The following is a 139680-nucleotide window of genomic DNA, read 5'->3' as shown; positions in this document are numbered from 1 at the left end:
TGCTTTTATTGCAAAATATTATGGGGCTTCTTGGGAAAAAAATTCCCTTATTGCGGACAGAGATGTCCCTTGGGACTCCATACAGCACAGGGCCGATAGCCCAGAGCTGCTGGATTTCCAAGAGCTAAGCAGATCAAAGCAAGCATATCTATCACACTGAGATTTAAACTTCAAGACTTCTTATAAGAAATGGAAAGGGAGGTGGATTTTTTTTTGCTGTTTTTAGAATTAAATAGGCAGCTAGTATTGTTTTTTAAATTATTATGAAGAACAAGTTTAAGCTTTCTTGTAACGTCTGTTGTTTGCCTGGACTGCTCAAGACCTGAATTCTTGTGTACGAGGAACTCTCTTAGTTGGCTTCTTAAATACCTTCATGCTGTGCCACATCTGATACTCCTTGTTGAAACACTGGAGCCTTGTGTTATAACAGGCTTATTCAAAGTAATACAAGCTACAAAAGTCAGACCTTGGAAGAATGTTACCGTTTTAATAATGTAATAAAAATACTATAATGATAAATAATAAATCATGTATCATAAGCATGTCATAAAAACAAAGTTTATATTTCCAAGATCGATGCTTTTATAATTTATGCTCCGGTAAAGGCTAAAAATCCCTGGAAATATTCATTTTTAGCAGCGGGTTCGCAAGACTTGACATTTTAGTGAAAGGGGTTCACAGGTTGTTAATGTTTGGTAGTGTCTGTCATGCCTTCCATGCATTTGGGAAGTTGGTCTGCCTTAATACTGCACAGGTAAGGTTTTGCATTCTGCATTTTCACTTGGAAAGGCTGCGTGGTGCAATCGCTACAACTGATATTTGTCCTGTTAAAGACCTGAGTTCTGTGCATACAGTTAGCTTCCGTATGCAATTTTTTTTTTTAATGGCGGGGGAAGCATTCAACAGCTCTTCCCCAGCTGCTTTCTAGGTTGGGTGTCATGGCTGTAGACAATAATAAGAGTAATGAATTTTATAGCAATGTAAACAGTACTTAGAGGAGGTAAGAGTCAAACTCCTAACCCCTCCCCCATATTCCTATCTCAGGGAATCTACCTATAGATGAGAGAGGAATTTCTCTCTCCATACACATACAAAACGTGAAGAAAAATTAACATCTGGACAGCATACTCTGAGTATAAGGGATATTTGATCAGCACGTAAGAAGCAACAATGTTTTCAAAGGCCATATCCCAGAGTTCTTTAGAGTTCATGCAAAAGGGAAAATGAAAAACATTGTCCAAAAGGGGTGATTTTTAAAAATTCTTATTATTCTCTGAATCAATTCATTTTTTCATCAAAGCACCATGAATTTAGTATTGCGTTTGTAGTCTGTGGTTTGTCTTTTGCCCTTTCAATTATTTTTTTACAAACAAAGATTTAAAACCCCTGTTAAACTGAACTTTGTAATACAGCCTTAACTACAGTGCAGCCACTGCTACCCCCTTTGGCTTTAATGGTAAGAATTCAGGCTGGTCGCTAAGGGATTGGCTGAGATATTTAAATCTAGGGCTGGAGAAAACCCTGGAGAAATGAGAGTATGCCTTCTGTGGGCCCCAGGGTGTTGGGGGATGGCTTAAAGAACTAAGGGGGCTTTTCCATTTCTCACCTTTAAAGGCTAAATTCTGCCAAGATTTACACCTTATTGCAGTCCGTAGGATTTCACAAGCCTTAAAATTTTATGAAGACACCAAGATTGGCTCCAGTGTGGTCCACAAGGTGGGAATGGGATAGCGGTAGGCAGAATATTCTCCTGCTGTCAAACAGCTGAGACTAAGATTCCCCTGTTCTGAGTGTGCTGGAAAAGCAAACACACACAAACTGGCACTGAGCTCTAACAATCCTCATGACACGTTCCCTGCAACAGCTTTCATAACCTCCCATGATGGGTGAAGAACAGATGTGAAAAGTCACTGTAGCCTCAGCCTTTGTTACATGGAAGCACTTGGTTTATTCTGTCTCTACTTTTTAACTTAGGCAGAATCAGAGACTCTCATGAGTCTGAGCTCAACAGACTTATTAATCCAGCTAGTCCATTTGCTCCGAGGCAGGCTTATTTCCCAGCTTCTGTTTTTAAATGTCCCAAGTGATGGGGCTTCCAAGCCTTCCTTTGGGGGCACAATCCCATAGCCTCTTATGTCTCAGTGTCAGTTTTTTATTTGCTTGTTTTTCCTTTAATCACACATCCTATACACATATGCTCTACAATTCATTGTGTCATACTTTTGGGAGTCCTGCACCTTAACTCTATCAATCTCTAGAGTGGTCAGAAACCTTTGCAATATACCTTTTTAAAATTCATCATATTTCTCCCAGGTCCATCTCATTAAGTACGTGCAGTGCGCTACCTGAGATTTTGGCAAGACCGGGGGGGGACCCTCTTCTCTTCTGGAATTTTATGCAGACTGTAAATTATTTCAGGTATGCTTAAGTAGGCCTCAATCCAATCCATCTCCATCTGCAGGGCACAATTTGTCCTAGTTATGTGGCTTTTGGTTGGGAAGTTATCTGAGGTCTCCTTTTTTTGTTCCCAAATTGTGCTCTCATGAAGACCATTGCTCTAGTTCAGTGGTTCCCAAACTTTACAGCCTGTGAATACCTTTCACTAAAATGTCACGTCTCGCAAACCCCCTCCTAAAAATGAATATTTCCAGGGATTTTTCTCCTTTACCTGAGCATAAATTATTTTAAAAAAAAAATCAATCTTGGAAATATAAAATTTGTTTTTATGACATGCTATTTATTATTAATTATTATTTAGCATTACACTATTTTTATTATGTTATGAAAATGGCAACACTCTTCCAAGATCTCAGTTTCATAGCTTGTATCTCCTTGAATAAGCCTGTTATAACACAAGGCTCCTATGTTTCATCCAGGAGTATCAGATGTGACACCGCATGAAGGTATTTAAGAAGCCAACTCAAAGAGTTCCTCCTACACAAGCATTCAGGTCTCAAGCAGTCCAGGCAAACAACACACAAGCTTAAACTTGTTCTTCATAATAATTTTAAAAACAATACTAGCTGCCTCTTTAATTTTAAAAACAGCAAAAAATATCCACCTCCCTTTCCATTTCATATAAGAAGTCTTGAAGTTTAAATCTCCTCAGTGTGGTAGATATGCTGGCTTTGATCTGCTTAGCTCTTGCAAGTCCAGGGGCTCCGGGCTGCTGGCCCCATGCTGCCTAGGGTCCCTAGGGACAGCTCTGTCTGCCATTAGGGAATTTTTTTCCCCGAGACCCCACTGTAACATTTCACGAACTCCCAGTGGTTCATGAAGCCCAGTTTGGGAACCACTGCTCTCGTTTGAGCCAAACAAAGGGTTTCCAGCTGCAGTTATTCTCTCTCCAGCTGTAACCACTCTAGGTTCAGTTGTAGGGTTGAATGTCTGTTTCATCCCAGCTCTGCAGCCTCTGAGTCCTCAAGCACATGCCAGGAACTTGGCTGCCCTGCCTAGTGCCTGTCATACTCCATGAGAATGGTTTTAAACTCTCCATCTTTTTTCCTGCAGCAAACAGGCAGTGATCTGCACATAGCTCTTCTAACTGTGTTCAGGTGTGCTTAGCATGTGTTTCTTTCTTCATCCTGCCTTTCCTGCTGTTCTATTTATCTTATATTTTCCTTTGTTCTGTTTCCTTTACGCAACATAAACAAACAGCCCATAAAAACTGTAAACTTTCTTTATCTGTTCCCAACTTTCTCCCTTGTGAATCTCGCAGAATCTAATTTACGAGAGTTTGAAGTGTGATTATTAGCCAGCCAGCAACGTTTGTATAGCTCCTGCAACTGTGCCAGGATCCAGGGCTCTGAGTCAACATGTTCCCTCCCCCCACTACCTCAGGAAGAGAGAGACTTGCTGGTGCTAAATTGTGTGTCAGATCCCTAACACTCCCAGTCTGCCAGCCACTCCACCCACATTTTGATTTACAGATTAACAACTGGTGTACCTGAACTCCTCAGAAGCATCCCCTTGCAGAGTCTGTCACTGGTAAAACATCATAATTCCCAGGGTCAGTACTCTCAAGGGAACAGTACACACACCCACTTGCATGCTCCAATGTAACAACACAGCACCATAATCTATTTACAATTAAAACAAATATACATATATTTACAAAAGTTGCCTTGTAAGAGAGAGTCAGTAAGGATAAGAAGAGTGGATTACCCAAAGAAATGAAACGTAAAATGCAATCCTAGGGGTACATTTATTAATCATTACTTTCCTATGTGTAAGCAGGGTCTGAATGAACTCTCCCCTCATAGCTAGCTGGGAAGGGGAGAGACTTCAGGTGCAAACTGTATTTACATGAACACACCTATTCTGCTTAGATATCCAGCAGATACAGTGATGTCACTCAAAGTGATCAACTTTGGCTGGTGTTGGGTTACAAATCACTTTAGTACTGAATGCAGGGGTAGTGAAATGTTGTTACCAATGTTATCACTGTGTGAATAAAGGGGCGCAGAACTGTGCTTAACTGGTCCCAAATGAGGGTCACCCTCAGCTGAAAGGGCCTCGTTAAGCCCTGTGAAAGTGGGAGAGAGAGGTGTCCTAGGTGTGGATGCCTGAAATGGTCCCTGGTGTGATTTAAGTTGTTTCTTTCCACTATTCAATGGTAGAACTAAATGGGCTCTATTACAAGCCTTTTTGTTATGCTAAGTCAGGGGTCAGCAACCTATAGCATGCATGCCAAAGATGGCACATGAGCCGATTTTTAATGGCACACTGCGGCCTGCCAGGACTTCAGTATGCAATTAAAAATCCTGCCAGCGCAGCAAGCTGCAGGGTCTGCGCTCCCAGGCTGGAGCATCCAGCCGAGCGCAGCAAGCTGCCGGCCCCTTCCCTGCCTTCCCCCCCTTCCCCTGGAGCTCTGCCGCCACGCGTGCAGCACTCTGGGGGCCAGGGCTGCGCACTCCCGTGGGGCAGTGTTTGGCTCCGTGGGCAGGGAAAGACACTTCCCGCTCATCCAGAGCCCTGCCGCCACGTGTGCAGTGCTCTGAGGGGTGGGGCTGCCCGCTCCCGCGGGGCAGTGTATCTGGCTCTGCTTGGATCCTCATGGTAAGGGGCCGGAGGGGTTGGATAAGGGGTGGGGGCAGTCAGGGGACAGGGAGAAGGGTGGGTTGGATGGGGTGGGATCCCGAGGAGGGTGGGGGCTAGCGGCGGGGGTCTCTGCAGGGGCAGTCAGGGTGCAGGGGGTGGATGGGGCATGGGAGTCTTGGGGTCTGTTAGGTGGGGGTGGATAGGGGCAGGGCAGTCAGGGGACAGGGAGAAAGGAGGGTCCTGGGGGGGCAGTTAGGGTGGGGGGGTCTCTGGAGGGGGTGGTCAGAGGACAAGGAGCTGGGGGGGTTGGATGAGTCGGGAGTTCGGGGAGAGCTGTCAGGAGGCAGGGGTGTGGAGCAGGGTTGAGGCAGGCAGGGAGCGGGGGGCGTTGTATGGGTCTGGAATTATGGGGGTCCTGTCAGGGGTGGGAGCGGTTGGATAGCAGTTGGGAGTCCCAAAGGTCTGTCTGGGGGTGGGGGTGTGGATAAGGGTCGGGACAGGTAGGGGGTAGTGTCCTATGGGGGCAGTCAGGGGACAAGGAGCAGGGAGACTTCGAAAGGGGATAGGGTCCTGGGGGCAGTTAGGGGCAGAGAGAGGAAGAGAATGGGCCAGAACCAGGGAGAAGGTAGGTACCCACTGTATGTGGGCAGGGCCAGGACTCCAGACCGGCAGTGGGGTGAGCGGGTCTGGCAGCCAGGATCCCGGCTGGCAGGAGCCGGCGGATGGAACCCCTGAGCGGCAGTGGACTGAGCCACTCAGCCCACTGCTGGTCTGGGGTCCCGGCTGCTGGCCCCGCACAGCCTGCTGCCGGTCTGGGGTTCTGGCTGCTGGACCTTTGTCAGCCGAGGTCCCAGCCGCAGGCCCCGCTCAGCCCGCTGCCAGCCTAGGTGAACAGAACCCCAGACCAGCAGTGGGCTGACCAGGCCAGCGGCGTGAGATCAACATTTTAATTTAATTTTAAATGAAGCTTCTTAAACATTTTGAAAATCTTGTTTATTTTACAACATAACAATAGTTTAGTTATATAATACATAGACTTGTAGAGAGAGACCTTCTAAAAAACATTAAAATGTATTACCGGCGCGCAAAACCTTAAATTAGAGTGAATAAATGAAGACTCGGCACAGCACTTCTGAAAGGTTGCTGACCCCTGTGTTAAGTGTTTAAAAGGGCTGAAAATCACTTGCTCTTTTAGGGTCTTTTGCTAAAGGATCCTCCCTCAGCCTTTGGGGAGGATCCACAAGGTCCAGGAACTCAAAAAATTATGGGGAACAACCAAAAATGTAACAGAAGCAGGTGTGAAGGTCAAAGGGACAATTGCTTGTGGTGAGACAGCATCTCTGCCCAGCCTCAGAGCTGAAAAGCACTAAGAACTGGGTGGAACCTTAATGGACTGACAGGTGGGAGGTGAACTCACACAGATGTACCGCTGAATCCTGGGTCTTCACTGACCAAGGACAACCACTGTCAGTGGGGGTGTGGTGAGAGAGCAGAGAGGGGAACAGAAAAGGAAATGGTTGTAGACCACAAGAACATGAAGCAGAAGGTACTGCCCCACGCACTCTGCAGAGGGGGTGTCCTACTCACAGTTTTATGATTATGAATCCTGCTTGTGGCATTTTCCCTAATGTCAGGCAATTCCCACCTTTCATTAAAAGTTTCTTTTCTACATGCTGTTCTTGCGAGTGGGGAAGTATTGCCTCTCAGAGGTGCCCGAGGTAGTGTGTAATTTTCCCAGGTCACTGAGTGAGGGTGTGAGCCAGTTCTGTGTTGTACTGTTGAAGAGGAACCCCCAGATATAGTACCCGGCCCTGGTTGCTGCTGACTCCACCTGGCAGAAGGGTTATATTTTCAATAGAGTAGATTCTCTCCCAAGGATTCAGTCTTTGGAAAAGGTGCTGATTTTTAATCAGAACCAGTATCCAAGTTTTCATGAATACCCCATGCCCTTCAAGGAGTTACCTGCCTAAATGGATGACAAAATGTCTTTTTGTTGCTCCTCATTTTTCCTAAACTCATTGATCCTCAAAGACAGGATCCTTGTGACTTCCTTCCTTCGGTGCTGGCTCCACAGTGTCTTCTCATTCTCCTGTTTCTTTCACATCCCCAATGACCTGTTTTTCCTCTTGACTTTCATATGAAAATAGGGCTTCCATTGTACTGGCTGTACAATTCTTAATTTACATATGAACCGAGGCGGAAAAAAAACATCCTACATCTGACAGAGAAATGGTTTGTCAGCTCTACCTCGAAAACATATTTTATGAACAGCTCTTTCAGCACACATACAAACATCCTTAAACATCACCTGAACATAGATCACACAGTAATGATGACACGAGCTTCCATTAGACACCTCAGACACGACCCTTGTTTGGATAAATACTATGAAAGCAGCATTTTAGGTGTAGTGAGTGTATCAGGCCTGATACAGAACAGTGAACCGTCTACCAGTTGGTATTGAGGCGTTTGTAAGGTCACAACTCTGTTTGTACTACAGCTTCCCCCAGTGAAGCACCACCTCTTGAGAATATTGGGTAAGGAAACCTTGAGTATAGTTATAGCTCTGGGTGTCTAAAGCAGTCCCCTGCCCTCTTGTGGTTAGTAGCCTTCAGATTTTAAGGCCCGAAGAGCTCATTACAATCCTCTAGTTTGATTTCTTGCAAAACACAGGCCATAAGAATTCATCTGGTGATCCCTAGTGGAAGGAATTATTCTTCCCTATGAAAAGTTCTTTGGCAACAGGATCATGCCTATAAAGGGCTCAGTCCACTGCTGGGACTATTATCAGTAATAAGATAATAAATCATGTCCCATTGTAGGTGCTCTTTGGCTAAGTTATAACTCAAGTAAGAGCACAGGACTGGGACTCAGGACCCCTGGACTCTTTTCCTAGTTCTGAAGGGGGAGTCTAATCTAAAAGAACAAAGGAGGGTTTTGAATATGAGTCAACAATGTGATGCCGTTGCAAAAAAAGCTAATATAATTTTGGGCTGAATTAACAGGCGTATCATATGTAAGACACAGGAGGTAATTGTCCTGCTCTATTTGGCACTGGTGAGGCCTCAGCTGGAGTACTGTGTCCAATTCTAGGTGCCGCACTTTAGGAAAGATGTGGACAAATTACAAAGCATCCAGAGAACAGTAACAGAAATATAAAAGGTTTAGAAAACCTGGCCTATCAGGACCAGCTTTAGGCCTATTCCACCAACTTCAGTTTCAGGGCTTGGCTACACTGGAGAGTTGCAGCGCTGGTGGTGGCTTTACAGCGCTGCAACTCACTCATCGTCCACACTTGCAAGGCACATACAGCGCTGTATCTCCCTGGCTACAGCGCTGGTTGTACTCCACCTCGACCTGGGGAATAACGACTATAGCGCTGGTGATGCAGCGCTGCTCCGCCAATGTGGCCACCAAAAGCTCTGTTATTGGCCTCCAGAGGTATTCGGAGGTATCCCGGAATGCCTGTTCAGCCACTCTGCTCATCAGTTTGAACTCTACTGCCCTGGCCTCAGGTGACCAAGCATCAGACCTGCCCTTTAAATGCCCCGGGAATTTTAAAAATCCCCTTCCTGTTTGCTCAGCCAGGTGTAGAGTGCAATCAGTGAATCTTTCCAGGTGACCATGCCTCCACGCGCCAAATGAGCCCCAGCATGGAGCAATGGCGAGTTGCTGGACCTCATCAGTGTTTGGAGGGAGGAAGCTGTGTAGTCCCAGCTGCGCTCCAGCCTTAGGAATTACGATACCTATATGCAGGTATCAAAGGCCATGCTGGAAAGGGGCCATGACCGGGACACGCTGCAGTGCAGGGTTAAAGTGAAGGAGCTGCGGAGTGCCTACTGCAAAGCCCGCGAGGGAAACCGCCGCTCCGGTGCTGCCCCCACGACCTGCCGTTTCTACAAAGAGCTGGACGCGATACTTGGGGGTGACCACACCTCCACTCCGAGGACCACAATGGACACTTCAAAGCAGGGGGAGGAGGAGGAGGAGGAGGAAAGTGAGACTGAGGGTACTGGGGTGGGGGGAGACACCCCGGAGTCCCAGGAGGCATGCAGCCAGGAGCTCTTCTCAAGCCAGGAGGAAGGTAGCCAATCGCAGCAGCCGGTACTTGGTGGAGGACAAACAGAGGAGTGGGTTCCCAGTAAGCGGCTTTTATTTTCAGGACTGACATTTTTTGGGAGAGGAGGGAGAGTTAGGGCTGCATGCAGGCATGCCTAGATGCAGAACAGCGCATTGATGTGGTCTATCATGTCGCGGTAATCAGCCTCTGTAATCTCTTCAAAAGTTTCAGCCAGAGCGTGGGCCATGCACTTGCACAGGTTTCTTGGGAGAGCCACTGTGGTCCTTGTCCCAGTCAGGCTAACGCATCTGCGCCACTGTGCCGCGAGGGGTGGGGGGACCATTGCAAGACACAGGCAAGCTGCATAGGGGCCAGGGCGGAATCCGCATTGCAGTAGAAGACCCTCCTGTGCTTTCCAGGTGACCCGCAGCAGTGAGATATCTTCCAGGATAAACTCTTGTGGAAAATGTTGGGATCGTGTTCAGTGTAGGTGCCCCCTGCAGCTGTTTGCTTTCCCCAACGCACAGAAACCCCAAGGACAGTACAGCCCTGAAATAATCAGTCCCCCTTACTCACCATTTCAGGGCTCCCGTGGGTTATGTGTGCTCTCTTTGGGATGGGAAAATTATGCTATTGTGAAGACTGTTACCCTCCTTAACTGTGGGGGAATAACTGTCTGGTATAAACAATGCTGCCTCTGTTAAGTGTTGCATTTTTGCCTTTACAGATGCAACCTTGAGATCTCGGCTGCCCGTGTTATCAACAGCTGAGAGACTACAAAACCTCCGGAAGAAGCCGTGAAAAAGCAAAGAAGACATGCTGCAAGCAGTTATGCAGCACTTTGTCACAGAGAATCAAAAAGTGCAGGACTGGAGGGAAAGGGAAAGCAGGATCCGCCAGAGAAATGCAGCAGACAGGAAGAAAAGCACAAAGCAGCTGATAAGCATCCTGGAGCGCCAAGCAAACTCTATCCAGGCGCTTGTAGCAATGCAGGCGGAGCACTACTGTGCCCCCCCCCCGCCACGCTTGTCCCAAAGCTCTTTCCCTTGTGTCCCCATGTCAGCTCAAAACCCCCTTCCCCAGCATCCAGGTTCTTACCACCATCACCAGCTGCCTCCAACACCTGTATGTTCACCAACCAGCCCTGAGAACTACGACCCTTACCCTCTGCACTCAACCCCCCTCACCAGGCAGTATAGCCATCCTGAAGTGCAACAGTCATTGCACTCCAGACAGGACATATTCAAACCTGTGACTGTACAGTTCCCCACCCCACTCCCCTGCCCTTTTAGGTTCCCAAAAACGTGTGTGTCTGTCAATAAAGTTATTTTCTTTTCAATAAATGAATTCTTGGCTTTGAAAAGAGTCTTTATTATTGCAGAAAGTCAAAGATACCTTAGCCCAGGAAAGAAACAGGCACTGCAAATCAGCTTAGCAAACACAGATTCCTACTAACATTGTAACCACTGCACTTCACTCCCGTGCAAGGCACCAAACATTACTGTTGGTTTTCAGCCTCAAATTCCTCACTCAAGGCATCCCTAATCCTTGCAGCCCTGTGCTGGGCCTCTCTAGTAGCCCTGCTCTCTGGCTGTGCAAATTCAGCCTCCAGGCGTTGAACCTCGGCGGTCCATGCCTGACTGAATCTTTCACCCTTCCCTTCACAAATATTATGGAGGGTACAGCACGTGATATAACTGCGGGGATGCTGTTTTCCCCCAAGCCAGCGCCCCTTTCAACGGCCAAAAGCACACTCCACAGTCATTCAGCACCGGCTCAGCCCGTAGTTGAACCGTTCCTTGCTGCTGTCAAGGCTCCCTGTATACGGTTTCATGAGCCATGGCATTAACGGGTAAGCAGGGTCTCCAAGTATCACAATTGACATTTCGACGTCCCCTACTGTGATCTTCTGGTCTGGGAAAAAAGTCCCGGCCTGCATCTTCCTGAACAGGCCACTGTTCCGAAAGATGCGTGCATCATGCACCTTTCCAGGCCCGCCTGTGTTAATGTCAATGAAATGCCCACGGTGATCCACAAGCGCCTGGAGAACCATGGAGAAATACCCCTTCCGATTAACGTACTCTGATGCTAGGTGGGGTGGTGCCAGAATAGGAATATGCGTCCCATGCGTCCACAGTGTCCATGTGGAGACAGCTGAGGTAGCTGTCCCAGTACACAGGACTGCTGACACACCACTGGTGGAGGAGGAGATGGCTCAGGGTGGACACTGGCAGCTGGTTACTTCTGGCAGCGGGCAGTGCTCCACCCCTGCTCTGAACCCTCCCACAGTGGTAATAGGTAACCGTTATGCTCTTCTTGATACAGGAGAGACGGAATCACCCCCTACAGTAAAAGAGGAGAAGCCTCGTACCCCTAAGGCTGGGAGGTCTGCTGCCACCACTGCAAATAGGAAATGTAGGGTAGTGGTGGTCGGAGACTCTCTGCTGAGGGGGATGGAGGCACCCATCTGTCGCCCTGACATTTCATCTCGGGAGGTATGCTGCCTGCCGAGGGCCCGTATCCGAAATGTTACAGAGGCATTGTCAAGGATTATCCAGCCCTCTGACTACTACCCCATGCTACTCATCCATGTGGGCACAAATGATACTGCGAGTTGTGACACTGAGCAGATCAAGAGTGACTACAGGGCTCTGGGAGTACAGGTGAAGGAGTCTGGAGCGCAGGTGGTATTCTCTTTGATTCTTCCTGTCAAAGGTAGGGGCCTGGGCAGAGACAGTTGCATCATGGAAGTGAATGCCTGGCTGCGAAGATGGTGTTGCCAGGAGGGCTTTGGCTTCCTCGACCACGGGATGCTATTCGAGGAAGGACTGCTAGGCAGAGATGGCGTTCACCTTTCGAGGAGAGGAAAGATCCTATTTGCACACAGACTGGCTAACCTAGTTAGGAGGGCTTTAAACTAGGTTCGACGGGGACAGGTGAGCAAAGCCCACAGGTAAGTGGGGAACATGGAGACCTGGGAGATGGGTCGGAAACAAGAGGGAGCATGAGCTATAATGGCAGAGAGAAAGGAGAGTCAGGGCAAAACTGGGAGGCAAGATCAAACCAGTATCTTAGATGCCTATATACAAATGCGAGAAGTATGGGTAATAAGCAGGAAGAACTGGAAGTGCTAATAAATAAATACAACTATGACATTGCTGGCATCACTGAAACTTGGTGGGATAATACACATGATTGGAATGTTGGTGTGGATGGGTACAGCTTGCTCAGGAAGGATAGACAGGGGAAAAAGGGAGGAGGTGTTGCCTTATATATTAAAAATGTACACACTTGGACTGGATGGACATAGGAGACGGAAGTGTTGAGTCTCTGGGTTAGGCTAAAAGGGGTAAAAAAACAAGGGTGATGTCAGGCTAGGAGTCTACTACAGGCCACCTAACCAGGTGGAAGAGGTGGATGAGACTTTTTTTAAACAACTAACAAAATCATCCAAAGCCCAAGATTTGGTGGTGATGGGGGACTTCAACTATCCAGATATATGTTGGGAAAATAACACTGCGGGGCACAGACTATCCAATAAATTTTGGATTGCATTGCAGACAACTTTTTATTTCAGAAGGTTGAAAAAGCTACTGGGGGGAAGCTGTTCTAGACTTGATTTTAACAAATAGGGAGGAACTCATTGAGAATTTGAAAGTAGAAGGCAGCTTGGGTGAAAGTGATCATGAAATCATAGAGTTCACAATTCTAAGGAAGGGTAGAAGGGAGTACAGCAAAATAGAGACAATGGATTTCAGGAAGGCGGATTTTGGTAAGCTCAGAGAGCTGATAGGTAAGGTCCCATGGGAATCAAGACTGAGGGGAAAAACAACTGAGGAGAGTTGGCAGTTTTTCAAAGGGACACTATTAAGGGCCCAAAAGCAAGCTATTCCACTGGGTAGGAAAGATAGAAAATGTGGCAGAAGACAACCTTGGCTTAGCCAAGAGATCTTGCATGATCTAAAAAATAAAAAGGAGTCATATAAAAAATGGAAACTAGGACAGATTACAAAGGATGAATATAGTCAAACAACACAGGAATGCAGGGGCAAGATTAGACAGGCAAAGGCACAAAATGAGCTCAAACTAGCTATGGGAATAAAGGGAAACAAGAAGACTTTTTATCAATACATTAGAAGCAAGAAGAAGACCAAGGACAGGGTAGGCCCACTGCTCAGTGAGGAGGGAGAAACAGTAACAGGAAACTTGGACATGGCAGAGATGCTTAATGACTTCTTTGTTTCGGTCTTCACTGAGAAGTCTGAAGGAATGCCTAACATAGTGAATGCTAATGGGAAGGGGGGAGGTTTAGAAGAGAATATAAAAAAAGAACAAGTTAAAAATCTCTTAGAAAAGTTAGATGCCTGCAAGTCACCAGGGCCTGATGAAATGCATCCTAGAATACTCAAGGAGCTAATAGAGGAGGTATCTGAGCCTCTAGCTATTATCTTTGGAAAATCATGGGAGACGGAAGAGATTCCAGAAGACTGGAAAAGGGCAAATATAGTGCCCATCTATAAAAAGGGAAATAAAAATAACCCAGGAAATTACAGACCAGTTAGTTTAACTTCTGTGCCAGGGAAGATAATGGAGCAAGTAATTAAGGAAATCATCTGCAAACACTTGGAAGGTGGTAAGGTGATAGGGAATAGCCAGCATGGATTTGTAAAGAACAAATCGTGTCACACCAATCTGATAGCTTTCTTTGATAGGATAACGAGCCTTGTGGATAAGGGAGAAGCGGCGGATGTGGTATACCTAGACTTTAGTAAGGCATTTGATACGGTCTCGCATGATATTTTTATCGATAAACTAGGCAAATACAATTTAGATGGGGCTACTATAAGGTGGGTGTATAACTGGCTGGATAACCGAACTCAGAGAGTAGTTATTAATGGTTCCCAATCCTGCTGGAAAGGTATAACGAGTGGGGTTCCGTGTGGGTCTGTTTTGGGACTGGCTCTGTTCAATATCTTCATCAGTGACTTAGATGTTGGCACAGAAAGTGCGCTTATTAAGTTTGCAGATGATACCAAACTGGGAGGGATTGCAACTGCTTTGGAGGACAGGGTCATAATTGAAAATGATCTGGACAAATTGGAGAAATGGTCTGAGGTAAACCGGATGAAGTTTAATAAAGACAAATGCAAAGTGCTCCACTTAGGAAGGAACAATCAGTTTCACAGATACAGAATGGGAAGAGATTGTCTAGGAAGGAGTACGGCAGAAGGGATCTAGGGATTATAGTGGACCACAAGCTAAATATGAGTCAACAGTTTGATGCTGTTGCAAAAAAAGCAAACGTGATTCTGGGATGCATTAACAGGTGTGTTGTGAGCAAGACACGAGATGTCATTCTTCCACTCTACTCTGCACTGGTTAGGCCTCAACTGGAGTATTGGGTCCAGTTCTGGGCACCGCATTTCAAGAAAGATGTGGAGAAATTGGAGAGGGTCCAGAGAAGAGCAACAAGAATGATTAAAGGTCTTGAGAACATGACCTACGAAGGAAGGCTGAAAGAATTGGGTTTGTTTAGTTTGGAAAAGAGAAGACTGAGAGGGGACATGATAACAGTTTTCAGGTATCTAAAAGGGTGTCATAAGGAGGAGGGAGAAAACTTGTTCACCTTAGCCTCTAAGGATAGAACAAGAAGCAATGGGCTTAAACTGCAGCAAGGGAGGTTTAGGTTGGACATTCGGAAAAAGTTCCTAACTGTCAGGGTGGTTAAACACTGGAATAAATTGCCTAGGGAGGTTGTGGAATCTCCATCTCTGGAGATATTTAAGAGTAGGTTAGATAAATGTCTATCGGGATTGTCTAGACAGTAGGGCAGGGGACTGGACTCGATGACCTCTCAAGGTCCCTTTCAGTCCTAGAGTCTATGAATTGTGGCAAAGTTCCTCCTCTCCTCTAGTAGGTACTGCGCTTATTGGCGGATTTCTTCCCCTTAGTGGTTTTCCCCTTGGATGAAACCCATAGTCTGGATCAACTACTCCTATGTCTGATTAGGAGTAGCGGGGCTAGGGGGGAACCCGGGCCCCACAGGGCCCGCCCTCTACTCCGGGTTCCAGCCCAGGGCCCTGTGAATTGCAGCAGTCTCTATAGTGCTACGTGTAACCGCTGCTTGACCGCTACAGCTCCCTGGGCTACTTCCCCATAGCCTCCTTCAAACACCTTCTTTATCCTCACCACCGGATCCTCCTGGTGTCTGATGCTGCTTGATTGTATGGTGTTTTCCTCAATCCTCCAGTAGTACCCCCTCTCAGTTCTTAGTTCCTTGTGTCTCTTGCTCCCAGCTCCTCATGCACACGTCTTCTCCTCTGGCTCCTCCTCCCTAGACTGGAGTGAGCTCCCCTTTTTATACCAGGTGCCTCGATTAGCCTGTCCTGATTGGCTGCAGGTGCTCCAATCAATGTAGCTCTCTACGGTGCCTTCTAGAAAGTTCTTAATTGGCCCCAGGTGCCTTGATTATCCTGGAGCAACTGCCATTTTGGTTCCCATGGTACTAGGGATTTGCTTAGCCTGGAGCTAACATACCTGCTCCTCAGTACTTTCCTGTAGCCATCCGGCCTTGCTCCATCACATATCCCCCCCCTCTGCTCAACACCATAGGGTTGGGCAACTTGGGACGCCAGGCAGCGTGCTCGTGAAAGACCATCAGCGTTGCCATGGTGGCATCCAGCCCTATGCCGTATGCGGAACTGGAATGGTTAGAGGGATAAGAACCACCTGGTGACCCTTGCATTCTTTTCCTTATTTCTCTGCATCCGCTGGAGGGGTGCGTGGTCCGTCACAAGAGTAAATCGCCGGCCCAAGAGGTAATAACGCAGCGTCTCTATGGCCCATTTGACAGCAAGGCATTCTCGACTACTGCATACTTCCATTCTCGTGGGAACAGCTTTCTGCTTAGATAGAGAATCGGGTGTTCTTCATCTTCAATCATTTGGGACAGAACTGCCCCCAACCCCACCTCAGAGGCATCTGTCTGTAAAATAAATTCCTTGGTAAAGTCCGGGGCTATGAATACAGGGTCATTACAGAGGGCTGTCCGAAGGTCTACAAACGCCCCTTCTGCAGCGTCGGTTCACTTTACCATGTCTGGACCTCGAGCCTTCACCAGATCCGTTAGAGGACTTACCCTACTGGCGAAGTGGGGAATAAACCGTCGGTAGTAGCCTGCCACGCCTAGGAATGCACGGACCTGCTTCTTTCGGGTCAGCCGGGGCCAGTTTTGAATCGCTTTTAGTTTATTAGTTTGGGGCTTCACTATACCTCTTCCTACAATATATCCCAGGTACCTAGCCTCTGCTAGTCCTATGGCACACTTAGCAGGATTAGCGGTGATGCCAGCCCGCCTTAAGGTGCGTAGCACTGCCTCAACCTTCTCCAAGTGGGTTCCCCAGTCTGGTGTATGGATGATGACATCATCTAGGTATGCAGCTGCATAACTAGTATGGGGGCGAAGCAGCTTATCCATGAGGCGCTGGAATGTGGCTGGGGCCCCATGTAACCCAAAAGGGAGAACAGTGTACTGGAATAACCCGTCTGGGGTGGAGAATGCTGTCTTTTCTTTAGCTTCTTTGGTCAGGGGAATCTGCCAATACCCTTTTGTCAGATCCAGTGTAGTCAAGAATCGGGCACTACCCAGTCGGTCAACCAGTTCGTCGATGCGTGGTATGGGGTATGCATCAAATTGGGATACTTCATTCAGTCGGCGAAAGTCATTACAGAATCTCGTGGTACCATCAGGTTTGGGCACTAGAACGATTGGACTGCACCACTGAGTGTAGGATTCTTCAATAACGCCTAATTCTAACATTTTCTTTACTTCGGCCTTGATTTCTTCTCTTTTGGCTGCTGGGATTCGGTAGGGTCTCAGTGTTACCTTGGCTCCAGGGATCGTGCGGATATGGTGATAGGTCTCAGTCGTCCACCCCGGTTTTGTAGAGAACACATCTCGATTGCGATTAATCATGTTGGCTGCCTCGATCTTTTCGATTGGCGTCAAGTCGGGTGATATCTTCACTTGCTCATGTAAGTTATCCTCCTGGGGAAGGGTCTCCCGGGTGACTAAGCATGCCTCTCAATCATGCCAAGGTTTTAGAAGATTGATGTGGTAAATTTGCTCCGGTTTCCTGCGGCCTGGCTGCCGCACCTTATAGTTTACCTCTCCCACGGCTTCAATCACTTCATAGGGTCCCTGCCACTGAGCCAACAGCTTGCTTCCTGCTGTGGGCACCAGGACCATTACTCGATCCCCTGGTTGAAACCGTCGAAGCTTTGCTTGGTGGTTATAATGGGTCTGTTGGGTCTCCTGTGCTTTCTCCAAATGTTCTCGTACAATGGGTGTAACTCGGGCTATCCGATCCCTCATCTGTATTATATGCTCGACTATGTTCCTTCCGGGATTTGGCTCCTCTTCCCAGGCTTCTCTGGCTATATCCAATATGCCTCGGGGGTGGCGCCCATATAGTAGTTCGAATGGAGAGAAGCCTGTGGAGGCTTGTGGAACTTCCCGGATGGCGAACATGAGGTAAGGCAATAGGGTATCCCAGTCTTTCCCATCCCGGCTCACCACTTTCCGGATCATGGCCTTGAGGGTCCTATTGAATCTTTCCACAAGGCCGTCTGTTTGGGGGTGGTATACAGAGGTCCGTAGGGCTTGTACATGGAGCAATGAACAGAGATCTTTCATCAACTTAGACACGAAAGGTGTCCCTTGATCAGTCAGTATCTCCTTGGGTAGCCCAACCCGGGAAAAGATCTGTACTAGCTCCTTAGCTATTGTCTTGGAAGCTGTGTTGCGTAGGGGGACGGCTTCCGGGTATCGGGTAGCATAGTCTAGTACAACCAGCACATGTTGGTGGCCCCGAGCTGTCTTCTCTAGGGGCCCAATCAGATCCATGGCTATGCGTTCAAATGGTACCTCTATTATTGGAAGAGGTATCAAAGGGGCCCGTAAGTGTGGGCGAGGGCTATGTAGCTGACACTCTGGACAAGAGGTGCAGTATCGCCTAACATCTTCATGTACTCCTGGCCAGAAGAACCTCCGCAGGATCCTGGCCTGGGTTTTCTCTACCCCTAAGTGTCCTCCAAACAGGTGACTGTGGGCGAGGCTCAATATGGCTTTTTGATGTTTTCGTGGCACCAGAAGTTGATGTATCTCCTGCTCCTGCATTTGCACCACATGGTACAGGAGATCTTTCTTCACTATAAAGTAGGGTCCTGGACCTCGGACCTTCCCCTCCACTGCTATCCCATCTATCTCAGCCACCTCTTTCCTAACGTTATCATATCTGGGGTCCTCTGCCTGGTCCCGTCCGAATGTCTCTCTCCCAGGACTACCCTGTCTGAGCTCCCAGGGGCCGGCTTCTGCTTCTTCCAATGGCCTGTCGCCATCATGGCTGGGGCCAGCTTCCGGCTCACCTTCCGTGTTGGTAGTTTCTCTGTTGGCTGCTCGTGCTCGTCTGCCTACTAGCGCAGTCTTCTGGCCCTGGGTCAGGATCTGGGTTCCCAAAGCCTTCGCAGCCTTCCTTTCTTTTTTTGTCTTCCGGGCCTTATGGAAGGCTGAGAATAGATCCTGAGAAAACTCAGAAAACATGGGGGGTTGACATTCCCCCAATGATGAGTCGCTGTCAACAGGGTCTCCACTTCCCTGCAGCCTCTCAGGGGGAAGTAAATTATCAAACCCTGGATAGTCTCTCCCAATAACTACAGGATATGGGAGTTTAGGTACAACGCCCACTGTCACCTCAATGGGGTTCCCCTGAACCTCTATCTCCACTGGGATGGTGGGGTATTGGCTCATGGCCCCATGCACACATGTCACTGCTACACGTTTGGCTTGCAGCAGCTGGCTACTTTTTACCAGCTTACCCGATATAAGGGTGATAGCACTTCCTGAGTCCACCAGTGCTGTAGTCTCTGTTCCATTTATCTTCACTGGCCTGGTATAGTTATGTGGGGCTAACGCAACGCCCGCAAGGTGGATAAGGGAGCATGGGACCTCCCAATCCCCCAAGTTGCATTGCATAGGCTCTTCGGTGCTGGGACACTGTGCTGCTATGTGTCCCCACTCCCCACATGCATAACATCTATAACTATTTCTAGTCAGTCTCCCATCCTGTGGGCTAGGGGGTTTAGTCCCAGGGTTCCCTCCACTCAGGCCAATCCCTTCCTTCTGGAGTCTCTGTTGGTTTTCAGCCCCCCTCTTCCTCCACCTAGGACTCCCCAGGGGTTTGGCTGTCCCTCCTTCCAGGGTTGGGGTTGGGTGTTTGCTACGGAAGGGGCTTTCCTTGCGTAGTTGGGTCAATTCCCTGGCTGTCATGCATCTTTCTACCAGCGTGATCATCTCATCATAGGTGCACGGATCGTTCTGGCCTACCCATTTGCGGAGACCTGGTGGCAGTGCCCTCGTGTACCAGTTGATGACCAGAACCTCTAGTATCTCTTCCGGACTCCGGGATTCTGTTTGCAACCACTTTCGTGCGAGATGGACGAGGTCATATAATTGGGATTGTGGGGTTTTGTCTTCCCGGTACCTCCACTCATGATACCGCTGGGCCCGTACAGCGGATGTTACCCCAGATCTGGCCAAGATCTCTGCCTTCAGCTGGGAGTAGTCTGCTGCAGCTTCTTCAGGCAGATCATGGCAGGCCTTCTGGGCCTCCCCACACAGGAATGGGGCAAGGATGCCAGACCACTGATCTCGAGGCCAGGCCTCCCGTAGGGCTGTCCTCTCAAAGGCCAGAAGGTATGCCTCTACATCATCCTCCCACGTCATTTTCTGCAGCCAATGGTTAGCCCATATGAGCCGTGTCCCATCATGCCCACGGTTCAGCTCTGTAAGGGTCTTTACCTGGCTTACCAGTTCTTGCAACATAGCTCGGTCTTGAACAGCTTGGTCCATCAACAGGCGATTAGTTTCTTGCTGCAGCCGCACTGCTTCTTGCTGGGCAGCTGCCTGGACACGGGTAGCCTCCTGCTAGGCCGCCATGGCTTGTATCAGTGCCCGTACTACATCATCCATTGTGGTAACAAATTGTAAACCCCCTTCCCTTTTTTGCGCACTTCTTCTCCTCTGGCTCCTCCTCCCTAGACTGGAGTGAGCTCCCCTTTTTATACCAGGTGCCTTGATTAGCCTGTCCTGATTGGCTGCAGGTGCTCCAGTCAATGTAGCTCTCTCCGGTGCTTTCTAGAAAGTTCTTAATTGGCCCCAGGTGCCTTGATTATCCTGGAGCAACTGCCATTTTGGTTCCCATGGTACTAGGGATTTGCTTAGCCTGGAGCTAACATACCTGCTCCTCAGTACTTTCCTGTAGCCATCCGGCCTTGCTCCATCACAGAATCTATGAATATATGAAAATTCCCCCAAATCGGGCCCCACACCCAGGGAGAATCCCTTCCCTGGCTAGAGGCGCCTTTTTAATTTTTACTCACCTGGCGGCGCTCTAGGTCTTCGGTGGCACTTCGGTGGTGGGTCCTTCGCTTGCTCTGGGTCTTCAGTGTCGGGTCCTTCAGTGCCGCTGAGGACCTGGAGCGAGTGAAGGATCCGTCGCCGAAGTGCCCCCGAAAACTCGGAGCACTGTCCAGTGAGTACAAGCCCCACATGATTTTTATGTGTGTTTTGTTTTGTTTTGTTTTGTTTTTTTAGTCATCCCTGCCAGGGGCCTGTGGAAACTGTTTGAATTGGGCCCCACACTTCCTAAAGCCGGCCCTGGCTGCAGGGAATACATCACATCTCTCTATGTGAGACGGATGCGTGTATATCGATCATTCTCTATAGAGATAGACAGACAGTCATGTACCTTTATTTGCTATTTTTCTCACTGTCTCTGATACTATGGTGTTGAGTCTGAACTTTTCATGAGTTTAAACTTAACCCAGACTTGATGTCTCTATCTGAAACTTTTAATCAAAGCTCTGACCTGCGAACTACTCATGACACCCCCCCTCCCAATAAGTAGCCATCTCCTCCTTTGTCTTTTCTAATTTACATTTTAACCTGTTTTATCCTGTAGAATCTTGATTGATTATGCATGACCATTATGATCTGTTAATCACTTTGTTTACTTCTGTGTATAAACATTGATGCTCACCCCTAATAAACTTGCCACACTTACTCCGAAGCTTTTTTAAGCTAAGGATGGTGTGAGCCCGTTGATCAACGAATTGTTGTCTGGTCTCTGACAGATTTGTGAGCCCCATACCAACTCCGCACAAACTCGGGTGCTGGAGAGGTGAGTAAGGACTTGCTTTTTACCTAACAATTTGGGGGCTCGTCCGGGATTTTCTTCTGGTGCGGTGCCTCTGTCCAGTGGCCAGACCACTCATATACGAATTGGCAGGCGCCACGGGAGATTTCTCCCAGCCAATTCAATATTGAGGGGTCGTGTACTGGACAGCAGGATAAACGCCAGTTGGAGGGCTCCTGTCAGACACCATGGGTCAAGGGACTAGCGTGCCTCTTGAGAGTCCGCTGGGGATTGTAAATAAGTTATGGAATGAAGGGAAACTCCCAGTACAGACAGGAATGTCTAGGAGGAAGTTGTACACACTGTGTGTAAGGAATTGGACTGGGTATTGGCCGACCCGGAGATGAGGTGGCCTTCGTATGGCTCTTTCGAACAAGCTGCCTTAAGAGGAGTAAGGAGCCAGATCGAAAAAGACCATCCGGGACAGTTATGTTACTGGTTTTGTTGGGACACAGCAGCAGAGCTGTGGAAATCTTTAAAAATTATGGCAGTCAGGTATTCTTCCGAGTGAACCTCCATGTTATTTCGATGAAGGGTGTAAACCACGGCGTGTTTTAACTCGTCAGTTGGTCCCCACTGCACCTGCCCCTATTCCTCCGCAAGGGGACTCTCTCCAGAGTGCAGAGGGGAATCTGCAGGACTCCAAATTGGAATCTCTGCAGAGTGATAAGGAGGAAATGGAGGGGCACACCTCGGGAGGAGTAATTACTAGGCAAAAGATCAAGCAGATGCAGCAGGATGCATACCCCTCCCCTGAGGATAGCTCAGAGGCTGCCTCTGCCAAACTTTTTGTGAGTAGAGAAATGCCTTTACAGGTGCACAACCAACCTTTTGTGAACAATAATGGCCAGTTACAACATACTAATATTGTGGAATATAAAGGATGGCTAGAATGGGACTTGAAAGAGTGGGGACGGTTGTCAGGGTCCTTTGGGGAAAATCCCCGAAAGATCACTGAACTTTTAGAAAGATTGTTTTCAAGTCATAATCCTACTTATACGGATGTAGATCAGTTGTTAAGTAGAGTTTTGACCGGAGAGGAACGTAGTAGATTGTGGATGGCAGAAAGGACATGGGGGGATAGCAATGCGGTTAATACCACTTGGATGGATAGGCGGGATCAAGCCGCTGGCTGGAATCCCCTAGACTGGAGTCAGCCAAGGCTGACTCAGCTGCGGATAGATCGAGAGCGATTGTTAGAGAGACTCAAAGAAATGGCTCGCCGCTCGCCTAATCAGGCTAAGTTCATGCAGATTCGGCAGGAATCTGATGAGCCACCCAGAAAGTTCTGGTCGAGGCTATTGGAGGGCCCGAATGTTCACTCAGATGGATCCTGAGAGAGAAGCAGACCACCCTACTCTTATTTCATTTTTGTGAATCAGTCAGTACCCCTGTAAGGGATTATTTCTTAAAGTTTCGCCCTGTTGGGAGGTGAGTCAGTCACTTCAGTGTTGGACGTAGCTGATTTTGCATGGGAGAAAGAAAGGGAAAGTAGTAAAAGAAAGAGAAAAAGGAAGAATATAAGTTGATGGCTTTAGCTTTTCGGTGGTATTCGAGGCAGAAGCCGTGGCCGTGGCAGGGATTTCAGGGTGCTCAGGAAGAGGGTCCTGGCAACCCCAGCCACCAGGAAATTGTTTTCAGTGCGGACAGCCCGGTCACTTTAAACGTGAATGCCCCTGGGGACGCCCAGAGGGTCCGGTCGCATCCGCAGATACTTACACCAGGGACGAATACACCCTGCACCACCAGCCCAGCCCGTTCCTCAGGCCTGGATCAACTACGGGCAACAGCAGCAACTGCAGCAAACTCAGCCTTCTCAATGACGGTACCCCGGGGGCGAAGGCAAACAATGTGATGGTCTTATTTCCTTAATGTCTTTAGCCGGCTCCTTCCTCACTTTCTCCCCTCCCAGCAAAGAGCCTCGTCTAACCCTTTCAGTCCAAGGACTGCCTGTCTCTTTCCTCATTGATACTGGAGCTACTTTCTCTCTTTTAAATCATGCCCCTCTCCTGGCTATCCTCTGAGGTTAAAACTGCAACTGGGGTGGAAGGCAACCCACAGTCTCTGGGACTCACTTTGCCTCTAAATGTTATTTATGCTGATAAATGTTTTTCTCACCGTTTTCTTTTTTCCCCAGCTTGTCCGATCCCTTTGATGGGCCGGGATTTACTCTGTAAGCTTGAGGCTACTTTAACCTGCACTCCTGAAGGGGTAGGATTATTGATGACAGTGTTAGGAGATTCGGCCCCAACTCAGGGTAATTGGGAACCCCCCTTCTCACCCCTGACCTCACTGACTTGCCTTCAACCCTCTGGGGAATTTCTGACACTGATGTTGGCCTGCTCCTTTCAGCAGAGCCAGTAAGGATTCAAGTGAAGACCTCCTTAGCCCCCCCATCAGTCCCCCAATACCCCCTGTCGCTCGAAGCCCGGGAGGGCATCCGCCCCATTGTCGAGGGATTCATTGCACAAAAGCTAGTCCGCCCTCAGCGCACTCCCTGTAATACCCCTATACTGCCTGTCAAAAAGCCTCCTAAAAAGGACGGAGACCCTATTCGTTGGTGCTTTGTACAGGATCTACGGGTTATTAATCAGTATGTGGTCCCTCTTCATGCAGTAGTTCCTGATCCAGCTACTATCATCAGCCAAATCCCCTGGGATGCTGAGTGGTTCACTGTTATTGACTTAAAATCAGCCTTTTTCAGCATTCCTGTGCACCCAGACTCTCAATATCTCTTTGGTTTCACCTGGGAGGGACAAAGTTATGTCTGGCAACGACTTCCTCAAGGCTACAGAGACAGCCCCATGATTTTCAGCCAATGCCTCCGCCACGACTTGGAAGGCTTCACCAGTCCGCAGGGATCCACGTTAGTCCTATACGTAGATGACATCCTACTAGGTAACCGCGAAGAAGCCGCCCTCCGCATCGATGGTAAGGCACTTTTATTATACCTACACACCAGAGGCCACAAGGTAGACCCTAACAAGATTCAGTGGGTCTCACAGAAGGTCCGATATCTAGGCTTCCTGTTAACCCCAGAGGGGAGACAAATGGACCCAGTCCGCATAAAGACTATCCAAAACTGCCCTCTGCCAAACACCAAGAAACAACTTCGAGGTTTCTTAGGATTAATTGGCTTCTGTCGCCCTTGGTTGCCGTCCTGCGGGGAGTTGAGCAAACCGCTCCACCGACTCACTGCTAACCTTGCTCCTGACCCTTTGCAGTGGTCCCCAGACACAATCCAAGCCTTTCAGTTACTCAAGGACAGTGTGGCCTCCTCCATGTCTCTCCACCCCCCCAATTACAGCAAACCCTTTCACCTTTTTGTCCACGAGAGGGGCGGAATTGCTAGTGGCGTCCTTACCCAGCTGAGTGGACCCCACCATTTCCCGCTTGCTTTTTACTCCCAGCAGATCGACCCTGTCGCTCAGGGAACCCCATCCTGCACCCGGACTCTGGCAGCAGCTGCCCTGCTGATCACAAAGGCAAAGAGCCTGACCCTGGGTCATCTTACCACGGTCTGGACCTCTCATGCCTTGTCAGCCCTTCTGCGTAGGGGCACGACCCAAGTCTTTTCGGCCCATCGTCAGCAGCAGCTAGAGGCCGAACTCCTAGAAGACACTAACCTAATTTTTGAAAGGTGTGGGCCCCTTAATCCAGCTACCTTGCTTCCTGACCTGCCAGTCCTCCAGGATCAGCACGACTGTGTGGAAGTAGTTCATAGCATCTTACAGATAAGGAACAACCTGTTTGACGTGCCACTGGACAACCCTGATTGCATCCTCTTCTCGGACGGAAGCTCCTTCTATGTTGATGGCAAGCGTTTCACGGTTATGCAGTCACCTCTGAATGGGACATTCAAGAGGCCGCCTCACTGCCAGGCAACTGGGAGCCCAAGCCGCCGAACTCTATGCCCTGGCCCGAGCTTGCCAGTTGGCGCTGGTAAGACCGTTACCATTTTTACTGATAGCAAGTATGCTTTTGGAGTTGTGCATTGTCACATCCACCTCTGGAAGTTTCGAGGTTTCCAGACAGCTGCCGGTAAACCCATTCAGCACCTCCCCCTCATCCACAAGCTTTTGGATGCCCTCCAAGAACCCTTGGTCCTGGCTGTAGTTCACTGCCGGGCCCATACTAAAGATGATAGCCCCGTCACCCGTGGGAATGCCCTGGCTGACGCCTCCGCCAAGGCGGCTGCCGTCTTACCCTTAGCCATGCCCACGTTGGCTATTGTAACCTCCCCCTTTACTCCACCGCACCCGTGCGGTACCCGCGGCTGAACTACAGTCGTGGGAGAGCCTCGGAGCCACTCTGCTCAAAGGGACCTGGCTTATGCCGGATGGCCGAGCCTGCCTCCCTCGCTCCACATACCCCGTGGCAGTTCGCTGGCACCATGATAAGGGGGGTAACTACGGCACGCACGCCCTTGTGGACACCATCGCTCGCTTTTGGTATGCTCCAGGCATTCAACCCTACTGCCTGTCAATAGTGAAAGCATGCAGCACATGTCAGCGTAATGGACCTACTCCGCCCCTTAGCAAAATTAAGGGTGGAAGACCTCCGCCTGCTGCTCCATTTCAACATCTTCAAATTGACTTTGCAGATATGCCAAAGGCTTTTGGGAAAAAGCACCTCCTTGTTTTGGTTTGCCCTCTGACTTCATGGGTTGAAGCTTTTCCTACTGCTAATTGTACTGCTGCCACAGTGGCGAAGATCCTCCTTAGAGACATTGTACCCCGTTTTGGCATCCCTCTCATACTTGATTCAGATCGCGGACCCCACTTTACTGGTAATGTCCTTGGCCGTTTAGAACAAGGACTGGGCATTTCACACTCCTTTCATACACCCTACCACCCCCAGTCTAGCGGGAAAGTTGAGCGTATGAATAGGGAGCTTAAGCTTACATTGGCTAAATACTGTCAGGAAACAGGGTTAAAGTGGCCTCAGGTACTTCCCTTGGTCCTGTTTCACCTTCGTACTCGCCCAACCCGTGTATTGGGATTATCCCCCTTTGAACTGCTCTATGGACACCCCCCTTTCAAAGGCGGGGCGCTACCATGTGCTGATGTTTCACTATTGGGAGGGGATCATATGAGCGTGCCAGTTTCTCTCCCTACAGGCTCGCCTCCGTACCCTTCGGAAAGCCTCGCAGTTTTCCCAGACCGTGCCACTAGAAGAACAGATCCACCCGTTCCAACCAGGGGACTTCGTCTGGGCCAAAAAGTTCGTTCGTGGCGACGCCCTCCAGCCGAGGTTTACTGGACCCCACCAGGTTCTTTTAACAACCCAGACTGCAGTGTTCCTGGAAGGACGCAAATCCTGGATCCACCACTCCCACGTCAAGCCAGCCGTAGTGGACCACAGTGACGGACCAGCAGCTCTTGCCACCACTGAGGACACTGCCTCTGACCAGTGGACCAGCTTACCTCTTTCAGACATCAGACTTAAATTGACTCGAAAAAAATGAGAGGACCTTTTATTCTGACAACTGTATGTTTTTTATCATGCCTTATTAGGTTATTTTCTGCTTATGAAGATAATGCGTTTAGTAGATATTCCCACGAGGTTAAAACTCGTATTTTAGGAAATAGAAGTAATTGCTGGGTATGTACTCAATTTCCAGTAAATGCAGAACAGGGACTCCCCTTCACACCCATTCCCCTGACCACTGCTAATATGACTTGGATGCCACCGGCTAGAGTAAAAGATCCAGTCCAACACAATCTTACATGGGACAAAACAGGAGTGCCAATTAACAGATATCTCAGGGTAACCAATCAGACAGGATCACTGTGTTTTGTTAAAGAAAAGGGGTCAACTTTTGTGGGAACAAGTAAATGCAACATGTATTTTAATGGCACCGCCTTTAGTAAAAATCTTGGCTTCAAGCCTTGCGCATCCCACTTATCCCATATGTGGATCCCTCACAAGCCTTCAGAGTCAGCTTTTAAGAAACCCTGCTCAGATCACGAGGGTGTCCAACTAATTGTTAAGGGATATACGATTGCCTTCTACAACTGCTCAAGCAGTACTACACTGCACTTTGAAAACACCACTACCAAATTGTGCCTCTGCGGTTCGCACAACGACCCCTCTGCGTTACCAGGGGAACAGTGGTTCAACGGGTGGTGGGTTACCTCCTACTTTGAGAGATGGAATACCCGAAACGCAATGTATGGAACATACTGGGTGTGCGGGCCCAAAGCTTATTACTTTCTCTCCCCTGATTGGGCAGGGTCATGTTATTTAGCGTGGCTCACACCGCCTTCTCGCATCTCCTCACCCCCATTTTCCCCACGTTCGTAACATCCGTGAAACCTTCAGAGATATTAATATCCGTGATGGTTTGTCGTGGCAGCGGTGGGCTGGTCTTATTAGCTTGAGGGGTGGTGTCATCCGTCTACAGGGACTACTAGAATCTTTAACCAATGAAACTGCGACCCTATTTGAGAATCAGGCCGGGGAAATGTCCCAGCTGCGCCAGTTAGCTTTGCAAAACCGAATGGCTTTAGACATAATGTTAGCAGCCCAAGGAGGAACTTGCGCCCTCATAAATGAAGAATGCTGTGTTTTTGTAAACGACACCTACCCTGACACTTTTCAACGTACCAAACATCTAAGGGAAATGGCTAAGAACTACTCCTCTGGCCAGCCACCTTATGATTGGTGGGGAGCCTTATGGAATTGGCTGCCTGGATTTGGGTGGGTTAAAAAACTCTTGGTGGGTATTGTTGGGGCCATAGTAATCCTTATAATACTGTGTTGCTGTATTCAGTGTGTCCCCTCCCTCATGTGGGTCAGTTTATTCTTTTCCTACTTCAACCAAAGGCCTTACTCTCTTCGAGTTGGCCCAGGCTGAAATTGCCAAGCAGCCCGTGGCTCCTTAAAATGGGGTGTAGCTTTTGGTAAATAGTTATCCCAAAGCTACAAATGGAGGAATGTTGAGTCTGAACTTTTCATGAGTTTAAACTTAACCCAGACTTGATGTCTCTATCTGAAACTTTTAATCAAAGCTCTGACCTGCGAACTACTCATGACACCCCCCCCTCCCAATAAGTAGCCATCTCCTCCTTTGTCTTTTCTAATTTACATTTTAACCTGCTTTATCCTGTAGAATCTTGATTGATTATGCATGACCATTATGATCTGTTTACTTCTGTGTATAAACATTGATGCTCACCCCTAATAAACTTGCCACACTTACTCCGAAGCTTTTTTAAGCTAAGGATGGTGTGAGCCCGTTGATCAACGAATTGTTGTCTGGTCTCTGACAGATTTGTGAGCCCCATACCAACTCTGCACAAACTCGGGTGCTGGAGAGGTGAGTAAGGACTTGCTTTTTACCTAAAATGGGATAGTATTAAAATAGAAAAAAGTCAATGATGATTATGAAGGACATTAGAGAGAGACAATGGCAGATAGTAAACAGTCAGCATGAAAGTTTTCGAGTTCACGTAAGTAGCTGAAAGCTAAGAAATAAAAATGATGACACAAGATGACAAAGCGCCCAGTTTAATTTTTAAAGCAATTTTTACTTAAAATTTTCTACTGATGCCCAGGCAAATTTCCGTCTATGCAGAGCCCTTCCCTTCTATGGTGACACTGAATACTCACTGTCAAGTAACACAGAGACTGAAACAATGTTAATGTCAGCTTTTGGCTTTTGGCCGGCTACGGCGGGAGCCCCGCAACCCTGCGGCCCCGCGGTCCCGCTCCCCAGGCCGGAGGGCGGCAAGTCGAGCTGCCCTGCTACACCAGCCAGAGCCCCGCAACCTCGCAGCCCCAGTCCCCCGGCCGGATCCCTGCAACCCAGCAGTCCCACTTCCCTGGCCGAGCGCGGCAAGTTCCACGGCCCCGCTCCCCTGGCCAGAGCCCCGCAACCCCGCGGTCCCACTCCCCCGGACGAGCGCAGCAAGTCCCGTAGCTCCGCTCTCCCGGACCGATCACCGCAACCCCGCGGTCCCGCTCCCCGGGTCGCAGCCCCCCCTCCCGGCCGGAGCCCCGCAACCCTGCGGTCCCACTCCCCGGCACAGCACGGCAAGTCCCGCAGCCCAGCTAACACGGCCAGAGCCCCACAACCTCGCAGCCCCAGTCCCCTGGCTGGATCCCCGCAACCCAGCGGTCCCACTTCCCTGGCCAAGCGCGGCAAGTTCCACGGCCCCGCTCCCCCGGCCAGAGCCCCGCAACCCTGCAGTCCCACTCCCCGGCACAGCACGGCAAGAAGTCCCACAGCCCCGCTAACTCGGCCAGAGCCCCGCAACCCCACAGCCCTGCTCCCCCGGCCACAGCCCCGCAACCCGCAGTCCCGCTCTCCCAGCCGGATCCCCGCAACCCCGCAGTCCTGCTCCCCCGGTCACAGCGCGGCAAGTCCTGCAGCCCTGCTTCCCCAACCAGAGCCTCGCAACCCCGCATCCCCGCTCTCCCGGCTGACGCCCCACAACCCAGCAGTCCCGCTCCCCCAGTAGAGCGCGACAAGTCCCGTGGCCCCACTACCCCGGCTGGAACCCCGCAACACCGCTGGCCCAGGCCCGAGAGTGGCAAGTGCAGCTGCCCTGTTCCCGCGGCCGCAACCCCGCGGCCCAGCTACCACGCGGCCCCCTACCACCACCCGAGCGCGGAAATCCGAAGTGCCACTAGGAGAGTACATGACCCACAAATCGGGCTCCGCACTGGCTGAAGCCGGCCCTGGTTGCGGGGCTCCGGCCGGAGGAGCGGAACCGCGGGGTTGCGGGACTCCGGCCCGGTAGAGGGGCCACAGGACTTGCCGCTCTCGGACTGGGGTGCGGGACCTCAGGGTTGCAGAGCTCTGGCCGGGGGAGTGGGGCTACAGGGTTGTGAGGTTGCGGGCGGGAGAGCGGGCCTGCGGGGCTACAGCCGGGGGAGCGGGACCGCGGGGATCCGGCCAGAAGAGCAGGGCTGTGGCGTTGCGGGGCTCTGGCCGGGGGAGTGGGGCCACGGGACTTTCCAGGCTGCGACCGGGGGAGCGGGACCACGGGACCGCGGGGCTCTGGCTGGGAGAGCGGGGCTACGGGGTTGCGGAGCTTTGGACAGGGTAGCGGGACCGTGGGGTTGCAGGGCTCCAGCCCGGGGAGTGGGGCTGCAGGGCTCAGGCCGGGGCTGCAGGGCCGCAGGACTTGCCAGGCTCCGACCGGGGGAGCGGAGCTGCGGGGTGGCGGGGCTCCGGCCCCGGTAGAGGGGCCGTGGGACTTGCCGCGCTCGGCCGGGGGACCACGACCGCAGGGTTGCAGAGCTCCGGCCGGGGGAGTGCGACTGCAGGGTTGCGGGGCTCCGGCCAGGTGAGCGGGACCACGGGATTGCGGGGCTGAGGCCGGGAGAGCGGGGCTGCAGGGTTGCGGGGCTCTGTCCGGGGGAGTGGGGTTGCAGGGCTCTGGCCGGGGTAGCAGGGCCGCGGGACTTTCCGCGCTGCGACCGGGGGAGTGGGACCACGGGACCTCGGGGTTGTGGGGATCTGGCCGAGAGAGCGGTGCTGCGGGGATGCAGGACTCTGGCCGGGGGAGCGGGGCCTCAGGACTTGCCGGGCTCCGGCCGCAGAAGCGGGACCGCGGGTTTCGGGGATTCGGCCAGGAAAGCGGTGTTTCGGGGTTGCAGGGCTCTGGCCGGAGTAGCGGGGCCACGGGACTTTCTGCTCTGCGACCGGGGGTGCGGGACCGCAGGACCACGGGGTTGTGGGGATCTGGCCGAGAGAGCGGTGCTGCGGGGATGCAGGACTCTGGCCGGGGTAGCGGGGTCGCGGGACTTTCCGCTCTGCGACCGGGGGAGCAGGACCGCAGGACCGCGAGGCTCTGGCCAGGACAGCGGGGCTACAGGGTTGCGGGGCTCTGATCAGAGGAGCGGGGCTCCGGGGCTCTGGCTGAGGGAGCAGGGCTGCGGGGTTGCGGGGCTCAGGCCGGGGGAGCGGGGCCGCAGGACTTGCCAGGCTTCGACCGAGGGAGCAGGACTCCAGCCGGGGGAGCGGGACCACGGGGTTGCGGAGCTCCGGCCGGGAGAGCAGGGCTGCGGGATTGCAGAGCTCTGGCTGGGGTGGCAGGACTTGCCGCGCTCCGGCCTGGAGAGCAGGGTTGTGGGGCTCCGGCCGGGGGAGCGCAACCGCAGGGTTGCAGAGCTCCGGCCGGGGCTCAGGCCGGGGAAGCGGGGCCGTAGGTCTTGCCGGGCTCCAGCCAGGGGAGTGGACTGCGGGACTGCAGGGCTCTGTCCGGGAGAGCGGGCTACGGGGTTGCAGAGCTCTGGATGGGGTAGTGGGGCTGCGGGACTTGCTGCTGCGACCAGGGGAGCGGGACCGCGTGGTTGCGGGGCTCTGGCCAGGGTGGCGGGGCTGCGGGACTTGCCGCGCTCTGCCGGGGGAGCGGGACCATGGGGTTGCGGGGCTGCGGGGTTCCGGCATGGGGAACGGGACCGTGGGGTTGCGGGGGCTCCGGCCTGGGGAGCGGGGCCGCGGGGTCCCGGGGCTCTGGCCGGGGGGAGCAGGGCCAAAAGCTGACATTAACATTGTTTCAGTCTGTGTGTTACCTGACATCCTGTATTCATTGTCACCATAGGAGGGAAGGGCTCTGCATAGACGGAAATTTCAGTAGAAAATTTTAAGTAAAATTTGCTTTAAAAATTAAACCTGGCGCTTTGATATCTTGTGTCATCTTTTTTTTTTCTTAGTTTTCAGCTATTTAAGTGAACTCTAAAACTTTCATACTGGTGTTTACTATCTGACATTGTATCTCTCTAATCTCCTTCATAACCATCATTGACTTTTTTCCATTTGAATACTAGCCCATAGTATCAGAGACAGTGAGAAAAATAGCAAATAAAGGTACATGACTGTCTGTCTATCTCTATAGAGAATGATAGATATACATGCATCTGTCTCACATAGAGAGATGTGATGTATTCCCTGCAGCGGGAGAGGGAGAGAGCTGATAGCTGATAGCTGAAGCTCTGTCAGGAGCACAGCTCCCAGCTCATCTGCTCCAGCTGGTGAACTCTCAGCTGTTCACTGGCTGAGTGTCCAGGGCTGGTTTGGTGGAGCTGGGTTCAAGTCTAAAGAAGGTGAAAGAGGCAGGAATGTCTTTTACTTTCTCTCTCTCTACTGTCCTGTAACCTTGTGGAAAGGAAGCTCAGAGCAGAGCCTAAGGCCTGATATAAACTGAGTTTGAATCAAATGCAGCATTGATTAAGGGGGTTTTCAAATCTCCTAATATGGCTGCAGAATTAACACTGTTAACTGTTTAGCAACACATTCAAATGCTGTTAAAATGAGAGGAAGTGGTTGTACATGGACTGGTTTGATAGAAACCGTGTCCAACCCTTTTCAGTATTACTTCATGGAGAGCATTGACAAACTCTGGAATGTGAGAGTTAAGATATCTGCCAGCTCCACGACCTGTGTCACAGTTCATCCCCATTCTAATCTCTCCCCTCTGTCCTTTTTGGCTTCTTCTTGATTCCAGGCTGAAGCAGCACATCTCACAGTCTGTATTTTCCTTAAGCCCTTTTCTCCTGGAGCCACCTGACTGTGGGAGAATCTCAGCTTTCATTTTTTAAAAAAGTCACTAACCCTCCTTGTGGCAGGAAAAAGCCTGAAATGGGAACAGAATGTCCACCAAAGGCTGAGACCAGCAGGCAAAGAAAAAGAACTCATAGTGCATTTTTTTAATCTCATGCATTACTAATCATAGATTATTAGGATTGAAAGGGACCTCAAGAGATCATCCAGTCCAACCCCCTGTTCAAAGCAAGACCAATCCCCAAATGGCCCCCCTCGAGGATTGACCTCACAACCCTGGGTTTAGCAGGCCAGTGCTCAAACCCCTGAGCTATCCCTCCCCCTTAATACTGTAAACTGCATGATACTGTTGGTGCCACTAGGCCTGAGTAAACCAAAGTTGTGACTTTGGGCCTGAAGTGAACCAAAGTTCTTACATGCTGTGAACTTTAACCAGCCTAAGATGCTAACAGACTGCAAGCAAAATGTGTAGCTGTCAGCAATCTCCGCTTGCAAATGTAGGAGTTTGGAACAGCAGAAGCGGCGGGGAGGAGGGGGAGAGGGGGAAGGAAAATCTGTATGCGTTTGTTCTGTGAAGGCCAAAAAATAAGCCTGTGGATGAGAACTTTTCTAACACGCTGAAATGTAATGCCTAATGTAGCTGTTGCTGGGAAGGGAGGGGTGAGGGGGAAGACCGAACAAGAGGCTTACACAAACAAGGGGGGTATAAATGTTGGGACCCCGCCTGTGAGCGGGTGTGCAGGATTTGAAAATGCTTTTCTCCCTGACACCTTATTTGGGGCTCAAATAAACCTGGTTTTGCTTCTCCACCCTGGTGTGATAATTAGTGCGACGCACACCGGGCAACGAACCCCGCTGTTGCTCCGCCTTGGGCTCTTTGAGCTGGCAACAGTTTTGGCGTCCCTGGGTGGGCTCGAGGCAAAATTGTGCCTTGCCCGGACTCCTCCAATGGCCAGTGGACGAAGGTCACAGCCAATGCCCAGCGCGCACCGGTGCCTTTACCGGGGGCCTTGGCAGAGACGCATCAGGCTGACCTTGGAGGACACAACGGTGCAACGCACTCAGATAGTGGAGAAGCAGCTGCGGGCGACGGTGAGGAACCGGTCCTGTGGTAAGGTAGGAACAGTCCAGTGCTGTTAACCTTTTGTTTGCCTGTTAAGACCTGGGGACGCCCAGTGTCTTCCCATGGTATGGGGCAGGAACAGAGTACAGGCAGGGCATGGTGTACACCCTTAGAATGCATTCTGATGAATTGGAGAGTGTTTGAATCAGATCCATTGACTAAAAGTAAACTGAAAAGATTTTATACAGTAGACTGGCCTCAGTATCAGTTAAAGAGCCAGGAAAGGTGGCCACCAGAAGGATCACTTAATTACAGCATGATCCTTCAATTACTTCTGTTTTGTCAGCGAATGGGTAGCTTCTGAAGCTGTTTGTAAGTAGAGCTCTTGTAAAAATCCCTCATCATATGCCCCAGAGCTGCACTGGGAGGAGAACTGTCCGTGGGAATATCTGTCTCTGCTGGGCTCATGCCATTTGAATTTATTGACTGTGCAGCAAGATAAGATGAATCGTGGCAATAGGAAACAATGGCCTTGGTGTGTGTGTGTGTGTGTATACCTGTGTGAGTGTTCGTTGCTGGAAGACGCCCAGATTGCCCTGTGAAGCGATTGCTAATGATCAGGAGTAGTCTAACGCAAGCCCAGTAACTAGTGGATCTTTAGGAGATCCGACCCACGGTGGGCTGACTCAGCCTGGCATCGTCCGGCGAGGAAGCTGCCTGGGTCTAGGAATGTGTGAACCCATCTTCCCTCCCCCCACTTCCTTTCCGTGTGGGCTACTGACAGTCTGATCATCTCATTGGATGCAATTAGAGTATACGGCGCTGTGTCTCTCAGAGACTAGCCGACGCTCTTTGCTGAAAGGGGATGTAGGAAAGTCAGTCATCCTCGTTAGTCTCCCCTGTGTGAATGTTCTGTAGGGAAAGATTCTTAGTTTATGAGCCGCTAGTGCGGACAGGGTACCCTCTCTGTGTGTGCAAGTGGAAAGTGGGTAAAGGGACAGTCTAAAAATTCTACCTCACCCCCTAAGGGTACCCCAGCATAGTATATGTACGTACATTATGGTCCTAAAACCTGCAGGTATTTAGAGAATTGGAATCTTCACATGTGTGAAAATCCATCTAAACAATGCCCATTAGAAGATATCTTCAATCTAGATAAAATCATATATCTCAGAGGAGCTTTTAATCACAAAGAAAAGCCTCTGACACAGTGTGAGCAATTTGTCTAGGAACGGGTTAATTTGAAACTCGGCTAACCCCAGAGATAAAGAGAGAGAGAGCTGCTCTGCATACAAGGTCAAGAGCCAGCACACAAACTATGCTAAGTAAAATTGCTTTCAGCCCCAGCTGGTTGTGGAAAATAAAGAAAGGCAAACAAAAAGCAATATAAGTTACAGAACTGAGATTGCATTTGCAAAGCTTAACGGTTCAGTAAGATCCAACAGTTTTTGCAACCCTGAAGCCGGACAGGCAGCTGACCTGAACTGGAATCTCTGAAAAAGACGCCGCAGGAGATTCCAGGGTGTAAAAGAACAGCCATCCCAAAAGTGGAAGCATGCTGAAAATGCTGGACAAGCTGTATACAGGATAATCTCCCGTCCACCTATTTCCCTTCTCTGAACATTATACACAGACATGCCAGTCTGGATATGTGTAAGTATTAAAGTGGCTTAAGGCTTGGGGCATTCATATTTTTCCTGAGTGATGTGGGAGTGTTCCCAATACTCTTCATTGTTGTTTTATTATTTTTAATGAAGCTTTAAAATTTGGATATATGGTGTGATTTCTCTATCTACCCCCCCCCCAGTCCTGCAATGTCAGTTTGATCACCTGACATAAAAAATAATTGGTAACAGAAATTTGTCACAGTTTGGTGAGCAATAAAGAATTGGGGAGCCCTGTAGAATTTACACCATCTGTTTTACCCTTGTTATTTTATGTTTGCTGTGTTTGGTATTGTTTGGTATTATATAATAAAGATTGTATAATTAAAGGTGAGCCCTAATAGAATAAGGAAACACTATCTGGTTTTGGTGCACTATCTAGTTTTAGCTCTGTTCTGTTTAACCGGTTACTGTTGGTTTTTCTGCTCTGTTTATTTGGGCGTTGGGGGTGTGGGCGGAACTGAACTTCTCGTTCGTAATTCCTCAGGGTGGAAGCCATGTGTGCGATGAAGCTCTGAGGTTGTATTAAGATAATTCTGTCCTGCCCCCCCCATGACGGACAATGTACTAAAAGTGGAAAAATCTGGCTTAGACTGTAATTTTCTCTGCTCTCTGTGTAATTTTCTTTTCTGTTTAAGTGTCAGCAGACAAATGGGTGGGTCTCTGGGTAGACCCCCTTTAGGAGTTTGAATTGTGTGTTAAGTAAATAGCCTTTATCCAATGGCTGTGTATTTTTGCCAGGTGACAAGCCTTACTAAAAAAAAACTTAAATAGTTTTGAAAGTAAAATGTTTTTAAAAAAAAACCAGAAGGGTAGGAGCTAGCTGTGAAGCCCACCCTCCTAGCTAAACTGGTAATAAAATAAGTTTGTGTCAAGGATAGGGGCAATTCAGCAAAAAAAGCAGGATCGGGCCCAGGCAGGCAGGCAACAAAAAAATAAAAAAACAGGTTGGAAACTTTTAAAAGTATAGTAAAAAAAAGTAAGTAAGTATAAGCATAAAAATTTCAAATACTCAGAAGGATATTTGAAATAATAATTTAAATTGGTAAGTGGCTGCTAAAAAAAAAGCAAATAATTTAAAAAAAAGCATGTAATTTTTTTTAAAAAGTAAAAAGTTAACTCTTTAGTTGCTAAAGAAAACAGCAGTTGTACTTTGTAAAAATGCTAAAAAAAAAGTTTTTGGTGTCTTTAAAATGTTTGTAAATAAATTCAGGCAAAAAAAATATGGAGTAATTCTCCTGAATTAACAAGAGTATTCGTATATTTTAAGTAATGATTGACTGCCCAGAAGGGGTAGACTTTTGCTTTGTCTTTCAAATAATCAAAAAAAACTAATGCCAGCTGAACAGCATTCAACATATCATGCATTTACTAACAAAGTAACAATTATGTTTTGTGTTCTATGTTCTGTCTTATGGTGTTTTGTCTCATGGCCAAAATTGTTGTGTTTAATATTTTTATAAAATGGTCTAATTTAAAATCAAGTGGCAGTGTTAAATTGAAATGCAAATACTTGTTTTGTTCAATTTAAAATACAAAGTGTTTAAATATATCAGAAAAATGTAATATACTAAAGTCTAATACATTTTCCTAAGTAAAAAAAAAAAACTTTATTAGCCAAATCTTTTAATTAAAAATTGTTATTAAAATTTTCATAATAACAGTCTTTAAAATCAAGGACATGGAAAGTTAACCCACTCCCCATATTGTACATGGGATCCTTCTGGCTACCTCAGACTTCTAGCCAGAGGGCTGGGAATGGTAAAAAGCTATTGGACTAAAGGTTGTATTAAGTAAACTCAAAGGGGGGAATTTTTGGTGCCACTAGGCCTGAGTAAACCAAAGTTGTGACTTTGGGCCTGAAGTGAACCAAAGTTCTTACATGCTGTGAACTTTAACCAGCCTAAGATGCTAACAGACTGCAAGCAAAATGTGTAGCTGTCAGCAATCTCCGCTTGCAAATGTAGGAGTTTGGAACAGCAGAAGCGGCGGGGAGGAGGGGGAGAGGGGGAAGAAAAATCTGTATGCGTTTGTTCTGTGAAGGCCAAAAAATAAGCCTGTGAATGAGAACTTTTCTAACACGCTGAAATGTAATGCCTAATGTAGCTGTTGCTGGGAAGGGAGGGGTGAGGGGGAAAACCGAACAAAAGGCTTACACAAACAAGGGGGGTATAAATGTTGGGACCCCGCCTGTGAGCGGGTGTGCAGGATTTGAGAATGCTTTTCTCCCTGACACCTTATTTGGGGCTCAAATAAACCTGGTTTTGCTTCTCCACCCTGGTGTAATAATTAGTGCGACGCACACCGGGCAACGAACCCCGCTGTTGCTCCGCCTTGGGCTCTTTGAGCTGGCAACAATACCATCACCATAACTTGTCTGACAGGCTAAGACTGCATAAGTAGCTTTGCCCCAGCAAGATGGAAGACAGCTAGTAGGAGGATGCCAGGCCATGACAAATAGGTATCATGCAAGACAAGGGAAGTGAGCACACCTATTCATGACTGAGCTGTCCATCCTGCCTACAGCACATGAGTGGACATCAGCATCAGTGAGAGAGAAGTTTCCCTTTCTTTTCTGTCCTTTCTCCCCTTTACGTGCATAGGTCACGTTTGTCTAAAGAGCAGGAATAGCCTTAACAACTGCTGAGCCAGAATCCAACACTAGATTGACTTTTCCCAAAGACAGTAATCTGATAGTGTCACGAGTGGGGGGGAGTCAGGCCCTGCACCCCTCTTCATGGGACTCACAGTGACTCTCAGCCAGCCAGTAAAACAGAAGGTTTATTGGACAACAGGAACGCAGGCTAGAGCAGAGCTTGTAGGCACAACCAGGACCCCTCAATCAAGTCCTTCTGGGGGTTCAGGGAGCTTCGTTCCCAGCTTGGGATTCCCTGCACTGCACCCCCAAGCCCAAAACCGAAACTGACCCAACCCTCTCCAGCCGGCACTCTGGCTTTATCTAGCTTCCTGGGCAAAGGTGTTGACCTCCCCTCCCCCTGCCTAGCTCAGGTTACAGGCCCAGGTACTGTCCATCACCTAAAGTCATCCCCTGCCCTCCCATTCACTGTGCAGACAGTTCCTACTCCATCACAGATAGCAACAAGCCACTTTTGTCTCATCTTATAGTTAGATTGTAAGCACTTTGGGGTAGGGCTGTCTTTCTGTCCTATGTACACCCAGTACACTGGAGTCCTGCTCCATAACTGGGGCTATACTATAACAACAAATAATTGTAACCATCATCTCCCCTCTGCAGGCCTTTACTGAGCATAAATACACAAAAGGGCGCACACCCCCCCATGAATGACCATTGCATCTTGGAATTCCAGGAATGCACCTGTTTCGTTTATCTAAGGGCATGCAGAATAAGTGTTTGAAATGGTTCCAGTGGGGTAGTTGCTAAGGTGAGAGCTGACTGCAGTCAGTATGCACAACAGCCCAGATCACAATTAACTCATTAATGCTGTGACAGTGAAATGAGGGCTCTAGTACTATCTTAGCACTTTGCCACTCAATCCCAGACCATCACAACACATGAATTGGTGAACTAGAACTGGAACAGCAAAGGGATCCAACAGGTGCAGCAGGAAGATGGTAAAGTGGACTGCAGCCCAAGCCCAGTGTATATCCTCACACTGAACAAAAGCAACTGTCAGACCGGATTTCAGAAAACATTTGCTCATGTCAAAAAGGTCTAGCAGCTGCTGGAGGCATCTCTTGCTGGAAGCCCCATCCCTTGGGCCATTTTAAAGAAGGCTGTAGAGAACAATCCATGCCTTGCCCACAGCGGATGGACAAGAGAGTCTTAGAGTTCTCTGCCCTCGCTCACTGACTCTTTGCTAATCAGCCCAAGATAGGGCCTGCTGTCACTAATTCCAGTGTGACCACAGGATAGGGTTAGGAGTCTCAGGTCAAATCACTTGAGTGTAATAAACAGCTGGAAAACTTCTCATTCCCAGCCACTTTTCTTTCCTAGTAATTGGGCCTGAGCCCTAGCACCGATAGTACAAACAGGTCTCCAACCTCAGCTTGCTGTGAGGGAAAGGGAAGGTGGCAAGTCTCAGGGCTACTTCAGTGCACAGCAAGTGGTTGTGGAAGCTTCTGCTTCACAGCTCATAGTATTGCAGTCAGAAAATATACCCAGTGCTTCGTAATGCTCACACAGTACTGTTATGCCACCATGCTGACCAATCAGCAGAGCTACGTGGGGAGCCCAGGACTGGAATAGCAGGGGGCTGCAGGGCAGGACTGAGGGGCATTGGCAGGGCTCTGTGGGGAGCCCAGCACTGGAATAGCAGGAGGACATTTGCAAATTCAAACCTGGACACTGAAGACTCTAGCCCCATTTGGCCTCAGCTACAAGGGCCAATAAAAATTCATCTTTAGGAATTTGGCTCAAGACAGCTTTGCTGCCATTGGAGACAGAATGAAATCCCTCTGGCTGGAGCTAGGGCCCTGAGTGTCACACGAAAAGGATGCAGCCATGACTCAAAGACAAGCAGGCCAGGCTCCTGGGCTCTTTTCACATGCTGCGAACTTTGAGAAAGGCAAGAAAACATGGAGTTAAAGGGTACACAGCTCTGGATTCAGCACTAGGTGTCACTGCAACCAGGGCCGGCCCCCACGACCTCCCACCCTAGCTCACCTCCGCTCCGCCTGCTCCCCCCGGTGTGCGGCTGCTCCGCTTCTCCCCATCCCTCTCAGGCAAGGGAGGGCGGAGAAGCGGAGCAGCGGCGCATTCAGGGGAGCAGGCGGAGCAGAGGTGAGCTGGGCGGGGGCGCTCAGGAAGTAACTGGGGATAGAGGAACCACTCCCCGCTCCAGCTCACCTCCGCTCCACCACTGCCGCCTCCCGGAGCGCCCCGCTCGGCTTCTCCTCCCTCCCTCCCAGCCTTGCTGCATGAAACAGCTGTTTCGCAGGCGGCAAGCCTGGGAGGGAGGGACGGGGGAGAAGCGGTGCAGCGGCGCGTTCAGGGGAGCAGGCGAAGCAGAGGTGAGCGAGGGTGGTGGGGCGCAGGAAGTAACGAGGGGTAGAGGAACCACTCCCCGCTCCAGCTCACCTCCACTCCACCGCTGCCGCCTCCCGGAGCGGGGGGCTTCTCCTCCCTCCCAGACTTACTGCGCAAAACAGCTGTTTCACGCACAGCAAGCCTAGGAGGGAGGGGGGAGAAGAGAAGTGGCAGCTGGGCACTCGGGGAAGCCAGCGGAGGTGAGCTGGGGCAGCGAGTTGGGGCCACGGGGGCACTTTTTCACCATGCCCCAAAGGCGGCACCTATGATGGCGGGCGCCAGAATGCCACCCCTAGAAATGTGCCACCCCAAGCACCTGCTTGTTTTGCTGGTGCCTGGAGCCGCCCCTGACTGCAACTGAAGCAATGTAGCACTGAGGCTGGAAAGCTCCAAAGACAGGCAGGAAGTTTACACCTACCTAGCCCTCCTTCTGAAGGCCAGGAAAGATGTGGGTGTTCAACCCCCAAGTGTCTCACACTGGTGTAGGGTGACCAGATGTCCCGATTTTATAGGCACAGTCCCGATTTTTGGGTCTCTTTCTTATATAGGCTCTTATTACCCCACCCCCATCCCGATTTTTTGCATTTGCTGTCTGGTCACCCTTAAGGTGAAAAATCAGGATGGGGGTGGGGGGACCCAAAAATCGGGACTGTCCCTATAAAATTGGGACATCTGGTCACTCTACACTGGTAGGCACCCAAAAAGCTTCTGAATATGTAGGCCTTAGAGCTGAGCCAGGGTCTTTCCACAGGGAGACGTTACACAGGCAGTCCTTTAGTGCAGCAGGGTAAGGAGGCTCGAGCCTGGTGTCAAAAGGGCTTGGGAAGCCCATGGGCCAGTGCTGCTCCCAGCAGAGAGCGCCAATTGCTGCATTTCCCATTGAGAGGGACCACGTATGAGAGTGGCGAGAGGCTACGCTGTGCTGGATGAATATTGCTGGCCCCAGACCCATATGTTACCTGGCGAGCCCAGAAGAGCTGCAGCTCAGTGCACCTGGCATTTTAAAGAGATTAACCCCTTCCTTCAGATGATCTCTTTCTTTGAGAAGATAACTGATTTTTTAGACAAAGAAAATGCAGTTGATCTAATCCACATGGATTTCAGTAAGGCAATGAATACAGTTCCACACAGGAAATTATTAAATTCAGATGATCTGATCTGGGATTAGGGGGAGACCCTTGCTGCAGAAGCAGCTGTCAGACTTCTTAGAAAATGAAGTGTGTGCCCCCCCCCCCCCACAAAATATCAGAGGAAAGCCCCCTTGTAGGGGCAAAGGGGCACAGCTATGAGGGCTGTGTCCTGTGCAGGGATGCAGGTTGATAGCATATTTAAGATTTTCCCCATCACATCCCTCCCTTCCTCCCACAACAGCAAGAGCATGAAGACATGGCACCGAGATGCAGGAGGAGGGAAGAGACCTATGTGAGACAGGTCTGTGCACATGGCCGCTCTCCTGATCCAGCTCTGAGAAAGCTTCCCAATCCAATTCTCCTTCACTCCACCCCCCCACAAAAATGGGGAAGGGGCCCAGGGCAGCAAGAGTACATTTGGGTCCCAGGCAGGGACAGATTAGGTCATAGGTATAGGTCTGTGATGCCCAGGGTCCCAACTTCCACAGTTGTGACCACCACAAACGCTCAGCTTTCACCATTAAAAAAAGTTTCTAGCCTTCATGGTTAGCAAGAAAAGCTGGAAAACATGGCCTGAGGATAACTGATGCAGGGACATCTGGGGAGCACCTCAGTCAACAGCTCTGAGAGTATCAGAGGGGTAGCCGTGTTAGTCTGGATCTGTAAAAGCAACAAAGAATCCTGTGGCACCTTATAGACTAACAGACGTTTTGCAGCATGAGCTTTCGTGGCATGAGCCTTGCATCCGAAGAAGTGGGTATTCACCCACGAAAGCTCATGCTGCAAAACGTCTGTTAGTCTATAAGGTGCCACAGGATTCTTTGTTGCTTTTACAGCTCTGAGAGGTAGAAACTGCCCCATTCAGCTGAACATGGTGTTAATACCAAGCCCACCCCAACAGTGGCTCTGCATGTAGCAGGAGAAGAGTGCAGCAGACCCAGCCAAAGAACCCATCCATCCACTCACCTGCCCCATGATAAAGTACTCAAGGGGGGTGCTGGGCTACCTCCCCTGACTCTCTGGGGGAGCCCAGATAAGGCCACCTTTGCCACTGACTATTGTGCAGATTGGGGGCCTTTGTCTGGCACCAGAACTCCAAGAGGTGGGGGCCTAGACTGCCTTAATGTCCCACGAAGGTGCAGGGTAGCGGGAGATGCACAGACAGCAGCAGCAACCCTCTACAGTTACGCCCTACCCCAACATCCTTTCCTGTGGGTGTCGAAGCATCCCAGAGCAAGGGTAGCCTCCTCTCAAATTCCACAGGCGCTTCTGCACGCAAGGCTTGTACACCCCTCCAATACACAGCCAGACACTACAATATTTTGACAAGTTTAATTTTTTCCCTTCTATTATACAAAATATTTTACAATTAAAAAATTTTTCCCTCCAAAATCATATACAGATATTTATAATTCACAAGATTCAATTACAGGTGGGGGGAAGAGACCATCTGCACAGAGAAAATAATTCCCAGTTTATTGTACAATGATGGACAATCAAGTGAAAATTAAGACCTTACCCCCAGCCCTGCTTTTGGCCAAGGTGCTTTTATAGTTAGCCAGCTTCCCCCCAGTTTCTGGGTGACCCCCCAAACTCAGCCCCAAGGCCTCTTCTCACTGCAGTCTCAGAGCCTCCTCACAAATCCCAAGTGAGAGCGAGCCCACGACACACTCAGAACCAGGACACTGTTACTAGCACATGGAAGAGGGGAAAGAAAAATCTACAAGCCTCACAAAGTGACCCACCCACTGCACACACGTGGTGGGGGTGGGGCTGCATGCTCGGCTGGGAAAGACCCAGGGTTAGTAGCCCCAGCACTCACAGCCCCCACAGCAAGCCGGGACGGGCAGCCCCAGCACTAGAAAGCAATCCTACACCTAGCCAGCACGCCCAGAGCCAGTCGTCTGAGTGGGCAGTCTCAGCTGCACAGCATAGTTATGGCAGGGTCTGACATGAGGGTATCACAAATGCAAACTTGTTATTTTATCTTCTAAGAAGTGATCTTGATACGTTCCTATGTCCCCATCCCTTCCACCCACCACTGATTTGCTTCCCTGTGCCAGCAGCACTTCCCCGTGGAGGGTCACAGTCCCTTGGAGAGATGGTGCCACATGAGCCGCTCACAGATGCTCAGGCCACAAGAGGCAGGTGAGAAGTTACATGCTACCGTGGGAGGTCCTACAGAAATGGCAGCCAATGACTTGCCCCCAGCAGCTGAAGGGCAGATTTGAAAAGATGATGTGTGTGAACCCCAGTAAACCTTTGTTTTTTCCCTTCCCTAGAAGGAGCTTGTGGGACGTAACTACTGGCCTGGGCCCACCCTGCATTCACAGGGGAGCCCGTCCTCAAGTCACTGCTGCAAGCCAAAGGCCTGGAGCAGGGTGGGAAGGTCACGGGCGTCGGCTGCCCCATACAGATCACTCTGGCCCAGCATAGAAAGGGCCATGCGGAGGGTGCTCCAGATGTTGTCAGACATGGCACCTTGCTGGCCCCGTGGGCCCCGGCTCTTCTGCTGCATGTGCAGGGCCTCCAGGAAGTGCTCCACTGCTTCACTGACCAGGGGAGGGAAGGAGACAGAGTTAACTGGGGAGGTTTGTACATCCTATGGGTGAGAAGGACCCACTAGATCCCCTCTTTGGATGGCTCAATAATCACCCTTCCACACTTCCTCCAGCCATTCTTCTTACCCCTGCTCCTCACACACCTCATCATTGGCCCATGGGACCAATGAAGCCAATGTCCAAGCTGCAATGGACGTGGCTTGACAGCCCCACCTCCAGGCACAAGCTTGAAGGCAACCACAACAACAGATCCTTTCTGTAGCTCTGAGATGCTCCCTCCCTTTGATACTGGGAACCAAGGGAGTGGGAAACATGTGGGTTGATACTTTGCTCCTGGGGCAGACAGACCTGCTCTGCTCCCTCCTTGCCAGGGTTAAGGAGCGCATCCTATGCCCAGAGGGACCAAGTGGAACTTCCCCACCAATAGCCCCTCACACGTAGCCACTAGCTTCCCCTCCCAACTAACTGATTGGCCCCCACTGATACTTCGTCATAGCAGAGTTGGCCACCCCCAGTACCCTACCCCCATCTGGCCCCTCATTCCCACTCACCGATGAGCCCCCAGGTTGATGCAGCTGATGCCCAGGTTGTAGCGGGAGCGGATGTAGCCTGGCTGCAGCTCCAGTGCCCGGCGATAGGCGGCCACAGCCTCCTCACTGCGATTCCCGTTGGCCAGAGTGGCACCCAGCTTGTTCCACAAGAGGTGATCCTGGAGTCGGGGGGGGAGGGGGGGAGGGAAGCAAGTGACAGGGGCATCAGGCATCCCACCGAGCCTGTCCTTCACAACCCTCCCCACTTCCCCATCTCTTCCCCACTCCATCCAGTATTCAAACCTACCCACCCCCTCAGGTCAGCCTGCTGCTCACCCCACTGGCCTTTCCCCGCAGGGCAGAGCCCAGCCCCACCTCCCCATACGCACCCACAATCCTTCATCAGCCCTGCCCCCCTGAACCCCACTCTGCCCCCTTACGTTGGGGCGCACGCTCAATGCGGCACTGAAGCAGTCCACGGCCTTCTCGTACTCGCCGCTCAGGTTGAAGAGGACACCCAGGCCGCACTGCACATCGGGGTCGACGGCCGAGGGGTCACTGCGCACGGCTGCCAGAAACAGGTCCTTCACCTCCACGAACAGGGAGCTGGGGAGGGAGAGAATGAGGGAACCCACCCATTGATGGGCGCAAGCTCCCCCAACCCCAATGGACCCAGCTACAAGACCACAAGCAGGACTAGGATATTCTGCACCTCCCTCAGTTTCCCCATCCTCCAGACTCACTCAGACAGTAGGGAGCCCAAGATGCGCTTGGAGGATCCCAAGCTGCTTCCTTCTGGCTCCTTCCCCACCAGGTGGGCATAGGCTGGCTTGTGGCGCAACCAGTCACGCAGGGTTTCGCATGCCTGCTTCTGCAGAGACTCATTGGTGAAGCTGACGGCCAAAGCCATGAGCGCAGTTACATTCTCTGGCTGCAGCTCCAGGCACCTGCAGGGCAGAGGGGGAGAGAGTGCACAGCATTCACATTTTTGGAGATGTGGATAAGAAGCTTCAGTGGCCTTTTAAGAACACATCTCCAGCCACCTTGGTGGGCTATGAACACGTTGAACAGCAAGCGCCAGTGTCCAGGCAAATTAAGGAAGGATCCATTACGGGGCAGGAGACCTTGATGGGTCAGAACCCAACTCTCTACAGCAATCCACAGGGAATTTATCCTTCCAAGTTCGCATTTGGTGCAGGGGGAAAAAAAGCACTGGAACTTTGTTTAGCCTTTAAGCAGGTCAACCAAGATAAAGGTGTGTCATTAGTGGCCATCAAGCCAGTCCCTCTGGGAGCCACGTACAGAACCCAGGAGTCCTGCTTTAGATCCCCTCTTCACCAGCTACTCACTGCCTGAGGGCACTGATTGCAGACAGCTCTTGTTCATTCTCTGCTTGGGTGGTTCCCAGGTACTGCCAGGCCTGATGCAGAAACAGAGACAAGCTTATTTATACTTCTTCAGATTGCAAGTACAATTAAAGGCACCATCATGTGCCCTGGGCACCTTTTTTGGAAATTACAAATAGCTGTACCCAAGTCAGCAGCCTCAGCCCACTTCTGTTAACTAACCCCTCACCTCTCCCACATTCCCCAGGAAAACAGGTGGGCTCTGCAATGCATCCTGGAAGTCAGCAGGTTTGGGCTATTTGGAAAGGTGGAGGGGGAGTGAGTTCCTTCTGCACCCCCCCCTGCCCCCCCACCACACACAACATGCTGCCAGCAGTCCCCCCTCTGCTAAACCCTGGGGGCTCCAGCTTTAGCACCTCCACCCATCACAACTGGGACTAGACTGCAGGGTGAGGAAGAAAGAGGCAGGTCTCAGGCCACTGAGGGCCTCAGAGAGGTGGCACAGCCCAGCAGACAGGATATTAGAGTGGGAATGCTAAGAGAGAAGAGACTCAGTCAGGAGCAGCTTGCTGTGGTCCACAGGCTAATCATTATGTCATGATCGACAGTACTGAGGCAGCTGAGAGATCTAAATATAGCAGCATTGACACCTGACTTGAACTTCATCCATCACCAGATCACCTATGCATGTAGCCAGCACAGCCTCCTTGCTGCACCCACAACCATCCCAATTGACTAACGTTAAAGAGGTTTAAATCAGCTAGATATTATGAGTTGTCTCACCCCCACACCCGAAGCGTGCTCCATCGTCTCACCCAAAAACGGCAGGTTTGATCCAGGCTGACAGTTGGCTGGGCTGACATCATGAAGTAACAAGCATAAGCCATACAAAAGTCCCCTTAAGCAGGGAAGCCAGTACCCTGCTCTCTTTAAGAGAAGTGTTACGAGCCACCAGCAATGGACCCAGCCACTTGTCAATGGCCTTCATGAGCCAACACAGGTGATGACTACGTGCCCCCACCCTTCCAGAGCCTCAGTGTGAAACTACCTGAGACTCCAGCAGAGCTGATTGAACATGCGTGCCCTCGGAACACTGCCCTGTCCCCTGGAAAACAGAGTTTAGTCCGAATCTCAATTTTATCCTCACAGCAAGGACTCAGACTAGCCGCCTGATCAGGGCTCTGTGAATACTAGGATGAAGGCAAAGCATCCCTTCTTTGTCTCCTGCACAGCCATAGCACGCCATATAGAATGGGCCCAAGACTTCCACCATGGCCATTCCAACAATATTCCCTCTCACTCTGTCACTGGCCCTCTAGAGTCTAAACCATGGTGACTCGTAAGGACAAAGCCAAGGAAGTGGGTGCCTAAGAGGCCACATGATCAATGGCAAAGACAAGAGCCCATAGTCCTATCAAAACACTGGGATAATGGTAGGATGACAAATGGGAATGAGGATATGGAGGTAGATATTACCATATCCGAGGTAGAAGCCAAACTCGAACAGCTTAATGGGACAAAATTGGGGGGCCCAAATAATCTTCATCCAAGAATATTAAAGGAACTGCCACATTAAATTGCAAGCCCATTAGCAAGAATTTTTAATGAATCAGTAAACTCAGGGGTTGTACCATACAACTGGAAAATTGCTAACATAGTTCCTATCTTTAAGAAAGGAAAAAAAGGTGATCCAGGCAACTATAGGCCTGTTAATTTGACATCTGTAGTATGCAGGCTCTTGGAAAAATTTTTGAAGGAGAAAGTAAAGACATTGAGATCAATGGTAATTGGGACGAAATACAACATGGTTTTACAAAAGGTAGATTGTGCCAAACCAACCTGATCTCCTTCTTTGAGAAGGTAACAGATTTTTTAGACAAAGGAAACGCAGTGGATCTAATTTACCTCGATTTCAGTAAGGCATTTGATACAGTTCCACATGGGGAATTATTAGCTAAATTGGAAAAGATGGGGATCAATATGAAAACTGAAAGGTGGATAAAGAACTGGTTAAAGGGGAGACTACAACAGGTCATACTGAAAGGTGAACTGTCAGGCTGGAAGGAGGTTACTAGTAGAGTTCCTCAGGGATCGGTTTTGGGACCAATCGTATTTAAACTTTTTATTACTGACCTTGGCACAAAAAGTGGGAATGTGCTAATAAAGTTTGCAGATGACACAAAGCTGGGAGGTATTGCTAATACAGAGAAGGACTGGGATATCATACAGGAAGTTCTGGATGACCTTGTAAACTGAAGTAATAGTAATAGAATGAAATTTAATAGTGAAAAGTGCAAGGTCATGCATTTAGGGATTAATAACAAGAATTTTGGTTATAAATTGGGAACACACCAGTTGGAAGTAACAGAGGAGGAGAAGGAACTTGGAGTATTGGTTGATCACAGGATGACTATGAGCCGCCAATGTGATATGGCCGTTAAAAAAGCTTATGCGGTTTTAGGATGCATCAGGCGAGGTATTTCCAGTAAAGATAAGGAGGTGTTAGTACCGTTATACAAGGCACTGGTGAGACCTCATCTGGAATACTGTGTGCAGTTCTGGTCTCCCATGTTTAAGAAGGATGAATTCAAACCGGAACAGGTACAGAGAAGGGCTACTAGGATGATCCAAGGAATGGAAAACCTGTCTTATGAAAGGAGACTGAAAGAGCTTGGCTTGTTTAGCCTAACCAAAAGAAGGCTGAGGGGAGATATGATTGCTCTTTATAAATATATCAGAGGGATAAATATCAAGGAGGGAGAGGAATTATTTAAGCTTAGTACCAATGTGGACACAAGAACAAATGGATATAAACTGGACATTAGGAAGTTTAGATTTGAAGTTAGACGAAGGTTTCTAACCATTAGAGGAGTGAAGTTCTGGAACAGCCTTCCAAGGGGAGTATCAGAGGGGTAGCCGTGTTAGTCTGGTTCTGTAGAAGCAGCAAAGAATCCTGTGGCACCTTATAGACTAACAGACGTTTTGCAGCATGAGCTTTCGTGGGTGAATACCCACTTCTTCGGATGCAAGCAGAATACCCACTTCTTCGGATTCACCCACGAAAGCTCATGCTGCAAAACATCTGTTAGTCTATAAGGTGCCACAGGATTCTTTGCTGCTTCCAAGGGGAGCAGTGGGGGCAAAAGACATATCTGGCTTCAAGACTAAGCTTGATAAGTTTATGGAGGGGATGGTATGATGGGATAGCCTCATTCTGGCAATTAATTGATCTTTGATTATTAGCAGGTAAATATGCCCAATGGTCTGTGATGGGATGTTAGATGGGGTGGGATCTGAGTTACTACAGAGAATTCTTTCCTGGGTGCTGGCTGGTGAGTCTTGCCCACATACTCAGGGTTTAACTGATGGCCATATTTGGGGCCGGGAAGGAATTTTCCTCCAGGGCAGATTGGCAGAGGCCCTGGAGGTTTTTCGCCTTCCTCTGCAGCATGGGGCACGGGTCACTTGCTGGAGGATTCCCTGCACCTTGAGGTCTTTAAACCTCGATTTGAAGACTTCAATAACTCAGACATAAGTTAGGGGTTTGTTACAGGAGTGGGTGGGTAAAATTCTGTGGCCTGCATTGTGCAGGAGATCAGACTAGATGACCATAATGGTCCCTTCTGACCTTAAGTCTATGAATCTATGTTCATCTCCCTCAAGTGTTTCAGTCCCATCACTGACAGCAGATTGTCAGAACTGGCCCTTCACCCAAATGGAGCAGCGTGCCCCGACCTCAAACAACAGGAGATAGTGATCTGGCCAGGACAAGGGTAAGCTCTCTAGTTGTCCAACCTCCAATCCTAATCAGGACACCAAATCAGAAGTGAGACCAGCTGTCTGAGTTGAGCCAGACACCTAGGATCAACCCACCCTAGCTGTCAAGTCCTCAGCTGACTCAAAAGACTCAGCATTTGCATGGCTGTTGAAGCCACTGAGCATCACCCACCTTGTGACTCCAATGCCACCATGGTAAGGACTTCAGCATCTCATGCAGGGAGTCTGGTGCTTCAGGAAGACAGATACCATAGAACCTGACCCATCTCAGTTATAGCCCCAAGATTCTAACCAGCTTTAGTCTGGGAGTCCTTCTGCACCATAGGTCAGGTGCACACAGCTTGACCATCTTCTCAGTGAGCCCCCTAGGGTTCACATACAGGTACACGGCCAGAGTTATACACCTGAGAACAGGAGTCACCCACACCACCCCCTGCAGCACAGCTCCCCCAGGCCTGGAGTGGTGGGCCATATTGCAACCCCAGGCTGTCTCTCTGGGGATCCTTGTATTACATTCATAAAAGTTCTCTGTATGATCATGTTCTACTCCATGGGGGCAGGTTACCTCAGCTCCTCCAGGGGCTAAAAACACTGGGGGTGATTACCCTGGGGATTGTAAACATCCCCAGAGAAGCACCATACCCGAGGGAGGTTTCCATATACTGGTACGAGCTGGGTCTTCCAGAGACCAAGTGACAAAGAAAGGGCTTCTGGTATAAAAGGCTGAGTTTAAAGATACTCAGGATCTTATTTTGATTCAGCAAATGGGCAGGACCTTCTGTCCAAGGAGAGGCCCAAGCCTTGTGGAAGGATTGGAAGGGCACTGGCGTACCGGATTCTGCATGTGGAAGGTGGGTGATTGCTGGCGTACTTAGCAAGCGGGTAAGAATTTGTATTGTTTTTAATATGGTTTTTCTGTGATGCTTTTGCCCTAGAATAAATGTACTTTGCTTTGGAAGAGCTGTATGGTGACAGGTAAAACACTGTTGCTTTCTCTCCACAGACAACACAGAGGCTCTGGCCATTAGGCAGACTTGCTTGCTGGTGATAGTGTATGGTAGGGAGCTGGGCAGCTGTAAAACTCCCAGCCAGAAAGGAGTGGGACATGGGCCCCCTGCCCAGAGACATGAGAGCTAGAAACCTGAGACAAGGCTGAGCACCCCCGGAGTGGGCCACGAAGGTGAGGATACAAGTGCAGTTGCTTTGAAACTCTGACAAGTGGATCTCCCATCCCTAGACTAACCCAGTCTGACCTTGCTTAGGGAGCTGAGCCAGGCTCCAAATGGCAAGATACCTGGAGCAGACCTGCTCTCCTTGCTCCACTCACCTCCACGTGGTCAGGTTTCTGCTGCACCGCAGCCTCAAAGAGCAGGACAGCATTGGGGAGGTCACCCTTCTCCAGGCACTTCAGACCCTCGTCAAATGCCTGTGGATGATCCCTCATGGGATTGTCCTTCTCAAAGAGATAACCCTACCAGAGACAGCAAGCAAGGGGTCAACACTATGGGCAGGAGACAGGTGCATCAAGGGCATGACTCAGAAACAGCTGATGTGCACCCACATGCCATATCAACACTTCTGCAAGCCCAGCACTATCTTCTCCCACCCATTTCAGCTCCAACAGCCAGAGACACTGCAATGGGTGATGAACGGGTGGTCCCTCAGCACATGGAGCGGCTGGTATGTCCCTCCTGAAAGGGCTGGAGTGTGCCAGCTCACAGCAGACGTGGGAAAAGCAGCTCCTGCCCCCTCTGCTTCCCACTTTTAGTCTGGGGTGAAAGGTCCCACGCCCCAGCCTGGGGAGAGATGTATCGGTTGTGCAGGGTTGTGTGTGTGTGTAAAGTTTACCAAATTTAGGGAGTCTCCATCAATACAGGGGACACAGAAAGAAATGGCTTGTGTTGTGGGGAGCACCAGAATTAACTGCTGGTGTGTTACAACTGATTTGCATCTTCAGCAGTGGGCAGGGCTTTGGCAAGAACCACCATGTATTTTTTCCAGTCTGACCCTGGTCAAAGGTATTGACAGAGACTCTGGCAGCAGCAAACTTCCTCACAGCAGTGCCCACCCATCCCCACAAGAGACTGGCTGTCATGAACAGGGCCTGGCCTTTGACATTAAGAGGGGATCCCAGCAGCATGAGCTGCCTTGCAGCAGCACTGTCAGTACCCATTACTCTCAGCCTGGGAGAAGAGATTTTGGGAGCTCTCAGAACTGCCCAGCACAGCACCAGGACCCGCATTCGCTGCCCCCCATTACCTTGTCATAGGAGGAGGTACTGAGGTCCTCATAATCTGAGAGCCAGGGGTGAGCCTCTGCATCTCGCTTGGCCATCTCCTCCCACTCTGCCTGAAGCTTGTCCCAGAAATCCACATCTGACTGAAGAGAGGAGGAGGAGGTTAAAGGATAGCACCCTGCTGAGCTCCCCCTACATGTTCCCTGGAGATTCCTCTCTCTAGGCCTCTGAGCCCCACTCCTCATCTCTCCCCTCGCAAGAAAGGGGACTCGGACAGTTCTGGAGCCCTAAAGCACCCTTCATACCCCAACCTCTCTGTGACATTCTGTACCTCATGGGAAAACCCTACACCCCCATGTTCATCCTTATAAAATGATTGTCTGGTATCCAATACAAAGTTTGCCATGTTGGGTGTCTTCAGAAGACTCATGATGCACTGAGCATTGCTGTTACAGTGAGGTTATAGGTTTCAGAGTAGCAGCCGTGTTAGTCTGTATCCGCAAAAAGAACAGGAGTACTTGTGGCACCTTAAAGACTAACAAATTTATTTTAGCATGAGCTTTTGTGAGCTACAGCTCATGCTCATGCTAAAATAAATTTGTTAGTCTTTAAGGTGCCACAAGTACTCCTGTTCTTAGTGAAGTTATAGTAATTGTTTTTACAGTAATGTTATAGATTATAATTTCATGAGGTTATGAGGCTGAAAATGTGTCCTCATGGCTTAAAGCAAGCCCAGGCAAAAACTCCAAGAGCAGAGGGGCAGTTCACACCCCCTCAGGGCACGTATGGGACAAATCCAGCCCAGCCTCACAGGAATAAGGGACACTGGCCTAGGCAACAACAAAGGATCTGTTGGACTCTCGAGTGAGTCACCCTCCTTCCTTTGGTCATTTTAGGTCTATGATGAGGTAACGTTCACCTGACTCTGAAGTTTGCAAGGGTATTGAAAGTGTTAAGAGCAGCTTAGAATGTGTTTTGCTTTTATTTCATTTGACCAAGTCTGACTTGTTGTGCTTTGACTTATAATCATTTATATCTTTATAGTTAATAAATCTGTTTGTTTATTTAACCTGAAGCACTGTGTTTGGTTTGAAGCGTGTCAGAGATTCCCCTTGGGATAACAAGCCTGGTACATATCAATTTCTTTGTTAAACTGACAAACTCATCTGCCCACTTGATGCTGTAAGCGTATAACTGGACACTCCAAGATGGAGGTTCCTAGGGTCGTGTCTGGGACCAGAGATATTGGCTAGTGTCATTCGATTGCACAATCCGAGCAGCTCACATGCCCGAGGCTGTGCGTGAACAGCCCAGGAGTGGGGGTTCTCACAGCAGAGCAGGGTAAGGCTGGCTCCCAGTGTCACGGATTGGAGTGACCTAGCACATCACGGGTCCAGATAACACCAGAGGGGAATGTCACACTCTCCCCTCAAGTTTTACCTCCACTGCAGTCTTGGCTTGCTGAAATTCTGTATCCAGAGTTGACACATTCCCAGTTCGGGAGAACTGATCCACCCAGGCATCTGATACCCCCTAGAGGGAAAGAAATAAGATGGAGCTCCTTGAGATTGCAAGATTAAAAAGCAATGCAATGCATCTCCCCCTCCAGCAGGGGGTGCTGGAAGGACCCCCCCACTCCACCCACACAAGTGAACACTAATTGCACAGGGATACTGCAATGGAGCAACCACATTCTGGATTCTCCCACCTGCCAAGGCATCGCTGTGAAGAAGTTCACACTGCCAGAGCCCATCCCTGCTCCTGGGTAGGCACTGCTTTGGAGAAGCTCATGCTCCGGAAGCCCCACGCCACGTTAATGGGACCCTGCTGAGAGAAAGTTCACCCTGCCATTGTCCCTCCCCTCCCCCAGGCTGGGCAGGGCTGCAAGGAAGTTTGCACACCTGTGAGCAGCTGGGGCTAGGGTCCTACCTGCTGCTGTATAAACTCAGCTGTCCACTGCTCTGCCTGATCCTGGTCTCTGGGGGTCAGGGTCACCTGATTAGCCTCAATCGACACCCTCCCGTCTCCAATCTGGCGGACAAACTTTAGGAACTGTGGCAAAGAAATGAAATGTGGGAAGAAACCTTCACCAACAACCCTCAAACTCTCCATATTTGCTAGGCAGATCTGGGCCCCCAGAATCAATAGAACCAGAAGGAAAAGGGGATAAAATGTGCCAGTTTCACCAGAGTTGTATGGTGGAAGGCATGATCCTGGGGGTTGTAGAGCTCAACCCCCAGAACTAGAGGGAGAAAGGAGGGGAGACACAGAATGGCAGGAGGTCTCACCCCCCCCACACACACACACACCTTCGTGGGGCTCCATGGCATTTCTCACCTCAGAATTGTTGAGTTTGGGGTCATCCACTTTAGAAAGGAAATCGTTGGCAGTTTTCTTAAGCTCATCCTCAGGTTGATATTCCTCATACCTGTAATCAGAGAGAGAGAGAGAGACAGAAAGTCTTATCTGACACTAAGGGCTTGGCTACACTTGCAGCTGTAGAGCACTTTAAGTTAAACCAACCTTTGGAAAGCACAGTAGGGAAAGCGCTCCTGTCTGTCCAGACAGAGCTGAAAGTGCACTGGCATGGCCACATTTGCAGCACTTGCAGCTGCATTGGGAGAGGTGCATTATGAGCAGCTATCCCGGCGCTCAAGTGGCTGCAATGTGCTTTTCAAATGGGGGGAGGGGTGGAGCGTGACAGGGAGTGTGGGGGGAGAGAGAGTGGGTTTTTGGGGTGTTGAGAGTGTGTCAGCACGCTGTCTTGTAAGTTCAGACCCCTCTTCTTCCCCCACCTCTCTCTCTCTTTCTCTCTCTCTCTCAGCAAACATTAGCTGTTCGTGTTTTTCTCAAAGCAGCCCGCACTCCAAAACTGAGCTTTGAAAGGGCACTTCCCTGTCCCGAGTTCACAAAGACAAGAGAGGCCACTTCAGTTAAGGGGATTATGGGACGTTTGTAATGTTATTTCTTGTTTACACCGGCACTGAAGCCTGTCACCCAATACGCAACAGCTGTTAATCCTCTCGGGGAGGTGGAGTACCAGCAGGGCCAGCTCCAGGGTTTTTGCCGCCCCAACATCGACTGCGAGCGGCGGCAGCTCCACTGCGCCGCTTTCTTCTTTGGCAGCACGCCTTTCCCTCTGAGAGGGACCCACCGCCGAAGAGCCGAACGTGCCGCCCCTTCCCCTTGGCCGCCCCAAGCACCTACTTGTTGCACTGGAGCTGGCCCTGAGTACCAGGAGTGCTCCAGCCAGGGAGTCAGAGCGCTCTATGTGTCTTGCCAATGTGGACGGGGAGTAAGGTAGAGCGCTCTGAGAGGCTTTATTGCAGTATAACGTGCAAGTGTAGCCAAGGCCTTAGCAATAGGGGGCTCCATGTTTGTTCACAGTCTACCCCTCTCTCTGCATCAGGCCACACAACAGTCCCTGAGGCTGGAGAGCCCACGTGATCTGTTCTTCGCCCAACACTATTCAGAATCTTTATTAACAACCTGGGAGCTGGGATAGCTCAGTGGTTTGAGCATTGGCCTGCTAAACCCAGGTTTGTGAGCTCAATCCTTGAGGGGGCCATTTAGGGATCTGGGGCAAAATCAGTACTTGGTCCTGCTAGTGAAGGCAGGGGACTGGACTCAATGACCTTTCAAGGTGCCTTCCAGCTCTATGAGAGAGGTGTATCTCCATATATTACTGCTGGGATAACTGTGCCAGATGACACACTGATTGGTAGAGTGAAATAATAAGGATAAACCAATTATATAAAGCAATCTGGATCACTTGCTAAGCATTTTAATACTGCCAAAACCAAGGTCAGATATCTAGGAATAAAGAACACAGGTCACACATACAGCATGGGGGCTGTATCCTGGAGAACAGTGACTCTGGAAAGGGTGTAAGGCAGGAGTTCTCAAACTGGGGGTCGGGACACCTCAGGGGCTCGTGAGGTTATTACACGGGAGGTCACGAGCTGTCAGCCTCCACCCCAAACCCTGCTTTGCCTCCAGCATTTATATTTGTTAAATATACAAAAAAGTGTTTTTAATTTATAAGCGGGGGGGGGGGGGGTCGCACTCAGAGGCTTGCTGTGTGAAAGGGGTCACCAGTACAAAAGTCTGAGAAGCCCTGGTGTAGGGTCAGGGTGGATAATCAACTGAACAGGCTTTCCTAGTGCGAAGCTTGGCTAAGAGGGCAAATGCAATCCTTGGACATATAAACATGGGAATAGCAAACAGGTGTAGGAGGCATGGCTTTACTTCTGTAAACACATTGGTGAAGCCATTCCTGGAAGTGTCTAGTTCTGGTGTCTATATTTGAAAGAGGATATTGAAAATTGGGAAAGGGTTCAGTAAAGAGCAACAAGAAAGATTCAAGGTCTGGAAAACCAGCCTTCCAGTGACTTAAGAGTATTTAGCTTATTAAAGAGAAGATGAAGTCACAGTCTATAAATAGCTACAAAGGAAGAAGATATCTGATGGGAGAGAGCACTTTAATCTAGCCAACGAAGACAAAAGAAGATCCAATGGCTGGAAAATTAAGCTAGATACATTTAGACTGAAGATGAAGTGCAACTTTTTTAAACAGCAAGGATAATTAGCCATTAGAATAAATTCCTAGGAATGCTGTGGATTTCCATCACTTGAAATCTTTAAAGCAAGGCTCAATATCTTTCTAATGGATATGCTCTAGCTCAGGGGTAGGCAACCTATAGCATGGGTGCCAAAGGCGGCACGTGAGCTGATTTTCAATGGCACTCACACTGCCCATGTCCTGGCCACCAGTCCGGGGGCTCTGCATTTTAATTTAATGTTTAAGAAGCTACATTTAAAATTTTAAAAACCTTATTTACTTTACATACAATAGTTTAGTTATATATTATAGACTTATAGAAAGAGACCTAAAAACATTAAAATGTATTACCAGCACACGAAACCTTAAATTAGAGTGAATAAATGAAGACTCGGCACAGCACTTCTGAAAGGTTGCCGACCCCTGCTCTAGCTCAAACAGAAGTTACTGGTCTTTGTGATGACTTCTCTGGGCTAGATTCACAAAGGAATTTAGGCGGTGTGATGCAGAGCACTGCAATGCCTAACTTTTGGGCACCCAGAAAAAAAATCATAAAGTCTGAGTAAGGTGCCCAAACTCCCTGTACAATGACTGAAGCGAGATGGGCACCTTAGAATGCGATTCACAAAAGCCAGTAGACTAGGTGAGCATCCACCTAAGCAGGGCACAGAGATAGGCACCTGCATCTGCTAGTGATCCACAGCCAGGAGCCCCTCTCCTGGAATCAGACTCTTCAGTTTAGGCACAAAAGGCGTTTCTTGTGAAAACAAGTTAGGCAGGTGTCTAACTCCACATAAAACAGCCAGAGGAGAAGGACGACGACGACGTGGTGGTGGTACCCAACTTTATATATATATAGCCCAGTAGTTTGAGCACTCACCTGGGATGTGGAAGACCAGATTCAATTCCCCCTCTCTGCCTGAGTGGGAGAAAGGTGGGAGACCCCTGTTCAAATCTTCTCAGGGATATTCTGATGTGGGCCTCCAGCAGACTCTCCTGTTGAAGCTGTTCCACTGTGGATAAATACTTTAAAAAGAGTCATTGGCCAAAGGGAGAGAGAACAACTCTGTAGCCTGGTGGTTAGAGCACTCACCTGGGAGGTGGGAGACCCTGAGTCCAGTTCCCTGGCTCCCATGAATTTTTAAAATTATGTATCCACAATAGAACAGCTTCAGCAGGAGAGACTGAGGGAGTCCCACACCAGAATATCCCATAGCCCAGTGGTTAGAGCACGCACCTGAGAGGTGGGAGACTCTTATGCAAATCTGTTCTCCTGCTATGGTAGAGGAGGGAATTAAACTTACCTCTCCCACATCCCAGACAAGTGCTCTAACCACTGGACTAAAAGTTATAAGGTGGCTGCTGCCACCATCCCCATCTCCAGATGGATTTTGAATGGGACCTGATGCAGTAGGCAGCCTCTGAGCACATCTACTGGATTGAGCACCCACAGGACTTAGGCAGGTGAACATCTATCTTCCCCGAGTCTGCGAATCGTTCTGGGGCTTAGGTGCCCAGACACCTACTGTGAGGCAACTATGCACATGCCCAGAGACTTAGGAACCTGGGGAAACTTTTACCTTGCAAGTGTAGACACTGCGTAAGTTTAGGCACCTACAGAGATTTGGCAGGAGTGTAAGTTGCAATGGAGCCTAAAACTAGAACTTGGGCACCTAAATCTGGAGTTTAGGCACTTAAGTACCTTTCTGAATCTAACTTTCTGATCTTGTGTTCTGCAGGAGGTCAGACTAAATGATCATAATGTCCCTTAGGGCCTTAAACTCTATGGCCTTGTTTACATTAAAGGGAAAAGTCGATCTAAGCTACGAAATTTGAATTACTTGAATAGTGTAACTCAAATCGACATAGCTTAGATCTACTTACCGCAGGGTCCACACTACACGACGTTGATGGGAGACACTCTCCTGTCAACTCCCCTTACTCTTCTCGATCACGTGGAGTACAGGAGTCCACGAGAGAGCAATCAGTGGTCAATTTAGCGGGTTTTCACTAGACCCACTAAATCAACCACCGATGCATCGATTGCTGCAGCATAGACAAGCCCTATGGAACCAGAATCCCCATGTTTAGTTATGTTGTTGTTGAAACTGCCGTGTTGGGTGGACGAGGCTCTGCCTCTTCCGCTTTCTTGAACCAAGGATCTGAGAACTTGGTTGAGACCCAAAGCTCTGAGATTAGTGGATTTCTGTCATCTCCCACACCTCACCCACCCTGGACATTAGTGGGTGCAGGAGCGAAGAACAGAGAAACTCACCACTTATCTGCCAGTGACTGGTCTTCTGTTTCCCCCAGCCACAGCTTCTCCTCTGACTGCTCCAGGTATTCTTCTGCCCACTTGGCAGGAGATACAGACAAAGGGTCTGTACAGGTGATTGGGTGGTGGGAGAAAAGTGAGGAACAAGAAGATAAAACAGAACACTGCTCAGAGAAACTTCAAATTTGGATCTCTCCAATTTACATTTAGATTTGTAGTCCGGATTGTTACATTAACAGAGGGTTCTTGCCATTCATTTCCTTAGTTTTGTTTGTTTACTTGAAAATAAAACAAGCCTCAGATTCAACTAGTCTATGCAGGCAGATTTCATTTAGGCAAAGTGCCAATTTTCTTACTTTTTTTTTTATTAAAAAAACAAAACAAAATTTTGGCATCCCACATGGACAGCAACAAAGTGGGATGCTGTATGCATCAGGAAAATGAATAACACACTGCAAATTTCCAGCTTCTTTCATCAGAGCCTCTCAAAGACCATCATAAATATTAATTATGACGCCAGTCTCCAACGGGTGTATGAAAGGAATAAATATGGATAGTTTCACTGATCAATGAAAAGAAGCCACCTCTGGGGTGGGGCATAGCAGCTGTTTAACTGCTGCCCAACAGTTCAAGGTAGAGATTCAGTTGGTTAGAGCAGAGGAGACTAGAGTCCATCTCAAATCTTCTACATGCTGTGTGACCTTGGGCAAGTCACTTCCCCAGCTAGTGCAAGAAGCAGAGTATTCCCCTCCCAGCAGGAAACATTAATTGCATGTGTTTTCAGGCACAGAAAGGACCCCAACATTTATTTTGAAGTGGGAAACAGATTCCCTCTCTTCCCCATCACGATTGCAGAAACTGATTAACAGATTTGGCTGAAACATTCAACAAAATATTCCCCTCTGGGCCAGGACCCAAGTTTCATCCCAACAGGGAGCATCAGAGATCTACATATGGCCAGGGAGAGACCAGCTTTAGCCTTGTCTATGTGGAAAAGCTGCATTAGTTTAAATTAAAGTTTTTTAAACCAAATTAGTTAAACTGATGCAAACCTCTCTCTGGGCACTTATTTCAGTGTAAGAGCATCTTAGTTTAGCTTAAACCTGTTCTCAAAAGATTTTCGCTAAACCAAAATAAGACCTACATGGGTTGCTTGCATGGTTTAACTAATACACACAATACTCTAGTCTCCTGGGGGCTACTTTAAACCCAACAACTGAACTGAGACCAGACTGTGGGTGCAGGAGGTCAGACTAGATGATCTGGTGGTCCCTTCTGGCCCTAAACTCTATGATTCTAAATCAGGTTAATTTCACTCCTCATGTTGTACCAGCGTGACATTCCCATGGAGGCAAGCTGCTAGGGCGAACTGCCCTATTCTGAATACTATCTGCTGCGTCTACCAGATGCACTCTAATCTCATGCACAACAGACAACCCCTGCATGGGAAAACACAGGGAGGCATGCTACCAGGCAACACCCCACCCAAACTTCACAATGGGAGCCTTCACCTGTCACCTCCGCAATGAACTCCTGCGACCAGTCAGCCTCATTGTAATCTGGGGAGACGTCAGTTGTAGTATCTGCAGCCCCCAGAAATTCCTGGGCCCAGTTCTCAGATAGAGCCAGAGCTGCCACACCTGGAGCTGGAAGAGGGCAAGAGATGGGGATGGTTCAGTGACAAGCCCCAAGTGCCCCACCCCCAAGAGGATTAGAGAAAGCCTAGCCTCTTAATCTTCAGACACCCCCTGCCCTAGCTAAACAGGCCTTCTCTTTCAGTTCCCCTTAAGACATACCACCAGGGCTGGTAGAAACCCCAATGCCCCTAGCCCTTTCTCCCGCATCCTTCACCTCGCTGTGGGGCTTGGCGGAAGCTTGACTGCTCAATCTCCTGCATCTCAGCCAGCAGATCATCCATTTTAAAGGTCTGTGGGGCACGGGAGAGCAGGGGGGCATTCTGCTCTTGTAGGAATTCTGCAGCCAGCTGCCAGGGAGAGAAAGAGAGAGTTTTCGATGAGAAATACCCAGCAGGCGCTCTGGAACCAAAAACATGAGAGAAAGAAGGTAGGGCAAAAAGGGAATGAGAGACAGGAAGAGTGAAGACGGATCAGAGAGAATGTGGCAGTAAGAAGGATGATAAGGGGAGTGATACAATTGTTCTTACCTCATCTTCAGAGGCCACTCCCAAAGGTTTGGACACCTGTGGGAAAAGATGCCAAACAATCACCCCAGTGATGGGACCTGGCCTCCAGCATCACCTCCCCACTACCATGGGACTAACTTGCACCATACCCCCACCTGTGACAGATCCACACCACACACACAGGGGGACCAACATCCCACCCAGTCAGATCTCCTGCAATGGGTAAGACAGGCACCACATCTCTCCTTTCCGGATAGACCCCTGCTGTGACTGGGAGACACCCCCACACCACCACCAATCTAGTGATCCTACAACCAGCCCCTACAGTGGGGTAGGCCCCATGATCCCTCACAGCCCTTCTCCCACTAACAAGACAGCCCCCTCACAACCTCCACACTCCCACCTGCCCTGACAGCCTCCCGTGTGCTCAGACAGACCCCCCCCCACTCCCAAGCCCCAGTGCATCCCTGCCCCTCACTCACACATACCAACTCTCCTCACATCAGCAGTCAGATGGACTCCCCAACCCATTCCCCAGTACTCACTGCCTCTGCTCCAAGACCTGCAGGGGGCCAGGCCGAGGGACCTCGGAGCCCCTCCTGCCGCAGAGCCTTGTCCTGGGTAAAGTGGCCAGCCAGCTTCATAAGGGGGTTAGAGCCCCCGCACTCAGGCTCCACCAGCTCCCTCATGGCCATGGTGAGGGCAGGGGGCACTGCACCTCACCCTGTCTGAGGGGGGAAAAAACCCAGAAAGCACGAGTGATGGTAGAGCTCTAGGACCCCTGGCAGACAGCCCACCACGGGGAATGCAGAGCCTTGCCCAGCACTCATCTGCTCCATAAACAAGCTGGTGGGGTCTCATCTGAGCTGCATGGCGGGTGCACATGTTACAGACTCCCCACCCCCCCGAGCCGCCTGAGCAAAGGCCAAGGGCCGAATGACCACGGGGGCCGAACGCGCCTTCCCCCCAGAAGGACCCGCCCAGGTCGTGGTGTGGCCACCCCTAGAATGGCTGGACAGGGGTGCAGAAGGAAAGCGCTGCGGACGCCATGACAAAGAGGGGGCCTTAACCCCCCCCGCCCCTTCCTCCCTGCATCTGCCCTTGGGAGGGATCCCCGCCCCACAGCCCCGCCCGCTGCCTCACTCTCAGTCACTCCACCTCGCCCCCGTCCCTCACCCCAGACACACACCCCCTGAACACTAGGTGCTGCCCGTGCTGGGCCTCCCTTCCCCGGGGGCCTCAAGCACTGTCCGTCCCCCTGCGCTTGGGCAGATGCAACCCACTCCGCAGGGCTGCAAGGCCTCGGCCAGCCAGGCACCTCCCGGTCTCACCCGGGCCCGGAGCTAAGGCGAGGGCAGGGAGGGGACCAGGGGCTCCCCGCTTTCCATACGCTACCTTGGCGCTGACTCTGCCGCAGCTTTTGCAACACTCACCAGGCAGCAAGGGGCGGGGCTAGCTCTTAAAGGGACAAGCGCCCCGCGAGGGCCGCGGCGGGAAGGGGAAGTGTTAAAGAGCCAGCGGCGGGCGCCCTCTGCGAGGCAGCGCTCTCTGGCAGCGCCAGTCACACAGGGGCCCCGACCCCGTCTAAACTCAGGAGTGGCACTAAATAAACAGGATTTAATTCAGCGACTGTTTTAACTTGATTTGAGTTAAACCGGTGCAAGTTCGGTGTGTAGACAAGTCCCAGGAGCGAAGAGAAGTTTCCAGGACTAGGCACCAAGAAGGAACAGCTATGGGAGTTCTTAAAGGGCCACGCACCCTGAGAAGCGCCCCCACGCCCTCTGCACCCTAACAGAGCAGCGCCACCAGAATGCCCTTAAAGGACCAGGCTGCCTAAAGGAGCAGCCCCGGGAGCTCTTAGAAGCCCAGCGACTATGGCAGAGCAGCACAAGGAGCTTGTCACTCTCCCCGAGAGAGAAACCCGGCCAGGACTTAGCACGTCAGGCAATGCAACAGCGCAGTGAAGGAAGCTCTTAAAGGGCTAGGCACCGGCACAGGGAACCTAGGAGCTCTTAAGGGGCCAAGCCCACTTAGGCCATGTCTCCACTAGGAAGAAAGGGGTGTTTGAGGCATATGTCAGCCAAATTGTGTCAATGTATGTGTGCTGACACCCTAATGTAGCCAAGGCTGTTGTCGTTCTAACACGTTAGCTGATCAAGGTAACCGGGATGGAGGAGTCGTTCTTTCCTAGTGAAGACAAGGCTTAAGACAGCAGCACCAGAAGGGGGCTAGGGGCCAGATCAGAGCAGCACCAGGAAGTTAGTGAAGTGCTAGGTCTAGGTGTCCTGAGAGGCCACACCACAAGCTCTTAAAGGGCCAGCTACCATGTGTAATGATCAGTGTTGACAGCCCCTCCATGAGGAGGTGGTGCTATATCTTTTACCTTACCGCTAAATTCTTGTCTTGTTTTCATATTATGTTATTGTCTCTGATCTGCTCATGGGTCTAGGAGGAAATCAAGTCTAGCTTGTGTGTGCTGGAGTTGTTACTTTCAGTGTCCTGATAACTCCTCTGATTTCTATGAGCCCGTATTACACATGTTAAAGTAACACAAGCTTTCCACTGATCAAAGGGCCAGAGCGGGCAGTACAGGGAGCTTTTAAAGTGACAGGTGATTTGAGAGGGCAAGACCAGAGAACTCTAAAGAGCAAAGAAGGCACCATATGAGAACAGCACCCTGAGAGAGCACTATGTGATACCCTTAATTCATTGCACAGAATGCGCCGTGCGCAAGGAATGAATCAGGGTTGTGCAGTGAATGAGGCTGTTTGTAGGATCCCTGCCTCATTTTTGCAGAAGTTGGAAGGCATGTAAAGATTATGAGGAAGGAAGGGCTGCAAGAAGAGAAAAGATGGTCTTGTGGCTTAGGCAAGTTAATATTGTAGAAGAAAACTCAGTCCAATCCCTGTTTCTGCCACAAGTTTCCAACATGATGTTGGACAAGTTACTTAAATCAGAATATTAGCAGATGGCCACTAACTGCGTTCCTTATTTTCTGAATGCCCAACTTGAGACAGACCAGCTTAGGACCTGATTCACAGAAGTGCTGAGTGCTCACAACTGCAACAGAGGTAAATGGGAGTTGTGGGTGCTCAGCACCTCTGGCAGTAATACTGTGTGGTCTGGAAGCACGTGCACAGACTGGGTAATTAAGAAATTTCTGAGTTCTAAGTCTTGTTTTGTGATTGATTCACTGTGTGGCCTCAGGCAAGTCTGTTTCCCCGTCTATAAAATGGGAATCATAGTGCTCTCTTATTTCATAGTAGAGATGTGGAAAGCCTTTTATTAATATTTGGGAGGCTCAGATACTATGCTGATGAGCACCAAAAAAATCCCATGAAGAAATAAATAATAATAAATAATGCAGGACATGGGTGGTATGTAGTAAATAAGGCAAAGGGCCACACAGTAAAAGATGAGAGGAAAAAATAAATATTGAACAGCTGCCTCATTCCCATTATTGCTAATCCCAAGTGTTCAAAAATCATGTCAGGTCCCAAAATCATGACATTTTAAAAATAATAAATGCTAGGTTCTTTTTGTTTGCTTTCTGGGTTTTGAGCCTTTTGAGATATTGCTGTCAATATTGTCTCCACAACCATGAGGGCTAGAAAAACACCAAATATCATGAAATATCATGAAACTTGTGATGTAATCACATTAGTTGGCAACACTTCATTCCTTGAGCACCCTCCATCCTGTACACTGACACAGCAATCCTGCTGTAAAAACATGTCTTTAAAGATTGTAACATAAGTCATATGCACAAGGGTGCTAGATTAAGGTTGCACAGAGAACCTTAATTCTGGTATTCCTAACTTTTGAATGCTTGGTATTGTGATCTAAATAATGTTCTTTTAGCATAGTTTATTTGCATGTAATCTATGTAGACGTGTATATGTAGACAGTTAATTTAAACAGTGCCCTCGAAGTCTATAGATTCCATAAAGTTCTTGTTATGCACTATAATTTTTTTTAATCATGGCAATATGACAGACCAGCCCTCAAAAGGGCAGGGACCCAGAGCTCTAGTCTGGAGGGTAATCCCAGGAGTTTTTAAAGACACAGGTCACCTGAGAGGATAGGACTAAAGAGCTCTTAAAGGGCTAGACACCCTGAAAGACCACCAACGGGAGTTCCTAAAGGGATAGGTGTGACAGGTTCCCCCTGGGGTGCCACCTGGAACTGGGGTACCACTGAGCCCTGTGATCCACCAGCCTGGGATCCCTCTCACACCGTGCTGCTGTGACACGCTGCAAAGCCCTCCAAGCTTGCACTTTCACCAGCATTAACACAGGTAGGGACACACCCAGCTGCAGTTACAGGCAGGCTCTCTAACCACCAGTCTAGGACCCCAGAGCAGTACCGTCCTGCCCTGGTCAAATCTGACAAGTATATGGGTTTAACATCTGGTCTGCCCCTCCCCCTCAATGTGAAGAGGACCATGCACACTTGTGGTAACCGAGCTCAAATGCACACTGGTTTGGATTAAAACATAAAATAAGTTTATTCACCACAAAAGATAAGATTTTAAGTGATTATAAGTTATAGCAAACAGATCGAAGCAGATTACCTAGTAAATAAACAAAAACACAAACTGGGCTTAAATACTAGATAGGTAGGATATTAATTATAGATAAATTTTATTTATTTATGTTATTTAATTAGCAAATTCTCATCCTGAGTGATAAACAGACTGGCAGATTCTTAAGGCACAAGCTGCATTTGCTTTGCAGCTTGGGTTTCCCAGGCTAGAAATCCCTTTAGTCAGGGCTCATCACTTCCCCCAGTTCAGTCTTTGTTCCCTAGGTGTTTCCAGGTGAGTTGTAGGGAGAGTGAGGTACCATCATGATTTAATTTCCTCCTTTTATATCGTCTTCCCACTTGCTGGAAAACTCTTTTGATGTGATCCGGGTCAAACAGTTCCCATTGTGTAGTGCTAGCTCTGAGAGATTTCTATTGTACACAGTTCCTGGGGTAATCCTTTTGCTTGTGTGCATTTCCTCAATAAGGCTTTTACATTGTTTGGCCTTTTTATTGTTGTACCTGAAAGGCTGCTTGTGGGTGTTTTCAACCTCAGATGTTTCAGTAACACATACATAGCCAAACTTCATAACTTCACATACAAACCAACAAGATATTAATGTGCAGAAGACCAAGAATTTTAGAAAGATGCCTCACAAGGCATACTTTGTGCAAAACATATCCTAATTATATGACAGTGGTGAATAGAGAGACACTGGACTGAATTACCATCTCTCCTGTACAGGTGTCCCCCACAGCTCTGTGCATATGTCTACACTGCAATCCAAAGTGTGACTGCAGCACTGGTAGACATACATACATTAGCTTTACCAGCAATAGCACGGCTAAAAATAGCGTAGACATGGTGCCACAGGCTTCAGCACAGCCTAGCAATGCGAATATATACCCAGCATTTCCAAGATGCTTGTACACCTCACACTGAAGCCTGAGCCACTGTATGACTGCTATTCTTAGCCGTGCTAGGGCATGTATGTCTACTCATGCTGCAATTACATCTCGTATTGCTGCGTAGACACCCTTGAGGCACATTACTGAGGGATGGGGAGCTATACTTACTGTACAGAAGATTCAGCCTCCAAAGGCTGCTAAGCTGGCACCTGCACCAGCCACTATTAAAATACAATGAAGAGAAACATGACATTAGAATAACTAAGAGTATCCCGAATCCCACAGGTGACCTGAAGCCTGCAGTATAAGAAGGCAGTGTTGTGGTGAATATGATTTGTGTGCAGATTCTGAATCAATTCAAACCCATAAAACAAAGAGGAGTCTGTGGAAGCACACACAATTTCTTGGGCTAAAGAGCTCTCATCTCCTAAGTACACTAATGTTCAAACTGCAGTTATCAGGTCTAGGCAACCTTTTACATACAAAGCCAGAGACTTAATTCTTTCAGGAAACTTTTCTGCCTTTAGTGTGTATTAGCCTTATTTCATATAAAATTATATATTAGCAGAGAGAGACTGTGGCTTTGGTTGATTGAGCATGGGGAATAGAACATAGGACACCTGGGTTCTGTTCCCTGGCTCTATCACTTCCCTGCTATACGATCTTGGACAAGGCACTTTAACCTTTATGTGCCTCAGTTTCCCCATCTTGACGTTAAGGATAATGAGATTTTTTTTGTTGATACTGAGTTGCTTTTTGCAAAGACTTCTGGGTTCCTGGGATGGAAGGTGCTACAGAGAGAGTGAGAATTTTATTATCAATCGTTGCTGGTACCCAGCTATACAGGGAAAGCAAGGGAGAGTCCCGAAGCTTGCAGTTAATCTATCTTTCCGCAGGAGCTATGGCTAGATTGAAACACAGAAACAGGCACGTTTCACTCGGAGGCAGAGTTTAGAAAATGGAAAGGAAGCTGGGAAACCATACAGGGGCATTTCAGACACGTTGGCTCCTTAACCGTTAAGATATGAGCTCCGCAGGCAACCCACCTGTTTTACTGCCCTTCCCAATCCCCCCCCCCCCCGCCTGCGCCCCTCTCTCCACCTGCTGGAGACACCCCCCCCCCCGCAGCTTCTACTCGTCTCGGCCCCTGCGCCCCACGCCACCCCCAAGAATCCGCTGCAGCAGCGGCGCCCTCCCGTTCCCGACCTGTACTGCCCGTGCGAGGGCTGGAAACACCCGCCCGGCCCGGCCACCCGCGAGGTGCGCCCCACGCGCCGCCCCCCCCAACTCCGCCTCCCGCGCGGCTGCCCGCGGAACAGTCACCTGACCCGGCACGGGACCCCCTGTTCCCGCCGGGCGGGGCGGGCGCGTTGCGTCACGGGGAGCGGGAGGGGCCTGGCGGGGACCAATGGGAGGCGGGGCTGCGCCGCTGGGCGGAAGCGAGGAGCGCAGCGCCCGCCGCTCGGAGACAGACGCCGCAGAGGCCGCGCGCGCCGGCGATGCACTATCGGAGCACGGCGCTGCACCTGCTCGCGGGAGGGTGAGCGAGCGCGCGCGGGCCGGTCCCCCCTTGCAGTGCGGGGAGCCCCCCCCCCCAGTTCCTGGCCCGCAGGCCCCGCTGCGGCGCGGCACGAGGGAGGGGAACGCAGGAGTTTTGTTTCCGCGCACGTGGCCCTGGCTCCTGGCCTGAGCAGACCGGGCCGGAGGAAGCCCAGGCGGGACCCAGAGGGGACTGGAGAGCCCAACCCCCAACACCTCTGACAGGGGAGGTAGCAGGGCCCCTCCTGGGGACGGGGCTGGCGGGCGGGATGGGGCTCAAGAGCTCTTTGCCCCGAGCCCTTAGTCACAGTTCTCGCCCCTCCCCTAATCAGCAGAACCTACTGGGGCAGCTGCAGGCAGGCACAGGCTGCAGACATCGTTGTGCTTTGGGTGCCTGATTCTGCACAGAGTTGGGGATACCCCTTCTCTGGGTTGTGTCATAGTCCCATCAACTGGAGTTGAGGGGGTACCCATTGCTATATCTGTCACCCCATTACCTGGATCCTCTTCTTTTCTCAGCTGGGCAGGTTCAACTGTGTATCTCTTATTGTGCCTTCTCCTGAGTGTCCCCCATATGTGCTTTCCCATCTCTAAGGCAGAAACCTTGTATCTGTGCTGTCCCCCACATGCCTCACCCGAACCCTGCTTCTGGGGGTACACACTTGTCTCACCTATTCCTCTCCCAAATGCCTTGTCCTCTGTTTCTGGGGTACATTCTTGTGTATTTCTCTGCTGCCCCTCCTGAGTGCCAGATTCCTCCCATGCTCTGGGCTGCAAAACCTTGTTATCCCTGCAAATCCCGGACTTGCCCATTCTCAAGACCAGATGGGGACATGAGTTTCCAGTCTCCCCAACTTTCACATTACACCCTCATCCTGTGTTTTTCCCCTTCAGTGATTGCTTCTGTATGCCTCATCTCTCTCCATCCTTTCCTGAGGGGAGCACAGGGTGGGATTAGGGACACATCAGCCCCAGATTATCTGCATGAATCTCCCTCACTCTCATGGTGGCTGGAACATGAGAAAAGAGACGGCGCCGCCTCCTCTACAGATTCCAGTTCCATACATTTTGGCTCCCAAGAGCAGCTGCTAAAGCAGGAGTTCTCAGACTTTTACGCTGGTGAGCCCTTTCACACAGCAAGCCTCTGAGTGCAACCCTCCCCCCCAATACATTAAAAACTTTTTTGTATATTTAACACCATTATAAATGCTGGAGGCAAAACGACATTTGGGGTGGAGGCTGACAGCTCGCAACCCCCCATGTAATAACCCCGTCACCCCCTGAGGGGTCCCAACCCCCAGTTTGAGAACCCCTATGATGAAGGGTTCAGTGCAGAGAATCCCATTCTTCCCCACACCCTGGTTAGTAGCAATGCCCTTCAGGCCTGACCCACACTCTCCTATTCCAGTCTCAAGTGCAGGCTTAACCTTGTGCAAGTTGCTAGGACTGTACTTGTGTAGAACAGAACCTTAGAGAGTGAGGTTGCCAGGCCAGTTTTTCCACCTAGATCGCCCACCTGAATTCAGCAGGAAATGTGTGGGTGCAGAGGTTGAGGGGAGTCGGGGATTGAGAACTGGATCATCTCACCTCAGCATAGTCAGTCCAGGGACATCTTGGCTGCTCCCCAAGAATAAACCCTCCAATTAGCAAAATAAAGGACAAATTCCTGCATAGCTTCTGCTTTACATTTTGTTGCAGCTTTTGCACTTGGCTAATATTAGAAGAGAATGAGGTCTGGTCACTGGTGGCTAGAGGAGGCCTGGGAGTCAAGAATCAAGGTTTTGTTCCCAGCTGTGGAAATAGGTGGCTTGGGGTGGGGGGAGGGTGATCTAATCCCAGTTCTGTCAATGACCGGCTGTGTGACCTTAAACAAGTACCTTCCCACCTCTTTGTCTCATTTTCCCTTTTTATACAAGAGGGGAAAATAGTAGCTATTTGTCTGATGCGGTGAGGGTGAGACCTAAATTATTAATGTTTTAAAGTGTTTTGTAATGCTCCAATTACAGGTGCCAGCAAAGAGCAAAATATTATGATATACTCAGCTATCCTGTTGCTGTTTGCCCTTATATTTCACTGATCTCAGCAACTATATCTCATGGGAATTGCCAGATTGAGTCCAACCAATGGTTTGTTTAGTCCAGTGACCTGTGTCTGATAGTGGCTAGTACCAGCAGTTTTAGAGGAAGGGGCAGGAAACCCGGCAGGGGGCAGTGATGGAATAACCTATCTTCCCCTCCTCTCCCCCCAGGAAAGTTTCCTCCTGACCCCCAATGGCTAGAGGTCAGCTTGTTCCCCTGAACAGGAGAGGTTACCGTATATCCCTTCCAAACATCTGGAAGTTTTAATCCTTACTAATGTAACTGGAGTTCTCATTATCCATATAAATGTCAGCTCCTTTTTTTTTAATCCCATTAAGCTCTTGAACTCTGATTATCTTGTAACCATGAATTCCTCAGGCTAATTATGCATGTATGAGTGTTTTATTGGTTTTCAATTTGCTACCTTTCATTGTGAGAGTAAAGAGTACCATATCTACCCTCACAGTTCCCATTGTTATTTTGTATACCTTTATCATATCCCCTCTTAGGGTATGTCTACACTACGGGATTATTCCGATTTTACATAAACCGGTTTTGTAAAACAGATTGTATAAAGTCGAGTGCACGCGGCCACACTAAGCACATTAATTCGGCGGTGCGCGTCCATGGTCCGAGGCTAGCGTCGATTTCTGGAGCGTTGCACTGTGGGTAGCTATCCCATAGTTCCCGCAGTCTCCCCCGCCCATTGGAATTCTGGGTGGAGACCCCAATGCATGATGGTGCAAAAACAGTGTCGTGGGTGTTTCTGGGTAAATGTCGTCACTCATTCCTTCCTCCGTGGAAGCAACAGCAGACAATCATTTCGTGCCCTTTTTCCCTGGATTGCCCTGGCAGACACCATAGCATGGCAACCATGGAGCCTGTTTTGCCTTTTGTCACTGTCACCGTATGTGTACTGGATGCCGCTGACAGAGGCAGCACTGCAGTGCTACAGAGCAGCATTCATTTGCCTTTGCAAGATAGCAGAGACGGTTATCAGTTGTTCTGTACTGTCTGCCATGTTATTGTAAATTGGCGATGAGATGACGGTTATCAGTCGTTCTGTACCGTCTGCTGCTGTCATGGGTGCTCCTGGCTGAGGTCGGCTGGGGGCACAAAGACAAAAATGGGAATGACTCCCCGGGTCATTCCCTCCTTTATGTTGTATCTAAAAATAGAGTCGGTCCTGCCTAGAATATGGGGCAAGTGTGCTAGAGAACCAGTGTGCCAGAGAGCACAGCTGCTCCGTGTCAGATCCCGCAGAAATGATGAGCTGCATGCCATTCTAGGGGGTGCCCCTGCAACAACCCCACCCGTTGCTTCCCTGCTCCCCCAACCCTCCTGAGCTACCGTTGCAGTTTCCCCCCATTTGTGTGATGAAGTAATAAAGAATGCAGGAATAAGAAACACTGACTTGTTAGTGAGATAAAATGAGGGGGAGGCAGCCTCCAGCTGCTATGATAGTCCAGGCAGGACATTAAATGGTGCGGGGGAGAGGAGCCCAGCATCCCGCTGCTATGATAGTCCAGGCAGTACAGAATCTTTTCTTTAGACATGAAGGGGGGAGGGGCTGATGGAGCTCAGCCCCCAGTTGCTATGATGAAGACGGTTACCAGCCGTTCTGTACCATCTACTGGGAATGACCGGGAGTCATTCCTATTTTTACCCAAGCGCCCCCGGCCGACCTCACCTGAGGCCAGCCAGGAGCACTCACGGGCTGATGATGACGATGGATAGCAGTCATATTGTACCATCTGCCACCGGGGAGGGGAGGGGAGAGGAGAGGATGCTGCTGTTCACTGCCGCAGCATCGCGTCTACCAGCAGCATTCAGTAGACATAGGGTGACATTGAAAAAAGTCAAGAAACAATTTTTTTCCCTTTTCTTTCATGGGGGAGGGGGTAAATTGACGAGCTATACCCTGAACCACCCCGGACAATGTGTTTGACCCTACAGGCATTGGGAGCTCAGCCAAGAATGCAAATGCTTTTCGGAGACTGCGGGGACTGTGGGATAGCTGGAGTCCTCAGTACCCCCTCCCTCCCTCCATGAGCGTCCATTTGATTCTTTGGCTTTCCATTACGCTTGTCACGCAGCACTGTGCTGAGTCCCTGCTGTGGCCTCTGTCTGGAGATTTTTTCAAATGCTTTGGCATTTCGTCTTCTGTAACAGAGTTCTGATAGAACAGATTTGTCTCCCCATACAGCGATCAGATCGAGTATCTCCCGTACGGTCCATGCTGGAGCTCTTTTTGGATTTGGGACTGCATCGCCACCTGTGCTGATCAGAGCTCCACGCTGGGCAAACAGGAAATGATTTTCAGAAGTTCGCGGGGCTTTTCCTGTCTACCTGGCCAGTGCATCCGAGTTCAGATTGCTGTCCAGAGCGGTCACAATGGTGCACTGTGGGATACCGCCCGGAGGCCAATACCATCGATTTGCGGCCACACTAACCCTAATCCGATATGGTAATACCGATTTCAGCGCTACTCCTCTCGTCAGGGAGGAGTACAGAAACCGGTTTAAAGAGCCCTTTATATCAATATAAAGGGCCTCGTTGTGTGGACGGGTGCAGCGTTAAATCTGTTTAACGCTGCTAAAATCGGTTTAAACGCATAGTGTAGACCAGGCCTTAGTCTCTCTAAACTAGTCTTTGCAGTCTTACCTCCTAATCCTCTCCAGGCCTCACACCATTTTTGCTCCCCATCTCCATACCCTGTCTCTGTTCCATCTATGTCATCTTCCAGAGAGGGGGACCAGAGATGAACACAGTGTTATTCTATGTGAGAGCATTCCATTGCTTTTATAAAGGTGATGCAATAGCTCCAGTATTATTCTCCATCCCATTCCTCTGCATTGTAACATTTTGTTGGAATTTTTGATTGCCACTGCCCATGGAAAAGAGATTTTTATTGACCACAGGGACATCCAGGTTACAGTTAATTGAGATCCCAATAAGGTGTAGGAGGAATCCAGATAATTCCTTGCAGTGTGCATTGCCTTGGATTTGTCATGCCTGAATCTAATCTACTTTTGTTTTGCCTATTCACCTCACTTGGTTAGGTCCTTCCGAAGTTCCTCACAGTCTTCTCCAGTCTTGACTAATCTAAATAATTGTCATTTACAAATTTTACCACCTCACTGTTCACCCCTCCCTGCTTTCCAAATCATTAACTAAACAATATCAATCCTAGTATAGAACAAGGAAGCCCATTCCTAACCTTTTGCCATGATGGAAATTGGCTTTCTCTTAGTTTCCATTCTATGACAGAAGTTCACCTCTCACCCCATGCTGCTTGCTTTCCTTTACAGCCTCTTGTGAGGGCCTTTGATAAAGGCTTTTTGAAAGCTATGTCAGCCAGTTCTCCTTAATTTGCTATTTTACTGATAAATTCAAAGAATAACAGATTTTCCTTTGCAGAAAAGGTGATGGTTTGTCCCTGTTTATGTTCACACAGAGGGTTTATAATTATTATTTCAATCAGTTTTCCTGGTACAGAGGATTGGTACAACAGTACAATAGCTGATTTCAATTAGGTTGCATATTCCTATTAACAACTCAGCCTCTTCATTCTTAAATTCCTCAGAATCCATGGATGCACCATCTATTCCTGGTGACTTGCTCTTTAATTTATCAGTTTATTCCAGCATCTCCTCTTCTGAGATGTCAGTTTCTGGCAGTGCCTCAGCTTTGTTACCACAAAAGAGCAGGTTCTGTGGTAGATATCGCCCCAACATCCTCAGTGGTAAAGAAACTGCTTTGCTTCTTTACAATATCCTTAACCTCCTTACCCGATTCATTGATTGTAAGGCCAAAATCTAATTTGACCTCTTGTGAACACAGGCCATACCATTACACGTACATGCCCCTGTATTGAGCCCAAACTGGCTAAAGCATAGCTTCCAGAAAGGCATCCAGTCTTGATTTGAAGACACCAAGAAATGGGAAATCCACTACTTCCGTTGGTAGTTGGTTCCAGTGGTTAATCCCAATTTGTGCCTCGGCTCTAATTTGTATTTTTCTCCAGCTTTAAATTCCAGCCCCTGGTTCTTGTTAGGCATTTTTCTACTAGATTAAATAGACCTTTAGTACCTGGTATTTTCTCCCCATGAAGGTACAGACACTGTAATCAAATCACATCATAATCTTCTTTTTGATTGATCTCTTTAAGTCTCTCACTATAAGGCATTGTCTCTAGCCCTTGAGTCATTTTTGTGGCTCTTCCCTGCACCCTCTCCAGATTTTTCAACATCCTTTTTAAAATGTGGACACCAGAATTGGATAAACTATTCCTGTATTAGTCTCACTAATGCCATATACAGAGGTAAAATCACTCCCTGTTCCTACTGACTACTTCCTTGTTTACATATTCTAGGATTGTATTAGACCTTTTTGCTACATCATCTCTCTGGGAGTGCATGTTAAGTTGTTGGTTCACAGTGACCTCTAAATCCTTTTCATAGTTATGGCATTTCCAGGATACAGTCCCCCATTCTGTAGGTATGGCCTGCATTCTTTTTTCTAGATACAGCTTTTGGCTGTGTTAAAATTCATTTTGTTTGAATGGGCCCAGGTTACCAAAAAATCCAGATCATTTTCTGTGACTGGCCTGTCCTCATTATTCATCACTGCCAGTCTTAGTGTTTTCTGCAAATTTTATCAGCAGTGATTTTATATTTACTTCCACATCATTGATGAAAATATTGAACAACATCAGGCCAATAGAATCAATCCCTGTAGAACCCCACTAGAGACACACCCCCATTTGATAATTTACCCATAGATAACTTCTTTTTGAGATCTGTTGGTTTGTCAGTTCTTAATCCATTTAACACGTGCTTTGGTACAATACAGTGCTAATTTTTTAATCAGAATTTCAGGTACTAAGTCAAATGCCTTACAGAAGTCTTACTATTAGTTACCTTTGTCAACCAAACTTGATTTCATCCTTTGAGATTGCAAGTTAGTTTGACAAATGATTTTTCATAAAACCATGTTGATTGACATTAAATTCCCATCCTTTAATTCTTTATTGATTGAATCCCATATCCTCTTTTCCCTTATTTTGCCCAGGTTTGATGTCAGGCTAACCAGCTTATAGTATCCCAGGCTATCCCCTTGCCCTTCTTACATTTTGGCACGTTAGCACTCTTCCAGTCCTTTGGAATTTCCCTGATGTTCAAAAATTTATTAAAAGATAACCTCTGAGAGTGAGAGATGTCCTCAACCTGCACCCAAGTATCCTAAAGGAATTGGCTATCTGGGCCTGTTGATTTTAAAATTTTTGTCTCTAGTGGATGGTATTTAACATCCTCTTTAGTTACTAAAGGACTAGAAGGTATTTGCCATTCTCGTGATAGGAGTACCTAATCCTGCTTCTTTCCAAACACAGAACAGAAATATTTATTCAACACTTCTGCCTTTTCTGCATAATTACGAATCATTTTACCATCCCCCTTTAGTACTGGAGTTATGCTATTGTTAGAGTATCTTTTGTTCCTGATATACTTTTAGTCCTTAGCGCCCTGAGAGAACTTCTTGAGCCTTGCCATTTAGCTATACCGGTATACAGATCAGCATTTCATTTGGGGCTCCCTTATGGTTGCTTACGCAGCTTCTATCATTCACCTAAGGAATTTAAGTTCTTTGCTTTTGACCTTGTGGCCTTTTTGACTAGCTTCCTCACTTTTTTGTTTTTAAATCCTCCTTTCTAAAGTACAGCATCACTATGCAAGTTCCTAGTATCTTTGCTCCCCTTAGGATGGTATTGCGGTCATTAGTATTAAGGGACTCGAATACATTTATTACTTGAATAAATTGTGTGTTACATACAGCTAAGTTATGAATAGCCTCTCCTCCTGTGTGCTGTAGCACTAGCTATTCCAAGAAGTAATCCTTTAAAGTACCAAGAAATTGCTTCTCTACACCGTGTCCTATTGTGACATTTCACCAGTTGAAATCACCCATTTAGTAGCATTTTATTGGACTTTGTTGTCTCTGTGATCTCACTCACCACTGCACTCAAAAACCTTTCCCTGATCTGCAGGCAGGGAGTGAACCCTGCTTATATATTTGTATTCCTATGTCTTGGGATTTGCATCCATACAGATTAGTTTATCATAGTGGAATTTATTGGGTCTAGCACTGCTCCCTCCTCTCTACCACCTAATCTGTCCTCTGCATATAGGTCATAGCCAGGTACTACGGTTAAGGCTAACATTTTGTCATGGTTATTTTTAGTGAAGGTCATGGGCAATAAACAAAAATTAACAGAAGCCCATGACCTGCCCCTCACTCTTACTAAAAATAACTGTGACAAAATGAGGAGGGAGGGAGTGGGGGGTCCAGAACCCACCCCTGTTGCGGCTCTGGAGTCCCTCCCACAGTGGCTGGGAGCTGCAGAGGCTGCCCATGGCAGGGCTGAAGCAGAAAATGCACAGAGATCTCTGGAAGTCGCAGATTCTGTGACATAATCTTAGCCTTAACTGTGGTATCTCATTGATTTGTAAGTCATCTGTGTTTTAGTAATGCTTCTGACGACAAGCTCCCCTTCCGTGGTCATTCATTCTAGTTCACCTAACTTTTGCCTTCAGGCTTCTTAACTTGGTATAGACCAGGGGTCAGAACCTACGGCATAGGTGCCAAAGGCGGCACGCGAACCAATTTATACTGGCTCGCTGCTTCCAGCCGGGGTCCCGGCCCTGCTCAGCCTGCTGCCTGCCGAGGTGAACAGAATCCTAGGCTGGCAATGGGCTGAACGGGGCCGATGGCCAGGACCCCGGCTCGCAAGAGCTGGCGGCTGGAACTTCAGACCATCAGCTGGCTGAGCCGCTCAGCTCACTGCCGGTCTGGGGTTTCATCTGCCAGCCCCGCTCAGCCAACTGCCAGTGTAGGGTTCTGGCCGCCAGCCCCTTGCAAGCCGGAGTTCCGGCCCCGCTCAGCCCACTGCCGGCCCGAATGGATGGAACCCCTGGCCGGCAGCGGGAGGAGTGGGGCTGGCAGCCGCGGGGCCGCTGGACAGAACCCCAGGCTGGTAGCGCGCTGAGCCGCTCAGCCCACCGCTGGTCTGTGGTTCCGTCTGCCACCTGCGCTGCCTGTCTGGGGTCCTGGCCGCCAGCCCCACTCATCCTGCTGCCGGCCTGGTGAACAGAACCCCAGATGGGCTGAGCAGGGCTGGCGGGCGGGACCCCGGCTGGCAGGGGCCGGCAGATAGAACCCCAGACTGGCAGTGGGCTCAGACCGCTTCTGGTCTGGGGTCCCAGCCACCGGCCCCGCTCAGCCTGCTGCCAGTCTGGGGTTCTGTCGGGGGGGCCCTGTAAATGTAAAATTTATTACTAGCACACAAAACCTTAAATTCCTGAAGACTTGGCACACCACTTCTCAAAGGTTGCCAACCCCTGGTATAGACGCATTGATAGGTTTTATTTTTGCCCATGTGCCTTTTGCTATTTAACTCTTGTGCTGATACCCTAAGATTTACTTCCGAGCCCTCCAGCCTGTACAGCACTCAATGATCTGACATTGGACCCAGGTGGGGCTGTCTTTTGGGTCCCATATGTTGTCAGGCTATTCAGCTGAGTTCTCCACACCACCATGAACTGGGATCCTCAGTATTTGTCACAGAGTTGCCTTTTGAACCTGATACTGGCTCTCCAGCTAAATTGTGTCCGATCCCCGGGCTCCTGCCAGCTGTAACTGCTACTGATGACAATTGCAGATATTTACTGATGACACTGAAAGACATCAGGTGCCCAGACTCTCTGACGAGGGACCTTTCTTATCAAGCCAAATATAATATAGGAAGTCAGGGCTAGAGTGTAGTACTGATGCAGTGGGGCATTTGACGTCATTACAGTTTTTAACCATTTCAACTGCAGGAGTTCACTGCAATAGATTTCGAGAGTCTCTTCCTGCCCCTGTGATAACAGCAAACTATAAGAGTCCAGAAGTGAAGCACATAAGTGGTTTTACCTACACAAGATTGCAGCTGCACCGATTGTGTCAGACCATTATTCAGAACTCCAGTCATAGAGATCTGACCCCCTGCTATTGCATTCCTCTGCCCCCACACAGCTGTATTGATGCCCATCAGCTGTTCTCTGCTTCCCGCTCTGAGGCTCCCCACACCAGCTCTGACCTTGCTGGGTAACTTTTTTCTCTATAATTATCAGTTTGAAGCTCTCTTAGGCTGTTACCTCAAATACCCGTCATGCTGCCTCTCTCCCTGGGACCTCTGCTTTAAATTTTGCCCTCCATGTCCCTTTGGACACAAAGTGGAAGGCAAAATGTTCAGGTACTTGGAGAAAGACTTAAAAATCCCAATCCCAAGAAAAATCTGTCAGCTTCTCAACCTCCCGTGTCCCACCCACCACTACTAAGGGCCAGGGTCACCAGCTAGAATTCATCTCTGTAAACAAATTTTTTGGGCTGCAAACCAGCCAGGCTGGTTATGTTAGACCAGAGCCCTCGGCCAAAGGCCCTGAATGGACAAAACATGGGCACAGACTATGGGGCCTTCCAATTTTTCTGAGTCTAGTCTGGCCTTATGTTGTGGGGTCTGTCTGCCTCAAAGGGACTGGAGAAAGGCCCTGTCCTCATTCACCTCTAGGGCACCAGATCCAGTCTGGCCCCGGGGGGGTCAGTAATGAGATAAATCTTCCCATTTGATGGCCATTAGTGGCTTTTATGTTATTGACGAGTTTGGTGGGTGTCAGGCCAGACCCTGGTGAGACAAGCGCAATTGTTACTAACTGGCTCTTTCAGTGGCAGCTTCAGCAATTGCCCAGGAGTGAATGGGTTCCAGACTGAAAGAGGGTTCCTCGATGGCAAGCTGAGGCATGTGGACAAAGTGCAGAGTGGGGTGGGGGGGACACTTGCCGTGCTAATACAGGGACTGAATCCACTCCGGGGACCTGCAGAGCATACCCTCTTCAGGGCTGTTAAGTCAGCTGCTGACATCATCAGCAAAGTCCTGCGGTGGGACTGGGCAGCTGAGCTATTTGCTGTGGGGAGCTCTGGTGCAAAGGTCATGAGTTTGAGTCCTCCCCCTGGACTTGGGACGCAGCTTGTCTCAAATGCTGATACCTGAACAGGGCTGACCAGGAGCTGTTGGAGCTAACATGTTAATCAGTGCTGGAGTCAGAGGCCACACGTGACAAAGGCCAGAGGGCCTGGACAACAGGGGAAACAATGCAGGGGATATCAGAGCTGCTGCTCCCAGTTCCTGAGGAGTAACCCTTGTTCACGCCAATTTGTCCTCACTGTCTCCCCAGATGTGGCGGTACAGCTGGAGCCATCCTGACCTGCCCCCTGGAAGTGGTGAAGACACGTCTGCAGTCATCCTCGTTGGCCCTGCGCCCTCTTTGCCTCCCTGAGGTGCAGCTGCAGGGGCTGAATGGAGGGTTTGTGCGTCCAGCTTTACCCTCCCCTGGTGTGCTCCAGCTAATGAGGTGAGCTGGTGAGGGGGTTGTGATGGGTTCGATCACAGCAACCTCTTTGGGACTGTCACCTGATGTGCTGAGACTACCTCTAAGCCCATTTTCCCTGCCAGTCTTGTTGAGCCAGATACGCCAATCTGTTGCAACACAGCCCCTGGGTCTGAACCACATGCCCCAAAGCTGCAGACTTAACTGAAGAGAACTTAAGAAGTGCTCCTGTTTCCAAGCACCCAGACACCCAACTCCCAATGGGATCCAACCCCCAAGTAAATCTGGTTTACTCTGCATAAAGCTTATAGAGGGTAAACTCATAAATTTTCCGCCCTCTATAACACTGATAGAGAGAGATGCACAGCTGTTTGCTCCCCCAGGTATCATTTATTTATTCTGGGTTAATTAATAAGCAAAAGTGATTTTATTCAATATAAAAAGTAGGGTTTAAGTGGTTCCAAGTAATAACAGACAGAACAAAATAAGTTACCAAGCAAAATAAAACAAAACACACAAGTCTAAGCCTAATACATTAAGAAACTGATTACAGATGAAATCTCACCCCCAGAGATGTTCCAATATGCTTCTGTCACAGGCTGGACTCCTTCCTAGTCTGGATCCAGCAATCACTCTCCCGCCCATAGTTACTGTCCTTTGTTCCACTTTCTTTCAGGCATCTCTTTGGGGTGGAGAGGCCATCCCTTGAGCCAGCTGAAGACAAAATGGAGGGGTCTCCAGGGCCTTTTATATTCTTCCTCTTGTGTGCAGAAACTCCTTTGTTCTCCTGTGCAAAATCACAGCAACAAGATGGAGTTTATAGGCACCTGGGCAAGTCACATGTCCATGAATGATTTAGTTTTTTGCAGGCCAAAGTCATTGTTTACATGTTAGTTTGAATGTTCCCAGGAAAGCTCAGATGTGGATTGGTGTCTCCCAAAGTCCATTGTCAGTTAAGTGTTCCTTGATGGCAGAGGTGAAAGTAAGAAAGAGCCAGTACGCTGTGCTGGACCACATCTGCTTTAAATCCCGGCCCCGGCCCGCTGTGGCTGCCAGGCAGGGAACTCGGAGGAGCCCTTTAAATCCCGGCCCCGGCCCGCAGCTCCAGCGGCTGGGCTGGGGCCGGGATTTAAAGGGCTCCTCCAAGCTCCCCACTGCGGCGGGAAGCCCAGAGGAGCCCTTTAAATTCCAGCCCCGACCCGCTGTGGCGGCCGGGAACTTGGAGGAGCCCTTTAAATCCCGGGCCCGGGCCCACAGTCAGACACCCACAGCTGGTCCATACTGGCTGACTTGGGATCATGGAGCAGTTTAATTGCAGTGTAGATATCCAGGTTTGGGCTGGAATCTCAGCTCTAGGACCCTGCGTGGTGGAAAGGTCCCAGAGCTTGGGCTGCAGCCTGAGCTGGAGTGTTTAACCAGGGGTCGGCAACCTTTCAGACGTGCTGTGCCGAGTCTTCATTTATTCCCTCTAATTTAAGGTTTCGCGTGCCAGTCATACATTTTAATGCTTTTAGAAGGTCTCTTTCTATAAGTCTATAATATATAACAAAACTATGGTTGTATGTAAAGTAAATAAGATTTTTAAAATGTTTAAGAAGCTTCATTTAAAATTAAATTAAAATGCAGAGACCCCAGACCGGTGGCCAGGACCCGGGCAGTGTAAGTGCCACTGAAAATCAGCTCGTGTGCTGCCTTTGGCATGCATGCCATAGGTTGCCTACCCCTGGTTTACACTGTAGCCAGAGCCCACAAGCCTGAGTCAGCTGGCAAGGGCCAGCTGTGGGTGTCTGATTGCAGTGTAGACATACCTTGTGAGTCTGAGGCCAGGTCTTTACTACAGACCTGTATCAGACACCCCTGAGTGACAGTTATACCGACCTAACCCCAGGTGTAGACAGAACTGTGACAGTAGGACAGCTTCTCCCATCGACCGACATAGCTACTGCCTCTCATGAAAGTGGATTAACTACGCTGACGGGAGAAGCTCTTGCGGTCGGCATAGTAGTGCTTTAGTGAAGATGCTACAGTGGCACGGCTGCACCCAGGGGCGGCTCTAGGCATTTTGCCGCCCCAAGCACGGCAGGCAGGCTGCCTTCGGCGGCTTGCCACCCCAAGCACACACTTGGCGTGGTGGGGCCTGGAGCTGTTCCTGGCTGCACCAGTGCAGCACTGACATGAAGGCAAGCCCTGAGGCAGCTGCTGGGGCTGGGACAAAGGTCACAGCTGGTGGTGAATAAACAGATTCTGGATTGTGCAGGTAAATTGGGGGAAACGAAGAAATACTGAGGGGAGAGTTAAGAAGTGGATGAACAGAAAATGAGAGGAGCAAGAGAAATGTGGAGGAAAGGAGTGAGAGGAAGGAGGCCAGGGAGAGATGCAGAGAGAATGAGATGTAGAGAAAGGGGAAGGGCTGGTAGGGACAAATGGAGGGGAAGGAGAACTAGGAAAGCAGACAGCCTTGTCCCACTCCTCTGATTTTATTTATTCCTTTCTTCCACAGGGCCATCCTGGAGAAGGAAGGAGTCCGCTCCCTCTTCCGAGGCCTGGGTCCCAACCTTGTTGGAGTTGCCCCCTCCAGGTAAGAATCCTCCCCCCACTCCCTTCCTCCAAAAAATAGGGTCTCGCTAGGGTACACTCTCTCCTAGGGTCCTTACCAGTCACTGCCCCACCTCCCCACAGTGTCCAGGCCCCGGATACATTGCAGTCTCTGGCACCTCCATGGGGAGACTCGATGGAAGCCCCTCACTATGCCTTGTGAGGCTCGGGGTGACACCTGGTGTCCATGTATGACTGTTGTCTGGGGTATCCTCAGTGCAGGGTCTGTCTGGGGTAAGTTATGTGAAAACAAGGTCCCTTCATGCTTCAGTTGCTCCTTTTGGGTGGATTGCTACTGCACATGTATGTCTCTTCCCCAACCAGGGCCATCTATTTTGCTGCCTATGCTGGGGCTAAGGAGAAGCTCAATGTTGTCTTCGTGCCCGAGTCCAAGAAAGTTCATGTGCTCTCAGCAGTCTGTGCAGGTGAGCTTCTCCCATGCCAGATTAGACCAAAGGGCCCATTCAGCCTGGGATCCCTGTAAACATGAGGGGATTTGACCATCTGGTGTCACTGTTCAGGCCAGTCTCATTCACATAATCACCTCATTTCTTTGTTGCTCCTTCTGAAGCTCTTTCTCCCACCCCATCCTGCTGCAGCAGTTTCCAAGGTCAGTGAAACACAACAGAAACAATCTCTCTCTTAATTCACCTGAAGTCGCTGCTCGGTGTCAATGATCTAGGCCTTAGCCCAGTGATGCTCAGACCTCAGTGTGGTTCAGGAGCCAAATTAGTGATCAACATTACCCAAAAAAGCCACTTCATAATTTAATTTACTATAGTGCTGTAGATTCATATTTAAACAGTATGATGGGAAATATTTAGTTTTTTTAAGATAGATATAATTCTCACAGCAAAATGAGTGACCCAGTATTATTATTTTATTGACCGCAATTGGTTAATAACCTAGTAAAAGGATCTTGATTGGTTAATAATTAAATCAGTGTTTTAATATCATGCGCTGCAGAGCTGCAGGAGACCCTACAGTGCCACTTGTGGCTCTCAAGCCTCAGTCTGAGTATCACTACATTAGCTCTTTGATTGCCTTGGGAAACAGGGCTCCCTACAGGGGAGCCAGGTAACTTAATCCCCGCACACAACCTCAGCAGTCCCACTGCCTTTCCTGCTTCTGTTGTCTTCCCTTTCTCTAATGAGACCCTCCATTCTCAGCAAGTCTCATTGTTTCCTGCCTCTCATTCCAGGTTCAGCCTCCTCCTTTCTGGTTCCAGGCACCAGGGGTGGGGGAAATGAGGTTATAATGAAAGGCCTATGAGATTCATAGATTCCAAGGCCAGAAGGGACCATTGTGATCATCTCATCTGACTTCCTGCGTAACACAGGCCAGAATGTCCCCAAAATAATTCTTAGAAAGCACATTTTAGAAAAAAGTCCCATCTTGATTTAAAAATTGTTAGTGATGGAGAATTCACCAGTACCTTTGCTAAATTGTTCCAGTGGTTAATTACCCTCATGGTCATTGTACCTTATTTGCCATCTGAATTTGTCTAGCTTCAATTTATAGCCATTTGGACCTTTCTCTGCCAGACTGAGGAGCCCATTATTAAACATTTGTTCCCTATGTAGCTACTTATAAATTGTGATCAAGTCACCCTCAACCTACTCTTTGTTAAACTTATCAGATTGAGCTCCTTGGGTCACTCACTGTAAAACAAGTTCTCTAATCCTTTCATTGTTCTCCTGGCTCTTCTCTGAGCATACTCCAATTTATCAACCTTCTTGAATTATGGACACCAGAGCAGGACACAGTATTCCAGCTGTGGTTGCACCAGTGCCAAATACAAAGGTGTGCATAGGAGGGGTGGCCCCCAGTAAGGGGAAGCAGAGCCAAACGCTTCACCTTAGAACTCTTCATTCCCAACAGAGCACTTCCAAGGGACCCGCAAGCTATGCCCAAATTGGTAAACAGCTGCAGATTAACTAGCATTCAAAGAGCTAACCCACCAGTAACTCCCCACAAACTCTGGTACCTCTCATGACCTCTGACCTTCTACTTCCTAGGGGTCACCTCTGCCACACTTACCAATCCCATCTGGCTGGTGAAAACCAGGATGCAGCTGGAAGCCAGGTAAGGAAGGTAGCGCATGCACACAGACTGCATGGGGCTGGGGGTGATCCACTGACAGAATGTGTGCTTTCAGGACACTGGAAAAGTAGCAGTTATTAGTGAGCTTCCAAACGCAGCTGCGAGGTACCCAGGCCAGGAATAACAAGGGGTATGTGTGTTTTGGCAGGGTGGGGGATGTGCTGTTGATCAGTATTCAGGGGCAGTGGCAGAGTTGTGTGTGGGTGATTCTAATCCCTGCATTGGTCTCTGCAGGGCAAGAGAGGAGAAGCACAGTAACGCTCTCCAGTGTGCCATACGAGTGTACCGCACTGAGGGCCTGTGGGGATTTTACCGTGGAATCAGTGCCTCCTATGCTGGAGTCTCCGAGACCGTCATCCATTTTGTCATCTATGAGGCACTGAAACAACAGCTGAGGGAGCAGCAGCCATTCCTCCCAACAGCCTTTGCACTTGCACCAAACAGCCGTGATTTCTTTGGACTCATGGCAGCTGCTGCCATCTCCAAGACATGTGCCTCATGTATTGCATACCCACATGGTGAGCAACTCCATCCTCCCCTCCACCACCCTCCTGCTGGGAGAGGCCTGGCTTGGAGGGTGACTCTGCTAACCTCCCATCCCTTTGTTTTCCCAGAGGTTGTCCGGACACGGTTGCGGGAAGAAGGGTCCCGCTATCGCTCCTTTGTGCAGACCCTGCGGCTAGTGGTCCAAGAAGAGGGACCCCTGGCTCTGTACCGAGGACTCCTGGCCCAGATGATGCGCCAGATCCCCAACACAGCTATCATGATGGCTACCTATGAACTGATCATCCACTTGGCCACCAAAGTGTGACCTTGCACAAATGCACCAGCCCCTTGTTGAGGCTGCTGGCTGTGCACAGGAGAGCTAAAGTCTTGAGACTTGACATGTTTTTCCTGTTCCACAAGGTAGTGCTGGTCACTCTGTAGCAGGAGGTCTGTGTGGTGATGACCTTGTGTGTGGCAGTCTGCTGACAGGTTGCAGTGTTCTCAGGCCAGAGCGGTGGTTCTGCATGGGGCGTGACCTCTAGCATCAACCTCCAGAAAGTGTAACTGGTCTGATGCTCTGAGGTGGCAGTAAATCAGCTAGAATATGTGCAGTGGGGGCTCCCAGTGCAAAGCACAAGGGCATGGAGTTCAGTGGGGAAAGATAAAGGAGGATAAATAAATTATGACATTAAAAAAAAAAAGGGGGGAGGCAGGATCCCCATGAAGCAAGTACATATTTCAGCCTTTCCAGTGTCCCCAGCTGGTCATCCCCATCACTAGAAAGTACATGTATAGTTAACAACCCCAGGAGCTCCACTCTTCTTGGGCCTGGCCTGTGGGCATAGCTGGATATGTAGTCAGTGGATAGGGGGAGTAAACAAATCTGAAGGAAATTATGCAGCAAGCAGAGGTCTTGTGATATGGCCTTCAGCTACTCTCTGGGATTCTGCACATAGTCAGGGTCTCTACATAGAGTCCTAGCCCCTACACTGTCTTCTTTCAAAGGATTCTCCAAACCTGACTGATAGACATCCTAATGCATGGTACTTAGCAGACATCTTACATCATCTCCTTAGGGGATTAATCACCTGTGGAAAAAATCATACAGCTGAACAAATAACTCTGCCTTTCTCCCCTCCTTAAAAGAGAGGTCAGGGCAGGGTGTTAGAATGCAGCCCCATGTATCAAGAGAAGCAGGATGCATCCTGGCAGGGGGAGCTCTGGCCTGGGCAGCTTGTGTTACTATAGGCCCCATCTATTCCTCTCTCAGGTCTGTTCTCTGCAGGGGCAGGGAAGGAGCCTGCAAGGGCCCAGCTCTGCCTTCCTCTACTGGAGGTACTGAGATATAAGAACCAAGCTGGATGCCTGGTGCGTGAAACATACTGTTTTGTGCCTGTGAATGTCATTTAGAGGGTGGATGCCGGTGTTGAAGTTGAGGGATTTGTTAATACACTCAGTGTATGGAAAAAATAAGACTATAAATTAAAAACATTAAATCTGTCTGTATATGAGGGACTAATCCCACAACCTTCTTGAACCCCCTGCAGGGGGACCAGACTGCCTAAAACTAAGGTCCTGCCTTGGACAAAATGCCTGTGGTTTTCAGGTACCTCAATGGAGGTTTGGAAAATTGTGCCATTTTGCCAGTCCAGAGGACATAGGGCTAAGTGCCGCCCTTCAAGCACCCACTCCAGCCCCTGCCTCTCAGAATGAAGAATCCTAGAGGCCTTGAGTCTGTTTTTTTTAAATCCTTTTATTTTAAAATCCACCTCATTCCCTCCTTCCTTCACTCATTTAGGGTTATTGACAATTTTACAAAGCAACACAAGCTGCAGGGGTTTTTGTTTGTTTTGTTTTTTTTGCATCAGACAAGAATAAACCTCAAATGACAACATTGAAAAAATATACAATATGTATATAATATGTGGGGGCCTGCAGCTGACCCCGCTTGCCCAACCCTTGCTGATGAGTGTTTCCTTCTTCCCTGCTGCTCCTAAGCGCGCCACTCCCTTCAGATGGGTCCCTATGCTATCCCATCCTCAGGAGGGGGACCTAATGTCAGGGAATATGGGCAAGGAGCCCATGGCCCATCCTGTGTTCCTGGAGCGCTATGGGGAAGAAGAGAGGGGTTAAGAGTAGAAAGTGCCCTCCCCCTAGGCACTACTCCCCTAGTGAAAATAGCAGAGAAAGAGGAAACAGGCAAGAGAAATTAAAGGGGGCGGGGGGAGTGTGTATGTGTATACACAAGGAGAGAGAGAGAGAAAAAGGGGAAGAGGGTAGTGACCCCCTCAGGCTGGGGAATCTATCCGGTTAGCATCCCTCCTCCCACAACACAGGGCTCCTAGTAGCAGCAGGGGCCATCTCTTTTGCCCACGATGCGCTGGTCATCTCCATCATCGCTGCCTGGGGTGTCCGGTGTCTCTGAGTCACTGCTGTCGTCATTCTCCTCCTCCACTTCCTCTACAGCTCTGGTCTCCCCACTCTCTGCTGCCCTCTCCTGGCAGCTTTGGTATGACTGGGGAGAAGGGACATGGGGGTAAGTGGAGGGCTTAGAGCCAGGGTGGGCAAACTATGGCCCGGGGGCTGCATCCGGCCCTCCAGACATTTTAATCTGGTCCTCAAGCTCCTGCCAGGGATCAGGGTCCATGGCTTGCCCTGCTCCACACAGCTCCTGGAAGCAGCAGCAGCATGTCCCCCTCTGGCTCCTACATGTAAGGGCAGCCAGGGGCCTCCATATGCTGCCCCCACCCCAAGTGTCTCCAGGAACCCCAGCCAATGGGAGCTGCAGGGGCAGCACCTGTGGATGGGGCAGCACACAGAGCTGCCTGGCCATGCCTCTGTAGGAGCTGGAGTAGGGACATGCTGCTGGTTCTGGGAACTTCTTGAGGTAAGTGTCACCTGGAGCCTGCACTCCTGCCCCCTCCCGTGACCCAACCCCCTGCCTCAGCCCTGATACCTCTCCTGCCATCAGAACCCCTTGGTCCCACCCTCCTGCACCCCCAACCCCTCAGCTCCACCCCAGAGCCTGCACCCCCAGCTGGAGCCCTCACCCCCTCCTGCACCCCAACCCCCAATTTTGTCAGCATTCATGGCCCACCATACAATTTCCATACTCAGATGTAGCCCTTGGGCCAAAAAGTTTGCGCACCCCTGGCTTAGAGCATCAATTGCCACCCAGAAACCAACCCCACCTTCCTCCTCCCATCTCACCTCCATGGGGTTGACGATAATGGTGAGGGCTGAGTCATCCCAGAACATGTCGCTCTCCTTGCTGCTGGCTCCTGCATGGCCTCCCCCGGTAGCCCCTGGGGCCTTGTGCCCAGCCCCCCGGCGGTGCAGGGAGTGGATGCGTAGGATGCCCAGGATGACCATGAGTGCCAAGAAGCCCACACACACCACGATGATGGTGGTGGCTGCGCTGGGGACCACTGGATGGGGAGGGATAAGGAGGTTACAAACATCTGACCCGGACTGTCTCGCCTTTAACCTGTGAGGGGCCAGGGATGCTTGGGGTATTGCTCTATGGCATCCCCAGCTGCAGGGATCTGCCTCTGTTCCTCACCTGGCCGCAGGCCCAGCTTTGTGGGTGCTGCAGCCCCGCATGCCAAGTATGTCCCATCCTCACTGCCTTCATAAACTCAGTACTCCTCCACCACCATCCCTGCCCCAGACTTCCTGAGTGTTCCAGCCCCAGCTGCCTCCTTTGCTGAGACCCTGGCTGAACCCTCCATGGAGTAGCGCCAGTCAGCATCACACACTTAGGGGCAGCTTCTCTAGGCTGGCTGCACTGCTGTGAGTTTAGCAGAGGAAGACAGGTGGCACTAAGCTGCCTCAGGTCATGCCTGTAGTGGTTTGCTTCCTGGTGCAAATTGGAGCAGCCTTGCATCAGCCACCCACCATCCTGCAAGCAGCAGACCTCTAGAAGCCACGAACCACACACACACTCTCCTCCAGGGACCAGTTAAGATGGCTCTATGGCTGCTTTGTGCTGGCAAAGTGGCACAAAGCAGCAGAGCGAACCAATTAATCTGGCACTGCTCTGCTCCCTTCCCTGCTCTTCTCCATCACCTCTGGCAGCAAGAGCCACCACTTCCTTTGCAGCAGCCCTCTCTGTCTGGAGCTGCTTCCCCGTATCTCTCTTGTTCATTGCCTTCTAATCCCAGTTCTCCTCTTAGATCAGCTTCAGCCCAGACTCTGCTCTTTAAATTTATCTTCTGCTGCTGAGGCATCTCTGGAATTGCATTAATCAGCCCTGTGGAGAGTTTCTATGAGAAATGTAAAATGAAGCAGTGCCAGCCCATGACTCCACTCTCCTTAGCCCTTTCTGAAGGAGGATCTCAAAGCACGTACATCAATCAACCTAATACTGACAGAGGGAACCACTGCACCAAGCATTAAAATGCAGCCACCTCTGGGCTGAGTTCTGGTAGTTGATGAATTACAGTATATGACAGAAAGCCACGAAGAATCTTTTAGGTGATTAAAACTGTAAGAAGGGAGGAATATAGGGAGACAGAAATCACCCAGTATTGGGTTTTGCCAGGAGCCCAGGGTTTATTTCCCTGAGTCAGGTTATTGTGAGAGGAGATCTGCAGTGACCATGAGGAGCTGTTGCTTCAGATTTACATTTCATCTGAATCACACCTCTTCCCTAGCACCACACCAGAGCCAGCCCTGACTCTGGGGGAGAGCACCCCCTGCTTAGTCAATCACACCACTCCTTGCAGCATACTGCTGCCTACTACTGGGGTCAGTCCTGAAATCCCAACAGGGAATCACTGTAGGTTTCTACACAAATATGCCCCCGGGATAATTCTGTGTGTAGGTTGTCACCAATCATCAGGATTGCATACTGGAGTTGCGATGGACGTTGGCCAGGCTGTGCCCAGATAGTTCTGGTGGTAGGTGGTGACCTTGGTGCATGAATTGCTGGGAGCTGAGGATGTGGTTAGGATGAGCAGCCCGGTTCATATTGTGGAGGACGTTCACCTGTGGAAGAGGAAGAGATTCAGTCTCTGCATTTAACGAGACCTGGCCTTCACACATACACAGTCATTGATGGCCTTGTACCTCAACAGTAAACTCGTTGCTGGAGTAGCGTCCATTCATCTCGGTGCAAGAAAGGCGGAATTTCCTCTCATAGAGGGCAGCACCATGGCGGATGCGGTATGAGACCTGGTGGAGGATCTCCTCATAAACCGCAATGCTCTCCACGCCTGGGGCCGGGGGAGAGAGAGAGAGAGACACACATTCAGGTGTGGGATAAGGGAGCTCCCATTTTGAAATGATCAAAGGTCCACCTGACATATCACTGAGTCTAAAGAAAAGCTGTGCGGGAAGGACAAACCAGGCTCATACCTAAAAGGGAGCGGAACGAGGTGTGGCTCCCTTGAGGTGTCTGCAACCTCAAAGGGTCCAGGAAATTGCTAGTGGCTGTCAATGCCCAGGGAAGGTAAGGAAGGGTCCAGCAGCCAGTCATGTGTCAGGTTCCAACCCCACCCTAGGAATTGCACTTGCACACAACCAGTGGGCTCCACAGCCACCCAGAGGCAGCAGGGAAAACATTTCTGGAATGGAGAAGTGCAGACCACAGGGGGCAGGAGGGGAACAGAGTGCAACTGAATCAAAGGAAAAGAACTCAGATCCCATACTCCAGCACTGTGACCCTGAGGTAATGCCTCCCTTTCCAGACCTAGACCCCATCACTCAGGACACTAAGAACCAAGAGTCCAGGGAATGGATGGACAGGACCAATCCTCCCCTGGTCTCAATCAGTGTGATGAGGCTTCTCCATCTCCAGTTCTCCTGGCTTTGACTGGCAGGAAGTGGAGGAGACAGGAACCAGGAAGTCCTGTCCGGGGGAGAGTCTACCTGTGATGGTGAAGTAGGCAGAGGTGTTGATGAGCTCCAGGCCCCGCTGCTGCAGGGATGCCCCATCCAGGATCAGGTATTCTCTCTCCAGGTCCAGGTCATCTCCCACCAGGGAGATCTCGCAGCCATCCAGGTTGTGGACAATCTCGTCTGACATTCGTGTGTCTGTCACTAAGAGGCATAGAGATGGGTCAAGAGATCAAAAAAAAGCAAAACCCATGCTCAAAATGGACACAGTTCATGATACCCAGTTAATAAGAGACCTTATCCACAACACATCTGTGCTGCACTATGCCATCATGGCAATGATGTCACTTGCTGTTGGCAGTTCTCACTGTGAGTGATATCTTCCTGTCTGTCATGTTATTTGCTGGTGGGGTTGCCACTTCCTGCTTCTAATGACATTGCTTCTGCTTGCTAAAACATCACTTCATGTTCTAACAATGAGCCACTTCGGGGATTTTTAGTGACAGCACGTCTTGCCTGGTTCTGTTGATACTGCAGTGTTACCAGCTCAGACACATGAGACTTTAAAAAAAAAAAAAAAAGATTCCACACGATGATTTTACAAATGCTGGCATAACTCTTAAATATTCCCTTATTCAAAATGGCCACCACCTCTCATTACTTTCAACGGGGCTAAAGCCAACCTATCCTCAGTCAAGTCAGCCATAATTGCATGGGGAAATGAGGCTGCCTTAGTGAAGTGTCAACTAATCCTCATTCTTTTAAATGGAACTGAAGCCAGGCTGCCCTCAGGGAAGATGACTGTAGCTCTAGGGAGGTTGGACAGGAAGCTAAGAGCAATGTAGGAAATGTGGGCAGCAGGAGGGAGGCTGAAGGAGTGTGGTAGGAGACTGCGGGGTGCAGGAAGGGAACCTGAAGGGGATGCAGGAAGAGGCTGAGAAGCAAGATAACATGGTATGGTGAAGGAAATGAGGGAGATTCAGGGGAATGTGTGGTGTTAGAGGAGATTAAGGCTGACACGGACATGTGAGGAGCAGGAGGCTGACTAAGGAGATCTCAGGGAAATAGGGGGTGGCAGAGTTCAAATGTAAGGTGATGGATTCTGGAAAGGGAAAGGGAGGTAAAGTGTGGAAACAGATGGGGACAGGAGACTGGGAGAGGAGCACCGATTGAGTATGTAAGTAGGAAACTGGGTGGGGTAGAGGGGGAACACAGGGAAAGAAAAGAAAGAGACAGGGTTCTGGGAATACAGAGAACTGTTTCGAGTGACACCGCATCCTATTTCTAAGCATGTCACTTCCCATTTTACGTCTTTCCAGTGACACTGTTTCCCATTTCTAAGCAAAATTATTTTCTGGTTCTGTGTTGGTAGTGACACCACTTCCTGTAACTAAGAGACGTCATTTTCTGTTCTAGTGACATCATTTCCAATTTCTACCTAACAACACTTCCTGTTTGTGAGTAAGCCCCTTTTCCATGCGCCCCACTCACCCGTGCCATGCCAGCTCTCATCCTTCTTGGCCTTCACCTGGTGAGAGATGGAGCAGGTGACCTGGAGGTCAGGGAATAGGGGGACCCCATCAGGGTTCTCAAAGTCTGATGCAGGACGAGCAAAGTGAGCATTACCACTCAGCAGAATCTGGGGGGCATCAGGTTGCAGCACCACCACATAGCCTTCCACATCAGGGATGGAGACACACGATTCTTCACTGAAGCATCTGACAGAGGAAGGGGACAGAGCGTTAGTACCTATACACCAACTTCTGCCAGCCTCATCCTGGAGGGGGTAACCCGCCTTTCCAGTACTGTTGGCGAGGGGTGGATCATCTTGTGACTGCCAGCTTCTAAGTGCTTCCCCACAAGCTCCTGTGCTCTGCAGAGCGGTATTCTGGGAATTGCACCATTGTATTTAGAGATGGCACTGTGATGTCATCACCACAAGCTCCAACCCAACACGAGCGAATGGGGTGTCCAACCAGATGCCAGCGCACAAGAGCCATTGGTGATGGCTCTGTATCCATATTATATTTATACTCCCAAAATATACTGGGACAAGTGTTCACAAACATTGCTACTTTTTTTTAGGTTTATTCTTGCACATTTTGAAATTATCAACCCCAAATTAAAAGGCAACAAAGGGCAGAGAACTTTAACAACAGAGTCCTGTCTGATTGGTGAGCTTAGGGTGAGGTGCTACTTGCCATGAGCTACAAAGGGATACATTGTAGGATATCACTCCAACAGATTCCCTCCAATTTGCCTGGGGGAGAGGTTCCACCTGGAGTTCCTGCACTCACTTGACAGTGGTGGTGAGCTTGAGCGGCCGGACTCCAGGCGTGGCAAAGCGCAGTGAGTTCATGTAAACCACATGCTGGATTGCATGGTTGAAGGTTTCCACGTCATCACCCTCCAGTGTGAGCTGAGACTGGGAGGGATTAACATGAACCTGTGGGGAAAAAGGAAAGACTGGACTGAAGAATCCCTGGTGGATGCTTTGATTCTGGACTAAGAGATGCAGAAGAGGAGTACAGGGAGATTCCTGGGGTGTCGCAGGAGACAGGGATGAAGGGGAGAGTGGTGGAGGTTCATGCGAGCTGGGGAGGGGGCATACCTTCATCCCTTTGCCAAGGCTGTCAAAGTCACTGTAGTCAAGCCCCTCACGGCAGGCGTAGAGGCACTCAATCACCTCCCGGCTCTCCAGGCTGCCGGGGCGCACGGTGAAGCCAGCCAGGTAACCGTGGAAGTAGTGGTGAATCAGCACAGGGTCTCCTAAGGGGAACACAGGAGGAGGAGGAGGATGTGAGAGACAGAGACAGTGGAGGGGGGAGGAGCGAGAGAGAGAGAGAGAGGCAACAGAGATGAAGAGAAGGAAAGTGAGAGAGTGTGAGGGAGACAGGAATGGGAGAGGTAGAAAGAGACAAAGGTGAGTGTGGCATGGGGAAAGACAATGACAACAAGAAGGAGGGGTTAAGGAAAAGGGGAGAAAAAGTCTGGGAAACCCAGATAGAAGGAAAGAGACTAAGGCAGATAAGGGTGGAGAGAGTGAGAGAAGTGCTGCCAAGACACAGGCCCTTGACAGGGATGGTTTCCCCCACCCAGTCTTGTTTTGCTCACTGTGGTTCCCATGAGGGCATAAAGAAGGTCAAATTGCCACTAGATAATTTAGGGTGAGGTTGCATTTTCTGTGTCCCCTGCTCTTCATTTCCCCCACTGTCCTCGGTGACCAGCTTCAGTGATCGGGAGTGGGGATTATTCTACCTGTCTCCCACAGGATAAACATATTTGAGTCTCCCCAAAATAGGCTCCACTGATCCCTGCACCAGTCCTCTCACACTCCACAGAGATCAATATGCTGCCAAATAACAAGAGTTTTCCTCTCAGAAAAGATGGGGTGGGGGAGGGAGCTGTATGGAACAAACGCCATGCGAGAAGCAGATAAAAGTCATGCGTGGTGGAGAAGGGGGCAATCCTCCTCCCTCCCAGTCCATACCTTGCGTAGGATCTGTGGAGTTCTCGTTCCCTCGGATTTTCTCTTTGTTTTTTTCCTCTGCAAGAGGAAAACATTCAGATCATTGACTAAGCATCAGCCTCTGGGAGCAGGTGAGTTATAAGATCAGGAAAAGACGAGAAAGCTGTGTCAGCCAGGGAGGAGAGACACACCTGACTGGTGCACACTGCTCAGCACTGGGCCCTTCAATTGCAAAGGCCTCACATTGCAGAGCAGCGAGGGGACAGTCGAATGGCTGACAGATGTGGAGGTGAATGTATGGGATTTTTTCTGCCTCCCAACAATATTGGCTTTATGAACTTAATTAATTGATGTTTCTTATTGATCTTAGCCAGTTCTCACAGGCCACTTAGCTTTTCTGTTTGAAAGCTAGATAATTCCAGGGGGAACTCACAGGGCAGCTGAACAATTTTTGTGGCTTACACATGGCAAGAGGGTGCTGTGCTATTATAGGATCTCTGACCAAGACGAGGCATGACTGCAAGAGGGGCTCAGTCCTACTGGGAGCTTCTGCTGTGGAGAAGATAGACAGCAGCTACATTTAGTTGGCTGTAGTCCTGAGGGTTTTGAGCAGAGGGACTAGAATATACCTTGCAGGGAAACAGGGAACTGGGGAAAGGAGCCTTTCATCTCCAGGGCATTTGGCTCCAATCTGGCCCCAAGTCTGTAGTGGCCTAGAGTCTTTTCCTATCTGACACCATTCACAGCCCTCCCACCCTGCCTCCCATTTGGAATGAGCTGAGGTATCTCAGTTAAATTCCTAATGACATGGAACCCTCATCAGTGAAACCAGCATCACTCTTGGCACTGAGTGGCCTCCTTGTTGGAAGCCTTAGCAGAGGCCAAGAACTGAATGACTACAGAGACTGAACTCCTCTCTGACCCTAGAGGGGATCCATTTGCAGGTGCAGTTATCCACAGGGACAAGGCACCAATTTTCCCCAACTTGTGCCCCCACCCACCCCCGCTCCAACTCCACCCTGCCCCACCTCACCCCAATTCCAACCCCTTCCCCAAAGTCCCTGCCCCAACTCCGCCCTGTCCCTATTGGACCCTTTCCCCAAATCCCCACCCCAGCCCCGCCTCTTCCCTGAGCATGCTGCGTTCCTCCTCCTCCCAGCACTTGCTGTGCGAAACAGCTGTTTCATAGCGCAAGCACTGGGAGCTAGGGGGAGAAGCAGAGCCTGGCATGCTCAGGGGAGGCGGCAGAGGAAGAGTGGAGGCAGAGGTGAGCTGGGGTGGGGAGCTGCCGGTGGGTGCAGAGCACCCACCAATTTTTCCCTATGGGTGCTCCAGCCTCGGAGCACCCATGGAGTCGGTGCCTATGCACAGGGATGCGGCCCGTACTGCCATTGCCCACTGAGTTGCACCAAGACACTGTTGGGTTGGTACACTGAGGGGCACGACACTGGTTTTGGTGCTGAGAATGCCTCTTGAGCTGGCCATAGTGCTCTCATTCCATTGGCCACTGCTTGGCATTAGGTAAAACATCTTCTGGACCCTTCTGCCTCCTCTCCAGTCCACCCCTTCATCAGGGCAGTATTGGAGGGGAGGGTGGGGAGGCACTCACCAGCCCAGCAGGCTCCGATCATGAGGGAAAGTTCCCGCCTTGGGGGATGGATGAGGCCATTGTCATGAATGAGCGCGGGGTCATAGGACACACCATCCACATAGAGTGTGACAGTGGGGAACTCCAGGTTGAGGGCATAATGGTGCCATTCATCATCACAGACCTGTGACAGGCAGAAGGAGAGATCAGCAAGCAGAGGAAGGGACAAAGAGAGAGACAGAGAAAGCCAGATCCTTCCTCACCTGCTCCAGCTTCCACAGAAATTTGACAGGTCTCGCACTCTCCAGCAAAGGCCAATATAGAAAAGCAATTCGGCAGCCATGCACAGCCAGGGAGTAGTGAGAGTAGCCATCCTCTGCAGAGAGGGAGAGGGGGCATAGAGGGAGATGAAAGAGCAAAGAAAGTTCCACAAAGCACTATCCTGGGACCCTTAGAGAGCTGGGTTAGCCTGAGCAACTGGGCTGAGATCCTACCCACTCATCACACAGGACACGAGCCTTACACTCAGAGTAGTGCAGAAGAAACCATTCCACCCCCCTCTCCCTTGCAGTATGGTCAGGGTATCTCTCCTGGGGGTGGTTGCTCCCAGAACTTACAATGGAGCCCCGCCCGGCTGGGGAAGGGGGCAGGGAGAGAATCCCATCAGGATGGAATGGTCCATTCTAGTCTGGAGCTAGGAAGAGATTCCTATTTGGAAGGAGAGTCTATTCTGATGGGTTCATGGTGGGGAGTATCAGTCTCACAGGAAGAGGGTCTGTTTCCAGGGTGTCTCACCACTCTGCACCGTACTGCAGATCACGGTCTCCTCCTCCTTCTTGCCCTTTCCAGGAACCACAGCATGTTTCATCCACAGCGACAGGGTGAAGTGGTCACTGAGCCCCTTGTGAGCACCCACCCCACTGCCCACAGGCACCTGGGCCACCTGGCTGCCATTGAACCAGTAGATGAGGCTGCTGTCCTGGCTGTAATGCACTGAGAGCCGTGCCGTCCAGTTGGCAAGGGGGCTGGGCACAGGCAGCAGGTCAACCTCACCTGAGGCAGCACCTACCGAAGGAAGGACGAAGATAGAGACAGACGTCAAGGCAGAGACCGACTCACAGGGACAGGGAGCAGAAGGGGCTGGGTGGAGTGTGACATGGGGATGGGAAGATGCAGCGGGTCTCTGAGGATGCAGAGAGGTTCCTGGCAGCTCCCCTCAGGACAGTGGGAGATATCAGGAGAGGGACCGGGGGAGCTGCCTATGGCTCCTTTGGTGGAAAGGATGCAGGAATTGTTCCAGTGGCTCCCCTCAGTGCTGAGGGACAGGTCCATGACTCCCTGCAAGGCAGGGGCTGCAGGAAGGTGTAAGGGGTCCCCTCCCCTCGGTGTGTGGGTAGTGTCCCATGACCCCTCTCAGTGCTGGGGGTGGGCCAGGTACCCCCCGGGCTCTACTTGGTGCAGGAGTTGGAAGGGCTGCATCCCTTTGGCTCCCCTTGGTGTGGGGGATGGCACTGTAGCTCCCCATGGAGTGGGGTGAGGGAGGGTAAACCCTTCCCTCCCGCCCCCACCACTCCCTGACTCCGCTTGCGGAAGGCAGAATGCACACCGCAGAGTTTGCGCAGCGACTTCTCCGAGTAGTTGTCACGGTCACACCCCTTGGCCACGTGGTTTGTCTGCAGCTCCACTGTAGCTTGGATGTTCCACAGCGGCTCATCGCATGTCTCCAGGTGGATGCTGGGAAACAGTGCCAGACTACCTGCACCTGGTGTGTACTCAATCCGCTTATTCCAGCCTATTGGAGGAGAGGAGAGAGAGAAAGAAGAGTTAGGGCCCTGCCCTGATGCCTTCCCAGGTCAGGGCACATATCCTCCACCTCTACTGATTTTCCCTGAAATGACAGATTTTTGGCCCTTTCCACATTGAAAAATTAACCCATCCAATGTGGTCAGCACAGGGGGAGATTTCATAGGAGATTAGAGTGTGGGTTTTGTGTGTTTATAGCCTTGGTACTGACAGAGAGCCTTGGATTTTTGACATCTCTCAGCCTGATTTTCAGAAGTGCTGAATCCCCCCAGCTCCTACTGACTTCAGCTGGACCTGTGTGTGCTCAGCACTTCTGAAAGGCCCAAATTGTCTCAAATTGAGGCACCCCAAATCAGTGGTCACTTAAATCCAGTATTCATAATAAACACACATAAAAACTACATTAAGGTTGCAAAGCCAAGCACTCACAAGTTAGGATATGCCAGATATTCTGCCTTCTTGTGCACATGCATTATGGCACAATCTTAAGTGACATGATCACATAATGGGTCCTGTGGAGCAGTTCATTCAGTGCACAGGATGGAGGGGGCTCTTTAAATAAGCAGCTATTCAATGCTTTCTTTGTTCCCTGTAATTTAATATCTGCCCCCAGGTCTCATTTACTGCACACTATTCAAACCCTGCTCTGAAGGCAGAATTAATTTTCTCATGGACTTTACTATGACACTCATCACTACAGTATCTGAACACTTCACAAACATCAATGAATTTATTTTCACAACACCCCTGTGAAACAAGGGGGCAGTATTATCCCCCTTTTACAGGTGGGTCACTGAGGCACAGAGAGATAAAGGGCAAAAGTGAGCACTAATTTTGGGTGCCCAATTTGAAACACCCAGGATCTTATTTTTCAGAGTACTTAGCATTATATAGAAATGTATATGTTCGGAGCACAGTTCCCATTAACTTTAGCTGCAGCTGTGCGTACTCAGCACTTCTGCAAATCAGACCTAGGGTCTCAAGTCAGACCCCAGAAAACAAGGCACACAATTAGTGACCGCCTGTGAAAAGTCTGTTTAGCAAACCTTTTGATACGGTCTCCCACCGTATTATTGCCAGCAAGATAAAAAAGTATGGATTGGATGAATGGACTATAAGATGGATAGAAAGCTGGCTAGATATCAGGCTCAACAGGAAGTGATCAACGGCTCAATGTCTAGTTGGCAGCCAGTATCAAGCGTAGTGCCCCAGTTTTGTTTGACATCTTCATTAATGATCTGGATGATGAGATGGATTGCACCCTCAGCAAGTTCACAGATGACACTAAGCTGAGCGGAGAGGTAGATATGCTGGACTGTAGGGATGGGGTCCACAGTGACCTAGACAAATTGGAGGATTGGGCCAAAAGAAATCTGATGAGGTTCAACAAAGACAAGTTCAGAGACCTGCACTTAGGTCAGAAGAATCATATGCACTGCTATTGGCTAAGCGGCAGTTCTGCAGAAAAGGACCTGGGGATTACAATGGATGAGAAACTGGATATGAGTCAACAGTGTGCCCTTGTTGCCAAGAAGGCTAATGGCATATTGGGCTGCATTAGTAGGAGCACTGCCAGCAAATCGAGGGATGTAATTATTCCCCTCTATTCAGCACTGGTGAGGCCACATCTGGAGTATTGCGTCCAGTTTTGGGTCCCCCACTACAGAAAGGATGTAGACACATTGGAGAGAGTCCACCGGAAGGCAATAAAAATTATTAGGGGGCTGGGGCACATGACTTATGAGGAGAGTCTGAGGAAACTGGGCTTATTAACCTGCAGAAGAGAAGATTGAAGGGCGGGATTTCATAGCAGCCTTCAACTACCTGAAAGGGGGGTTCCAAAGAGGATGGAGCTCGGCTGTTCTCAGTGGTGTCAGATGACAGAACAAAAAGCAATGGCCTCAAGTTGCAGTGGAGGAGGTCTAGGTTGGATATTAGGAAACACTATTTCACTAGGAGGAGGATGAAGCACTGGAATGGGTTACCTAGGGAGGTGGTGGAATCTCTATCCTTAGTGGTTTTACGGGGTTTTTAAGGCTTGACAAAGCCCTGGCTGGGATGATTTAGTTGGTGTTGGCCCTGCTTTGAGCAGGGGGTTGGACTAGATGACCTCCTGAGGTCTCTTCCAACCCTAATCTATGATTCTATGAAGTGATTTGCCCAGTATCACACAGGCATTCTGTGGCAGAGGCAGGGATAGAATCCAATTCTCCAGGGCAGCCTTAACCATCCTTTCTCTTCCTGCAACTCCCTCCTTCCTTCAGTACATGCCTTGTAATTTCTGCAACAAATGAGGCAAGGGTCCTACAGACAACAGCCCCCTTCCCTATACATCCCTGATTTATCTCAGAGCATGGTCCATTCTGTGTTCTGAATGAGGCAGGGGTTCTGTAGGGAAAAAAATGTATGTGATCACACAATTACAGACTATTCTAATGCATATATACAAGGCAACTGAATTAATGTTGCAAAAGCAACCTTAATACTGTCAATGCCTAACTTTTGAATGAGACTTTTCAGACAATATTTTTTAACCTATTTTTTTTTTTTGGTATGTAATTTCCTAGGTTTTTAAAAAAGAAAACTGAATAAACAAATTCCATCTTGTGGAATCACATTGACACCATCATGGTTCCTCAGCAGGGTTGGAAACTTTAGATCCAACACAAAGACCCCTGCCACTTGGGCTAATGAAGTAACAGAGCAATAGTAGGTTGTTATCCTCTGTGTGGACCAGTGCTAGAAGTGGGTGGGACACTCTGCCAGTGGGTTTCACAGATATTTGCTGACAGCTGAGGAGTGGTGAGACTGGGATCTTGGGTTCCATTCTAGGCTCTGGAGGAGCGTGTGCTCTAGTGGGCACAGACTCTCCAGTCTGTTCCCCCCAAAACTCGGCCTCTTCTGCCCCATCCCTTCCAGCTTGTCCCAATCCCAGTCCTGTCTCTACTGGCTCCTTGTCCCAGTCCCATTCTCCTCTCCTAATCAGTCCCAGTCTCCAATCCTCAGGCTTCGGATCCCAATCCCAGGCTTCTTGTCCAGTAAATTCTAATCTCATCCCTCCAGACTGCCCATCCCAGTCCCAGCCTACCCCTGCTCCCAGTCTCCTTGCCCTGCCAATCCAAGTCTTCCCCCAGCTCCTCATCCAATCTCAGTTTTCTCTCCCCCCACACGGTTCCCAGACCTAGTCTCATTGCCCAGCCAGTCCCATTCTCTGCTTATCTCTACCCCCTGCTGGCCTCCAGTCCTAACCTCTGCGCCTCCCCAGCCCCAGGCACCTTGTCCCAATCCACTCCCCCAGCAACACCCCAGGTCCAGTTTTTGTATCTTCCTCATTTGAATCAGATGGCTTCCTCCTCCATGCTGCTTAGTGCCAAGTACAGGATGGGAGTGACTGAGACCACAGGTGACACAGGCTTCCTGTTGTCAGTTCCAGCCCCAACCCACCCTGGAGTAGCAACTACAGGAAAAGTCTGGTGTGCCCCTGTAGCCCAGGGCTGGATGGAGCATGCTCAGTCACTCTGTGGGGATGGCACATGCACTCTAGTCAGCACTAAGGTGACCAGGTGTCCGGTTTTCGACTGGAACACCTGGTCGAAAAGGGACCCTGGCGGCTCCGGTCAGCACCGCCGATCAGGCCGTTAAAAGTCCAGCCGGTGGTGCTGCAGAGCCCAGGCAGGCAGCCTGCCTTAGCCCCGCTGTGCTGTTGACGGGGAGCCACCTGAGGTAAGCCTGTGCCCCAACCCCCTGCCCCAGCCCTGAGCCCCCCCCCAAACAAGCTCCCCCTCCTGCACCCTGAACCCCACCCCAGAGCCCTCACCTGCTCCTGCACCCCAACCCCTTGCCTCAACCTGCAGCCTCCCCCCGCACTCCAAATCCCTCAGCCACACCCCCGAGCCTGGAGCTCCCTCCTGCACTCCAAACCCCCAAGGCCCAGCCCCCCCATTTAGAGCCCTCACCCTCTCCCACACCCCAACCCCCTGCCCCAGCCCAGTGAAAGTGACTGAGGGTGGGGGAGAGCGAGTCGCCAAGGGGGCGGAGGGAATGTAGTGAGAGGGGGAAGAGCCTTGGGGAAGGGGTGGGGCAAGGGTGTTTGGTTTTGTGCCAATAGGAAGTTGGCAACCCGAGTCAGCACTAGGAGCAGGGAGGGATGGCGCACGCTACAGGAGGAGTGCATGCACTCTAGTCAACTGTAGGGGTGGAGGATGCTCAGTGAGGATGGAGTCTTTGGAGATTTTAGCTGTTAAACTCTAGTAAGTCTGGCTGAGCATGAGCAAACTGTGATTTTTCAAAGCCTTATAACTTGGCCAGATCTGGCTGGGTTTTCACAGGGACAGCAAAAGGCACATCCCTGACACAATGGCCACTCCCTGGCAAATTTCAATCCCTGCTCCAAAGGGGGCTCTAGAACTGTTCAAAGTAAAGGTCGTATTTGGAAATGGCTGAAAGTAAAAAAAAAAAAAAAAAATTCAAACTGAGGCAGGCAACGAGCATGGGAAATTTCAGTCCAAACAGTTAAAGTTTAGCAAAGTTATAAGAAACTGAAAACAGGGTCATATAATGGGTAACGTCAGGCAACCTTAATAATAGACAGGTCTACCAGCCCAACCTATAATATGGCGCCTGGCAAACACTCAAGGCTTCCCATAGATGCAAGCAGTGATCTCCCCACACTGGTGTTAGCTACCCCATAGTTTTGTAATAGGATGACAGCAGATGGATCTGATGAGTTGTGCCTGTACTTAAGCAAATACATGATACATATTTGCGATCAGCTTTGTGTTTGTCTGAAGATGTTGGCAGGTAAGGTGAAAGGTCAGAGGTTAGGATCTTTACACTACCATGGCAGATTAGGGTGGGGAGAGTGTCTTTATACTGCATGGGTTTGGGGAGACGAGGGAAGGGTGAAAGGGGAAGGTATAAAGGAAGCGTTAGGGTATGAGAAGGAAGGGGATAGGGTGACAGGGTAGGATTATGGTGGGATGGGTGGGGTAGCTGGACCATGCTGGGTGGGGCTAGCGGTGAGAAGGAAGTCATGGTGAAAGCTGAGTGGGAGAGGAGGCTTCATACCCTGCCAGCTGGGTTTGCAAGTGGGCTTCACTTGGATCTCCACTTCAGCATCATCAGATGCCCGTTTCTTGCCACAATCGTAGGCTGTGACTGTGAACTTGTACAGGTGCTTTCCACTGTATTGCAGCTTCTCTGTGTTCTCAATGTTCCCTGGTAGAGAGAGACACGGGGATTAGGGGAGCAGAGAGACTGAGACAGACAGAGAGAGAATGAAAGAAAGACAAGAGTCAAGAGACAGGAAAAGAGAAAAAGGGAGAGGAAGATAGAGTGAGAAGGAAAGAGAAATGTACATTAGCAGAACATTGCTCCGTTTTCCCACTCACAGTGCATAAGGAGAGTCTCATTCTAAAATAAGGTTTATTGTTGATTCATCACAATAACAAACGAGGCAGAACCATAAAGTTAAGTCCTCATGCAATGTCATTTTGTGTTGCTCTGTAATATGCTGAAACACTTCTGAACACAAAAGGGCTGCTGTCTCTTCTCCAAGGCAGATGGCTGAGGAATGCAAGGAAAGCTAAAAGGATCACACAACACACATACATGGAGGAATGAACCAGGCAGAGGTGGCAGGGGGCACATGGAGTGAACTGTGGTCTCAGAGGGATATGGAGGCAGGTTCTCACCATCATTGTCAATCAGGAAAGGGATGTTGGGGGTGAGGATCTCATAGTAGCAAATCTGGCTGTACTGGGGGGAGCAGTCTCCGTCAATGGCCTCCACCCGCAGAATGCGGTCATAGAGTTTCCCCTCGGTCACCGCCACACGGTATAACTTCTCCACAAAGACCGGAGCAAACTCATTCACGTCATTCACCCGCACGTGCACGGTGGCCCTGATGGAGACAGAGATGAATAAGCAGCTGGTTGACGAGGCAGTGATAGAGAAAGCAAGAGACCAAGTCAGGGAATGAAACCTAGGTCTTCCTCAAGACAGACCAAGGCACTGATCCCTAGGGGGTGCCAGCCTCATCCCAGCCCTCAAAGAATTAAAGTCCAGGAGACAGAATGAGATTTGGGTCCCCACACAGCAGCACTGACCGCTAGGGGCTCTGGGCCAGCCTCTCTCATGAGAGAGAGAGACTGGGATGGAAATTGGCTGAAACTAATTTCAGAACAGAATTGTCAGACACATAGATGAACACAATTTGTTGGGGAAGAGTCAACACAGCTTTTGTAAAGGGAAATCATGCCTCACCAATCTATTAGAATTCTTTGAGGACGTCAACAAACATGTGGACAAGGGTGATCCAGTGGATACAATGCACTTGGACTTTCAGAAAGCCTTTAACTAGGTCCCTCACCAAAGGCTCTTAAGCAAAGTAAGTTGTCATGGGATAAGAGGGAAGGTCCTTTCATGGATCAATAATTGGTTAAAAGACAGGAAACAAAGGGTAGGAATAAAGGGTCAGTTTTCATAGGGGAGAGAGGTAAGTAGCAGTATCCCCCAAGGATTTGTACTGGGACCAGTGCTGTTCAACATATTCATAAATGATCTGGAAAAGGGGTGAAGAGTGAGCTGGCAAAACGATGGAGTCTAAATTAACACTCAAGAAAGAGATCTTGGATGCATTGTGGATAGTTCTCTGAAAACATTTGCTCAATGTGCAGCAGCAGTCAAAAAAGCTAACAAAATGTTAGGAACCATTAGGAAAGGGATAGATAATAAGACAGAAAATATCATAATGCCTCTATATAAATCCATGGTACGCCCACATCTTGAGTAGTGTGTGCAGTTCTGGTCACCCCCATCTCAAGAGATTTATTAGAATTGGAAAAAGTGCAGAGAAGGGCAACAAAAATTATTAGGGGTATGGAACAGCTTCCATACGAGGAGCGATTAAAGTAACTGGGACTATTCAGCTTGGAAAAGAGATGACTAAAGGGGGATATAATAAAGGTCTATAAAATCCTGAATGGTGTTGAGAAAGTGATTAAGGAAGTATTATTTGCTCCTTCACATAATGCAAGAATCAGGGGTCACCCAATGAAATTAATAGGCAGCAGGTTTAAAACTAACACAAGAAAGTACTTCTTCATACAATGTGCAGTCAACCTGTGGGACTCATTGCCAGGGGATGTTGTTAAGGCTAAAACTATAACAGGGTTCAAAAAAGAATTAGATAAGTTCATAGAGGATAGGTCCATCAATGGCTATTAGCCAAGATGGTCATGGATGCAACCCCATGATCTGGGTATCCCTAAAGCTCTGACTGCCAGAAGCTGGGATTAGACGACAAGGGATGGATCACTTGATAAATTTCTCCTGTTTCGTTCATTCCCTCTGCAGCATCTAGCATTGGCCACTGTCGGAAGATAGGTCCTGGGCCTAGATGGACCATTCGTCTGACCCTGTATGGCCATTCTTATGTTCTTAGTAATGGACCCTGTGGCTCCTGCCTATGCAGCAGCACAAAGCACTGACCCCTAGGACACAGTTCTCAGACATCGCTCCTTTCAAAGGGGTCACTCATTTTAGTCCCATAATTACTGACAGTCCACACACACTTGCTTTCTCCTCACTTTAATATTGGAAATGATTGACATCAAAAATGCAGCCTGGTGAACTGGAGGCTCTAGAAAGAGTTCTTCACACTGGAGGAAAGAATCCCACCAGTTTTAGTTTCCTGCATGAATCATTTGTGTCCCCGCCCCCCTCACATTGGGTCTCTGTGACACACTGAATGCTCCATTTGGGTTTTGGCAGGTTAAGAGGTAGACTCCAGCCACCACAGCCCCCCACTCCTGCCTCACTTGTGGGATTTCTTGGTGTTGGTCCCATCAGGTCCCTCTCCACAGTCATATGCTTGGATGGTGAAGGTGTGCTCCTTGTGCGCTTCGCAGTCCATCAGCTCCTTGGCCCGGATCAGTCCCTCACCCGTGGCCTTGTCCAGGATCACAGCTTCAAAGGGCACCCCTGCCCCATGAATCCGGAAGCCGCAGATCTCACCTGGTGCCCCCCAGAGCAGGGGAGAAGAGGAGGAGAGACAGAAAGAGGAAGAGGAACAGGCCAATGAGGACAGCAAGGAGTTGCCTTCCCCTGCCACCCAGTCCTTGCCCACCCACACCACACCTCACCATCTCTCTGCAACTTGTCCCTCTTCCAAACTTGTCAGCTTGGAAAAGAGGTGACTAAGGGGGAATATGATAGAGGGCTATAAAATCTTGACTGGTGTAGAGAAGGTAAATAAGGAAATGTTGTTTACGCCTTCTCATAACACAAGAACTAGGGGTCACCAGATGAAATTAACAGGCAGCAGGTTTAAAACAAACAAAGGGAAGGGTTTTTTCCATACAGTGCACAATCAGTCTGTGGAACTCTTTGACAGAGAATGGCGTGAAGGCCAAGACTATACCAGGGTTCAAAAAAGAACTAGATAAGTTCATGGAGCATAGGTCCATCAATGGCTATTAGCCAAGACGTGCTGGGATGGTGTCCCTAGCCTCTGTTTGCCAGAAGCTGGGAATGGCGACAGGTGATGGATCACTTGATGATTACCTGTTCTGTTCATTCCCTCTGGGGCATCTGGCATTGGCCATTGTCAGAAGACAGAATACTGGGCTAGATGGACCTTTGGGCTGACCCAGTATGGCCACTCTTATGTTCCCTGTCCCCCACCCCACCATCTTCCCCTCCCACCATTTCAACTTATGAACACCCTCTTTACTTTCTTCCTCGCCCATTCCCTTCTCATGCTCCCATCTTTATCTCCCTGGGTGTGGATTCATGCTTGCCTCATGGCTTCTTTATGCCCACTCTGGCACCTGTTACCAGGGTAGGTCACCCTCTGCAGAAGCCCCCAGTGCAGGGCATTCCTAGAGGAAGCAGGAGCCTTGACCAGGGTGTTCCTGGCTTTAAGAAAGGCTCCCAGAACCCCTGGCAACTGGTGCATGTTAGGGCAGCCCATACACTGTTCTAACCTGTCCTGGGGCCCTTGCCAGAGGTGCTGTAAAGCAATTAGTCCCTGTGCTGAGCAACAATCCAATCCTCTCCCTCCTTCTGGTTCTGTCCTCCCCACCTCTCCTCCAAGCCTGTTACCCAAGTACCTGCATAGCGCAGTGGTGCATCCTTGTCCAGAGCAAATAGCGGTGGGTTGAGCAGGACTGTGTTATCATTCTCCATGACGATGCCCTGGTATTCAGCCTCAATCCAGGGTTTGTGCTTGTTTGCTGAGGGGGTTTGGGGGTACAGGAATGGGAGGACATGAACGAGTTAGCCATAATTATAGAGCTAATGGCTCCCCAGATGCAGGCTGGGGGCACCACGCTCAACCCTTGAAATAAAGGAGGCCCCAAGTAGACTGATAAGGGGCAGGGAGGGATAGTCCCTCTCTATGTGGCTCTGGAGAACTTCCACTGGGAATACTGTGCTCTGTCCTGGGGCCCTCATTCCTAGGAGGGAGCTCAGACAAGAACCACAGCAACTCTCCAGAGGCTGGAGGAGTCAAGCTCTGAGGAGAGATTCAAAGAACTAAATCCCACCCTGCCCCCGTCTTAATAAAGTCACTATTAAAGGACAGAGCCACCCTTCGGGTCTCCATAGGGAATATTCCCGAGGAGCAACCTGACCACTTCTTCCCCACTTCTTTATGGGGCCAGGGTTTGAAGGGCTCCAGAATAGATATTCTGTGCTGCTCTCTCCATGCATATGTCCCACTCCCTGAGTCCCTTTCTCCTTCATCCCTGGATCCATGGCATGTCCCATATTCCCTTGGCCCCTCCTTGTTGCCCGAAGTGCTAATCTCGTTGGCTGGAGCCTGGCCAGACTCAGCTCCGAGACAGCAGCCAGCAGGAGGCTCTGAAAAATGTCACAGGCCCAGAAATAGCAAATTAATCTTTATCACACAAGCTCCGGGGCAGGGAAAGAGAGAAAGGAGGAGGAAGGGAGTGAGAGGGAGAAGGAAAATCATTACAAATGAACACCGCCTCTCCACCATCCAATCCCTGCCGAATGGGTCTCGGGGATTATAGTGCAATGGCCTAGTTTCACCCCCCATCTCCCAGCTAATCCTATCCCATCCAGGGAGACAAGGATACAGTCACACCCAAGCAATGCTCTGACCACACAGCATGGGCTCAGAGGGGTTGAGGAAAAGGATACAGAGCCTTTTACCTCAAGGGCACCATTTCTAATTTAGGGGTCCTTTCCTGCAGCACAGCTCTGCCTTGCATCATGTTGGGGCATTGGGATCAGTACTGACTCAGAATGACCCCTATAAAAGTCAGCCACTGATTTCCACAGATCAGAATTGAGGTGCATTGGCAGAACTGTGAGTAGAGAGTCCAGGACTCAGGCAGCAAGCAGGGCTCCAGGTCAGGACTAAGATGCATCAGAAAGGGACATCCAGCCTGCGTAGCAGGAAAGGCTGTGGGTTAGGATTTATATCTCACCATATTGATTAATGCAGCATTGTGCTGAAATCCAGAGAAACATCCATTGTCCCTTTATTCTCATCAGTATGCAGCTGGGACCCCCTCCTGTGTGCAATTCCACACCTCCCCATACCCTCCCACAGAAAAGCCCCCATCCTGTTCCACTCTGAGCCAGGTTCTGGTTTATAAACAGGTACACCCTGTTGCTGGAGCAACAAGCTGATGGCGGAGGGATAAATCTTGACTGCATCCATCCGTCAATTGGAAGGCACCAGGATGATTTCTTGGGAGGGAAGTCTCCAGGGATCATGGGAAGGTTTAAAAGGAAGGCTCTTGCCACCTTCAAGAAGATCCCATGGGAGGTAAAGACACTTGTTAAAGTTGGATGCATCCTTTGGACGGTACAGTTCACAAGGAAAATGGAGGACACTTAGCCCAAGGGGGCTCTGATCCATGGTTGCGCCCCTAGGTGCTACCGCAGTACAAATAATAAATAAATAATAATAATAATAAGGGGGTTACCCCCTCCAAAACCAATACACACACAGCTCTGCATCCAGTAACCAGAACCAGCTCTGCATCTTCCAATGGGGAGCGATGGGGCCTAGAACTCCCCATTCCTAGGCATCCCTTCTGCCCCCTTGTATGCCACTCTGTCCTATTAAGTTATTCTTATTTTCTCTCTCTCCTCATCTGTGCCTACAGCCATAGATCTTGTAACCTCTCTCTCTGTATGTTTTTTTGGACAACATCCGTGCTCAGAATGTATGAGTTATAGGGTTGATTTCCCCATATTTAGCACAAAAATACTCTCGCTCTTATATGCGACTCCCATAGGTGACATATTTCCATGTAAGTTAATCATATAGACAGATGCTGGAGAAACAAATCGAGGATCAAAGGATGGAGATAGAGGCATGTTGTGTGGTGCTGGATAGCTGAATTATTTTACATGTTATATTTCAACAGACAGAAACAAAAGGCAAGGTACATTCAGCCAGAGACCAGAAATAAAGGAAGGATATGTGGGGAGAGAAAGAATTGAAGAACTAAACTCGGAGGAAGAAAGAACTAGGCGACCTGAGAAGGTGAGAAAGAGCTGGAAAGGGCGAGGGAGATAGAGAGGGAAGGTAGGTAACAGAACCAGACTGACAATGTGAGCAGGAACCGGAGGAATGAACAGAACCAGGGATCCTGCAGAGCGCCCAGCACCAGGCTGAGAGCTGGAGACACCGCCACGCCAGGAGATGGATCAGATGAGCTGATCGCAGCTGCGTGTCATCTCTTGACATGACTGGAAAGCAGATGGCTCCCGACCGCTGCCTTCCAGCCCACAATCCGGAGGGACCGCACCTCCCTGGGGGGCTCCCACCTGGCACCTCCCTGGGGGCTCCCCTCACCTTTGTTGCAGAAACTGCCGAGCAGCAAGGCACCGAGGAAGACGAGGGAGGCGAGGGGCCGCGGGCAGCCCATGCTGGAAGCCGGCTCGCACCTGCTCCGGGGTGATGTGCAGCCGCCCCGCCGCGCTCGCACTCTCTGGGGCTTCCGCGGGGCGCAGGGCCGGAGGCCGAGCCGCAGAGCTCGGAGCAGGTGCCCGGCTGGATTCGCAGCCCCTCGGAGCGCGGAGGGACGGAGCTCGCTCGCACTTCTCCGCTCCCTGCCTCAGCCCAGCCCCTCTACTGCAGCATGATGTCAGCAGAGCCCGGCACTGATTGATGGGCGCCAGCAGCCAATGCGATGGGCGCGGGAGCCAGGTGCTGCAGGGGGGGAAGGGACCAATAGTGGGGAGGCGAGGCACAGGGGTGGGGGCCAACCTTTCCCTCCTCGCCGCAAGCCCGAGGAGCTGGGGGCGCAGGGCCCGGGAGTGAGGGGCGGAGCTGCTGCCGCCCCCCCCTGGCTTGAAGCGGTTTCCATCCTATAGAGAGTTTGCAGTTTGGGTCAATGGGTCTCAGCACCCGCACGACACAAATTGTTCAGAGCCCCTGGGGGGGCGGGGCTGGATTGAAATAGCAGGGGTGCTGCAGGCAGTGCTGAGAGGCAGTGGGAGAGCTGCAGTGAGCTGTGTGTGAAGGGTGGGGGGCACCTGTGCTGGGAGGGGCCGCAATAGTGAGGCAGCAGCGAGTATGGGTGCCTGGCCCTCCACTTTCCCATGGTCCCCCAGACTCAGTCAGCAGCCCAGGCCACAGCAGTCATGAAGCTCAACCTGCTAGGGAGTAAGTGCCCGGGATGGGCAGTGACTGGGCACTTCTGAGAGGAAGGTCACATCTGCCGGGGTGTCTCTTGGGTTGGGCAGTGACTAAGCACTGCTGTGAGGAAGTTCACATCTGTCGGGATGTCTCCCGGGTTGGACAGTGACTGGGCACTTCTGTGAGGAAGGTCACATCTGCCGGGGTGTCTCCCGGTTTGGGCAGTGACTGGGCACTGCTGTGAGGAAGTTCACATCTGCCGGGGTGTCTCCCGGGATGGGCAGTGACTGGGCACTGCTGTGAGGAAGTTCACATCCACCAAGGTGTCTCCCGGGATGGGCAGTGACTGGGCACTGCTGTGAGGAAGTTCACATCTGCTGGGGTGTCTCCCGGGATGGGCAGTGACTGGGCACTGCTGTGAGGAAGGTCACATCTGCCGGGGTGTCTCTTGGGTTGGGCAGTGACTGGGCACTGCTGTGAGGAAGGTCACATCTGCCGGGGTGTCTCCCGGGATGGGCAGTGACTGGGCACTGCTGTGAGGAAGTTCACATCTGCTGGGGTGTCTCCCGGGATGGGCAGTGACTGGGCACTGCTGTGAGGAAGTTCACATCTGCCGGGGTGTCTCCCGGGATGGGCAGTGACTGGGCACTGCTGTGAGGAAGTTCACATCTGCCGGGGTGTCTCCCGGGATGGGCAGTGACTGGGCACTGCTGTGAGGAAGTTCACATCTGCTGGGGTGTCTCCCGGGATGGGCAGTGACTGGGCACTGCTGTGAGGAAGTTCACATCTGCTGGGGTGTCTCCCAGTTTGGGCAGTGACTGGGCACTGCTGTGAGGAAGGTCACATCTGCCGGGGTGTCTCTTGGGTTGGGCAGTGACTGGGCACTGCTGTGAGGAAGGTCACATCTGCCGGGGTGTCTCCCGGTTTGGGCAGTGACTGGGCACTGCTGTGAGGAAGTTCACATCTGCCAGGGTGTCTCCCGGGATGGGCAGTGACTGGGCACTGCTGTGAGGAAGTTCACATCTGCCGGGGTGTCTCCCGGGATGGGCAGTGACTGGGCACTTCTGAGAGGAAGGTCACATCTGCCGGGGTGTCTCTTGGGTTGGGCAGTGACTGGGCACTGCTGTGAGGAAGTTCACATCTGCCGGGGTGTCTCCCGGGATGGGCAGTGACTGGGCACTGCTGTGAGGAAGTTCACATCCACCGGGGTGTCTCCCGGGATGGGCAGTGACTGGGCACTGCTGTGAGGAAGTTCACATCCACCAAGGTGTCTCCCGGGATGGGCAGTGACTGGGCACTGCTGTGAGGAAGTTCACATCTGCTGGGGTGTCTCCCGGGATGGGCAGTGACTGGGCACTGCTGTGAGGAAGTTCACATCTGCCAGGGTGTCTCCCGGGATGGGCAGTGACTGGGCACTGCTGTGAGGAAGTTCACATCTGCTGGGGTGTCTCCCAGTTTGGGCAGTGACTGGGCACTGCTGTGAGGAAGGTCACATCTGCCGGGGTGTCTCCCGGGATGGGCAGTGACTGGGCACTGCTATGAGGAAGGTCACATCTGCCAGGGTGTCTCCTGAGATGAGCAGTGACTGGGCACTGCTGTGAGGAAGTTCACATCCACCAAGGTGTCTCCCGGGATGGGCAGTGACTGGGCACTGCTGTGAGGAAGTTCACATCTGCCGGGGTGTCTCCCGGGTTGGTCAGTGACTGGGCACTGCTGTGAGGAAGTTCACATTTGCTGGGGTGTCTCCCGGGTTGGTCAGTGACTGGGCACTGCTGTGAGGAAGTTCACATCTGCCGGGGTGTCTCCTGGGATGGGCAGTGACTGGGCACTGCTGTGAGGAAGTTCACATCCACCAAGGTGTCTCCCGGGTTGGTCAGTGACTGGGCACTGCTGTGAGGAAGGTCACATCTGCCGGGGTGTCTCCTGAGATGAGCAGTGACTGGGCACTGCTGTGAGGAAGTTCACATCCACCAAGGTGTCTCCTGGGATGGGCAGTGACTGGGCACTGCTGTGAGGAAGTTCACATCTGCCGGGGTGTCTCCTGGGATGGGTAGTGACTGGGCACTGCTGTGAGGAAGTTCACATCTGCCGGGGTGTCTCCCGGGTTGGGCAGTGACTGGGCACTGCTGTGAGGAAGTTCACATCTGCCGGGGTGTCTCCCGGGTTGGGCAGTGATTGGGCACTGCTGCGAGGAAGTTCACATCTGCCGGGGTGTCTCCCGGGATGGGCAGTGACTGGGCACTGCTGTGAGGAAGTTCACATCTGCCGGGGTGTCTCCCGGGTTGGGCAGTGATTGGGCACTGCTGCGAGGAAGTTCACATCTGCTGGGGTGTCTCCCGGGTTGGGCAGTGACTGGGCACTGCTGCGAGGAAGTTCACATCTGCCGGGGTGTCTCCCGGGTTGGGCAGTGACTGGGCACTGCTGCGAGGAAGTTCACATCTGCCGGGGTGTCTCCCGGGTTGGGCAGTGACTGGGCACTGCTGTGAGGAGGTTCACATCTGTCCGAATTATGGAGAGAGGACCCTGACCAGACACTTCCTGGTTGGCACCACCAATGAGTTAGAAATTGCAGCGTGGAAGGCCGGCGAAGCTCAGCCTGGGGTCGGATCGATTGCTGCTCCCCCTGGTCCTTCCCACACTGAAGTGGAGGTGCCAGGAACACAGCCAGCCCCAGCCCTTTCTGTGTTCCCCGGTAAGGAACCATGGGACTCTTACGGCAGCAAGACGCGGCTGCTATATAACCCCCACCCCCTCCAGACTAAAGGAGAGAAAGCAGCGAAGGGACCAACGAGGAGCAGGGAGTCCAAGGTCCCCAGTTTTGTCTCGGTCTCATTCCTCCTGTTCTCCTTCCCGTGTCTCATTCCAACCATCAATTCTGCCCATCTGCCCTGTGATGCCTCCCAATCTGACCGGCTATTACCGATTCGTCTCCCAAGACAACATGGACGGTTACCTTCGGGCTTTAGGTAACCACACCCTTCCCTGGTTGCTTCCCTCTCCTATCTTTTCCACCCTTCCCTCTCCAAAGATGTCACCTCCCAGGACACCCCAAAGGCGGGGCTGGGATTTTTCGACCCCCGCCTGTCCCTCTATCTTTGACTTTAAGCATCAGAGGAGTGAGGTTCTGGAACAGCTTCCCAGCAGGAGTTGGGGGTGGGGGAAACAAACAATTAGTTTTTAGAAAGAGCTGGAGAAATTTAAGGGGGATTGTATGATGGGTTGTTTGTGATGGTGGAGAGCAGAGCTCGGCAGCCCAGGGTTCCCTTCTGGTTTATGTCTGATCTTCCTAAAATCTCATGCTTCCGGCTTTCAGCCAGTCATCTACAGGGGTCAGGAAGAGAAACCTCTCCCCCCACCCCACCCCCGCACATGTATTCTGGGATTTGGGGCTTTTTTGTCTCCTTCCTCTGAAGCATCAGAGATGGCCCCAGCTGGAGAAGGGAGGTTGCTTGTGGCGTGGGTGGGGGCTCTGAGGTGGCATTGATTATTCTCTCTCACGTGCTTGGCTGGCTGGTTCTTGCTTATGCTCAGGGTCCAATTGATTGCCTTATGTGGGGTCAGGAAGGAATCTTCCCCCAGGTCAGCTTGGCAGTGACTTTGGGGGGAGGGGGCTGCCTTCTTCTACAGCAGGGGTCCCCAACGCATCTAAATGCACCCGTATCCTGGCTGGTGGTCGAGCATTTCTGTGAAATGTTGGCGGCGACGCCTCTCGATGACGCCGCTTGCCACTGACAAGCAACATCATCGAGAGGCGTTGCTGCTGAAATTCGGTGGCATTTCGGTGGATGCTCGACCGCCGCCATGGTCCTTTGTCTGGCGCCCGCCAGACGAAAAGTTTGGGGACCACTGATCTACAGCATGTGGCTGTGGGTCACTAGCCAGGATTATCCGGGTATTTCTCACATAATCACTTCCCTGCCATTGCTGGGCCTCAGACACAGGTGGTCCCTCCTATTCTCTGACTGTGGCACACACACAACAGTCTAGTCTCCTGACAGTTGTAATACTTTGGTCTAATTTTGGTTGTCCAGTTTAATGTGTGGGTGCTGAGTGGTGTTGGTGGCCTGTGATACACGGGAGGTCAGACTAGATGATCTGGTGGGACTTTCTGGCCCTAAACTCTCTGACTATGAACACAGTCTGTAGCCTTGCACACACACCAGTCTGAGCAGGAGGGGTGGACACTCTGAATGGAGGAGGTGGAGCATGCTTGCAGAAGGGAATGAAATGTATTGATGGGGCAGTGAGGGTCATTGAGGAGAATCTAGCAAGAGAACCAAGGAGGAGCAGTGAATAGCACTGCTATGGGAAGCTCACTGCTGCCAACAGCCCATTATCTGTTCCCTCCACCTCATCCCACCTAGACATTAATGTGGCCCTGAGAAAACTGGTTTGCCTCCTGAAGCCAGACAAGGAGATAATCCATGCTGGAGATCACATGACCATCCGCACAATCACCTCACTGCGCAACTACATCATGGACTTTGACCTGGGAAAGGAGTTTGAAGAGGACCTGGGGCCAGTGGATGGACGCAAGTGCCAGGTGAGAGGACTAAGAGGATAGGCCAGTGACTTAAAGGGTAGCTCGACTGTGGCCAGTGGCCAGGGCTTTGCCTAATAATCAGAAAAATCCTGTTTCTGATGCAGGAGCCAGAGTAGAATCCAGCTCAGAGCAATGCTGGGTCTGACGGGCTAATAGCTAATGTATTCAGGTCTAATGATGAATACGTGTGATGAGCAGGGAATTGAGAGTTAAGGTTAAATATACAATAGAGCCCAAAAGTCTAAAATTTCTGTATCCAGATACCCTTAAATCTGTCCCCCTGCAGCAATGCCCTGAAAAAAATCAGTAAGTCAGATGATTTATCCACTGGAACAAACAGATTCATCACATATCATGAAATGTCTGACCTTATAAGATACTGAGGTTGCTCAGCATACATGACAAACAGACCCAAGGGGTCTAAAGTTAGGAACATAACAAAAAAAAACAACCCTTCAAAACAGGAGCTGCATTTGAAAATGTCTTAGAGAGAGGGGCAGGTAGTGGGTCAGTGTAGAAAGATGACAGTACAAAGAAGCAGACAAGGCCTTTTCCCATGCCTGACAGTATTGTCTGTCTCTCCCCAAACCCCTTTCAGACAGTCGTCTCCTGGGAAGGGGATCAGCTGGTGTGTGAGCAGCAAGGAGAGAAGAGGAACCGGGGCTGGCGGCACTGGCTGGAGGGGGACCATCTGCATCTGGTGAGAAGGAGCTCTGAGCAGGGTGTGGCACACTAACACCCCATAAAGGGAAGTCTCTAGAGGGGATTCACTAGGGCAGTGGTTCCCAAACTGGGGTTCGCAAAATGTTACAGGAGTTCTCGGGAAAAAATTCCCTAATGGCGGACAGAACTGTCCCTAGGGACTCTGGACAGCACAGGGCTATAAGCCCCTGAACTTCCAAGAGCTAAGCAGATCAAAGCGAGCATATCTATCACACTGAGGAGATTTAAACTTCAAGACTCCTTATAAGAAATGGAAAGGGAGGTGGATATTTTTTGCTGTTTTTAAAATTAAATAGGCAGCTAGTATTGTTTTTTAAATTATTATGAAGAACAACTTTAAGCTTTGTTGTAACATCTGTTGTTTGCCTGGACTCCTCGAGACCTGAATGCTTGTGTGCGAGGAACTCTCTGAATTGGCTTCTTAAATACCTTCATGCTGGTTCACATCTGATACTCCTGAATGAAACATAGGAGCCTTGTGTTATAACAGGCTTATTCAAAGAGATACAAGCTATGAAAGTGAGATCTTGGAAGAGTGTTGCCATTTTCATAATGTAATAAAAATACTGTAATGCTAAATAATAATGAATAATAAATCATGTGTAATAAGCATGTCATAAAAACAAATTTTATATTTCCAAGATCGATGCTTTTATAATTTACGCTCCGGTAAAGGAGAAAATCCCTGGAAATATTCATTTTTAGGAGGGGGTCGTGAGACTTGACATTTTAGTGAAAGGTGTTCAAAGGTTGTTAAAATTTGGGAACCACTGCACTAGGGGAATGCCAGAGGCTCAGAATGGGATGATCATTCCTCCCCCCTTGGATCCCAAGCTAGGCCCCATATGTTATGCATGGTTTCTCCGGGGCAACGGCCACTTCACACAAACATCCTCCAGTAGGGTTCAAAAGTTGACTAGGCTGAGCTCAGTGTGAATCGGCCAATGTCCCTGCCCTGCCCTGAAATTCCACCATAGCTCCTGGGGCTTTGTGAGAGGAAAAGGGAAGAGATGAATCAGACACAAGGTTTCCTATGTGTGACACTAAAACCTCAGCAAAACCTCTTAAGGCACAAAGAGAAAAATGGAAATATAGGGAGGCTGTGGATAAGGGATATTGAGCATTGGCAGAGCTGCGTGGGGTGAGGGGTAGGAATACAATACCAGAGAGGCTGTGGGTAATGACTATGGGGCACTGGCAGAGCTGCATGGGGGGCAGCAGTACAATAGCAGGGAGGCTGTGGGTAAGGACTCTGGGGCACTGGCAGAATTATGGCAGAGCTGCGTGCAGGTGGCAGCCAGGACTGGAATAACAGGGAGGTTGGGGTGGGTCAGGTTTGAGGGGCATTGGCAGTGCTTGGGTGGGAGGAGTGAGGACTGGAAAGCATGGGGTCTGTGGGTTGGCACAGAGAAGCCCTGACAGATCTGCCCAAAGTCTCTTCTTTTATCTCCCTCCCTTTTTTCTTCCCAGCGCATGACAGCGGAAGATGAGGTTTGTGTACAGATCTTCCAGAAAGTGAAGTAACCACAACACCTTCCCAGTACTGAGTACTAACCCATTTGGACAGAACTAGTTTCATTGCGGAGTCAAGACCAAAACTATCAAATCTGCCCCCACCCCACCACCACCCCACACATGCTTTGGAATAAAAAATACAAGTGGCCAAAACCTCTGTTGCATTGTGTTTCCTTATTGCCATCTACATTCATCAGACATCTAGGTGCCAAAGAATGTGACACCCAGCTTACATTCCCCAGCCCACTCTCTCACTCTGGAGACTCGGAGCAGGGCCGACTCCAGGCACCAGAGAAGGAAGCAGGTGCTTGGGGCAGCCAGTGGAAAGGGGCAGCACGCAGTAGCACGTCCAGGTCTTCGGCGGCAATTCGGCGGTGGGTCCCTCAGGAAGCAGCGCGATTGAGCTGCCGCCAGAGTGCTGCCGATCGGCTTTATCTTTTTTTTTTTGCTTCGCCGCTTGGGGTGGCAAAAAAGCTGGAGCTGATCCTGACTGGGCGCCCTGCAGAGTTGGTTTTGGTGTCTCTTAAAGGTTAGTGCCCTGGCCCTGTGCTGCAATGTGGGAGACCCAGATTTGGTTCTCCGTTCTGGTCCCTACTCCTTAGTGTTGGGAGAGAAGCTGAGGCCAGGTACACCCCAAGGGTTAGTGCTTCATGGTGGTGTGCTGTGTGGACAAGCTGAGACCCATCCACAGGAGAATTCCACAGCGGGGGGAGCCCCCAGATCTGTCTTCAGTGAGGGGAGGGGACAGTAAAAAGAGGGGGAATTTCTGATGGCTGGGGCAGTCTGTGGGGATGAGGGGGGTCCCAGTCTGAGAAGGGAAAGAAAGAAGGAGGTCTGTCTGTGGAGCGGGAGGGAAATGTGGCTTCAGGTTTCAGTGAGATCATTTCAGAATAAGAGCTCTGGAATCCCAGCCAGAGGGGAGGGGAGGGGTGGAGAAAGGTGGAGTCACTGCTTGTCTGAACTTGAGATGGAAGGGGGAGCCTGGGCCCAAATGGGAAGTGAATCTCCCTCACCCCCAGGGGCAGGGCTGTGCAGCAGCTGGTGCAGAGAGAGGCCTAGGGCTTGCCTTGCCTGAGCGATCCCGGGGCTACTTTCACCTCTGGGCTCTCTTCAGATCTGGGGGGGAGGGGGGAGGAGAAAATAGGGCAGGGGCCAGACCTCTCATGGTCAGAAGGAACTTAGGGTTCCATGGGCAGCACATCTCTGCCCCATTCATCAGAAGGAGAGTAATCCTGCCCTGCAGACCTGAACTTCCAGCATTCTCAGGACACATGCTGATCCCTAGTGGCCACTGCTGATATGCAGCAGCTCCCTCCTCTCTTAACCCATGAGTCCCTCTCTGGATTGGAACTGGACTGGAACCAAAGACCATCTTGGAAACAACATTACCAGCCCAAGCAGTCAAAAATCATGAGCTAGACCCCCCAAAATTACAGGGATTCTAAGTCATGGGGTTTTATACAATAATAAATGTTTTCTCTGTATTTGCTTTTTGGATTCTGTACCTTTAGGGGTCACATTTCCAAGCTTTTCTCTGCAACACCAAGGGTTAGAAATTCGAAATTCATTTATTTAAAATGAAAGGTGAGAGTCTCACATAGACACATGACCCCAGGAGCTGGGGCTTTAAAATAAATGTCAAATTCATGGGACTCATTCTATTACAACATTCCAAAAGTTGGCAACCCTGGAAGTGCCCTTCTTCCCACTGAAGGAGGAAAACTGGAACTGGTCCCCATGCCCCCTGAGATTGACTCTTATGCCCAGTGGTCTGTGATGGGATGTTAGATGGGGTGGGATCTGAGTTACTGCAGAGAATTCTTTGCTGGGTGCTGGCAGGTGTGTCTTGCCCACATGCTCAGGGTTTAACTGATCGCCATATTTGGGGTCAGGAAGGAATTTTCCTCCGGGAGAGATTGGCAGTAGCCCTGGAGGTTTTTTGCCTTCCTCTGCAGCATGGGGCATGGGTCACTTGCTGGAGGATTCTCTGCAGCTTGAGGTCTTCAAACCACAATTTGAAGACTTCAATAACTCAGATATAGATTAGGGGTTTGTTATAGAAGTGGATGGGTGAGATTCTGTGGCCTGCTTTGTGCAGGAGGTCAGACTAGATGATCATAATGGTCCCTTCTGACCTTAAAGTCTATGAGTCTATGAGTCTCACTTTATCTGCCTCACCTTGGCTGTCCCTTCACTCCCTGCTCATAGCCACTCCCTGCAATCCAAAGGTGAGGAGTACAGGGGAGGAAGGGAAAGTTTCCTGTAGAGGAAAAGATTCATTTGATAGCAGTGCCTCAGAGGGAGGAGGCCCCTGATAAACACACCCTGGTGGGAGCCCAGCAAGCCTCTGGAAAATTAAGCTTCTGGAGAATTTTCAGGGTTACTTGTGCCCTCCACAAAAGGTCTAAGTGACTCTTTAAGCTGGAAAGTGCATGTTCTCTCCAACAGCTGACCTCAAAACCAGCATTCCCCAGACAGCTGCTTTGCAGGGAAACCATCAGCCTATAAGGAGAATGTCAATGCTAAGCGCACATGAGAACAGAGAGGGTTAGGAGCTGTAAGTGTAATTGTAAAGACAGCTATGCCCATGGAAGCGATATGGCATGACAGCCACATGCAAATAGATTCTCATACCCATGGCATGCTGAGGCCACAAAAGAGAGGCATCTGGCCTGGTACTGAAACATTTCTGCCTTCTTTATACATGTGTAAACCCCAGTCCCGACTTGTAGCACACACACTTTCCTCTCCCTCCCCCACATTCTAGTCTTAGGCTCCTTCCACACACTCAATCGGCAGCAGTTTCCCACACAGTTGAATTTCACATAGTGACGTTCCTTTGTAAGAGTGTGGGAGACCCAGATGTTATGTTATGAGCTGATGTTATGAGTGACTGTCATACAGTGTTCTATGGGTGCCATTCTCATGGGTATTATCACTCTCCCTCCCAGCTGTGTCCTGGGGGAACAAGGTTCCTTGTCAGTTGTGTCTAGTGGCAGCAAACTTCCCTGCAAACAGTGCCCTGTAGCTGCAAACTTTGATGCTCTATAACTACAAGCTTCCTTGCAAATAATCCCCTATGACCGTAAACTGCGCCCCATTGGTGCCCTGTGGCTGTGAGCTTTCCTTCTACTGGTGCCCTGTTGCTATAAGTTTCTCTCCTAGCAGTGTCCTATGGCTGAAAACTTCCATACAGATTGTGCCCAGTGGTTGTGAGCTTCGTTCCTGATGGTATCCAGCGCCAGTGAGCTTCCCTCCAGGGCTTTGATTGGAGCTGCCTGAGAATGTGCATCATGCACAGCGAAGCACTCAAAAGTCAGGAAATGCCGGAGTGAAGATTGCCCATTTAACCTTAACTCTGGTCCCGTGTGTGTACATTATTATGAGAGTCATTAATTACATGGTCACGTTCTTTTTCAGACAATATAACAATATATATAATGTACAGTTTCTCTACAGCCTTAAATACACATGTATAAATATCTTGAAATGCTTCCAACATTTAGTATTGTTACATTATTTCATTGGTGTGACTCTTTTCATAGACTTGTATCAGAGGGGTAGCCGTGTTAGTCTGGATCTGTAAAAGCAGCAAAGAATCCTGTGGCACCTTATAGACAGACGTTTGGGAGCATGAGCTTTCGTGGGTGAATACCCACTTCGACGGATGCAAGTCCGACGAAGTGGGTATTCACCCACGAAAGCTCATGCTCCCAAATGTCTGTTAGTCTATAAGGTGCCACAGGATTCTTTGCTGCTTTCATAGACTTGGACTTTTTACTATGATTCCCAGAAAAATAGTGTTAAGCTTGCAAAGTATCAGTGTCTTTAAAGAAAAACCTGTAAGACATCATTGTCATTTTAGAGACCCCAACATCAGAAAGCCAGGAGAATCTAAACTGAAAGCTCATGTGCAGAGGAACAATAATATTGGTCTTGAGCCTTCTTCCCTACAGTATGAAGAAAGCCTGAAAAGGTGTTTGCTTTTTCTGTTTGTTTTCACAGTCATAATTCAGTTCTTGTACATCCCATTTCCCTTGGAAGACTCTATAGACAACTGCAGAACAATCAGAGAGGCCTGCCTAATTGGGAGAGAGGAAGGTATTGGCATTCATAGTGTTTTAAACTCTCTGGGCTTTGTTTGCTATTATTAACACCTATTTAACACAAATGTGAAGAAACAGCTGAAAGAAAACTTCTCTTTGTTAAAGATTTAACACTCCTGTTTCCTCATCAAGGAAGCTGCTGATTTACACCTCTGAGGAGTTCTTCAGCAAAACAGTAAGGCAAAGACCTGGCATTCTTGATATTTCTAAGGTAAAAAGGAGCAGGTTTAAAAAAAATTTTAAGAATAAAATTTCAAGCCTTCTTCCCACATCAGAAAAATGCCCCCAAAAAGAAGGGCGGGGAGAACACAAATCCTATTTCTGTTTCCTTTTTATGACACCTTTAAAAACAAAACTCCCACCCAAATTTCACTTTAATATAGGGACATTTCCAGTTCTCTCTTGAGCAACCTTAACTATAGACACACACACAAATGTGTACAACTCTGTTGGCTCTTGCTTAAAAAACAAAAGTTCATGGCCACAGTTTGAGCAAAGAGCCAGCAGAGGGCAGCAGAATGTGGGCTAATGAAACCCATTCACTATGTCAATCGCTTTGTAATCAAACTGTCTCTCTTCCCTCCCTCTCCTCTTGGTCTTCCCCCACCTCGCTGAATTAGATCTGGCAGGGTTAAGAGTTTGCATTTGGTTGCAACTCGTAAGCCCTGGTTAGAGCGCTTGGAGGGAGAGAGAGAGAGAGACATATACACATCAGACAAGACTAAGAACATGTGAGTGCTGCCAATCTGGCCTGGGGAGGGAGGTGGTGGCATCTTTATGGGGGAGAGGACTGAAGGATCCAGCTCCTTGGGGAAGGATGAGAGGTGGACAGGATTAAATCCATGTCCCACTATTACCCCGTTAATCCTCCTGTTAGAAGTGCTGCAGTGTTTGAATCCCCCCGGCTGATCTCCTTCCAGGGAAAGGGAATGAGTGTATTTTGGAGGAGCGTAATGGCCCCACTCCCCAAGTAACCCCCAGATTGGGACCATGATGTGAGGGGGCAACTAACCTGCCCAGATTTCCATACCAAATCCTGCAGAGGTGGGGAGGTTAATGGTTAGACCTTGCACAGGCCTCCCCTTCCCTCAACAGGGGGGTGACAGGAGAGGGACCCAGGCATGGCTGGGGATCACTCCCCGCCATGCTGAGGACTTTTGGACTCCGAACTGCTGAGCTGGGCCAGCTCCCAAGCTGACAACAAACACAAGCTGAACCAGGTGGCCCAAAGCCAGGTGGAGGGAAACCTTGAGAGCCTATAAGGCTGGGTCTCTTACTGTTCCTCCCCTTGGTTCCAAGAGACCCGGGTCCATGGCTGGTGTGTAACAAAGAGCCAGCGCCCCCGGGTTCGTGCCTAGTCTCCCTTGAAATGGCTTCCTGGGAACCATATCCTGGGCTAGTGCCTGATGCCCAGCTGGTACCTGACTGGATCTTGGGTCTCTTCAATGTCTCCATTGGCTCTATAACACCTGGTTGGTACCCAGTGTACCCAGGGGTCCGTTGGACTGCGCATGAGCCTCCCATGCAGTTTCCACTGGTTGCATATGGCCCAGATCTATGGCTGGTCCGTAACTCACACTCCATGTACATTGTGTTCACAGGCTCCGCCTGCTCCTCCTGTGGGGGTCTCTCCTCTTTGGAGTGGTCAGTTCCAGCCCAACCCCAAGGAAGCTTTTTGGGGAGATCACATCTCCCAATTACCCCAAGCCATACCCCAACAACAACATCAGCACCTGGGACATTACAGTCCCAAAGGGTTTTGTGGTGAAGTTGAACTTCTGGCAGTTCGACCTGGAGCCATCGGAGTCCTGCCTCTATGACTACGTCAAGGTGCGTACAGCAGAGACCCGGGGTAGGGCTGGAGAGGGGAAGCTGGTGACCTCAGGGCACAATCATTTTTCAACAGCAAGCAGGCTCTCCTTGCTATCCAACAGGCAGGGGCAGCTCTAGGTATTTTGCCGCCCCAAGCATGGCAGACAGGCTACCTTCGGCGGCTTGCCTGCGGAAGGTCCCCGGTCCCGTGGATTCAGCGGCACACCTGCGAGAGGTCCGCCAAAGCCGCGAGACCAGCGGACCCTCTGCAGGCATGCCGTCGAAGGCAACCTCCCTGCTGCCCTTGCGGCGACAAGCAGAGCACCCCCTGTGGCTTGCCGCCCCAGGCACGCGCTTGGCGTGCTGGTGCCTGGAGCCGCCCCTGCCAACAGGCACAGAGGAGAGGGAGTTGGAGATGCATAGACCAGGTAATGGTGATACATGCAGCAGGTTGAACTTCACGCATTCTCATGATTTCCCCTCTCCCTTTCTCCTTGACAGATCACAGCAGATAAGAAAGACCTGGGCCGGTACTGTGGCCAGCTAGGCTCAGCCACAGGCAACCACCCAGGAGTCAGGGAGTTTGTGTCCAAAGGGAACCGGATGAGGATGATGTTCCACTCTGACTTCTCCAACGAGGAGAACGGCACCCTTATCCCCTACAAGGGCTTCCTGGCCTATTACCAAGCTGTGGGTGAGTATGAGAGCTCCACACCATGCAGGAGGGGTGCACAGGGCTGCTCCTCACCAGGAGAATCCAGAGGAGCCCTGGGCCCCATCCCCAACAGGCAGAGACCTCAGGACAGTAGCCAGACCCACAGCACCACCAGTACAGAGCTTTCAGTCGGGTTTAACATTTTCTTCTCTTTGCCCCGCACTCCCTCTCCCCTCAGATCTGGACGAGTGTACCCATGGCAATGCCCTTGAGGAAGAAGAGGGGCCTCTGTGCCAGCATCTCTGCCACAACTATGTGGGTGGCTACATCTGCTCCTGCCGCCCCGGTTACCGGCTGCAGAGCGATCACCGCTCCTGCCGAGGTGAGTGAAAGGTGCAGAGATTGACGCAGGGGAATAGGGCCCAAGTGTGGGAGCTGCCCAGAGGGGAAAGGGAGGGAGGAATGACCTAGGAAGCAATTGGTGGGACAAGAGGCTGCCCCCTTTGTACCCACTGTAACTGCTGCTCTCTTCCCTCCCACAGTGGAGTGCAGCAGTGAGCTGTTCACAGAGACCTCTGGGTACCTGTCGAGCCCGGAGTACCCCCTTCCCTATCCGGCAGAGCTGCGGTGCAACTATAGCATCCGCCTGGACAGGGGGCTGGCCATCACCCTCAAGTTCCTGGAGCCCTTTGATATCGATGATCACCAGCAGGTCCACTGTCCCTATGACCAGCTCAAGGTACTGGAAACCAGCCCAAACCTGCGTCCTACCTGCCATCAGACCTTAACAAACCTGCTTCTCCCAAGGAAGCTCGCAGGTCCAGCACTGCTGGCAGGAGAGAGCAGAGATTAGAAAAGGGGGAATGCCCAGGGTCCAGAGCAAAGTTGTGTTCCCCAGTCCATCCTCCGGGGTACCTAGTCCCCAGCATCCTGAGCAATGGGGCTCTGGGCCCCTCCAAGACCCCTCAGTGCTGGGGGTGGTTCTTGGATTCTAACCAGAAAACATCCTCCTTTGCTCCGTGTTACCGCCTCATCCCTCATCCTTCTCCACTTCCCTATATTCAGGATTAGATGAACCCATAGATCTGACCCCAGGCTGGGAGAAGCCGGGACTGGCCCATTAGTCTGATCTGGCAGTGGTGACCCCAAAGTAGATGGGTCACAGGCCCATTGAGGGGCATTGGGGCAAATGGGCCCCTTGGTCTGGCCTGATGCAGGGGAGGAGGGGGTACTGGTGTGGAGAGGCCTGTTGGTGTGATTCTGGTTCTGGTGAATCATCTCTTCCTCTCCAGATCCAGGCACATGGGAGAGAGATTGGTGAGTTCTGTGGCAAGGTGTCGCCTGGCAGCATCGAAACCAACAGCAACGCGGTGGATGTGCTGTTCTTCACAGATGAGTCAGGGTTCAGTCACGGATGGAGGATCCACTACAGCTCAGAGAGTAAGTGGCTCCCTTCGCAGAGCTACTCCAGGCCTGAGCATGCTGCTTGCTAAAGCCTTGAGTGTTCCCCAACAGGAATCCGGTGCCCACAGCCTGTGCCAAAGGACCAGTTCACCCTCATCAAAGACCTGCAGCCCCTGTACCAATTTCGTGACTACTTCATCGTCAGCTGCCAGACTGGGTATGAACTGATGGAGGTGAGGCCCTCCTTCTCCCCACCCTCCTGCTCTCTCCTTCACTCCTCCTTTCTTCTCTTCTGCCGAAGTCTCCTCCTTTCCAGTCTCTTCTCCCTCTTTTCCTCCTTCCAATCTCCTCCCCCCTCCTTGCTCCCTGCCTTTTCACAGGAATGGGTGGTGTCAGGTGATTAAGAAAGAACCTTGTGATTACTCTCCAGCATGTTTGGGACGCAGGACTCACTCCCTAAAGGGCCCCCCCAGGATGCCCAGCAGTCTGCTCAGGGATCTGATGAAAGGCAGAAAGGACTCCCCTGCCCTTCTCTCCCACCCCATCCCCAGGAGTGGGTGTCTCTGGGGTAGAATCAGAGCTTACCGTTTTGGTGACAGCAGGTTTTTCTGGCTGGGATAAAGAGGCTGCAGCATGAGCCTGCTGAAATAGGGGTGGCCAAGGCCAAGGCATGATGGAGGGGTAGGAGGTTGCGTAAGGAGGAAAGGTTCAGGGGTCACAGCAGGGCACTGAAGTGGACATCAGGAGCAGAGTTGGGCACCAGTGAGAAGGCAGACACGAGGGTCCCTCCCCATGATTTGGGGTTGGGGGCAGGGACCTGAGGTTACATGTGGTCCTCAGCTCTTCTCTTCTTTTTCCTGCAGGGTGACCAGAAGTTGGCATCCTTCACCGCTGTCTGCCAGGATGATGGGACTTGGCACCGACCCATGCCCCGGTGTGAAAGTGAGTCAATAATCCCACCCCCACACATGGATTATCCCCCCAAACTGATCCTCAACCCCAAACTGATCCCCAACCCCATCCTCCATAACCCACATAATCTTTGGCCTTTCTATTGTCAGCAAGGGGACTCATAAATGCCAGTTCTGACAGTATCTTAGGCATTGTGGTCCTTAGGCATAGGTCCTACTGGGACCTAGACTGAGTCCACCCCTCCCCAAAATCATTGCACTCAGGGGTGTGTCAAATGGCCACCATGCTTTCCACTGGGGCTGAACAATATGTTTAAAATAAAAACCTGTTTAGTACAAAAATAGCCTTTCCCCCCCTAAAAAACTATTGCAAAAAAAGCAAAACAAACAAACAAACAAAACCTATTGATGGTCTCATTTTTTTTGTTTTTTTGCAATATTTTTATGACTTCAATCAGAATTATTATTGAAATATGTAACCCCTTTTGATAAAAATGTTGATAAAGTGTCATTAAATTTTAAAAAAATAGGTCAGCTTTGAACAACTTCAAACTTTTGTGTGCCTTTTTCTCCATTTTCCAAGCAACTCGAGTCACTGCCAAGTGGGGACTGGATCTGCATCCCTCCCCTCCAGCGGGCTCACGGACAGTCCCCATCCCTCCCTCACATCATGGGCTCCACCTGAGTCCAGCGCGAGTCTCCGAACCTCACTGCAGCAGTGAGCACCGTGGCTCCCCCTTGACTCCTCTCCTTGTTCTCTTTTGTAGTTGTGAGCTGTGGTGACCCCAAAAATCTCACCAACGGGGCCTTCAGTTATGTTAGCGAACACGGAAACAACAATTACCAGTCAGTGATCACCTACCGGTGCAAGGAGCCTTATTACCGCATAGTCACCAACAGAGGGAGCGGTGAGTCCTGACCCAGGAAGAGCCATAGCAATCTGAGCTGGAAAAGCCTCGGTAACAAGGGTGGTCCGTTCCCTTTAAGGGCAGAGTAGAGGGTCTAGGCATCAGTCAACCTCTGTTCCATGGCATGACTCTTTCAGGATCCAGGAGTTTGGGGAACAACACGAGGACCTGGGGAATGGCAGAAGCAGATATGGGAGAAAGGAAGCAGTCCTGGGGAATTAGTGTTTGGGGAAAACCGAGACTACTATCTCTTTAAGGGCCTGGGATCAGGACCTTTCTAATGTAGGGTGAAGGCAAGGCTCCCTTCTATCCCAGCCAATTAGGATGAGCCTTCGGAAGGAGGGCAGCGTATTTGCTGCCTCGTCTCTTCTAACAGGGGGACTGCTGAGCTTTCCTCATGTGCGGCTGGAAGAAGTGAATTGAAAGAGGGCCAGCTGGGAGAAGCTGGTTTAAGGCCGCAGCTGGCCTGAATTAGCACAGTCTCGGAAGGAAGGCGGTGGAACTCTTGAATGCAAGGAGAGTAAACCTGCCTGAATTATTACACAGGCCCAGGAGGGGGCTGTGGGACTTTTTAAGAGAGGGGGCCTGTCTCTGAATTAGCGCACAGGCTCCCAGGAGAGGGGTGGGGAGCTAAAGAGTTCTGTGCTCTGTTCAAAAGTTAATAAATAAGCCAGTAAAGGGGTAATCTTGGTCTAAGTCAGTGGTTCCCAAACTGGGGTTCGCAAAATGTTACAGGGAGTTCTCAGGAAAAAAAAAATTCCCAGAGAGAGCTGTCCCCCTAGGGACCGGGGGGCATGGGGCCAGGGGGGCCGGAGACCCCCAAGCAGCTAAGCAGAAAAAAGCCAGCATATCTATCACACACTGAGGAGATAACTACTTAAGAAACTTATAAGAGAAAGAGAGAGGATGATATTTTTTTTTTTTTTTTTTTTAAATAGGCAGCTAGTATTGTTTTTAAAATTATTATGAAGAACAAATTTAAGCTTTGTTGTAACATCTGTTTGCCTGGACTGCTTGAGACCTGAATGCTTGTGTGCGAGGAACTCTCTGAATTGGCTTCTTAAATACCTTCATGCTGGTTCACATCTGATACTCCTGGATGAAACATAGGAGTCTTGTCTTATAACAGGCTTATTCAAAGTGATACAAGCCACGAAAGTGAGATCTTGGAAGAGTGTTGCCATTTTCATAATGTAATAAAAATACTGTAATGCTAAATAATAATGAATAATAAATCATGTGTAATAAGCATGTCATAAAAAAATTATATTTCCAAGATTGATGCTTTTATAATTTATGCTCCGGTAAAGGAGAAAATCCCTGGAAATATTCATTTTTAGGAGGGGGTTCACGAGACTTGACATTTTAGTGAAAGGGGTTCACAGGTTGTTAAAGTTTGGGAACCACTGGTCTAAGTACTGTGATCTGGGAGTAAACCATTGCAAGACCCAAGCGGGGTAGGGGGTGCGGCACGGGCAGTGCAACTGCAGGGCCATGCTGTGCCACATGGGGGTGTGCTTGGGGACAGTGCTTGCTACACTCCCTCAGATCCCATCTCCCCACACAGCCCCTTGGGCCTAGGCTAGAAGCATCCCCCTATCCATTCCCCATGGCTCCTGGTTCCCTGTGCTCTGGAATGGGTCTCTGCCCCCACTTTGGGAGATGACACTCCAGCAGGGCCGGCTCCAGACCCCAGCGCGCCAAGCGCGTGCTTGGGGCGGCATGCCGCGGAGGGCGCTCTGCCTGTCGCCGGGAGGGCGGCGGCGGCGGTGGACTCCGCTCGCATGGCACGGCCTGATGCGAGCCGCAGCGCCAGGACGGACTCCTCCGCAGGCACGCAGGCAGGAGGTCCACCGAGAGGGACGGGGGACTGGCCAGAGCGCCGCCCGCCCCGTGGCTTGCCGCCGCGGCGGGGGGTGGCTGCTCCCCTCCCCAGGCTCACTGCTCACAACAGGGCGGCTCCAGCACCCAGACGCCAAGCAGGCGCGTGGGGCGCATTGGCGGCATTTGCGCATTTGGCAGCGGGGACCAGCCGCGCGTCAGAGCTCGCGGAGGTCGAGGAGAGGAGCAGAGAGGAGCAGCCGCGCAGAGGGTCCTCCTCCCGCCGCTCTCCTGCGCTCTGCTCTGCCCGCGGCGCGCGCGGTGCTGGCGCGCGCGCGCTGGCGGCGGCGGTGGCCGGCGCGGACGGGCACGCCGCAGGACACGCTCCGCGCCCGCCACCCCCGCCGCCGCGGCCGGCCACCGCGCTGCCCGGCGCAGGCTCACAGTACAGGGGGAAGACTCTTGAGCTCCTTTGTTTTGGCTCAGTCTCAACCTATTCTCACCTCCCCCTCCCCCACCAAAAAAAATAACTTCTTCAGAGACTTGAACCCCTCAGACACTTGCAAAGATCCTCACATTTCCCCCACCCCCTCTCTAGTCATGACTGTTCCATGCCAGGTAGATTTATCTCTTTGAATCTCTCCCAGAACTCAGTGACTGAATAATATAGCTTCCAGTGAGCATCTCATTACCCCTCAATCTCCTCCAGCCCCCGAGCGTTTCTGTGGTTCTTCTCTGAGCTCCCTCAAACTTATCACTATCTCTCTGGAACTGAGGGGCCCAGAGCTGAGCAGAGCATCCCTTCTGGAGGCTTTCCAGATGGGGCAGAGAGGGACCATCCCCTTTCTGATTGATGTGTGATGCCTCTGGGATTGAGGGGCCCACAGCTGAGCACAGCATGCCAGGTTGGGTTGTTTCAGTGCCCTAGAAAGAGGAACTACCTCCCCGTTCCCCCTGTGCCTGATGCAGGGGCGGCTCTAGGAATTTGGCCGCCCCCCAACGCCGGTCCCCCGTGGGGGGGGGGACCTGTGCAGACGTGCCCGGATGGTCCGCCGGGTCCGCTGGCTCCGGTGGACCTCCGCCAGGCATGACGCTGCGAAGGTCCCCCCGCCCTCCTCTCTCCAAAAAAAAATGCTGCTGCGCGCGCGCGCGCGCTGGGGGGTAGAGAGCCGGCCCTGGCCTGATGATTGTTCCCTGCAATCATTATCTTCTTCTCTTTTCCCTCAGATACATACAAGTGCTCCGCTCAGGGCTCCTGGGCAGACCAAGATGGCCATGAGGACATCCCAGTGTGTTTACCAGGTAAGTAGGGAACGTCTCACTGTGTTTAGCACTCAGCAATATGCCTTCAGAGTCAGCACAAACCAAGGGAGACAAGCAGAAAGAGGGAGAGAAAGATGGAAAAGTGGAACTAACAGTAATATGGGACTGTCTGTGAGGGAGGTGGCAATGTAGGAGATGGAGAAATCCAGATGGAAAGGCAGCATGAGAGCAGGGAAGCAGGGAACTGAAAGGTATGGGGAGACGAGAGAGATAGCAGGAGAAGAGAGCATGTAACAGCCTCTTTGGTTCCTGTCTCTCCCCACAGTGTGTGGGAAGCCAGACAAACCCATCACTGGAATCCAGCGGATCATCGGTGGCAGCACAGCACCGCCGGGAAGCTTCCCATGGCAGGCAAAGACACGCATCTTTGGTATCGGGGGTGGGGCGCTGCTGGGTGACCGCTGGATCCTGACAGCTGCTCACACCATCTACCCCAAGCAACACAGCTCAGTGACAGAGACAGGTGGGAGGATGAGCCTTGCTGAGGTGGCTGAGAAGATGGAAGTGTTCCTTGGCCACACAGAGGTGAATAAGATCCACGAGCTGGGTAACCACCTCGTCCGCAACGTGTTCGTACATCATGACTACAAACCTGATGATGAGAACAACTTCAATGGGGACATTGCACTGATCGAACTGCGGGACCCAGTGCCACTGGGCCCTGACCTGCTGCCTGTCTGCCTCCCAGATGCTAGTAACAGCACTTTCTATGTCAATGGCTACATGGGCTACGTGAGTGGCTTTGGGGTGGAGAAAAATGTTCTCGCAGACCGTCTGAAGTATGTATCACTGCCAGTGGGTGACCAGAAATCCTGCAAGAAATGGCTGCAGGGAAAGGAGGTCAGTGGGAAGGCCATGGTGTTCTCTGAGAACATGTTCTGTGCTGGCTCACCCAGTGGGGGGAAAGATACCTGCCAGGGGGACAGTGGGAGTGTCTTCACTGTGGAGGATTCAGAGAGTGAGCGCTGGATAGCCACCGGGATTGTCTCCTGGGGCATCGGCTGTAGCAAGAGCTATGGCTTCTACACCAAGGTCATCAACTACCTGGACTGGATCAAAGAGGTAACAGGGATGTAGAGGCTCTGAATGCCACTATCCTATTGGCTGAAGGCTCAGTGATGTCATATAGATATCCAAACACCCACACATAATTGGCTGAAGCATCGTGATGTCATAAAGGATTGTGATGTCAAAACTGCCATAGCAATGGTTGAATTCTTGGTGATATCATCAAAGCTTCCCAAAGCCTCTGTGCCATTGACTGAAGCTTTGTTGATGTTCTAAGGTTTCCAAATGCGTCTTCACTATTGGGTGAAGCCTTGACAAAGTCAGGCAGTCTTGTGAAATCCAATATGCTATTGGCTGAAGTCTTGGTGATATCCTAAAGATTTCTGAAATCTGTCGCACTATTGTTTGAGATGCTTGCAATGTGGTAGAGCTTCCTGGAGGGTGCTGGGTGCAGATTGTACTCATGCCTTGGCACCAATGAGGTTCTGTCAATATTAAAATCACTGCTATAGGAACCAACTGTTTTTATTTCACTGTCTTCCACTCCCACCTGGATTTTTTAATAATTAAAAAGTACCTTCCTCCCACCAGGTTCTTAAAGAAACTTGCAGGCTGTGCCTATACAGAGATTGCTTCATCCAGACTGAAATGCAGCCACCTCTGGAGTAGGTTGCCAGGCATCCAGTTTTTGACTGAAATGCCTGCAGCACCAGCGGGGCGGGCAGGCTCTGTGCCTGGCTCCTTGTGGCTCACAGGAAGCGGCGACATGTTTCTCTGGCTCCTAGGCAGAGGGGCAGCCAGGGGGCTCCACGCACTGCCCCCGCCCACAGTTGCTGCCTCTGCAGCTCCCATTGGCTGCAGTTCCCACAGTACAGAAAAATATGCACAGCACAAGATCATAAAAATCCACTCTCAGCCTAGTGAAAATGAGTGAGTGAACGAGGGTAGGGGAGAGCAAGTGATGGAGGGAGGGGGATGAAGTGAGCCGGGGCTGGGGCCTCGGAGAAGGAGTGGGGCCTTGGGGAAAGGGGCGGGGAAAGGGTGTTCAGTTTTCTGCTATTAGAAAGCTGCAATTTTGGAGGTTTGGAGGTTTCATCACATGACCTAATCTTTAATGAAAGACTAATTTTTAATTCCTGGAGACTCCAGGGCAATCCTGGAGGGATTGGCAACCCTGCTCTCGAGTAATGTATAGCATATGTTGAATAGTCAAACAAACAGCATTTAGGACAGATTAGAAGGTATTCAGAGACCAATCCAAAACTGTAAGGAAGCAGAAAGGAATTGCCTGAATCATGGTATGTTCAGGATCCAGGGATTAACAGCACAGCTCATGGACGAAAAAGCCAAGGAATCTTTAGTGATCACAAGTGGCCCTCCCATTATGCTGAGGCATTGGGGTATTAGTACCGACTCAGTTGGGGAGAGCACCCCTAAAGCATTGTGTGTATTCGCTGGAGATCTCCCGTCTAAGATCTAGCCTACACCTGCTTACATTGAAAAATCTAATGGCTTGGCTGACCCATAGTCATAGAGTTTAAGGCTTGAAGGGACCACCAGATCTTCTGGTGTGATCTCCTGCACATCACCGGCCAAAACCCCACCCAATTACCCCCTCTTTCAGTCCAATAACCCAGAATAGATTAAAATATTTCAGACCTCAAGGAATTTAACTATGGTAAGCAACAAGCAGAGAATAGGAGAGACCCAGGTGCTACCAATGGCTGAGGCTCGCACTGTGTCACGGAACTGACTAGGTGACATATACACAGCTGATTCCAGTAGTGACCCACGTTCTGTACTGCAGACCCCATCTCCCCCAGGAGAAAATTCCTTCCCGGCCCCACATATGATGATCAGTGAGACACTGAGCATGTGAGTCAGAACCTGCCAGCCAAGCACCTGAGAGAGAATTCTCAGTACCAACTCAGAGCATTGGCCTTCAGAGCATTGGCCCACCCTGTCTGATGTCACATATCTTGTCATGATCCTCTCTGATGCTTCAGAATAAGGAGCTAAAAACAAAACAGAATACATCATGTGCTGCTGAGTGTCTCCGGTGACAGTCTCATAACCATGCTGATGTTCTCCAGTCCCAGTTCCCTCTTTTCTCCTCTAATTCTGCCATCTTCTTAACCAAACATCCCTACTTCTCCTCCTTTATCAAATCCCTGCTGCCTCTTCACCCCCTTGGTCTCCTTCCTCAGATCCTCCCTATCCTGTTCCCTCCTCCCTTTTCTTGCTGATTTCCTAAAAAAAAATAATCATAGATTCCAAGGCCAGAAGGGACAACTGTGATCATCTAGTCTGACCTCCTGTAGAACATGGGCCAGAGAACTTGTTTTGAACAAGAGCCTAATCAATAAGATCTAGGATGAACTCCCCACTTCCCAGTACACTTTCCTCCTCCTCTGTCACACACCGAGACATCCTTCCTGCTGTCTTCCTCTAGCCCCTCTTCTGTTCCTGCCCAAGCGACCCTCCTAACTCCCTCACCCCCTCTCACTCTCCTTCTCAGTCTCTCTCAGCATGTGCCTTTCCCTCTGAGTACAAATATGCTTTGGTTTCCCTATCCTATAAAAAAACACACTGTTGTGGCTCCAGGCTAGCTGTGCCTCTATCCCCTCATGTGGTCTCTTCTGAGTGCTCCCGCTCCAGGTCTTAGGCCTCGAGGCCTTCACCTCTCTAGGGTAGAATCCTGCATTTCTCCCATACTTAGATCAGTGTCCCAGGCTTTGGGTAGCAGCTGTGCTTCACTCCAACAAGTGCCACTTGCCTTGGTATCTGCACTTCTTTCCTCCAGGAGCTTGTGACCAGCCATGAATACAGTGACCCCAGACAGCTTTCTTAGAGGATGGTTTAACCGGAAGTGTAGGACCACAGCATAACAGGAGAAAAGGATTAAAACAACAAAAAGCCCACATGCATCTCCATCTTACGTAAACCTTAGGTAGGCCTCACTTTTCACAGATACCCCAGCCTGTGGAGACTGGGCAGCTGTCTCTGTCTCTCTCCAAAGAGTGGAGGATTGTTAAGCTCTGTGCGAGGGGCCCCAGGAGGACAGCATAGAGAAGGAGATGCAACCTGCCCTTTATGAAGCCATAGCAGGTAGTGTTGGAGGCAGTGAAGGGTGCTGTGTTGCTGGAAGTGCCATCCTTCCTGCTCTGGACACATGGCATCTCCCAGCATCCTGGCCTGTCTTTCTGACATTTCTTCCTGTCCAGTTGTCATCTTAATCTCAACTTGACCAAAACTCACTCTTTCTCCCCCCAGTCTCCCTTTCTGTCCCCTTTCTCCATCACCACGGGCAGCCTCACCATCCTCCCAGTCATTGAGGCCCATAAGTAGGGTGACCAGAGGTCCCAATTTTATAGGGACAGTCTCGATATTTGGGGCTTTTTCTTATATACGTTCCTATTAAACCCACCCATACACCCTGTCCCGATTTTTCACCCTTGCTATCTGGTCACCCTACCCGTTAGCCAGGATCCATCTTTGAATTACCCCTTTCACTGGACCCACATGTTCAGGTCATTTTTAATCTGGCCCCTTTTTCTCAAACAACATCTCTAAAATCCGGGCTTTCATCTCTGTCCCCATGGCCAAAACTCTCGCCCCACCCCCGTCATTTCACACCTTGACTACGGTGGCCTCTTCTTCTCCAGCCCTTCCTCCTTTCAAGTCTGTTAAGATTGTTGGTGTTAAAATCACCTTCTCGGGGATCTGACCACATCAGCCTCCCCTGGGCGTCCCTCTGCCGGCTCCCCCTGCATCTCCCCATCAGACACAAACCCCTTGGCTTTCCCAGTAAGGCCCTGCCCAGCTGATCTAGTGAGACTCATCCCCATGGTCACTTTGCCAGTATTCCCACGACCACCAGTCAGTTTCTCCCTTCAGCCCTGCATGCTCCCTCCCATGCTGCCCCCTGTGCATGGGGAAAATACCTGGGTAAGATCCAAACAGCCACTGCCTCATCCTCCTCCAGTCCCCTCACCCCTGCCAGGAGGCCTCCTGAACCCAGCCTGCTGATCGCAGCCAGGCAGGTGACAAGCTGTGGCAGTCTCTTTTCCCATCCTTCCTTTCTCCTGTCCTCCCCCTGCCCCCATAACCTCCTAAGCCCACTGAGAAAGCTCCTTGGAGCTAGCAAACTGAGCCAGTTCTTCCCCAGGCTCACTGCTTGTCTGTTGTAGCCCCATCGCCCACCCTTCGTCGGTTTCTGCCTTTAGATCATAAGCCCGTCAGGTCAGGGAGTTGTAGGGGAACAGGCCCCTCAGGCTAAGATGATGGCCAGTCCCTTGGCTGCGGGATGCAGTGCCTTTCCTTCCCCTTCTGAGAGCCCTTCAGGTCTCTGTCCTGTTCATCTTCTGGAGATCCTCTGCCATGGGAAAGGGTCTGAGACATGAACAGGACAGGGCTGATAAACATATTGATGCTAATTATAATATTTGCCCTCTCTCTAGGACAGAGGTGGGCAAACTACAGCCCGCGGGCCACATCCGGCTAGCCCCGGCCCCTCCCCCACTGTTCCCTCTCCCCCGCAGCCTCAGCTCACTGTGCCGCCGGCGCAACGCTCTGGGTGGTGAGGCTGTGAGCTCCTGGGGCAGTGCAGCTGCAGAGCCCGGCCTGACCCGATGCTCTGTGCTGCGCGGTGCATGGCTGGCTCCAGCTGACTGGCGCGGCTGTAGCTCTGCCAGCGCTGGTGCTCCAGGCAGCGCGGGGATGTGGGGGTTGGATAGAGGACAGGGGGTTCAGGGTGGTGGTCGGGGGCAGGGGTGTGTATAGGGGTTGGGGCAGTCAGAGGGCGGGGAACAGCGGGAAAATCAGGAAGGAGACGGAGGGTTGGATGGGGCAGTCAGAGCAGGGTCTCCAGGGGTGGTCAGGGGACAGGGAGAAGGGGAGGTTGAAGGGGGGCAGGGGTCCCGGGGGGCAGTCAGGAATGAGAGGAGGGGTTGCATGGGGTGGTGGGGGCAGTCAGGGGTGGAGGTTCTGGGGGCAGTCAGGGGACAGGGAGTGGGGGCTGGATGGAGTAGTGGTTCCAGGGGGGCCATCAGGGACTGGGGAGGTTGGATGGGGCAGGAGTCCAGGGGGGCCGTCCAGGAGCAAGAAGCAGTGGGGGTTGGATAGGGGGCTGGGCTGGGCCACGTCTGGCTGTTTGGGGAAGCACAGCCTCACCTAACCCGCCCTCCAGACAATTTCTGAAACATGATGGGGCCCTCAGGCCAAAAAGTTTGCCCGCCCCTGCTCTAGCTCAGTCTCCTATTCGTTTTTAAAGATGGTAGAGGGGAATGAGGGCACACTCAGAGCCCTCTGCATGGAGGAAGTGGGGAACCTTGAAATGGTCTGCACACAGGGCCTCTGGCATGGAGAGGGGGAGAGTGGAGGACACTGGTATGGGGGATTAGGGGGCATGGGTCAAGAGACAATGGGGAGCATGTAGAGATCCCATGTGGGGAGGAGAATGGGGGAATGGAGGGACACATGGAGTGTGTGCAATGCGCTCAGCCTAAAGAAACTACAAACCAGGCCACTCCTTACAATCTTAAAGCACTTGACAAATGCTAATGAGAGAAGCCTCCTATAAGTGTCCCTCAAGTTACATGTGGAGAAACTGAGGCACAGAAAGAAGAAGTGACTTGCCCAAAAGTCACATAGGAAATGTGGGTCCAAGCTGGTAATATAATCCCTAGCCTCCCACTGCCTCCTCGTGTTCTTGCCCCCTGTCCTGGCCCATTCAACTTCACCTATTTCTGTTTGTCTCTTTCCCCTTCCTTCTGCTGAATTGCTGCAACATTTTGTCCTCCTGGCCTTCCTGTTGTGTAGAGGCCTGTACTGTACTCAGGACAGCAAAAGTCCAGCTCAGCCTGTGACAGAAACATTTTTTTCACACAAAAGGGAGACAGAGAATGAATTAGTCCAAACCAAAAGGTCTGCTGATACTACCAAAGGGCTCTTTAGAGATTATGAGGGGTAAACAAGGGGAGAATGGCATCAGAACTTAATGAAACGATATTGGTGTGTTGGAAATTAGGCCTAAGTGGTGGACAAAATAATGAGGGGCTGGGCTATCCACTTATCACCCTCTTTTGGGGTTATTTAAAAAGAGATTTGGGGGGGCAATCAAAACAGGGGGATGGGTGGATTGAAAGGAATGAACTACACCATTCTGGCTGCCACCCTCGCTCTCCACCATCTCCTGGGACCCCGGAATCCACCATGCCATTGTTAAGCTGTCATCATCCTGGTCCTGAAAGGCATCGTAACCACACCAGGCCTCAGAAAGGGAATCGATTACTTTGCCACTCCACCGGCTTCAGCTAAGTCCTGAACAACACCTGGAATGTGACCCTTCGTTGCCTCCTGTCACTGCCTCCCTCGGATGTCCTTTTCCTTCATCATCTGATTTTTTCCCTTTCCTATCACTCTCGTTTTGCCTTCTGTTTACTAACAGACTGACTTAGCTGGCCAAAACAGTCTCTTTCACAACACTGCTGTGAGTGCATGACCAGAGAGGCAGCTAAAAGCAATGTCTGAAACAGCCTGATGCTGATATAAGTTTGTCGGGTCTTGTCCCGGCTAATAAGACCATATGCCATGCCTGTTTTCTCCAGTAGTAAGGCTGCAAGTGAGAGTCAACACCAGAAACAGAAACTGCATTTTCTACCTTTGCTGTTCTTTTCTGTCCCCTTTTGAGTGTGTTTGTCTTGTTTTGGCTTAAAGGAAGCAGGATCAGACTTCAACAACAACAATAATGGCAGCTGCAGCTAGGGTAATAATAATGAATAAGCAATACTCACATTCACCAAGGGTATTTCTTGCTGCTTTTTGCAGCACTCAGCAACTCCCGATCTTATTGTACAGAGATTAAAAAAAAAGGGATGTCCCTTGAAAAAAGGGACTGTCGCAACCCTGGACTCTCAACTGTTTCTCTTTTCCCCACAAAGGACAGTCAGACATGGGGGGTTCCTATGAAAGCTCCCTACAGCTAAAGAGAAAGGGAGGAAGAGATATTGTTAAAATGAAAGCCTCATTTAGTATTTTACATTTGAAATGCTTTAACTGTTTTTCCTTCTTTTTCTGTATCTTTAATAAAAGGTTATACAGATTTTTAATGGTGGTTGTTGCCATGGAATTAAGCAGGCCAAGGTATCTGTATTCAAAACCCCAAACAATGTTTAACTGTTTAGTGTAGTACAATGACCGAGCCATGATAACATATTTGACTCTCTGGTCCATTTTATTCCATGAAAATTAACATAATACTTCCCAGTACCCATAGGAACCAATCTCTCTCCAACAAGGGCTCAATGAAGAACAGAGGGATGCTGCTTGGCTGAAGTGGAGAGAAGAGACTAGAGTTTCCTGGGGAATAAAGAAATATCTTTGTTTAATTTGGGTATCCCCATTTCCATAGCTTCCAAAGGATCAGTGTTTCCCAAATTTGTTGTGTATTTGGTTGTCATGGGTTTTGTTACTATGGCAACTGAGTTAGACTATTAAGGGATAGCTTAGCCGGTTTCAACCGGCTGAGTGAGCTCTCTGTATCTGTAAATAAAATGGAGGTTTTGGTTAGCTGTCTGCTCTCTGGCCTCAAGTGATTGCTTCCTACACCGGCTGCCCCAAGGATATAACACTGGCGACGAGGGTGGGATCCTGGTGCTGCTCCAGTAACAGAAGGAAGTAGAAGTCAAGGTAAAGACCAAACAAAGAAAAAAAAGCTGCTTGTTTGCACTGACTGTGAAAGTGAAACTAAAAATCATGGCTACTCTGACCAGGCCTCTGGAACCTTTTGATGAGAATACAGAGCAGTGGCATGTGTATACTGAGCGTTTTGAGCTTTTTGGTATTGCAAATGACATTACAGAAGCGAAGAAGGTGCCAATATTCTTAACTGTTGTAGGGGCTAAAACCTACTCTCTGCTACGCAGCTTACTACACCCTGTTAAGCCTGAGACTAAATCTTACAGTGACATTGTGGAAATCCTGGGGTCTCATTTCTCCCCAAAACCACTGGTAATTGCTGAAAGATATAGGTTCCACAAAAGAGACCAAAAGGAAGATGAAACAGTTGTACAATTTGTAGCCATTTTAAAAAAGCTAGCAGAACACTGTGAATTTAAAGAGATGTTAAATGATGCCCTGCGTGACAGGTTAGTGTGTGGCCTCTGCAGTGAAGCTATACGGAAGCACCTACTGACAGAGGCTCAGCTTACATTACAGAAGGCTGTTGATATTGCTGTCTCCATGGAACTGGCTACAAGGGAGGCACAATACATCGGTGCATCCCCTAGGGTGCAAAAAGTGTCACAAGAACTGACCCACAAAACGGTGCAGAGTCAAGAATGGTGCCGCTGTGGTAAGCTGGGTCACCAGGCATCAGAATGCTGGTGTAAGGACCTGGTGATGCATGGAAAATCTCGACAAACCTCTCCGGTCTCACCCGACCTTGTTCCCTACATGTCCAGGCGGACGGAGTTATCGGTCCAATCTGGTTGTTTGTTGTGGGGGAGGCGTGTCATTATTCCACCACCCCTGAGATCACAGATGTTAGAACAGCTCCATTCCGGTCACTGTGGAATAGTGCGCATGAAGGAAATTGCACGAAGCTATTTTTGGTGGCCTAGATTGGACGGTGCTATTGAAGAGAAGGCAAAAGCTTGTATGTCATGTCAGGGTGTAAGAAATGCACCCCAGTGGGCACCCCTACACCCATGGGACTGGCCTGAAAACCCGTGGCAACGTATTCACGTGGACTTTGCTGGCCCCCTTGAAGGAAGCATGTTCTTGGTGGCAATAGATGCCCATTCTA

General features: G+C 50.2%; 5 protein-coding genes across 15 annotated transcripts; 3 read left to right on the top strand and 2 right to left on the bottom strand.

Annotated features, from left to right (window-relative positions):
• Positions 1-43051: 43051 nt before the first annotated feature.
• On the bottom strand, positions 43052-62685 carry PEX5 (peroxisomal biogenesis factor 5). Of its 5 annotated transcripts, none has more exons than XM_039502330.1 (16): positions 62559-62685; positions 61709-61891; positions 61185-61220; positions 60872-61004; positions 60532-60666; positions 59021-59126; positions 54522-54612; positions 54114-54236; positions 53625-53717; positions 52208-52327; positions 51276-51419; positions 46175-46245; positions 45569-45772; positions 45266-45431; positions 44847-45004; positions 43052-44281 (listed from the first exon to the last, which is right to left on the bottom strand). In XM_039502330.1, exons 2-16 carry the CDS (start codon positions 61856-61858, stop codon positions 44203-44205), a joined length of 1809 nt encoding a protein of 602 aa, XP_039358264.1. In that variant the 5' UTR covers positions 61859-61891; positions 62559-62685; the 3' UTR covers positions 43052-44202. The 5 variants fall into 5 exon arrangements, with proteins under 5 accessions (XP_039358264.1, XP_039358260.1, XP_039358262.1 ...); XM_039502326.1 differs by having other exon boundaries at positions 43052-44286; positions 62559-62684; XM_039502328.1 differs by lacking the exon at positions 62559-62685 and adding an exon at positions 62495-62530 and having other exon boundaries at positions 43052-44286.
• Positions 62686-67992: 5307 nt separating this feature from the next.
• LOC120401969 (solute carrier family 25 member 33-like) lies at positions 67993-86330 on the top strand. Of its 2 annotated transcripts, XM_039532255.1 has the most exons (7): positions 67993-68136; positions 79486-79662; positions 82139-82216; positions 82558-82658; positions 84252-84318; positions 84571-84854; positions 84951-86330. In XM_039532255.1, the coding sequence occupies exons 1-7, from the start codon at positions 68096-68098 to the stop codon at positions 85145-85147; spliced, it is 945 nt and encodes a 314-aa protein (XP_039388189.1). In that variant the 5' UTR covers positions 67993-68095; the 3' UTR covers positions 85148-86330. The 2 variants fall into 2 exon arrangements, with proteins under 2 accessions (XP_039388189.1, XP_039388182.1); XM_039532248.1 differs by having other exon boundaries at positions 84571-86330.
• Positions 86331-86416: 86 nt separating this feature from the next.
• CLSTN3 (calsyntenin 3) lies at positions 86417-126910 on the bottom strand. 4 transcript variants are annotated; one of them, XM_039532210.1, is made up of 18 exons: positions 126677-126910; positions 106634-106756; positions 105341-105536; positions 103214-103422; positions 102588-102737; positions 97324-97509; positions 96513-96782; positions 95981-96093; positions 95739-95901; positions 94151-94207; positions 93272-93429; positions 92958-93106; positions 92152-92378; positions 90694-90864; positions 89893-90038; positions 89676-89811; positions 88033-88250; positions 86417-87337 (listed from the first exon to the last, which is right to left on the bottom strand). In XM_039532210.1, exons 2-18 carry the CDS (start codon positions 106707-106709, stop codon positions 87164-87166), a joined length of 2799 nt encoding a protein of 932 aa, XP_039388144.1. In that variant the 5' UTR covers positions 106710-106756; positions 126677-126910; the 3' UTR covers positions 86417-87163. The 4 variants fall into 4 exon arrangements, with proteins under 4 accessions (XP_039388144.1, XP_039388136.1, XP_039388155.1 ...); XM_039532202.1 differs by lacking the exon at positions 126677-126910 and adding an exon at positions 109360-109683; XM_039532221.1 differs by lacking the exons at positions 95739-95901; positions 95981-96093; positions 126677-126910 and adding an exon at positions 109360-109683.
• RBP5 (retinol binding protein 5) lies at positions 112882-117070 on the top strand. 2 transcript variants are annotated; one of them, XM_039532275.1, is made up of 4 exons: positions 112882-113111; positions 114551-114688; positions 115287-115388; positions 116882-117070. In XM_039532275.1, the coding sequence occupies exons 2-4, from the start codon at positions 114584-114586 to the stop codon at positions 116933-116935; spliced, it is 261 nt and encodes an 86-aa protein (XP_039388209.1). In that variant the 5' UTR covers positions 112882-113111; positions 114551-114583; the 3' UTR covers positions 116936-117070. The 2 variants fall into 2 exon arrangements, with proteins under 2 accessions (XP_039388209.1, XP_039388200.1); XM_039532266.1 differs by having other exon boundaries at positions 112892-113111; positions 114510-114688.
• Positions 121631-131389, top strand: C1R (complement C1r). Of its 2 annotated transcripts, XM_039532241.1 has the most exons (12): positions 121631-121763; positions 122634-122862; positions 123346-123538; positions 123738-123881; positions 124042-124238; positions 124792-124939; positions 125015-125136; positions 125767-125845; positions 126582-126722; positions 129771-129845; positions 130132-130976; positions 131028-131389. In XM_039532241.1, coding segments are annotated over exons 1-11 (2142 nt in total). In that variant the 5' UTR covers positions 121631-121761; the 3' UTR covers positions 130944-130976; positions 131028-131389. The 2 variants fall into 2 exon arrangements, with proteins under 2 accessions (XP_039388175.1, XP_039388170.1); XM_039532236.1 differs by having other exon boundaries at positions 130132-131389.
• Positions 131390-139680: the final 8291 nt, after the last annotated feature.

This window comes from Mauremys reevesii, linkage group 1, assembly GCF_016161935.1.
Source record: "Mauremys reevesii isolate NIE-2019 linkage group 1, ASM1616193v1, whole genome shotgun sequence".
Classification (NCBI taxonomy): Eukaryota; Metazoa; Chordata; order Testudines; family Geoemydidae; genus Mauremys; species Mauremys reevesii.
This window is presented reverse-complemented; position numbering and strand designations above follow the sequence as displayed.

What these genes read in the sequence shown, in the direction of transcription:
- PEX5 (XM_039502326.1), bottom strand. Translation starts at nt 61,858, where the DNA reads ATGGCCATGAGGGAGCTGGTGGAGCCTGAGTGCGGGGGCTCTAACCCC. An exon ending in CAGTCACTGGCAGATAAGTG is followed by an intron (nt 54,613 to 59,020) that starts GTGAGTTTCTCT and finishes CTCTGATTACAG; the next exon opens with GTATGAGGAATATCAACCTG. An exon ending in AGAAACCTGACCACGTGGAG is followed by an intron (nt 46,246 to 51,275) that starts GTGAGTGGAGCA and finishes TTTCTGCATCAG; the next exon opens with GCCTGGCAGTACCTGGGAAC.
- LOC120401969 (XM_039532248.1), top strand. Translation starts at nt 68,096, where the DNA reads ATGCACTATCGGAGCACGGCGCTGCACCTGCTCGCGGGAGG. An exon ending in GTTGGAGTTGCCCCCTCCAG is followed by an intron (nt 82,217 to 82,557) that starts GTAAGAATCCTC and finishes TTCCCCAACCAG; the next exon opens with GGCCATCTATTTTGCTGCCT. An exon ending in AGGATGCAGCTGGAAGCCAG is followed by an intron (nt 84,319 to 84,570) that starts GTAAGGAAGGTA and finishes TGGTCTCTGCAG; the next exon opens with GGCAAGAGAGGAGAAGCACA.
- CLSTN3 (XM_039532202.1), bottom strand. Translation starts at nt 109,432, where the DNA reads ATGGGCTGCCCGCGGCCCCTCGCCTCCCTCGTCTTCCTCGGTGCCTTG. An exon ending in CGGCAGTTTCTGCAACAAAG is followed by an intron (nt 106,757 to 109,359) that starts GTGAGGGGAGCC and finishes AAACCCCCTCAG; the next exon opens with CAAACAAGCACAAACCCTGG. An exon ending in TTCTGTGGAAGCTGGAGCAG is followed by an intron (nt 95,902 to 95,980) that starts GTGAGGAAGGAT and finishes TGCCTGTCACAG; the next exon opens with GTCTGTGATGATGAATGGCA.
- RBP5 (XM_039532266.1), top strand. Translation starts at nt 113,039, where the DNA reads ATGCCTCCCAATCTGACCGGCTATTACCGATTCGTCTCCCAAGACAAC. An exon ending in CGGTTACCTTCGGGCTTTAG is followed by an intron (nt 113,112 to 114,509) that starts GTAACCACACCC and finishes CATCCCACCTAG; the next exon opens with ACATTAATGTGGCCCTGAGA. An exon ending in TGGATGGACGCAAGTGCCAG is followed by an intron (nt 114,689 to 115,286) that starts GTGAGAGGACTA and finishes AACCCCTTTCAG; the next exon opens with ACAGTCGTCTCCTGGGAAGG.
- C1R (XM_039532241.1), top strand. An exon ending in GCCTCTATGACTACGTCAAG is followed by an intron (nt 122,863 to 123,345) that starts GTGCGTACAGCA and finishes TCTCCTTGACAG; the next exon opens with ATCACAGCAGATAAGAAAGA. An exon ending in CGATCACCGCTCCTGCCGAG is followed by an intron (nt 123,882 to 124,041) that starts GTGAGTGAAAGG and finishes TCCCTCCCACAG; the next exon opens with TGGAGTGCAGCAGTGAGCTG.